The 144179-nt window shown below is 41.3% G+C and overlaps 3 protein-coding genes and 2 long non-coding RNA genes across 6 annotated transcripts; 1 reads left to right on the top strand and 4 right to left on the bottom strand.

Annotated features, from left to right (window-relative positions):
* Positions 1 to 4692: 4692 nt before the first annotated feature.
* Positions 4693 to 8596, bottom strand: LOC136991413 (uncharacterized). 2 transcript variants are annotated; one of them, XR_010883610.1, is made up of 3 exons: positions 8188 to 8594; positions 7218 to 7475; positions 4693 to 7118 (listed from the first exon to the last, which is right to left on the bottom strand). It is a non-coding gene; the product is annotated as an uncharacterized lncRNA (long non-coding RNA). The 2 variants fall into 2 exon arrangements; XR_010883609.1 differs by having other exon boundaries at positions 4693 to 7475; positions 8188 to 8596.
* A 25250-nt stretch (positions 8597 to 33846) lies between these two features.
* On the bottom strand, positions 33847 to 38221 carry BAMBI (BMP and activin membrane bound inhibitor). The gene is made up of 3 exons (XM_067291842.1): positions 38074 to 38221; positions 35092 to 35379; positions 33847 to 34646 (listed from the first exon to the last, which is right to left on the bottom strand). Exons 1-3 carry the CDS (start codon positions 38147 to 38149, stop codon positions 34228 to 34230), a joined length of 783 nt encoding a protein of 260 aa, XP_067147943.1. The 5' UTR covers positions 38150 to 38221; the 3' UTR covers positions 33847 to 34227.
* Positions 38222 to 67044: 28823 nt separating this feature from the next.
* LOC106489960 (uncharacterized) lies at positions 67045 to 68991 on the bottom strand. Its single transcript, XR_001293496.2, has 3 exons — positions 68470 to 68991; positions 67637 to 67921; positions 67045 to 67327 (listed from the first exon to the last, which is right to left on the bottom strand). It is a non-coding gene; the product is annotated as an uncharacterized lncRNA (long non-coding RNA).
* A 2815-nt stretch (positions 68992 to 71806) lies between these two features.
* On the bottom strand, positions 71807 to 140298 carry WAC (WW domain containing adaptor with coiled-coil). Its single transcript, XM_013949302.2, is given in 15 exon segments — positions 71807 to 73232; positions 73235 to 73280; positions 76095 to 76222; positions 79412 to 79598; positions 87472 to 87590; positions 92359 to 92507; positions 93538 to 93660; positions 95884 to 96129; positions 108579 to 108887; positions 110459 to 110571; positions 110982 to 111097; positions 111936 to 112042; positions 138393 to 138588; positions 140010 to 140046; positions 140180 to 140298. Coding segments are annotated over 15 exon segments (2115 nt in total). The 5' UTR covers positions 140221 to 140298; the 3' UTR covers positions 71807 to 73034.
* Positions 140299 to 142165: 1867 nt separating this feature from the next.
* LOC106489997 (microtubule nucleation factor SSNA1) lies at positions 142166 to 142510 on the top strand. Its single transcript, XM_013949307.2, has one exon. The coding sequence runs from the start codon at positions 142166 to 142168 to the stop codon at positions 142508 to 142510; it is 345 nt and encodes a 114-aa protein (XP_013804761.1).
* The last annotated feature ends 1669 nt before the right edge of the window (positions 142511 to 144179 follow it).

Here is a 144179-nt window from a genome sequence, read left to right as displayed (position 1 = left end):
CCAAAAAGGCTAATTGATTACCAGGAATCTCACAAAGAAATCTGTTCTTTCCCAGCCAGTTTCCAGATACACTTATCTAAATTTATTGCAAGCTATGCCTAAGTTTGCATCTCCTTTAAACAAAAGCATTTCCTTCCTTGGAGTAGCACTTGCTTTTACTCAGAATTAGGTAGGTATCAGTTTCAGCTGAGTTTTGGAATTAATTCAAAGCTAATGTGAAACACCCAAAACATAGACTAAAAGAATTAAAGAACTCATTCTCTGTGTAAGAAAGCATTTCCAATTTGATTCCAAGGACCCTGAGGTTCACCCATCACTACCGATTATGCAATCTGGTTTGAAAAAACAGCCACAGGCTTGGAGGGAAGTGGTTTAAATACAGCAGCTTTCCACTTGCAGGTGTTAGTTCTTCCAATTCATGTTTTGCCTACTCATTGCTCAAAGGAAAAGATGAATTTCCCTGCTGGATAAAATAATGGCCCAGCTATTCCCAAATCCCATCCAGTAGGATCTGGAGCAGATGCCCCACAGGCGAGGTCAAGAATCCTCAGCAAGAACAAGGGGGAAAGCAATGAGAAGCCTACTGCCAGGCAATTAGCAAGTCACTCACTTTACCTCTCATACATGGCTGTTCATTTTCCTTATACATATCCACCCTAACTGACTGGATTCAGCTATTTCCATCCTGGATAGTCTGAGTATCCACTGGAAAACCTAATTTTCCCAGGTACCCTGCTAACTCAGGGCCTCAGTATTTCCTTATGACAGTGAGTTCCAGGAGGCTGAGCGTAAATTCTCTACCAAAGCATTTCCCTTGCTCATTTCATATTTGTTGCCCTTTAGTTTCATTGAGTGCCCATTGGTTTGATGCAAAGAAGTAACCTGGGAGTGTCCCTGACAGTCTTCTCTACAAATCCAATCTGGTCACCCTTTTCTCTTGTCTCCTTTTTCTCTTTTCATTTAAAAATGGAAAAGGTGAAGACCTGCCTGTTCTTTCTTCCCCCACTCAGGCTTAGAAACTACAGTCATCATAATGCTTTTCAAAGTGGCTATTCCCATATTCCTTTTTTTTCACAATTGCTTTCTTTGAGATACATTATACATTCAGAGAATTCAATTACCTTTTTCCTGACTGCAAGTTACAGCGGTTGTAAACCTAAGTTGTAAACCAGCACTCTCCTGCCACTGAATTTCAGCCTACTTTGCGGGTGTCATGGATCAAGGAAATGACTCAAGGCAACTTGTGCACCTACATGCAGAAGCAGGCTGAAGTTAATGTGGGGTCACAGGGGAGAATGAGTCAGTCCTCGTGAACTTGTCAGCTTGAGAACTGGCTAGGATGAACAAGGACTGTACATTTGAAAAACACTGGAAAGGGAACATTTGGTCCAAGATCCCCATTTACTAGTGGCTTACTTCAATCTCTTGCTAGTATTACTTCTCTTTTACTTAGCAAATCAATTAATGAATAGATCCTTCCTGTTTATAGCCCCATCAGCTCATTTCACAGCGTAGACCTCAATTACGTTTAGCCAACTTTCCCTTCGGGTCCCATTTGTACAGACACTTTGCTTCTTGGAATAATAATTATTAAACCACTCGGCGCCTTTCATGGTTAATTATTTCCTTTCTTTAACATAGTCTGCCTTCAAACTGTAGGCCAGGTCTTAAACACACACCTCAGCAACCTCACTTTCATTTCCTATTACAAATAATGTTGGAAAGTCCTTATTCTCAAATAATGGAAATATGTCATTTACATTTCTTTTGCAAAGTTTGATCACCTACCAGTCTTTAATTAACTCTTTAATAACATCTTCTGTCTTTTTGAACTGCTTTTCATGTAGTTACTGGACTCATGTTCCTGTTATATGACTAAAGCAGGTAGGATAAACATATTAATGGAGTACTTACTATGAAATATGCAATAAATTTGAAAGTGTTCTTTGGCTAATATTTCATTATTTTTACATATCAGGTACAGTTGAAAACTAACTTATAAAGTATTTATTCCCCCCCAGAAAAAGATGATTCTTTCAAAAATTCTCCAGTATTCATTTTTTTCTATTTCAGCTTTAGCTTTTACAAAGAAAGCACTTGGTCCTGTCTTAAGTTACCTCCATATGATACAAGACAGCAGCATGCAATAATACTGATATGTATGAAGATGACATACCTATTTTGCATAATTATGCTTCAGACTTTGTCTACATGCAAAAGCTGTTCCATTTCAGCTTGATATAGTGTTTTACACTAACAAGCATAAATCAATAGAGCTTGTTTACATTTCCAAGGTGTGGAAATGTGGTCTAGTAGAGCAGAGAACTTTTATATAACTGCAGTTATGTTAGACCTGGAGTCATACCACCCAAACGAGCACACTTGAACTAATACAGAAACCTGTATAGATGTGACCCAAGTAATTACTACAGCACAAATTTTAATTCATATGTTGTTCTGTGTCATAGGAATGACAGGGCAGTCTTTAACCCATTGATCAACATAAGGTTCATAATGGAAGAAGAAGATACACTCTTCAACTTGTTATATTGTAAAAGCTACTCAGGAAAAGAAAAACTGGAAGGAGTTTTCCAGCATTCAGAAGTAACTCTAGATTCTGCTCTGAATCATCAAAGATGTTGTGAATATTTCCTCTCCTCTCTTCATTTGTCATCTCTTCCCCCATTGTGTGCTAATGTCAGGTTTTCTTCTGTAAGAATTTTACTTATCACGTAAGCCAAAAGGTAATAAGTGAGATAAAAGATGTCCATGTAGCCTATAGCTTCTTCAGCAAAACTTCAAGTGCCAATACTCTTCACTACCTTCATTAAGAGGAGTTTAATGGTATGCTATAGCCTTCCCACCAGGACAATCCCATGCCAAAGGCAAAAGTAAAGGCTGTAGAACATTATACCCACCTCTATTTTTCTGAACAGCAACCATGAGTATGGGCTCTTTTCAGAAGCAGTTTGCCTGACAAATGCATTTCTGGCCAATGCATTTCTTCAACATTTTCATAGCAGAATTTCCAGATACCAATTTTGGCCAAAGTCTCTCCCCATGTAGCTACTCCACATGGCTCCATACTTTCATTTAGAAGGTGCTTAGGTCACTTTTGGATCACAGAATCCTTTTGACAATGTCCCAGTAATTTTTTCACAGACTGCCTAATTAAAATCAGTGAAAAAAGGACCTGCACAATGGACAACAGGACAGTCAAGACAGAAGAAAACTGAGTCTTCTTTTCTGAGAACAGTCAGCTCAAAGAGGTGCAACATACTGCGAAGGTGACTGTGAAGGAAGCCACTGCTTGCAGTCATTCTCTACAGGCAAAAGGATGTCTGCCCTTCAAAGAATGGGAATTGCTTGTAAAGAATCCTGCTAATGACACCTAGTATAATCGAGGGATGCAAACAGATCTTTCTGCTTCTGGGCTCAATGCCATCCATTCATTCAGAGGTCTAAGAGCTAAAGACAGAGACATTCGAGGGTTTTGCTGCTTTAAGAGGTTCAGGTGGGAATATACCTTGTAGATGGGAATATTTATGTTTAGGAAGAGTGATGAGACTTCGCATTTGGAAAGTGTGAATTTAGCAAACCTGGACTTTCTGTGCTATAATAGGTTAATTGATGACTGGACCAAACTCTGAATTTCTTACAAAGTTTCTCCCCAGCCCTTTCAATGAGAGTTTGTCTGTGTGATAATGAGGTGAAAATTGACCGGTGTCACTTATATTTCTGCTGAATTTGTACAGACCCAGTATGGTGGGGTGCTGACCTGCTTAGTGGGCATTTCCACAATGTATGTGACTAAAAGTTGTCCATTGTCTATGTCCAGGGAGCCAGGCATCACACAGGTTAATCACCATGTTCTCAATAGTGCTGCATGCTTGTGTTTCTCCACACACAGTATTACATATTGATGTTCAGAGCCACAGGCTACTATCTCATATCACTTCATTGCCCCTTATCTGGCACTTTTTCCTGCTAAATGGTATATCTGTGCTGTAGGAATTGAGTGCAACTGGGCGCTTCACACTGAAAACTGTATTTGGGCACCTAAATAGTCAGAAGACTGACTGGGGACACTGCTTTTGAGTTTCAGACTCTTACAGCTGAGGAACTTTGTCTTCAGAGTCAGTAAAACATTTTGGAGCAAACTCTGCACAAAGCAAATTCACAGTAATGGAGTATAAAGCATCCAAGATGTAGTGGCATCAAGAAAGGCAAAATAGTATCTTTGTTAAGGTCTGATTTTCAGGACTGAATACTAAAATCCTTTGGAAAAAAAGCAATGTAGCTGTTCTTTGGAACTTCTGGAATTGTTTTACTAGTGAGAGTAATTCCAAACTTCAGGCTACATCGGAAAACCCTGGCCCTTTAACTATACTAATTGACTTAGTATTTTTGGCAATGTGTTTATTCCCCCCTTCTTTTACTACCTTTTCTATTTTAATGCTGTAAAACTCAACTAACTTCTGAAAAACAAATTCACTTTTTTTTCCAGTGTTTGTTAGACCTTCTCCACCGAGTTAATGACTGGCTGGAACAACAGCAAAGCCAGGAATTCTTCATGCTCTGGGCACTTGCTAATTGGGCTGTTAGCAGACCAGAGAGACAGAAAGAGATGGGAAAAAGCATTGCTATTAGGAGCCAAGGAGTGCAAAGAAAAAGACTGTTATGCTAGGGAAATTATGGTTCTTAACGCTTTATTCTTCTACAAAACAGCTCCCTCAGGACGGCTTGCAAACACTGAAAACAAAATAGCCAGAAATATAACTGGCTTTATTTTTTATAACAAACTCAGAAAAAAAGAGATATTTCCTTTTACAAAACACATTGTCGTCCTCAACCCTCTAGCCACTTCATGCTGGCAGAGGATGAGGCCTTGAAAAACTGCTTATAGGGTCCAGGCTCAGTTTGGGTTGAGCGGGAATGCTGATCAGCAGATCCCTGCACTTCACAGATGGTGCGTAGACTTTCGTTTTTCTAGTGTCGTCTCCGAGGATTCAGCAGCTTCGTGCAGGTGGGGCAGCCCTGCCTCTGCATCCCGGTCCTTGCTGCCCACAGAGCTATGGGGCCACGGCAGTGTTTGCTAATGCAGCAAATCGCAGGATGAGAAGTTTAGGCTCTTTGCGAAGGGACCGCCTGCTCATTCTACTAGAATCAGTGATTTGCACAAAAGAGCCGGCGCTCCTGCCCGGAGCCCGTAGGTGATAGCGCCGTAAAAACACTCCCGGGATTATTGCTGGGAGCAGGTGACGTGGGTGTAGATTTGCTGCATTAGCAAGCTCCCGGTGCAGGAGCTGTGAACACCCATTGGTCACAAACACCTGCCGCGGGCTCCCTGCTGTCACCGGGATGCTGGGGACACCCCACCCAGGACACGCACAAAACTGTAAGAATGTGACTGGCTAGTTTATGTCACAAGAAGTGCTCAGAAGTGGACGAATCCTCCTGTGCTCTCCTGAGTCTCAGCAGCTGCACGCATATCTCCAGGTGAGGAATCCTGATGGTCCCCAAAGACGAGGCAGAGCTGAACCCGGTCAGCACCTGGATGAATCCCCTCTAAATCTGTGCTGCCCCCAAATGCCAGCACAGTGCTCTGGACACGGTGCTGCTGGAGACACTGTCTTCTGACTGAGCTCTAAGGGCTGAGCTTCAACACCTGGCATGGCAGCAAACGGCCTTGGCTGAGCACAGCAAATGTCTGGGATCATCCACCTCTGCGCTGAGCCAGCTGAACCCTGGCACTTCAGGGCTGGAGGTCAGAGCTGCCAACACCCGCCGTGCCCACGGCCACACTGCCAGAGCCCGAGGCCTTGGGGTGTTTCAGCCCCAGAGCCGGGCCCAAGGCAAGTGACCGACACACGCAGACACTTCTCCCCCAGAGGGTGTCCCTTAGCAGGTGACAGATGCTGAGATCCTGGGGTGAGGGATGGCACTGCAATTCAAACTAAAATAGAATAGAATAGAACAGAACAAAAATAGAATAGAATAGAATAGAATAGAATAGAATAGAATAGAATAGGAGTAATAACCAAAGCACCAGCCTGCCACCCACTTACCCCAGGAGGGCACTTGTCCCGGGGCTGGGGGTGCTAGATCCCTGCGCTCCAAGACACTCCGGCAGGGTCGGTACCTCTGCAGCCCCCGGCCCCGTCTCCTTCTACCCGCCGGGCTGCCAGGAGCCCGGTTCCCTCGGGAGGCAGCGGCGATGGGGACCCCTTTGGGCCCATCCGCTTGCCCCCAGCCTTCCCAAAGTAGATACGTGATGGGTTTTGTGTGAGTGCATGCATGGGGGGGCAGGGAGGGGGGGTTATGTACGTTTATTGACAGCCCTCCGTTGCCCCTTCTACGAGGTGTGAATTTCACCTCAGGTGAATTATTTCTCCAGGGATTACATAACAAAGTGATTGTGAAAATACCATAGTCTGTGTTATAGAAACTTAACAGAGCCCCTGGAGTCTTTAAATTAAAACACTGCACTAAAATGCTTTTTGCCACATATCTCCTCCTACACACAGCTCATTCTAGTCTAAAAAATAAAAAGGCAGGACAGCTTCCTACAGGCTTTCAAAGAGAAGATCCTACCCTAATTAACTATAATCTTGTTCAGACGGCATTTTCCTTTAAGATTCAAAGACTAGCAGGGGGCTGGGGCTAGGCAGAAAAGGAGATTATTAAAACTTTAATAACATGAGCCTTTGAACCTTCCCAAATTCTTTACAATTTTCTCACATCTCTAACTCAGATGTCTGCATTTAAAAACTGTGCCAACAAACATGAACTTTTTGTTTACACATTTATATCTTTCAATGAACATTCTCTTTTAAAATGATAGGAAACATCATGCTTACAGCTTACAAAGCAGAATGACAAGGCTAAAGATTAAAAAAGGGAGGAAAAAAAGAAAAAAGAAAAAAAAAGGTTTCACAGGCACTCTTTATGCCTCCACAAGGTAAAGCCCTTCCAAGAGACACAGGCAATGCTTCCACAGAACTGGAGGCAGAGTTGGAAGCGGGTAAAAAATGGTTTTCCTGTTTGGTAAACATTTTTAAGAGTTCAGAAATGTTCTCATGCAGCATCAGAGCATAGCTGAGACCTTGGGAATTTTTCTGAAAAAAAAAACAAAAAAAACCCTTACACACGCATGTTAAAAAGTACTCCTAGAAGAGCACAGAGAAACAAGGGTTCTTGCGACAGAGACATTTCACCTGAGATGTGGCAAGCCCTGAGATGTGACATGGGCAAGTTTCTCTCTCTGTGAAATTTTTATTACTTATTGAAGGAGGAACAGCTTCAACAGGAGAACTGGAGAGATGCTCTTCCAAGTCACCAGCAGCCCAGGCACGCTCTGAGGGCACGAAGGACCAGGACTGCAGCCTGCATCCCACCAGGAAGCAAGGAAACCCGCCTGGTCGTCAGCATTTCTGCAGAATGACTTTTGTCCAGGCCAGATCTGAAACATTTTCCTGAGTAAAGTTTAGTTAAAATTGTCACATTGTTGCCAAAAAGCTTCAAATACAATAAATCAATATTTTTTCACAAAAAGCCCTTCTGTCAAAAACATCCCCACTAACTCCGATTGCAGTTCAGGGAAGGGAGCAGCCATAATCTCATCCCAGCTGCGAGTTCCTAAAACTGAAACCATGCTGCAAAATCTCTGCCAAGCTTTATTGCAGAAGAAGAATGGCAGCTATCCTGGCAGACACTGTACTCCCAAGATTTTACAGAAGCCCAGGAGGGGAAAAAAACCTTTTTTTCTACAAGGATTGCCCTGGGATCCACTAGCCAACAAGATTAGTTGAAGTAATCATAGTGGCTCTAGCTTTTGAAAGCATGTAGTTGTTCAAACTCACGTATTTGTTAAAACATGCTCTCCTATCCCACAGTAAGAGTAAGGGAATGAGCTTCTCGACAGCCAAAAATTCAAGGAAGTCTCCTAACATCATTAGAGCCGTGCTGTGTGTGCTACGTGAGGATCTGGCTCCCCAGGTCCAGTGCCTGCCAGGCTTAGGCAACAACATAGTCAACAGGGTTAAACATGGAAAACTCCTTTTCTTTGGCCCAGAGGTTAGTGGGAGAGAAGAGCCTGAAACAGTCCAGATAGTCTTTGCTCAAAAGCATCAAAATTACTTCCCTTCCATTTCCCCCCACTTTCCTTTTCCCCGCAAGCACGCTCACCAGCCCAGCATCGCTCCCCGCCCACGTCCAACGTCTTTGGGTTTTTATGAGGCTCTTTTGCGGATGGTGCCGCCGCTCCGAGACATCATTTTCTTCCCATGTAGCTGGTTGCATGCACAAAGGACGGCGGGGTCTCCCAGGCTGCGTGCAGGGCGAAGCTCACCTCCTCCCCGTTGCCCCTGCGAGGCAGCTGGGCGCGCAAGCCCGTCTCCCTCAGGCCCGTCCCAGCAGCGGGGGTCCCTGCTCCCGCGGAGCAGCCTGCAGCGTGCACGCAAGCGAGCGAGCGAGCGGTCCCGGCGGGCACGCAGTGCAGAGCCGGCCAGGCAGCAGGAGAGCCCCCGTCGCGGCCGGCCCGCCAAGGCTGAGCATAGGCAGCAGCGCTGCCCCCGGCCACGCCAGCGGGGCCCACGACCAAGCTTGACCCGGCCCCCAGGCACTGAGCCAGGCCAGCTGCTGTGCCATGCAACTATCCCAGCACGCAGAATAAACCCCAGCCTCTTGCTTAAACCACGAACGCAGCAGGCTATAAATCCTTCTTGCCTCCCCAGGCTCACCATGGGATGAGCAGAGATGGAGACACTCCAAACTCCCGACTGATTACTATGCTTCTTTCGTCAAAAATATGTATTGCTTCACCTTTTGCTCTTGTTTCTTTTTTTTTTTTCTTTGGAGGCAATATTTTTAAATGCTCAAAGGCCTCTAAAGAAGCGTTCCTTTGCAGAACACATAGCCTGCAATCACAATTTAATGCCATTTCGGGTAGTCTGATACATACACGTGGAGATCTGGAACTGCCAGAACTAACCAATACTCCTGAGAACAAAACTTAAAATGATTTTCTAAAGAACTGTGTCAAAAAGCAGACAAATTATACTAACTCTCCAGATAGATGGTATTTAATCTTTCCTCCTTAATGATCATTTCCCTTTTGTCTCTCTAATATTAAAAAAAGTAAAACTGATTCATTTAACTGTTTCCTCCAGAATATGATTGGTAAAATATATCCCCCAGTTACCCCTAAAAAGACCTTCTGTGGTTTGCAACTCTAGAAAAACCAAACATATTCAACCAATGGCTAATCAAGGCTAATCAATGCATGCATTTGGGCAAGGACAAAGTAGGGGAAGAAAGTCCACATGAGTTAAGTATGTCTTTTCTGATTTCTACAGGCATTTATTATTGAATTGGTCATGTAGCAGCTACAAGCACTGCAGCAGGGTTTGACAAAAAATGACATGACTCATAGCTTTTTTATGTTCATACCACTCTGATTTCAAATCCCAACAGGCAATTCAATTAGTTATGGGTGCGCTAGCTCTAATGGAAACTCATTTACTGAAATGGTCTGATTACCCTCACCCAGCTACACCCAGGATCCCCAAATCTTGCAGCTTAACTACATGTGACTTAGCTGACTTAGCTTTGCTCTGTCCCCAAATTCCCCTCCTCAAAGGAGGGATAATAGCACTTCTCTTCCTTACGACAGGTCCATGAGGATAAATAAGTTCAAGATCCTGCTGAAGTGTTATGTTGCCATGGTGATGGGGTTGTATATGTCCCAAAGAGATCATTCTTTCTTTGATGTGCAAGAAAAAATATGCTAAGGACCGTAGAACCACCCAGGAGGTCACTGCTAATGAAATGGTGCTTTATTTATCTACTTCCTTCACATGTCCCACAGCACAGTGCCAGGTCAATGTAGCAGACGGTGCATGCGAGACACGGGGTCCTCACTGCTTATGGCAACTGCCATTGAGGTAAGTGGCAGAGGCAGCAATAAGGTGCCACAAACCCTGTGGAAGTTGGAGCCCAGTCTCTGACACAGAGGCGCCAGCCTCCAGCGCAGCGGGGACATCGGCATGCCGCCCTGCCACAACATCTGCCCAAACTCCCTTTCCCGCTCACCCCCTCTAGCTCCCCTGCTATGCCAATGCAATGCCCAATAAGCATTGCTAGAAAGATGTCACTTGGCCCCTATGGCTCTGTAGATCTTATATCTACTTAAACAAAGTCGTGGCTGGTGGAGAACACTTTTTTTCTTTGCTTTTTTCATTGCTACCAGGGATTATGCAACCGGGTGCTGCATTCCTTACCTCTGGCTTTTACTTTAGGTGACTTTTCCAGGCAACCTCCCAGAAAAGGAAAGCTCGCTTTTCAGACAAAACGCATGATCCACTCATGCCAGCCTACCACATTTCATATCATATCCGCCATAATGGGAGATGTTAAGGCAGGGACAGACACTCCAGTTCAAGATTTATTTTGCTCTAATCAGTCCAGGCTTTGAGAACCTCCTTGTGGATTTGAGCCTGTGTTCAGTAGCTCACTGACTGCTGTTTTAATACTGAATCCTTTCCAACCAGCTGCAGTAATTACCCCCACAGAGCATGAGGAATCTCAGTTATAAACTAGCTGGCAATCTTGCAAGAATATGTCTCCTAGAGGACTTTAGAATATTTCTTTCTGAAGTTAACCCTGTTAAATCATTCCTAAGCTGTCTTCAAATAAAGAATGAACCTTTAGAGTTACCCTTGCTTTAGTTTTAAATGCTCTATTTTCCCTGTAAAAGTCTGCTGATCTTTGGAACCTTCAAATCTCTCAAAGCTGTTTCAGTTAAATAATCTCTAATGTTCTCCTGACATGATGCAAACATTCAACAGTAAAGCTTAGATACAGGAAAGCTATTCTGAGCCATGTTAGACTGTAAGTCAAAGCTTAACACAGATTTCTGAGAGAGTATCTCCCACTGTATTCAACTTTTAGTAAAAGTACACTTTTATTCTGTTTATTTCAGAAAGGCATTATTGCACAGTAAACATTACTGTAATCAAAACCTTGGCCAGTAGATCCAAATGCAGCTCTCTGCATTCATGTTAGGCCAAAATTGGTGCAGATCTACTCCTGGGTAGAAACAGTAACGAGTTGTGGAGACTCTCTGCCTTAGCTGCTTAGGTCCAGTCTAGTTCACAGGTGACTTTGATCTGTTTGATGACAACCTAGAAGTAGCTGTGGAAAGGTGTGACGCCTGAAGGGCAACTATCCAAGTGACAAAGCCACTATCATAACTGATGCCCTTGTTGTCACTCCAAGGGGACAAAGGTTTGGTGGGGAATGCAAATTGCCCACCCATCCTGGAGACAATTTCCTACAGCCGAGCCCTTGAAGCCCCACGGGCAAGCCAGAGAGATGTTGCTACCCAGGTCCATGTTGTTCTTTCTCTGTGGAAACTGAGAACTCTTGAAGGCAAATACTGTTCAGAAATGTGCACCAAGGGTCAGGCTTCTGGGAATATCCAGGATGCAAACAGGCAGCTGGTGTAGGACTCTATTCAGCAGCATTTCATATCCTACACACTTACCTACAGAGTCAACCCTTGCATTTCCCCTTCAGGGGGGAAAACCCTGGAGGTTTTCTCCACTATGGAGTAGTTTTAATAGGAGGGGAGAAATGTGCCACTTCCTCTAGATCAAACCCCTCTTTTCCCTGCCCTGCAGAAAGGCTCCAAAAATTAGGCCATTGCAGAGAAGTGGTACTAACAAGGGCTTTTTTAAAGCCCTTTTCACTTCCTTGAAGAAAAACTGTACCTACCACCACAGTGGAGTCAAGCCTGGGGATGGAGACCCTGGAAGGCAGGATTAAACACTTGCCCCTGTCCTCTGTTGATGTGCCCCATGTGACAGGCCAGGGAGACTCCTGATGGCCCCACACGTGCTAAGCTCAGCACTGGAAGCACAGGGAAGCAGCTCAGTGACACCAGGCTGACTGTCAGACCCAGGACCAAAAGCGACTTTCCTACACCAGCAAGGTGCTGAGCCCAAGCCAATTTTCCCATTTCTGTATCTCTGCAAGTGAAGAGTCTTCTGTATGTTTCAAAATATAGCAGTTATTCACCTTTGTAGCTAATTCACCATTTTCAAGGCCACTGTATTTATATGGAAAGGTAATATTGTCTTTCCTAGTACACCTTCTTAAGCTCAGTCCTCCATGTGCATAGCTGCCCTCCTTGATGGCAGGCAGACTCTATACAGGCCTGTGCATTTTTCCCATCAATAAACCAAAAAAATCACAAGTTCCTGTGCTTCTCCTAGGGTAAAATAAGACCTGTCCAGAACAATCTGCAGATTTTTCCAAAGCAACATCATCTATCAAACTGCAGATAACAAGGATGTAGCATTGCAGTCTGAGTACTTCCACATCAGCTTCTCTTTGTGAGATGATTATACTCCAGGCCAATACAGTTCAAATCCACTGGCTGTGGGTTAGCAGCACTCAAGGACTAAGAATAAAGTGTAAAACCTATCAAATACTGTTTTTTTTCTTACCATATTTAAAAACAAGCAGTAGATTACACATAAAACTGAATCAAAATCAGATAAAAACTTGTCCTGAACTCACAAAAGTTGGCAAGAGGGCTACAAAACTCCTATTCCATCCTAAGCTCAGTCTCCTGTGTTAAGCGAATATTCACATTGCATCTATAAGAGGCATTAAGCCTAATAACCCAAAACCTAGCAACAGTGTAAGTACATTTGTCCTACAGCACTTGGGCTAACCAAGTCTGTGTGTCCTGACAGCCCAGTGCCCAGTTACCACATCTCTCAGCGACTTCCCAAACACCCAGCCGGCAGCACCAACACCTCCCTTCGCTTGCTGAGTCCCTCCTCGGCTCTTTGCCGAGAGACGGGCTCCTTCACTGAGTGAAGAGCAGCTCATCGCCACCGCCAGAGACCTGGGGGCGAAACACGAGCTGTCACAGGACCGCTTCGCCCTTGCTGGAGCACTCTTCCAACTGGACTGGCAATCTTCCCTGCTGCATTTTAAAATTAATTGGGCTTTTCTGTTGTGTTGTGACGAGTCTGAGCCCACGTTGTTTAGCTGGGTGAGCTCTGGCCTAAGCCCCACATTCACACCCAGAAAAGGCAGTTACAGGCAAGCTGAACTGGCACAGCAGCAGAGCTCTGTTTAACCTTTTCTTAGTTCAGATACATACAAAAGCAGGGTATGATCCAACCCGTTCTCTCACACAGGCTGAACAAGAAGTAGGGACCCTTGCTGAGGACTGTGAATGAGAGATCAGCCATGCAGGGTTAGGCCAGAGGCCCAGCTAGCCCAGTACCTCTCCGATGGCCACCAGGAGTGGATCCAGGAGCAATATATGCATACAGAGCTCCTTCCCCAGGACACCCTCCCAGCCTCCAGCAAGCCACAGCTCACACACTCCATGTGCTAGAAGCAGTATCCTTCTACTCCAAGGGATTTCTCTTCCACCAGCTTGTCTAAGTGCCTCCTGAGCTCTTGTAAACATTACTATCCACAATACCCCATGGCAAGGAGCTCCACAGTTTACCTACCTACCATGTGGAGAAGGTCCTCCTCATGTCTGCACTGAACCCGCCTTGGGAGAGACAGGGAGCAGCTGATCCCTATTGCCGCTCCCATGTAAATAAAAGAGAAAGCTATGCAGAATGCCAAGAGGAATGGAAGCCAAAAAGCAGTATCTGGATTGATGTTCATGTTGAGCTTTTTAGACTATTTGTCCAGGTCCCAGTGCTGCTGATCTGTGTTTCTGAGGAAAAATACAAAGCCACCATTCATAAGCCTTTCGCTCACAAAGATCGGGCACAGGGAAAACAATGCACTGACCATGGGCCATCACCAAGAGACAGGAAAGCACTACAGTAGTCATCTGCAGGATCAGGACCACTGGCTGCTTTTTGCAGCAACATTTGAATGGCTGGGTGCTTCAGTTATGACCAAATTACGCCATTCTAGTAGAAAATGATCTAAAAGCTTGCCTCAGCTGGAATAGCACACTAGAACAAATGAAAAACAAATAATAATGTATGTTTGATAGAGAAAAGTCATGAAAGATGATTAAATCTCTCTTGTTCTGTGGGATATCCAGCAGCAGTTATCATACAAAGCTCTGCAACAGGCATTGCTGCTGTGAGTGAACTAGAGAGATAAGACACCAAGTCAGCCCAGTTAATTATCTTGGCCCTGCAGTCTGTTTTAGTTAAAGTCAGGAAGGTTTATTTCAACATGCCAAAAAAACTTTTTTATGTCAAAAAAAACGTATATCCTGACCTGGAGGGGCAGAAGGAAAAAGGAAGATATTTTTAAATTAAAAAAAAAAAAGCATATGCACAAAGAAAAATACCTTTATGACTTGAGCAGTTCCTAAGAGCCATCTTAGACCAGCAAGGGAGCAGGGTAATCTTTAATAAGGGAATTTTTCAGAGACCAGAGCTTTACTTTGGTTGCCTGCTGCCTCCTGGGGAGAGAAACACTAAGGAAATGAAATATGATCTTGCACCAGCTGTGGTTACCAGTTGAGTAATTCCAGTCCTCCTACCCTTGCCCATGTGAGTAACCCTTCCCAACGTAAGGAGCTCCATTTAAAGGCTACCAGTATGAGGCCTGCAGTGCACAGTCAGTTTTGTAGGTGATACTGCTGCATTCTTTTACCTGAGATACACAGATCTGGAAGCTCTAAAAAGAAAACTACTTTTTCTTTCCCAAGATTTAAAAGATGTGACCTATCTATGACATTTGCTTATTGCATCAGGAATCCTTGCAAGCAGAACATCTTACCCCATCTAGATCCCGTTTCATCTAGACTGAGCCTGGCCACTTTGTTGGTTATTGCTGGTGTAGCAGCTAACACTGTCCTGCCTTGACAGAGTGCATTAGGGGGAGCTGCTGTAAGGGCAAAATTGTGAACATGACAAAGGGGTTTCACTGGGCTGCTGGGAGGACAGGGGATTATTGTGAAGAAACTGTAGGGAAAGGAGCAAAGGGTGAGGACTGTGGTTCATGCCTTTGAAGAGGTATCAGCTTGAGCCAGTGCGACACTGCTATTTCTGGCCTGTCTCCTCATGGGCTGAGGTTGCCACATCAATGACAGCTCAAGAACATTTTCTAAAAAATACTCCTGCTTTAATAAAGACTAAAGTCTGAGTTTTGTGGGTAGTCTCCACTCTCTCTCCCCGCTTTCCCACACCCTTCCCAACCCTTTCCTGCAAGACTTGTCCTCCCAGAGCAAACACGTGCAAGGAGAAGGGTGTCGTGCAGGCCAGCCCATGCCCACCTTGCTGTAGGAGTTCACCCCAGACACCACTGCACACCACCGCCCGTACCCTGCAAGAGCACTGTGGGAACCTCCATCCCAGGCCCTGCGAAACAACTCTGCATAGACGGAAAAGCCCCCACCAACACAGCTCCACTTTCCCTTCAGATGCAGTCATTTCTAGTTATCTGTTTTCTTTTGTCTTAAATAATTAAAGGAGGAAAGCAGTCCCCAAATAAAAATATCGACAACAGCTGAGCTTTCCCACTCTAATCTGCACCCCTCCATCAGCTGAGACCTTCCTATTAGCATCATGCCAATGTGTGATTTCATTAAACGACTAGCTGATCGTACAGTAATTACAACCTTCCCTGGGCTGTTGCTTTTCTTCTGTTTGTTTTAATTTCAGTTTTCACAGATGGTGGGAAGCCCTTTTTTGTTCCTCTCCTGCTCAGCTGTGGTTTGTTCACTCCCAATCAGAGAATTTTCTCTGGTGGAGAAAAGGCTGGATAATACTTCAGTGTAATTCCTGCCCCAGTCACATGTAATTTGGTACAAAATGAGTAAATGTGCCTGCAATTTAGTCTTCATTGCCAGGCAGCTGTCTACTGTCTGGATGGAGGCACCGCGATACCGTTACCTGTTTATCTCCTGGAGGTACAAGTACTCCTGGCAAACCCCTGCTGATGGCTGTTTATGTGGAAGGAGTTAATATCATAGCATTACAGAGCCCCTTGGTGAAACCGTAATTAGGCAACGGTTTTATTTTACTGCTCGTGAGCACTCCCTGACAGCACAGGGACTGGGTGCTTTCCAGACTGCTTCAGTTTCAGGCCCCAACCTGAAATCTTCATTTAGAGGAGGACTTTTACAGCTGCAACCCTCTCGAGTGCCTTTTCCAGGGTGCAGGGCCACAGCACGGGGAGGGGATGCCAGGCTCGAGAGGGGCCAATGAGCGAGCTGCACTGCGCTCCGGCGCTCAGCCGCCCTCCCACGTGGCAGCGCAGGAGCTGGATCACCCAGAGCAATGCCAGGGCCAGCACCCCGCTCCATGCCAGGACAAGGCAATCCAGGCATTGAACAACGAGCATGGGCTGAAGGGACATGGCCCAGCTCAGCCCTTGCACCCAGCAGCTTGGGGCACATCCAGGCTCCCCCTGCAGCAGCTCTGGTCAAAACACTCTGCCCCATGCCTTGCCCAAAACCTGAATTTGCACCCCCAAAAACCAGCAAATCTGGGTTTCTGATGGAAATGAATCCCTGGGCACTGACCAAGGAAAGTCACGGCAGGAGCCGCTCCAGCCCTCCAATGTGCACCGCAGCGTCCCCAGCCAGAGCGGCACTGGGCGCTCACGGGAAGCAGAGGGCCAAGCTGCCAGAAGAGAGGAGTGACGTGAGCTGCTCTTGTTACGCCTGCAGTTAGTCCTTCATTTGAGTCCACTACACATGACTTCCACATCCAACAAAGAAAGATTTCATTCCCTCCTGCACTGCGCACATATATATAGCTTGAGTCCTGGGGCTGGGCGACCCGGGCAAAAATCCCAGCTGAACACAATGGCAGGATTCAGTCAAAAGCAGGCTTGGGCTGTTGCCTTCCCTGCAAATTGCTGGTGCTCAGCAGTTCTCAGGGGTGGGCCGCACTAATAGCAGCAGGCGCTTGCCAGGACATGGCCAGAAGTGCCCGCCACAAGAGGTGTCAACCCCTTCCCACAGGGAGGTTCTCGCTCCTAACCCATGCTGTCCCCCGGGGACCTGCGGGTGCGGAGGCTCGGCATCTGCCCGAGGCAGTGCCCACGCGTAAGGACTTCAGGAAATGAGGAGACTCTGAACAGTAATGCCTTTTTTTGTGAGGGGAAAAGCTTAGCGGAGTTATTTTAAACCATCTTCTTTGTGGTAGCCCTTTTGGCTCCCAGCTCTGTCTGAGGCAGAGGTGTAGAAAATATTCGAGGGCAGAACATCAGAGCTGCACTCAAGGAGGACAAAGACGGTCTGTCTCTGTCAGATCACAGCATGTTCAGAGGACTAAGAGCACACTCACATTTGATCAGCTGAGACAGTCTACAGGAACAAAAATATTTAAGACTTCTGTAGCTACCTCAGAGCTCCTGTTATGTCGGCATTTATTTGGGATTTTTCTTAGCTCTCCAACACCAAAGACTCCATCTTTTCACATAATCTCCACACAAGCCATGGAAAGCTGCCTAGCCCTGGAGGACCTCAGCTCATGAGACTCTAATACAATAGTGCCGATGACTCCAGATCACTGCTTCAAGGGTTATTCAGATGGCAGAGTGATGAGCAGGGTATAAGCATCTAGTGAGAAAAGTTATTGGCAAGAAGAGAGTCCCAAAATCTGTTGTCTTCCATGGCAGTGAGGAGGAGAGCCAAGAAGAAAGCACAGACAGGCTGCATCCTCTGCAGCCTCTCACAGCCTAGTAGTCATGGTGGTGGCTAGTCTTGGTTAAACAGGACATGGCAGAACAGAACCTCATGAAATTCAACAAAGGGAAGTGCAGGGTCCTGCACCTGGGGAGGAATAACCCCATGCAGCAGTACAGGTTGGGGGTTGACCTGCTGGAAAGCAGCTCTGCTGAGAAGGACCTGGGAGTGCTGGTGGACACCAAGTTAAGCATGAGGCAGCAATGTGCCCTTGTGGCCAAGAAGGCCAATGGTATCCTGGGCTGCATCAGAAAGAGTGTTGCCAGCAGGTCGAGGGAGGTGATTCTCCCCCTCTACTCAGCCCTGGTGAGGCCACATCTGGAGTACTGCGTCCAGTTCTGGGCTCCCCAGTACAAGAGGGATGTGGCACTACTGGAACAAGTCCAGCGAAGGGCCACAAAGATGATTAGGGGACTGGAGCATCTCTCTTATGAGGAAAGGCTGCGAGAGCTGGGCCTGTTTAGCTTGGAGAAGAGAAGGCTGAGAGGAGATCTTATCAATGTGTACAAGTATCTGAAGGGAGGGTGTCGAGAGGATGGGGCCAGACTCTTTTCAGTGGTGACGAGCGACAGGACGCGAGGCAATGGGCACAAACTGAAACACAGACACTTCCATCTTAACATGAGGAAAAACTTTTTCACTGTGAGGGTGACAGAGCACTGGAACAGGTTGCCCCGAGAGGTGGTGGAGTCTCCTTCTCTGGAGATATTCAAAATGCGCCTGGATGCAATCCTGTGCAATGTGCTCTAGGTGACCCTGCTTGAGCAGGGGGGTTGGACTAGATGATCTCCAGAGGTCCCTTCCAACCTCAGTGATTCTGTGATTCTGTGATTCTGTGAAACAGCTCTGCCTCCTCACCAACCCAGGGTACGTGTGGCACCACCTGGGCACCCATGGGCTCCCCAGCTGGGAGCAAGGAGGTTTCTCCTTGCCAGGAATGAGCGCTGGGGAAGTCAGAGAGAAAGTGCACACTTGAGGCAGAGCAGCAGGCCTCAGCTCAAGTTGGTGCCGCAGAGGTACTGCCTCGTCCGAACGGACTTGTACAGCCCCTGGAGACCCGCTCCCTTGCAGCCATGCCACTCGGGATACCAGCTGCGCTTATGCAGGCCATGGTGCATTCGCACATGTTGTCATCCAGCTACAGTCACAGCAGACCTCACGGCAAGCTAATTCCAAGCTTTCAAAAGTCTGTCAGACTGTATTTTATTTAAGTATGCACTCATAGTAGTGGCTTGTATTTCTGACATATGGGTGATGGGCACAGTGCCTGGATACCCTGATAAAATATGTCCATCCCTTCCCATCTTCAACAGAGACTAAAGGCATTTTCAGTGTAAGGCAGAGCTGCAGCAACTTCTGCCTAAACTAACATTTCATTTCCTTGCTACAGCTCACTTCTATTGTCATCACTTTCATGCCTCTAATTTACTTGCATCTGTTTTGTGTTTGAAGTTTATGACACTTGCCCACTTTGGCTACAGTAGTTTATAACCCAACACTAAACATATGTTTATGTTTACTGCACACTACTCTGAATCCTTTGACTTAGCGTTGTATCAGTTCATTATGTGATTAATGGGAAACCTCTGAGACCTCAGTCCTTTAATTGCAATAAATTGGGGAATCATTTGGAGATGGGTAAAGACAGGTTACCAGTAAGTGCACAACTGGCCTGACATTCAGAGCTGTTGAGCACTGGCCACCCACCCTGTTACCTCTGGGGTTTTTAGCGTCTCCAAACATCCAGCCACAAATGCTTTCAACAAAAGTCTAGTGTGGATGTCAAAGAAGAAACTGAAGTCTGGTGCCGTTTTGGCTCCAGAGGCCCTCTGCATGCCCTACCTACCTTTATACTAAGTGCCCATTGCCTTTGCATTAGAGCTAATGAGATCTTCAAAAAGGTTATGGATGGCTGGGGGAGGTGTATAACATATCATATTACATATGTAACATATAGCATATTGCTAAATAATATCTACAGCAGCTGTTAGGTAACACGCTAGTGTCCTGACACCAGCTGAAGTGAATATTAAAGGTCCAGTAGGCTTTTCAGACCAGTTTTACATTCATTAACTTCAATGGAGCTACTTCTGTTTTTCAGCAAACATGATAAATTATGCCAGCATCTTGGTGAAGTAAACACACTCCCTCCTCATAGCCAGAGCCATTAAGGTGATGCATAGATAAATGTTATTATTTTTCATACAGATAACAGGATGCTCCTTAGAGCTAATAAGTATTTACTTTCTCTTGCATTGCTATTATGTCCCTCATTGAGAACTGTAACTAGCATCACTGATTGTGTAGTTTGCCTTCTAATTTTTTGTGCTATGGTTGACTGAAACTGCAATGTGCATTAGGTCAATATAGGAAAAGTTGTGTTTGATCTCTGCCTTTACACTGTTTGCCCTGATCTACCTGGGAGCTGTGTTTAAGCTGTTGGGTGTGACACATCACAGCAGTTTATACTGTACATCATTTAAAAGGGACAATCATGTATTTTCCATCCATAAAGCCCCTACTAATATTATCCCCAAACACTTGAATCAGCCACTCCTACTTCTCTCATGATTTCTTGATGGGTGACAGACAGCCAAATCCTGAGGTTCCTTCTGGGGCAAATTTCCATCACATAACTAAAGGCTGGGTGCCATCCATCTCCTGCACGGGGACCCAAAGGCAGAAGGACCTTCCCTTCATTCTCCCTCTGCACAGGCACTGCTCTCAAGAAGTGGTTTTGCAAAGAATATTTGCTGCAAGCATGTGATCTCCTGCTGCCAGTTAAAAATCTCACAAGAGTTTACCTGTTACTCATTATGTACAGCAAGGACTAAATAAAACCATGGCCATGACGCATAAGGAAATGCCCCCTCTCGGTGCCTCAGAGATGCAGATCAGCGTTGTCTTGCTGAAGTCAATGCTGCAGAGCTAGTCTGCAGCAACAGATTATCTGATCAGTCATCTCCACGACTGCTGCTGTTCCTGTTCTGGAGAAAACAACATTTTACAACCACCTACAGTCATTTTTCAGATAGTAAGAGCTATGCAAACAATAAATTTGAAATAATAAAAGCTGCACAGCAAATTGACCTGGAAAGTAAAATACTAGTGCAAGTAGGTTTTTTCTGGCTTTAATTCACCCACAAAGGCATAAGCACACACGTACAGAGGCATGCTGTAAAGAGGCTCCGCTTTCCAAATGATCTGTGAGGGGAGGATTCAGCACGAGCCCCAGCGCTTCTGCAGAAGGATAATAGCACCAGAGAAATGTAAACTGGAAGGGACATCCGGAGGTTGGCTTGGTCAACGTCCTATTGCATAGGGGCTATGACTAGCACTAGGCCAGACCAGCCGCAGCCTTATCTTGCCATGTCTGGAGACCCTCCGAGGATGGAGATTCCACGACTGACCTGGGCAACCTTTTCCGGAGCAGTACGTCCCTCCTGACATCCAACCTGAATTGCAGGACAATCCAACCCAAAGTAAATACACTTCTTTTCCCTTCTGTAATGGGCTACATGTGCATTATTTCTGGGTAGCTTTTCAATAAGAAGCAACCTGGGAGAGAGTTACCCCAATTTTTGCCACTTTCACCTGAATTACTGCTTAACCTATTAGAAATCTGGAACAGATAAAGTCTCCTTATTTCTTTTGTTTCACTTTTCTCTCAGCTTGTTGGACAGGAAATGCCTGGACTCTTCCCTGGTTTGACAGAAATTCAATTCCACTAGTGTCAACTCTTTGGAGCAGAGAAGCATCCATTAAGCTTATTTCCATTTGTCTTTGTCCTAACAAAGGTTCAGTATATAGAGACACGAAGAAAATCATTTTGAATTGTTTTTTCCATTATCTCTTTCTCACTTTCTGCCATTTCCCATTTGCCTAGCCTCACTTCTTTACTCTCCTTGTGTTTGGCCCGTAGCAATTATCTAGATATCTAGGGAAAAGCATTAGGTTTTAAGATTTCAGGCTCCATTTTGACAAAGGCTTGGCAATCCAGAGACACTAAGGGTAGCGGATTAATCTTCCATCTGTTTGCCTTGAGGGGACAAAGCAGACAAATCAGAAAGAGGTTTCAAAAGATACTTGCATGATAATATTGCACACTCGTTAGGCAGGAAATGCTCAGATAAGCCATATCAGCTTGGGAGTCATTCCAGTCGCCAAGTTAAATAGGTTCTTAAAAGTTCACTTTATACACAGCAGGCTGGAAAGTTTCCTTCAGGTCCATTCCTCTAGACTGTGTGATTGCCAACTGCCTCTTTAGGCACATGCCACCTGTAGCTAAAATTTTATGGACACCAGTGAGGAAGCGGCCTGATCTTCCACGTGATCGAAACATGAGCTGAAATACCAGTGCAGCACAACTCAGGGAGAGCAGATAAACCCCACCTAGGACCAACCACTTCCCTTCCCATGGGCCGAATGCTGCCTTTGCTCCCACGAGTGCAGCAGTGCAAAGCCGGGACACTTTCTAAAGCCTGCCTAACCCCCCAGGGTGGCTCACAGCACCACCTCGCCCACAGCTGTTTGCCTGCACACCGGTGAGGTGAGCCAGGCAAGGGGGCACAGCTGGCAGCAAGGGGGGTCCGGAAGCTGCTTAAGCCAGTACCACCTCTGAACACATCACCATGGCCCTCGTCTTATACCGCCCTCCTGAAAATGGCCATCTGTCTTACAGAGAAGGAGAACTGCTACCCCGTGTCCCAAAAGCAGCTGCATTTCACGGGAAGCAGCTCTTCCAGTATACATACACACAGGGATGCCTTGCATTCACGCTGAGATATAGCAACACACACTGCATAGGAAGGCCACCAGATCTAAAAGTGCTGCTCATTACTCAGTGTAGCCATCAGCACTAACGAGGCCAGTGTCCTCAGGCCATTGCCTCTGATCTCCTTCTTTATGCAAGATGCATAAAATGCAGCCACGTGCTCTGTAACACACTCTGTCCTCGGCCGCTGGCGATGGCCATCTGCACAGCTGGGGGGGACCATCCGTGGGGTCTGCAAGCCCCCAGCACATGCTCCTGGAGAGAGCCCCATCCTTCCCCAGCGACCTGAGCACAGCCGGAGCGGGGATGAAGTGGAACCGTCCCATGGGCCCCACTGGAGCCGAGTCCTGGCGTCCCTGCCCTGTCCCCAAGGAGGGGAACGTGGCATGGGCACCGACTGTCCCAGGACAGAGCTGCGTGTGGCACTGACTCATCTGCCTCCAGGCCCTGCCGCTGGTCCCTGATGACTAATTGCATTTACTGCCAGGGTTTTTACAATCATCATATTTTGGGGAGAGCAAACATAAACAGGCTTAGCAATAATTGTTGATATGTCTCTACTGTTTCCTCCTTTGGCCAAATAGGTCCCCCCTGCCACCACACACACACACACACAGTTTCAGGTTTTTCCCTTATTTTTAAGAAATAATGTTACCTTTCCTTGTCTAAAGGGAAAAGAAGGAATGAAATTCCAAGGAGTTTCTGATGTGGTATAGACTGCGGAAAGTTTCTGTAACTTGTCTACAGAGAAATGCTGGTCTCTGGGCAAACGACATTGCCACAATACAAAACAAATTGCTACTGAGCCCCCTGGAGAAGTGCCTCTCAGCTATGGAAACAGCCATGTAAGGATGGTACCTTTGAGAGCATGGCCCAGAAACAAAGTGCCCTTAGAAAGAGGGCTCCAGACAAGAGCATCAAGTATCTTGAAGGCTCTTGTGGTGAATCAGCTGCTTTCACATGTCTTTCCATGGGAAGCGCATCCTCATTTGCTTATGTTTGTATGTAGATGCATATATATGGTCACATGCACACACTGAGATGGATTTCTTTACACTTTTATATATTTAGTGGGAATCTGTAGCTTATGTCCAGAATGAATCTGAAAAATCCTTGAGATGGGAAGTCTTCTCTTTACCTAGAGAACATGTAAGCAGGACCACAGCATTAATGGAAAATAGCAAAGGATAAGTGTGAAGTCCAGAGGGCAGGGCAATCAGATAATTTGGGTTCTACTTAATGTGTTATTAATTATATTTTAAAATTACACAATTATATAGTACAGTATATAATTTTGATAAATAAATTAATTACATAATTCCAACTTCAGCAACAAGATTAGAACTCAGGACTTTTATTTATATTGATATATTTTATAATTGTTTTATTTTTATATTTTTAAGAATATATATAATACAAAGCTCAGCAGGTAGACACCTTCCTGAGAGATGGGAGACCTTTGGTCAAGCTTTTACTTACCCCAAAACCACAGGATTGTTTAGTAACCCAGCAATGGCAATCTGATCTGGCCTAGTGGCTGCCCTACCCAGGAGCAGAGGCTGTGAACTTCCACAGCCTGGAGTTAGATGTTTAATTCCCTTGGAGGGCCCAGGTTGAAGGCTCACCTCTGCACGTGCTCTGCCAGCTAATTTCCCCCATGCATTGCTTATGGGACCTTTGCATCTATTAGTAAATGTTAAGTGGCACCATGAAGCGAAAAGATAGGCAGAATAACGTGGAGCCTCGCTCCACCCAGTGAATCTGGCCTTTAATTCCTTGTCAAGGTCAACTCCAAGCCTGTGCGTGTAGCGCAGTCGCCTGATAACCAGAGGAATGCATGTCATTCCTGCGCATGAGAAAGAGTGGTGCACTGGCTGCGAATCGGCTCCAGCCGCTGGAGCGGGGGCCCTGCGCAATAGGTGGCCCTGCTGGAGAGGAGTTTCCATGAAAGAAGGGGTGAGGGAGTCCCTGCAGCTGCATGTTTTTAGGACATATGAACACGGAGACCCTTGGACTCCCTTTTGCTGTTTGACAGGAAGGGGATTTACTGAGGAAAGGGAGCTGAAATCACTCCACCAGCCTGCGGTTCTGCTCCCCTTCCCAGGCTGTGCCCCTCTCCGGGAGCTGTGAACTCCAAGGAAGAAGCACCTGCTGCAGTGCCCACAACGCACACGGAGGCCCAGGCGCCGGCAGGGTCCTCGGACACTATATAGCTGCAACACATCAATCACCAAAGCGCTGCAATTGCATTGAACCAAGGCCGTTTCCTAACGCTAGCTGCAGGCTTCTCGCCCGCCTCTGACCCACTGCACCACAGCTCCTTTGTGTGGGTGCCGAAAGCTGGATATGGGCACTGAGTCGTCCCTGCAGTATTTCTGTTCTGATTTGTGCTCTTTTGTTGCTTTTTCTGTTTATTTTGCACAGCATCCTGATATTCCTGATATTGCTGTTTACCCTCTTTACATTTCTCAGCTTCTCTTGCTTACTCCTACAGCTACTGTTGTTATTACTTTGCGGAAGAAATTAGATTCCATATGCTCTGCTCTTCGTTTTGTGCCCAATCCTTCCACTTTTGCCCAGGCAAAAACTCCCAGCTTCTGTGCTAGGACTCCTCTGTCCTGCTCTGAAAGCTAGTGCTTTGTGGCAATTATTGTTCCGCTGCTGCTATTTGGTGTACCAGCGTTTTAGGAAACTGTTAAGAATAGAGAAAAAAAATGTGTCTAGTATCTGTAGGCCCAGCTGGGCAACTTTTACTCAAAGCAGAAAAATGGTTGGTTATAGAGGAAATCAGTAGGATAAAATACTTGAATAAAGACTGGGAACTATAGCTGTATATTACACTTCTGATTAATTTTCACTGAATCATATAGGTAGCAGGTTCCTGTATCCTTGCTTCTGCTCTTCATTTCTCTAGTGTGAGGGTGGAGGTTTCTCTCAAATGGTGCTGGGACAAAACCCACTAAAATCAATCCCAGATACGATTATGCAGACACCAGGTAGTCTGTCCTGCCCCGGTGTTTTCCTCGAGAGCAGATGACTCTGGAATCCCCATGCTGGCAACTATTTGCTTACAAATTTGTAATATGTAATGAAATACCCCGGAAACTATTTGCAAGCAAAGAGTTCCCAGGGTATTTCATTACTTATTACAAATTCTCAAATTGTTCACAAACTATCAAATATTAATATGTAGATGCAGGGCAGTATCAGAACAGATCCACTATTTTCAGAAGAGATTAGCCATGTTCAATGGACATTTGCTCAGGCCTGTATTCATTCCAGTTACGTCATGTTCATCGATTACCATTCAAAAAACAGGAAATACCACTGAATTTTTGTTCATGTATTGGAGACTACTGGGCCATTATAATCTTCTTGCTAAGGCACTGATAGGAGGAAGGGTAATGCCTCTCCCGTACGAGGAGGCTCTGTGAGTACAAAGAGCTACTGAAGTCCTTAGGAGGACGACGGTACCTTGGCTCCAGCAAGCAGGCAGCCTGAAGGTGGAGCACAGTGTTTTTCTGATACAGTGTACATAGCACTCCACCCAAGCCTCCCTGTGTAAATAGAAAATAAAGTCAAATTATGCCAGTAAAGAGTGGATTACGCTGGTCACTGGGAGTGCTTGTGTATGTTCAGTCATCATCTATGATAAGGCGCCAGCCATAAAATGCCTCCTGAACACAGCTCCTCTGGAAGCTGCAGGATGCCAGCAGAACCACGAGCGTGTCGCGTCGCTTCACCGAGGCAGCAAGGAAGAGACGGAGGGAAGGGCTGCCGAGCCGTCGGGGCCTGAGCCCTCCCAAGGGGCCGAGAGGAGTCCCTCGCTGCAGCAGGGGAAAGAAAAGCCGTGATTGCTGCAGCAGACCTAAGGGGACGAAGTTCAGTTCGAAGAGGTACAGGGCAGCAACCTTTCTACCGGCAAAGTTGTCCTGCAGTCAGTAAAACGTAGCAGTCATAAGGACTCAGATAACAACGTATATAATGAAGATAGAGATTACAGAGCCTCGCGATCAATCCGTCCTGCAACGAAAAGCCATTGTAGAACAGCGCTAGTGCTAGCCTCCAAGCCCAGTTAACTAGAAACTATAGCAATACTATAGGGCTCTGAAAACAAAAATCTTACAGGCAGTTTCACTGGCGCTGTGATAAGTTAAACCAGTGTGCAAGTCTGAGCAGGCCCCAGATTTGGTGCATTTCTTACAAGCAGAAAGAATATTTATTTCTGTCAGAAATAGAAAAAAAAACATTGTAATCTTCTGATATGAAGGCTACGTGAACGTGAAAACTTCCAAGAGAGCTGGAGTTAAAGGCTTTATTAGGCCGAGGACAAGTGCCCTTGCGGGTGGCCCTGGCGCCTCCCATGCCGCAGGCTGCTCAGTGGGGCGGCTGGCCAGCCGACCGGCTCCCTCTGCCCAGGGAGGTGGAATCTGATTTTAAGAAACCAAGTTGCATGTTGGTCAAACTTTAAGTTTCCCCAGAAAAAAATAAACAAGGGCAAGGTTATTATGGGCTGATAGCAGATAACGATCCGGGAGCACTGCCTGGCGCCAGGGCGATCCCGGCGGCACGCACCCCCGGCAAGGCAGCAGTCGCGGCGGCCGCGTGCAGACCGGCTGCAAGCCCCCCACCAGCCGAGCTCCAACCAGAGAGCCAGGTGCTCAGGGAAGAAGATCCGATGAGGGGATTTGTGGGAGAAAAGAAACCCTGCATGTGCGCATGTAATTAAAAGCTTTGTCACGGCGCACGTGCACGAAGGTTGTGGATTACAGCTGAAAACGCAGCTTTGACTTGGGCGTTTGCTAGCATTTGAGAGCTGCTCTTTTGCAGTCTTAGCAGCCATGTTGTGATTGCCTGTGTGTGAAATATGAAAAGACTCTAGGTGATGGAAGCTTTTTGCAGGGAGAAATAGAAACAAGAAATCCTGCCAGCAGAGCGATTGCCGGCAAGGCACCCGTCCCTTCACCGTTGCTGCTGCATGCTGCCAGCACTTGCTCCTTCAGCGCGCCCAGGAGAAGCCAACGGCTCCTGTCTGGAGCAGGGAAAGGGACAGCAACGTGGTATCGCCCCAGCTGAGAACCAGCCACGCGCAGCCGCTGCCCGGGCTGGGGCTCCACGGCAGCGAGTTTCGTTTGCGGTATAAATTAATGCATTTGCGGCATAAACGAATGCTAGCTTCACAGAATTGACACTCAAAAAGCCTGCCAACCGGCTGTGACAGAAGGAACCGCGGGGTGACGGAGCTGCCGGTGCCCGCGTCTCCCGGCCGAAGCCGTGGCCCCGGGCAGCCGCGTCCCCGCGTCCCGGTGGGTGCTCACGCAAAGCTCAGCAGCCCTCCACGAGCCTCGGCCGCAACGCGTCGCCCCTGGGACCGCGACTGAATTATGTTCATCCTTAAGTACTTGCAGGATAGAGGCCTCAGTTCATCGAGTTAAAATACCAAAACAAAGCAAAACACCTCTGTCTGCGTAACCCACTGCACTTAATAAAAATGCTAGGGACCCTGCTGGAGCTAAGCCATTGTTGATAGCCATAAAAAATTGGTTAATAAATCTTCTTCCCCTGATGAAATAGGCTACTTCACAGCCAGAACCAAACAAATTGAGCATTTCAAAGCAACCTGTTTGATACAAGCCCTGATTTGCACACAAATAGCAGCATCCCCAGCACCCAGCGGTAAGCAAGCCCGCGGAGCCGGCTGGCCTTTATTGCTTGTCCCTCACCGGTGTCACAGCCGAGCTCCAGGAGGAGATTTACTGCACAAATATTTTCCTTCCAAGTGACAGGAAGGGGATTTACCTCTGCAATCTGCAGGCCATTAGGTGAAACAATCCCAAAAAACTAACAGTGGAAACCAGCCTCACACACACTGCGAAGGCATTAGCTGTCCACACAGTTGCTGCCCTGCTAATGGTCCCCCAGGGGTACAGCGCCTCTGGCAGAGACAGAAGCTAAAAGTTCATAATAATGCAGCTTTTACCTTTTTTGGTTGCCTTCATTTTAAAAATGGAAACGTAACTAAAAGAAAAGCAGCTGCTCATCCCCCTGCTGCTCCATTGAAATGGTACTGAAAGACTGTTTAATCTAGTATGTGAAAGAGAAAATAGGCTTAAAGAACAGGCTCTGCTCTTAAAAGGATTTTTTGAGTCAGTATTTTTAAAATACAGCTGATAGGCAAGGTGGGGGAAATAATACATTTCACTAGCTTTTCTCAGCTGCTTGACTGTTGAGGTATTACAATAGAGTGCAATAATTGCAAAGAGAAAAAAAATTAACATTTTTAAAAAAGAAACTCTCACTCTAAATTCATGCCAAACTCTTTTCTTAACAAGTCAGTACTGACCTGTTCACTCCTTTCCTGCCTACAGGAAAGCAAGCAGGACCTGCGGGGCAGGACCTGCTTCTAGGCAGAAAAACTCAGTGAAAAGGTCCATCTAAACATTGCTGTTTCAACAGAATTCACTGTGTGTTTCTCTGGATGCTATACATAATTGTCTAGAGAATCACACTGCGGGGGGGGGGGGGAGGGAGCACATTTGTTTAGGCCCTTCTAGCAACAATGAAGGACTTGGAAACAGTGATGAGCAAAGTCTGAATTTTTCAAAACCATGTGGCTTGGGGCTCAGATCTCCTGATAACTCATTAGGATTTGGGTTTCCAAGACAGGTGTTTGGCATGTCTGATTCCCTGCTCCCTTTAGGAGACATCAAGCTGAGCATTAAACTCCTGCGGTCTTGAAAGTTCAAGTCAGGGTGGGTTTTGCTCTGTTTTTCCTGTTGAACATCGTTTCAGGATTGAAGCCGCTGGTCAGGGCTGACTGGACAGCACAACGCTTTGTTAATCTGCAGGCGCTGAGGCTCCCTCCTGGCTTTCTTCCCTTGCAGTTTGTTTTACTTCAGGATTCACCCACTGGGATTATAAAGGCCGCAGACAAAGGTTAGAGGTGAGACAAAGAAAACGGCACTGTTTGTTTGTTTAGAGGGAGCCAGGATTCATAACGCTGGAGACACTGCGCCCCTCCCAAGAGATAGCTGCAATTCTACAGCACCTCTCCTCAACTTTTTTGTATGGAAATATAATACAGTGACAGATCCAAAATACCATTTCCCTGAGTAACTCCTAGAACCAAAACAAGAAGGAGAGTTTATCCTGCAAAGTGGCCAGCCACTGGAACAAAACAAACACTGCTCCATTGATCTCAGTCCCCACGTGGGAAAACATCTATAAAAAGAAAGACAACTTTACTTACTTCAGAGACCTTCTTTTCTATTCACTCAACTTGTTCCTTAAGATATAGGTCTCTTTGACCACAGATCTTTTTTTTCTCAGGAGATAATCATCTTATCCCTTCCTTCAATGAAAAGGCCAAATTTTACTTTCATTTAATTGCGGTAGAACCCCACTGATCAGCATCTGACATGATCCTGCACCCACAGCCTGGCAATACCTTTTCCCTGTTCACACCTTGTTTAACCATTACGACGGTAGCAAAGGCTGGTGAAGACACATCCATTTCATGTAAGGAAAATGTCGCTTTTTCCCCAGGCATTTTAGCGTGTCTGCCCTCCAGGGCAGCATCCACTTCTAATGGGATCACTCCAGATTTATAACGTAGCATGTGGTTATACAATAACAAAAAAATCCATTCCAAAGTCCTGGTTAGAAAAGGTAGGCTTTCCTGGGACCAGCATCTGACATCAGCCACACAGGCACTAATCTGGGGTGAATCTGCTGGCGTCAGTGGCTTTACTCTAAACACACTCTGGGGTAAAAATGAGAATCACAGCCCGGCTCAGGCAGCCCAGCTCCAGCACTCTGCTACCAGAAGTGGCTGCTTACTTTCAAGCTCTCTGCACAGCCTGTAATCACCCAACATTGAAACCAGATTTACAGGCTCTTTAGAGGAGGAGAAGTTTGTGATTTCCAAAGCAGACACACTTGGTATTTCAGAAAAAGGTCAAACCCCCTATGGAGTAAGGAAGTTTTAATAGAATCAGTTCAGCAGGAGTTAAGAGGAGACATACCAACCCAACGGCCCTCCAGACTGGGACAAGCAGAGACATAGGGAAAGCCACAAGCACTGTTGTTTTGAGAAAAGAATCAGGGAAAGAGAGAGGCACAGGGGAAGCTAAATTACATCTTGGACATTTGATTTCATTTATTCCAATTGGACAGACTTTTCAGTTAGAAATAGAGAGGGTTGTCCCTCTTGCACTCCAGGGCTTGCAGCAGTTTCAAAGAAAGGAGTGCTTGTTATTGTCTGCAGTGGAAATCTGAGAGTGCGTAGCACAATGACAAATCCAGGCTCCTAAGTCAAATACATTTTAAAAGGATAGTCATCAGTTACTGTCTCACCTCTCTGGACTCCAGCCTCTGGCCAGGCTCTGCAGCTGTAAATGTTGTTTGTTCCCTGCCTTGTAAGGCTGTTTGTTATCCGTGCCTGATAGGGCACCAGCACTAGGGAAGCCCATGGACCATCACTAAGGTCCCTCCTTATTACAGGAATATAGATTAAAACCAGAGAGTAATGGAAAACTTGTATCGGTGAGATCTGCAGATATAATAAGCAGCCTCTACCAAAATACTTACTAGCAATAAATATTCTATTCTCCAAAGAATGGTCTGCAGAATTGCCAAGTGATTTTGGTGAACAGTTCATTTTTTCTCAGCCTGTTTGAAGTCAAAAACTCTCTGCAGAAGTGATTTTTTTCTGAAATATTTCCTTCTGTTGGACTGAGGAAGCAAAAGCGGAATCAAAAGCGCAGACCAACCAAGCTGTGCATAAACCGTGGCTTGGGCAGAATGCTGACCATTAACCTCCCCCACTGTTGTACTGCTTTCATGGTTAAAGGCTATCAGCTTGCATCAGCAAAGGTGACTGCTAGTTTCAAATGTGCACTTAACACTGGGAACACTAGAAAATCTGATTCAACAAGTCCTATCCTGGCACAGTCATGCACCTGTGTACTCCAGAAGAGTCACTGATGAAGAAACATGGGAGGACGCTGTCTCTGCCCCACACTGTCTAGCCTACACAGATAGCCACTGCTTGCTTCTCCCCCCCATGGGATCCTAAAGTCTGGTAAAGCTTCAGTAAGAAAACATGGAGCTAATTCCATAACTCACATAGCTGAGACCAGAAAGCAGGGCTTGTAACGTAGTTTCCTGAATACATAGGCTCAAAAATAAATTGGAAGTCCACATGCCAGCTTTAAAAGACTCAGTGCCTAGACACTTGCAGGCCATATCAGCTACCGCACCTAAGCTGCACATACCGGACCTGGTAATAGGACAGCATCAGGAGAAGGCAGCTGCAAACCTGCGTGCTTTGCCTAGAGGTTCAGTGGCCCTGCTCTGAAGACTGCAGAGGAAGGCAAACATCTCTTTTCTTCTTTAAAATATCTCCACAGCAAGGGGCCAATTAAGAGTAGCCTGGTCTTATTAGCCTTTCAATGGCAAGTATAAATAGGCCCTTATGTATTCAAATCAGCAGCAAATGAGTAGTGAAGGTCACAGGATGTTTTGATGACTATATAACATGCTCCTTCCGAGCTCTGGAGAGAGCACTGCAAAGTTCAGCTATCGCTTCTTCCCATTTGTCTAATCATAACTACTCCTGCAGCTCCTTTTGTGACAGACGCTATTTCAGATTTGTCTCTTTCAACACCAAGTTCCCAGCCAGTCCTCCCTAAAAAGAATATATTTGGTAGAGCAGGCAACTGCCCCAGACTTTAGTTGATATCAACGCAAAAAAGGGCAGAGCACTTACAGAAAAGCAGCATTTTGAAAGGTCAGGCAGAAGACCATGGGCCAGGTTCCTACCACAGTTACATCCGCATTATCTCTTAAACATTAGCAGCAGAAAAAGGTAAATATCAGAGAACATAACTTATGGCATTGAAAGCAACTCTTCAGGCATATAGAGGAAATAAGAAGAGTCAGCAGCTTGAGGTAGAGATGAAACTAATTCTCCTAAACTATACTTTAATGCTGCAGACACAGGCATGGTGGAACCTTGGCTCTCATTGCACTCTGCCTCCACGAGTGTTTAACTGTATGGATACGTTTGCAATACCAGTACCTCTGTTTGCACAGCCAAGTGACCAACTTATCTTCAACAAGCCTATCGCATAGTTTAAGTGTACTTTCAGGAACATAAACTTGTGACCTATAGGGGCAGCTTTCCCTTGCTTACATCCCTTTTATTTCAGACTGTGTATCCCAAAGCAATACACCACAGTGCTCCAAGTGCCCCGAGACTTGCAGATCAATTCATATAACTGGAGCATTGCTCCAAAGTTTTTGTATCTCTAATTACGCCATCCCCTTCCTCACTAATGGCAAGAATGGGGGCTCACTTTTCTACTAGAGCAGAAGGAGTTGGAAGCATTTCTGAAGTGATTTAAACTCAGATTAATATTAGACTCTTGCCTATTTTTCAACTCCAGCAGCAGCATTTTGAATCTTTTTAACCATGATGTTGGTCTGCCTTTTAAGCAAGTCTGCTTTAATTACTACAAGAAAGTCTAACAGAGCAAGAAAAATAAATACTATAAACCTTTTGGATGCTTCAGGGGTTTTGTTTGTTTTTAGCAGCGAGGCATCGAACAAATGAAGTGATCAAGTGAAGCCAAATAGCTGAAGGAGGATAAAGAACAACGAAATGCACAGATGGAGGCTGGGAAGAAAAGCCACCTATGCAAGAATAGCACAAAGGAGGAGCCAGAGATTAAAGCGAGAACGTTGTTGACTCTTCAGTCTAACAGTCCCACACAAAAGTAGCAGCATGTAATACCGAGTTATGCTATAAAAGAGCAAGGCAGTTGTTTTCCATTTTGCCCAGAGGGGTTATGAGCAAAAGTAATATACACAGCAGAGTTGCCTTCAGGTTTTTTTGGATTCCTCCCATCCCCCAAATAAAGCTGAGAGTAAAAGGTTCAGAAGAAAAAAAAAAAAAAAATTACAGAAAATAAGAATTGTGACAAAAGTGAGGAAAACCAGCTATGAAGAATTGGGAGACATTTTCTGACATGTTGGTTTGCACAGAGAGAAGAAGCACTTCTTCATAAACAGAGACAGGAAGAAACAGGTATCAGGCATAACCTGAATTAATTCTTAGGCAGCTAAGAGGAAAATGGCACAAACAAGAATTAAGGACATAGCTTCACTGCTACTTCAAATATTAAACAATAAAGCTGCCACCCTCCTTCAGGAATAACCACATAGCTTCCCGCATTGAGTAGGAAAATAGGCTGTGTTTTCAGAATTTAAACACTATGCATTGGCTTTAATAACAGTACTGCCTTGATCTGTCCCCCATGCCTCCACCCCCCAAAAGAACAATTACTTTCTAAAACAAAAAGCCACAAACAAGTTTCAGACAAAATATATATATTTAAAAAAATCTTTACAATAAGTCAGGAAACATAGGAGCTTGCATACAGTTTATTATAATAACTCAATTCTCAGCTCCCTACAGTTCAGATAACCCTGGTGACAGTGTTTACAACTTCTAATTTTTGCTTTCATAACTTTAAAGCAAACAATACATTTGAGTGTATTTTACTCTGTGCAAATAAGACAACTTTTGGAATCCTTCAGAAGAAATATCCAAGATTCTGTTTGCCGAGGTCCTTTGTTTCTCAAAGATGATTTATGAGAGTTTGTTTTTCAGATAAAGTGCTCCTGTCCAGCAGAACTCAAAGGCCTTCAAGAGTTCAGAGAGTATGTTTAGCCCAGATTAAAAAATAATTGGTCATACAAATTCCAGCTTCCCATGTCCACTGTACATTCCCCAGTGGACTAACGAAAGAATTTTATCATTGCTGAGGTCCGAATGTCTCATTTTGTCACAGGTCATGCAGCAGTTCTCGTGACCAGTTACAGGCACCATGCATTCCAAGTCTAATTTTGCCACCTGCCCTTTTCTCGAATGATGTCCATGAAAACTGTAGTGCAAACGGGAGAGCATTTGCTGTCGTTGATCTTGCAGCCTCTTATTTTCACTCCTGAGCATCCGCAAGGCCAGCATGATAAGGAGCACCAAGATTAGCCCACCAGCTATAGGAACAGCAATTACAGCTGCCCTGAACCACAGTTCTTTTGAAGAGGTCAATTCCTGCACCTTGGTGATGAGATTCCTGCTGTTGTCATGTTGATATCTGCTCCCTTGTCCTGCAAAGGGAGAAAAGATGCGAAGCTTATTTCAGTTTCAACAACTGGCTTATATTTAAACAACCTCTTAAACCCCACACTGACAAGTTTAAGGAGCCACAGCTACATGCTCTGTAATTTATACAGAAATTTCTCCTATAAATGGAAAAACAAGATTCTAAGGGTGTTTATGATATGGAATTTATTACCCCACTAGCTGATCTGACTGGGAATGCCACTGCCACTGTTTCTTAAAAGCAATGTCAAGCAGGCAAGACAGACCTCTCTTACTAATGCAGACATAAAAGCTACTCAACTGAGATGCTTCCCTCCATCCAGCCACACGCTCCTCCTGCTAGTGTCTCTAGTTACATTAACAACAAAATCAATAGCAGACATACAAGGTCTTGATTATCACAAGCCTATAGCCTAGAACAGAGATTTCACTGCAGCTGCCTGGCCCTACCTGAAGTCTCGCCCTTGGGAGGGGACAGAACATCATGCAGTCCCCTGTAATTGCACATGTCTTCATGGCAGCACTCCAACGTGGACATGGTGGTGCCCGAGTGGTTTCGTGCCTGCTTCACTTGGCAGATATCAGCTGTGCTTGCAATAGAGTCCAAGCAGCCGTGCGTAAGTGGGGAATGCGTATTCTGGGGATTGAGCAGTCTGGAGAAGCAGGCGCTGAGCTCGGATTTACACATATAGCCAGTTGCAACACAGTGTGCAGCATCACAGTAGCATCTGATTTCACCTAAAAAAACAAAATTGTGCAAGAAAGGTAAGAATTTGGTCCTTTAAAGTCACCTCACTAGCTACTCCTCTCATTAGCTGCAAGCATTACAAAAGTAATCAAATTTAACAGCACCAATTTTTGGGTACTCCTCTAGACTGTAAATCCATGAGGGCAGGGACTGTTTCCTTTCCATCACTGTACAGTGCCTACCTCGTTGTAACCTTAATCCCAGCAAATGCCTTGGGGCACTTGTTATAATTACTAGTACTATGGTCCTTTCAATTAAAACAAGAACATTTCACTAAGCCAGGGATGGGGGGGACGCAGGAAGGTCACCGTGGCATTTTTTTCCAGTCTAAAGAACTAACAAGACTGTTTTATAGCTACTTCCACTCACTGTCAGCAGTTAAACCACATTTAAAATGAAATCTCACTTTTTTTTTTTTTTTTTTTTTTTAAGAAATACATACCTTCAATCCTATAGGAAGGTCACATCTATGTTTTAAATTATTACTATAGGAATAGCATTCTATTTTTATAAAGATAACCTTGCACACTTTTTCTTTTTAAACTGGGCAGAAACACACAACAAAAATTCTAGTTTTTTTTTTTTTAATTTCACACAAATATTTAATCGAAACTGCTGAATTGTTTATTACCTCTCACTACTGTGCCAAGATTTAAGAGGTTTAACTAACACCTTATAAAGTTATTACCTAGAACCATTACCATCTAAAATCTCCCTGTCAGGAAGGTTTTTACTGTGTGAAACTAGGCAACTATTTGTAATTTCTCCAGAAAGAGAAAAATTTTTAAGCAGCCCTTCACGCAAAAAGGCTTTTTAGAGAGTATCGTAAAACAAACTGTGCAGTTTATAATTAATTTGTTTGCCAAAGCTAATGTCTTCTGACCCAAATGTAAAGTCACTAAATGGGGTGAAATTGTGAGTATAAAAGTTGTTCTCCCCTCCGCCACCAATTCTGCATGCAATCCAACATGCGGTCAAAAGGGGAAACACTTAGACTGAAAATCCTCTACCGGCTGTATGAAAAATCTCTCAGGAAACCTCAAAAATTTCTGAAGGAAGCGATAAAAAAGTTTCCTTCATAAAACTCTTCATTTTGTGCTCTCCAAACTGCTCTGGTATGAATTATACACGTCCTGCGCTGTAGGGGAAGCTTACTCTTTCTAGGCAAGTTGAAACTCAAACATACATCAGTTCGAGGATTAAGAGGAAGTCAGATTTTGGAGCCATCATTAGAAGAGTGGACTTAAACTACTTTAATGTACTCGGTGTACTCGACATCACAGTAGCACCGAGGCTTTAAAAGTCGATTGAATTGTCAGATCTCTTCCTTTTTTACAGCTTGCACTCCAAAATGAATCCATCAGATTCCCTGTAGCCACCCCATTTTATGGCGCTCCCCCCCCCACGCACACACATGCCTAAAAGGTATTCTGAAAGATGTGAAAAACCACCTCAATCAAGTCCGCTCGCACTCTTCAGCCTGCTTTCCCCAAAACGCTGCTGCAGGCTCCGGGCCTTGAAGTTCCCGCTGCTCTTTAATAACTGCTTAATAGAAGCCAAATGATGGAGTGTCTCACTGTCTCCTGTCTGCACTAATTCCCTTGGGCTTTTAGACCAAGGAACCTAATTTTGCTGGGATTCACACACGTTCCCATCCAGCATGCTATGAAAAAGCCTCTTCCTATTGGGGTTATGCTCAATCATTTTCTGAGCATTCTGCTTTAGGTCTCCCCCCTGCACCCTCTAAAAAAGCATACAGTGTGACAACAACAACAATTGCAAGTAGGAAATAAGATGCAGAGGAGGAACACCATCACAGTTGACAGTTTCTTCATGAACCAAAGCAGAGCACAGGAGAGAAGTGAAGCGCTATGCATGCTTCTTTTTTAACTGGTTATACAAGCCTGCTTAAAATTCTACATTTTATTAACCTAAGACAATCTTATAAACAAAAGCTGACAGGCCAGTCATCGGGTTATTGCAACTGATTTTTAATTAAAACCACATTTTTGGTGGAACAGAGTGGACTTTGTATTACTGTATTAAAACTGTATTTCTGTCAATTCATAAAGTTTCTTCCTGTGCTATGCAAAAGGCCAGAAAGGGTATTTAGTATTTTGAAACAGTGAACAATGCCCTTCTGTTCCCTCCTCTTTCTTGTTACTGTACGTAGCTATTAAAGAAAAATGTCTGCTTTTAGTCAAGATGGCTACAGGAGAGACTGCAGGCTTCTCTTAAAGCTTTTGAAGTCAACAGCAGCCAGAAGTCTGTGATCCCCTAATTATATCATTATCAGCACATAGTTTCAGTATCTGCGACTTCACATCACTCAGTCGCTCCCCGCTCACCCGCTTTGATGGGGCCAGAAGGCTCCTCTCCGCACGCTGCGAGGGCTCTTACTGAGGGCTAATTACACCCTGCCTTCCAAAACAAATAAATACCGCAGCACATCGCCGCCGCGGTGCCTCTTCCTTCAGCCCCCTCCGCGGAGCTCGGCGGTCGGGGGAGCCGCGGCCGCCCCGAGGCGCTGCGCGCCCGCGGCCGGAGCCGACGGCAGCGCCGACGGCAGCGCCGCCCGCGAACAAAGGGCCGCGCGAGGGCTCCAAGGCGGCGCGCGCGCGCCCGCCCGCCCGCCCGGCCCCGCCGCCCGCAGCGCCCGCCCGGCGCCGGCCCGCGGCCCTCACCTCGGGTCAGCAGCACGGCCATGGCGCACAGCTCCAGTTGCAGCCAGACGAAGATGTAGCTGGAGTGGCGATCCATTTACCCGCCCGCCGCAGCCCAGCCCCGCCGCAGCCCCCAGCGGCCGCTCGCCCGCGGGCAGCGCCGTCCCGCGGCCACCGCCGCGCGGGCCGGTGGCGGCTCCCCGCGCCGCGCCGCGGCAGCCCCAGCAGCCCCGGCAGGCGCGCGGCGGCGGCGGGACGGTGCGGCCCGGCGGGCGCTGCCTCACTGGCCGGCGGCGGCGCCGCCCGCCCTGTAAATACGGCGGGCGCCGGGCGCGGGCCGGGCCGCCCCGCGCCGCCCCATTGGCTGCGCCGCGGCGCCGCTCGGGGGCGGGCGGGGCCCGGCGGGGCGGCGCGGCGCGGAGCGGAGCGGGCTGCCCCCAGCCCCGGCCGCTGCCCGGGGCTTGTCAGCGCTGCCCCCCCGCGGCGGCGGCGGCGGCGGCGGCGCGCCCGGACCCCGCGCTGCCGCCGGAGCCCCGCGCTGCCGCCGGCCGGCCGCGGCCCTGCGGGGCCAGGGCTCGCCCCCTGCGCTGAAAGCTCCCGCCTGGTAAATTAACTTCAGGGCTCTCCGGAGACGGGAGGGTGAAGCCCCTGGCGCTTGCTCAGAATGATCCCATTACGGAGGCAGCGACGCTCTCTGAGTTTCATAAGCAAATATAATGGCTCTGACTGAAAGTTTGGGGGTGACGTCTTTAATGAATAAACAACAGGCTAAAACCCTTTCTTCATGATGAAAGGCAAAGTGAAACTAGGCTAAACCCTGCATTTCCATGCTCACTACCCTGTGCTCATCGCCCTGGGCACGTAATTACAGCTAGCCCTTTCCCTTTCCCTTCTTTTCTACCGTGACACTCACGGCTATACGAGGATGCAGAGGTGTTGCAACATGACAGATGCCAGAAGTTTCATTAGAGCAGCTTCTTACAAGGTTATGAAAAAAACGCGTTTGTGCTGGATGCTCCCAGGAGCTAAAAGCCATGCTGCAACTCCGCTGAATGGCAGGTGCTGCGGGGGTCCCTGCCACAGCAGCAGCGGGTCCCTGCGCCGGCCTGGGGCCTCCTGTGCTGCCCCCCAAAAATCGGAGAGGCCGCGGGGGCTGCACGGTCTGGGACAGCTTGGGTCCTGCTCCTGCCCATCTGTTGCGGGACTGCTACGCTTACCCCACGTGCACAGAGCAACAGCAGGCCTGCGGGTCGGAGCACTTAGCAAGCATACCCTACAGTGACGCTGCTTTCCTTTTAACCTTTCCTTTCAAAAACAGCTGTTGGAAATGGAAGTAAGAGGTGATATTCCATCATCAGACTGACACAGCCAGAAAAAGCTCCTATAGGTCATATTTAGCTTGGACAGTTTTCCTTCGTATATTGCTCCTGAAAACAATATGCCCCATAGTTAAAATTTCTTTGCTAACTTAGTTTTCTACTTTCTGCTCTCATTACACATTGTAAGACTTGATTTCTACAGTATTTGCACACCAACTGTTTCCATTTATGGGCAAAATACTTTAAATATTTGGGTCTGCCACTAGTATTAAATCTGCTGGACAATGTGTAGATAATAAGTTAATAGCAAGAATTATTTTAGAATTTTAATTTGGAATGTTTTGTCAGTCTTTAAAGATGTTTTCAGTTCAGGATATAATACCTTGTGGCAGAGACATTCCTCCCCTGAAAGGGAAAGAAGGAAATATGAAATCTGAGATTGAGATAACTCCAGTTTACTTTGGCAGAGGGGAACAGGCTGGATCGAGAGCTAATTAGTGCTGATGCCATCACACAGTCTAATGGTTTTACTGCAAGTCTTGCAATTTACATATGTATAAAGATAGATACACATGTACTGCACCGCAGTCTTTACACTTACGCTATACATATTTGCGCTCTACTACAAAGTAATTTTCTAATTCTTGTTTCTGTTTAGAAATTACAAAAACCCTGAAGTCAGCCAAGCCATATCACCCACTCTGGCACTGGCTATCAGACATTCATTTGCAAACATAAGAAAATATGATTCCTTATAATTTATAATCATTATAAGAACACGTGTAATTCTGCAGGTACCTTTTCTTCTGTTCTTACCACTAGTGACAAGTGCATTTAGCAGGTCTCATTTGTTACATGTGATGCCAACAGACTGGAAATGGATTTATTCGTGGAGCCACATTATTGCACTAAGTAATATGAGAGACTCCCTGAATGTTATAAACATCCTGTCCAAGGGAACGTGTACAGACTAACTAGAAGGCAATGTGCTTGAAATCAGTTTTGAGCAGCCAATTCCATTGACAGCTGTCATGTTTGAATTGTGATCTAGTATTTACCGTAAAAATTTGCTAAAATCTTGGTGCTCCAGACATGCCTGAAATGCCACAACTGGAAAAGGGATGGTAGGGATTATTCCCCAACTTTAGCTTCTGTCAGAGCAATTAACTTAAACTCGCTTTTGGGAATCTGAGGGGCAAGCCAGGATGCCAGGAGGGTTCAACTGCTTTACCATGTATCCTCACTCACTTCAACTCACTGGTTTTCCACATAGGGAGCTGCGCAAGGATTGTGTGGGGTCCTCTGACAGACCATAACATAAACAAAATAATTCAGCTTTTGCAGCACTAATTTGCTTTTGTTTTAGAAGCAAGAACAAATAGGGCCAGATCAGCCTGTAAAAAAGGGAACAGGAGACAGACGCAGCACAAAGCAGTAACAACATGTTCTGCAACCGGCAGGAATGTGGGATAATAGCTACAAGGAACCTACGAGGGAAGCGTCAGAAGCCCGAGGCTGCGTGACACATCTCCAGCAGCCATGAGAGAGCAGCCTGGAGCCTTCACTTGTGATGGCTGCACCATCCCGCAGAGCACAGGGCTGCTCTCCCCACCAGCACGCTCAGACAGCAAAGGCATCCAGAAGAAGTACGGGTAGAGGACCTGGACGGTTACAAAATCAGTCCCAGCACACCCCAGAGAAGGGGGCTGCCTTGGGAGGCGTCTCGCAGGAGGACGTTGCCTTCTGCATCAGCGCAACACTGTGTCACACACACAAAGCAGTTGAAAAGACAAAATTCCCAATGAAAAGAAGAGGTCCGTTCAAGAGGCACTGCAGGCCACCCAAATACCTTTTTGGTTCTTTCAATATTTCTTTTCAATATTTGCAGGGCCAAGTTTCTGCCAGGGACATGAGCACTTCTTAAAGACCAGTTTAGATAAGCATCCAAGGTCCTAAGTTATTCCAAATCTGGACTTCTCCTATCAGGCAAGCACCTGCTCAGCACAGAGCCAGCTTTGCCCCCCACTTTTGCAATCACATTGCAGAAGAGGCCCACTCCCACAACAGGAGTATACAAGCAGTCCAGCACTGGAAGAGTCTCCCTCCCATCTTCAGCTGGTGAAATCCCTCCCATGAAATACCAGCCCACATCCATCATCTTCTCTGGAAGCTCCATTTGTTGCAAGACCCAACACCAGCATGAGAGAGTGACTGGCATGAGGGGTTTAGGTTTTTCCTAGCTCTAGGAGAAAAATAAAACAAGCCAAGACAGAGGTGGAGCCAGCAGTGCTTTCACAGTACATTTTTTTGAACAAGAAAAAGGTTCCCAAGACTTCCATAAAAATCAGCCTCCCTTCTTTGTATTGCTTCTTGCATATATTCCCTTTCTCCTTTTAACATGAATCAGCATCAGCACCTCTGCCTGCTGCTGCTCCCTACCATGTATTTGCCACCAGAATCAATGTGCCTGCAAAACAGACTAAATTAAGCTGAAACCTCAGCCTGCAGGTGCCCCCAGTTTAAGGAACTACCCCTAGAAAAGTGCTTTGCAGTAAAGAATAATTCTTTATCTGGCAGCTTTGAACATTATTATGAATTCTTTATCCTTCTTTAAACTTGCCTGGCATGCTGGCAACTCGCCACCACTTCCCCCAAATGTTTGGATGTAACCCTTCAGCCTACCTCTATCAAAACCCAATTGTGTTAACACAATATTCTCCACCTATTTGAACCCTTCCACCACGACCACCCTGAAAAAAAAAAAAAAAAAAAAAAAAAGAAATAGATAACATTTGCAGTTCAAAAACCCATTCTGCATTCCTGTCCAGTCCCTGCATCACAGCAGCTCTGTCCTGGGGAAACCTGCATTCCTGAGGGAGCACGGGATTTGTAAATTTACGCATTTGCATGTGCACTCTAACATTTGCCAGTATTGCCACATAACACGCTGATTTCACCAGCAAAGAAGGATTACTACTACATTTAAGTCATTAAAATTGGTGTCAAAAGCACTGTTAACACACCATATCCATTCTTTTTTTGTACCTTGCAACTGTGATTTGGCTGGATTTGTCATTTGGAAAGGATAGGAAGTAAAAAGCATAGAGACTGCTTAAAGCTTCATTGGAACAACCTTAATCAGAGTAGTATTTTTTAACTGTTCGACACTAACAGATAAACATATTCTTTTCCCAGTTATTTTCCCACCATTTTAGATATGATACACACAGACTAATTCCACCAAATTGCTTTTATCTATGATAATTGTTGCCTTTAAAGGAAAAAATATATACAAGGTTAAAGTTAACATAGCTATGCTCAGCATAAACTCTAGGGGACAAGGAACATAATGCGTCTCCATGAAATTTCTTTATAATCCTATTTCTGGGGCTGGCCAGGGATTTTCTGAATCAAGTAGCCATTTCGGGAGCGAAGACTGGGCAGAGCCCAAAGCCTGGCTCCTCCACCAACCGCTCCCCCGGCGACAGACAGGCTGCCAAGCAGGTTCCCACAGGTTAATAACTCCCAGGTAGTTTTATCCCCTGCATAACTCGGGCAGTTCAAAGGGACGGATGGAGGCCTGCTCACTACGTGCCTGCTCACTCTCAGCAGCAATTAGCATGTCCCAAGTGAAACTCAGCTACCTGCAAACTGGGGGGGCTGATTTCCAGAGATGCTCAGTGTTACCTGCTCATATAAAATAAATAGGAAACAAGGCTAGTGCATGCTTCATAAGAACCAGCTCTCCGTGCCCAGGGGATGTATCTTCCAAGTGGCACCAATCTGCTTCCCCCCCATATACAGGACACAAAAAAGAGACACTCTTTAAGGTGCCCAGAAAGTGAAGCATTTGCTGACGTATCGTCAGTATACCTTTTTCATTTAAAACTAATCCTTCTCTCCCCCCCAAATGAGCTGCACTCCTACTCCTCCAAATCAATAGGACGATTTGCATTTATCCTCCTGGAGGCATCGCTGCTAGGACCGGGGCCAGAGCGATCCAATCGATAGAGAGAAGCTGGAGAAGAAGCAGCAGAGAGATTCCCCCAGGGAGAAATGCAAAACACTGGAGAAAGGCAACAATTATTGTAATTGAAGGTAATGAGGCCGAGGCGCCAGCTCCAGATCTGCTTAACATCACTCAATGCAAACTGAGATACACATGAAGGAGACAGCCGGAGCCCAGCTCGCCCTGCCACAGCCCAGCCCTGCCGTAGCCCCAGCTGAGCCTAATCTCCTGATTACAGCCCCTTCTGTTACAACCCCCAGCCAGCTGTAGTGTAGCTGCTTGTGGGACAGGTCTCTGATAACTCAGCAGCACTGGAGCGGGCAGATTCAGGACACTCACTCTAGATCTAACTTGTCTTGGGGTTGTGGAGTCCTTATTTTCCTTTCTGTAACAAACTCCTGTGTTTGTAGTGTCTTCAGTGATTTATCCTTGCTGTGCACTGGAAGGTCGCATACTGAGCACAAGTCACTTGGCCAAGGACTGCAGCAGGGCAACAAATTCAGCCCCAACTTCTTAACCCTCACAGTCCTCAGAAACTGCCTCTGCTTTCCTTCATGTATCCCCCTTTCTGCCATCTCCAGCCCTTCTCCTCTTCAGCTTCCTTGGCATGCAAGGAAAGGTAGGAGCAGGCTACATTTACAGGGGAGATAGTGATCCACGAGAAATCTGCTGCTGCTCTGTGGGTTTCTTTTGTGACACTGCCTAGGCACAGTATTAGTGTGTCTATGCCTCTAACACAGTACTGGCCTGCACATTTGCTGGTCTTAGTGCAGAGATCAGACCAGCTTTTGGTAGGGTCTTTAAAGGCATTTGCATTTTTACCTTTGATTCCTTATGCACAGAGATTCCATCACAAGTTTAATAAAGGGAGAAGGGGGGAGGGTTTAATAAACCACTGGGCTAGCAAGATGTCACTTTAGAGCTTCTTTTCATATTGCCCCTGCCCAGAAGTACAGCCTTGCAGTCCTGGTGAGACCACGATGGCAGCAGGATTTCTACCAGGCCACAACCACTCTGGTTACTGTCTCCTCGACCAAGGACTGTAGGTGTCAGTTTTGCCTGAAGCAGGCTGTCCTCTCCAGCCAGCCCGAGGAGACTGCTCCAAGGTCCCACAGAGCTTCTGATGCCCAGGAGCATCCTGGCAGCAGCGCTGCCCCGGAGAGCCCTGCGAGCACCTTACTGCACTGTCCTCAGCACAGCCAGCTCCTTTCAGGAAGGGTTTCTAGCCTGTTTGCATCTGACGTTTTCCAGAAGTCGCTCCCTTAGATTAATGCTGCCGCGGCTGAAATAGAGGCACCGGAGCCAGAGACAAGGTACCGCAGCAGCCCCGGCGGGGCAGGCGGCGCCCGGCGGCTCCGGCTCCGGCTCCGGCCGGCGCCTCTTGCCCTCTGCCGGCAAAGCCCCCCCCAGCAGCGCTGCCGCCCGGCTGCCAGCCCTGCCCCACACCCGCGCAGCCCCACGGCCACCGGAGGCACCCGGCAGCACTGCAGCAGGCACCGAAGCCCTCTCTTACAGCTAAGCTAATAGGGGAAGATCAGTACAATTTGCCCGGTGCAAATAAAGGTCTGAAAGATGCTAGATAGCACGATAGCTACTTTTGTCGGGGGATCAGCCTGATACTGATACAACTGCATGTAGGCGCAGCAATAACTAATCACAACTGCCAAAAGAGCTAGAGCACTACACGACCCTGTGGTATAGCAGGACTCGGATAAACTCCTACCCCAGCCTGAGTGCTGTGCTCAGGAGCTAGCGTCCAGGATTCAGCCATCGCCTTCTGAAATATCCACATAAAGGTGTTATATGTCAGAATTCATAAACTGTACCTAAAAAGTCAAGCACCACCTATCAGATCTGAGTTATCAGGTGTCTGGAGATAAGACATGGCAAATATTAGGAATTCACTTTAGATCACAAGCATAAGAAGTCATTAATCATGTCCTGACACTGCATAGCAGGCAATCGGGAGAGATGGAGTTAGCTCTGAAATCATGACACAGCCAAAAAAAACCCTCTGAAATTTGAACTTCGTTGTAACAGAACAGAATATACAGTTCAAGAAACATTAATTACAAGCAGCTGTAGTTTGGACATAGGACATCTACTGAAACAGTCAAACCGCAGTCTCTTTTGAAAAAAGAGCCCATTGCCTTTATAGAGAAGCTAGCATCTCAGGCTCACATTTACACACGGAAGAGACATGATCCATGACGCATGATCACACATGTCAGTTCCTTTGAGTGCTTATACCTAGCAGCAAACACCTGGGATGATCTGCAGAGGCCAGGCAAAGGTTTTCTCTGCTCTTGCAAATAAATACTGTCAGCAGCTCCCCTCCCTCCCCCCGCCAGCAAAACTGCAGCTCTAAAAGCTTTTGATGCAGATAAAGAAACTCTCCAGTGATATGTTACTCAATATTAGCCAATATTTTTTGCTTGACCTCTATCTTCTGAGCTGCATATTTCAGAGACAAATGTCAGAGACAATGCAATCTACAGAAATCAGGAAAGCCTATACACATTATAATAGACCAGTCTCAGCTACTTAAGTAGGCAGTGTTCTGTTTACACCAAACTCAGGTTCTGATGGGCATTTGCAAATACGGTAGAAAAAGCCAAAGGGAATGTAGAGCTAGATCTCAGAGCTAAGAAGAGCAGCTTCAAGAAGTACATTTATTCTGTTAATGCCCTAATAATTCTGCTCCAGAAAGTTGCTGCTTGAAAGAGAGGTCAGCCTGACATCTGAGCAGAGACATGATAAAAGAGTAAGACCTTACTTCTCACTTTAGCATGACAAGAAGAAGGGACAAAAGTATTTGTGAGTTATGGGACCTGAGGAGCTGTGAGTCAGTAAAGGCTTTGGACTTGTCTGAATCGTAGCGGTGTTTGTTGGTGTGCTCTAAGCCAGCAAGAGAGGCAGCAAAGGGATAGAGCGGAGGCGCCTCTCCTTTGACGCTAGGAGAGGATCAGTAATTACAGCAGGGACAACCTGTAATTCTGATAACTGGAATTTAGAAAATTGTAAAGAGGGGGATTAACAGGGTAAATGAAGCTCCAACAAGCTGTGGCAGATGCACAACAGGCTGGAGGCACAGAAGGCCTCAGCTGCCAGGTAGGACAGTATCTGATGACCCAAACTCACAGTCTCGGGTGGGTCTAACCAGGGAGGGTCAAGGTGGTCATATCCTCTGCTGTCTGCCAACTCTCTGTGAGAAACTCCCATCCTTAGCAGGGACTGCAGAAGGGATCATCCATCCCTGCAAATCACAGCCCGGCGCTGAAGCACCTGCGGGGCAGGCATAGGCACAGTCCTGCCACCCTCCAAAGGAGGGGATGATCTCAGGTGAAGGGGAAGGACACCCAGTTCTTGCCAGTAACATCTCAAGATGCCACAGGGCTTCATCTGTAGAAATACAGACAGATTAGACAGAGGAAAGCAGGGGTGGAGGCAAGCACAGTGTTGGCAGAAAGTGATACCACATGGAACAGAAACTCAAACTCCTCACAGTCCAGGGCTGGCAGGCAGTGAGGGGCCAGGAGTGATGAGTGTAGAGAGCTGATATTCCTGACGGGGGAAGAAGTTTTCCTCCTATGTTTTCATAACCACTAAAGGAAAGAGTAAAAGAGACATTAGAGTTTCACAGGACACAGGTCTAAAAATTAAAAAAGTTACAGAGGAAAAGGTAGTCCTGATTATTCTCAGAGCATAATGCTCATATAGCAGGCAGGACGCTAAACTGAGGCCCTCTCCACATATAAAAGCTTGTGGGGCAGTTGTAAAACATGGAATTTAAATGCCCTTGAGGTGGAGAGTGGGACTGGGCTGCCCAGTGCCCCATACCAAGTGCAACGCGGCCACTGCTGATGAGCCTTTCCCACAACCGCAGCCTCCAATGGTGACTTCGCACCTCCGCGCTGCAAAACATGGCCAGTGCTCGCCTCTGCCAGAGAGCACAGGGGAAGACACCTGTGAATCACGGCATGAGTAGAGATGACAGCAGTATGAAGACCCCCAGCAGTAAGCTGCTCTGTGTCGGCACTGCTGAGCTGAGCTGCCACAGCCCTGTCCCCAGGAGGCTAACCCCTGCCTTCCCTACCCTCTGCCACTTCCACGGGACTCCCAGGACGCTGCTCTTCCACTTTTTGTGTTCACTACTGCCACACATTTAGGGAGTGGCTAGCTTTCCTTCACTCCTTTTTGTCTGTAGATACAGTGAAGTTACAACCCTGAGGTAGCGAGAGGGGCTTGGTTGCAGGCTGCAAGCCAAAGTGAGCTGAGCTGTGAGGATGGAGCTCCTACCTACCAAGAGCAATGACGAAGCTGAAGTATGGACTTCAGCAAAGCTATATAAATCACTTTCACCATATAATCAATCTGTGTGTGATATTAAGTCCGTACTGCTTTAGCTCTGCTTGGCAGACCCTGGCAGGAAGACTGATACAATACAGAAGAAGGTCCTTTCCCCTCTCAAGCACAGATTTTAAACTCAACCTGTTCTAACAACGAAAGTAACAGAAGGGCTGATATTAGAAGCCCAATTAAGCGAAACACTGCTGCTGAACACTTAGAGGCTAGCTATTAGTGTGGCAAAAATCAGGCACAACAATCTGCATTAATTAGCATCCCTGTTGTTAGCCGTGGATACTTGCATTTCTAAATAAATGTAAAATATATTTATCTGAACTGCATTCCCATAAATAAAACTGGGCTCAAGCTACAAGCCAAAGGAAGGAGGATGCTGGCGTTGGAGCCCTCTCGTGCCCTGTGGCTGGGCTGTGAGCTGCCCCTTTAGGAGCACAGGAGTCGTAAGGGAAACACAGGCATCAGCTCTGCCTCCTGTGTCACAACCAGCCAGAACTGTTTCATTTGACCAAATCCATTTGCCCTTCCTGAAACCCTCAGGTTAAAACAACATCAGCTGATTCATGATGCAAATGCCAATTGAAACATTTCCATTTCCAGTAGCATGAGGCACCACTTGATTCGGCCTGAAGGGGCCTCACACAGGATTAGTCAGCATCTCCAGCCTGCAGCTCTCTGTGCGCCCCTTTCCACAGCAGAGAATGGCAGGGAGACACCCCAAGTCGTCTTGCTTGAGCTAGATTACTTTTTTGTACCATGAGAGGGGTATTAAAGGAAAAGGAGAGCGCCACCAGACAGTGAAGGAGTCACTGAAATAGGATAGAAGGAGAGGAGAAGGTCAGTCATGAAGATATCAGAGCTTGCTGGAAGATGTATCCACTGTGGATGTACGACTGTGCTTTCTGCTGGGTGAGCCTTCCTCTGGGGCACCACGCTGTTGATTCACTTTTCTCCACTCCCTAGGAGTTAGCATAGTGCTCTATACTTGATCATTTACATTAAGTAATTTACTATCAAACAATTGCTTCTCACCTGGCCTTCTAGTGGACAAATGTTCTATGTTGCTACCCTCAGGCCTTTTTCTTTTTTTCCCCCCCTTCATTTTCTGCCACCAGAGAAATATATGGAAAAGATACGTATGATAAAATTTCAGGGGGCTTCCTGTAGCTAACTGGTGTGACACAGATGGCTGGCAGACTCTCCATTCAGCATGGACATGCTTGGCCACAGCAGGGCTCTAGGACTGCCCACAGCTTTTGGACTCCTTTTCTTTCAGCACCAGCTTTCTCTTTAGGGTAAGGTCAGGGTTATTCCCCCCTGCCCTCAGGAGAGGGATTGGGGAACGCGGTTAAAGGGTTGCTGTGGTGACAAATGGCAAGGAGCTGAGAATACAAGTAGATCTTTGCACTGTGAACATCACTCCTGGTAGGAAAGCTTTCCTCAAGGATGAAAGAGCGCAGCGTTCCCTAGAAGCAGTCACACTGAACTCGCCTCATCTCATCTGGTCATTTTTGTTGCAAATCAACATTGCCTTTTTCCTCTCTCCTGAGCTCAACATGGACGTTGTGAAGACATTGCTCAGTGCTTACTACCAAGCAGCTACCGAGGAAAGAAGACAGTTCTGACTAAAAATTTGCCTTGGATGTTATTAGGGCTCCCCCTTTTTGCTGAGTTTAAAGCCCACGCAGCCAACCCTGGCTGCTCTGAATCCCAGACGCTATATAATGCCGTCTGTCTTCCTGGCCTTGCTCTGAACTGTTTTCCATCACAGGACGCATTGCAGCGACTGAACTATCCAAACCCCTTCCCTGAGCTGGTTGGTTCCCCATGTAAATCTCTACTCTTCACATATGTTCAGCACCAAAGGATCTCAAGTTTACCTCTACTGACCTACTTTTCAGGCCTCTCCTCAAAACCCTGAACTCACCTTCGCTTATCCTCTTGCTCACACTGTTTTTCCTTGTATTTACGTCTGCAGCTAGGAAGTAGCAAAGGGGAGATGTACCAAGTCATTGAACAAGGAGGAGCGGAGTGAAAACAGGCCAAAATGGAGAGAAGCCCTACCTGCTTACAGGGAGGAAGCATAAGAAATGAGCCATAAGAATGAAAAGCAGTGAGCAGATCTGAATGCAAACCCCACAGTGAGAAAAGCTGGCCCCAGCACCATGCTAAAGGAACAAGATGTGACTTGCCAGGAAAAAAAGGATGCAGTAATGAAGGCTAAGGATATGCTGACTGACAGACACTGGCATCGCCCATATCCACATCTGAGAAATTCTGTCCTCACTATCCAGCTTTGCAATTTGACAAGCTGGCGAGCACAACTGGGTCTGCAGAGGCACTAGGAGGAACCAGAAATGAGGAGCAGTGGCAGGGAGAAGTGCAAGGAGGCCAAGATGCATCTGAAGTCTGAGGAGCAGATTGTCAGCTGGCACAAAAAGGGCATAAGCTTTGCTGTGTAGCACCCTCAGCATGTCACACTTCACAGGGACAATGCTGTTGGTGTCCCTCTGTCTGTGGAAAAGGACCTTCTCCATCATTCTTGGCAATTTTATAATAACACTTGTACTTTCATTCTGAAAATCTGATACCTTGCTCCAGAAATGGGTCGTTATTTCCATCATGCCAAGCTCAGGATTTTTCCCTGTGCACAGAAAACAAGTTGTCTACTCCATTCCTTACCATTCTGTAGGAACACTTAGACGAGGAATATTTTACCACGGCTGATTGAATTTTTTCCTTTCTGATTTCAGTGACTTAATTAAGAAAGCACAAATAATGTGGCTTTTTCAGAAAGTATGCTCCTTCCCTATTTGCTGGCACATCTGGAACAGTCCTCCACACTGCACTTGTGTCAGAGATTTACTTCATTTGCGTTGAAAGAAGGGGTTGTCAGAAATCTGGAAATGGAAACTGTGCCAGGGTCCTACCTTAATCCTTAAAACTACACAGCTGCTTCAGACTCCCTCAGCACAGATTGCTTAAAAATGCCATGGTATGTAATGACTTGCCATCAACAACCAGCAGGGACTGGTAGATGGTATGTCAGGAGATATCCTTCCTTTATAGAGAATGTTTCTTCCAGAAGCACAGTACAGGAACCAGCCAAAGTGATTAATTCTCATGATCTTTGATTAGAAAACCTACGCCTTCTCAGCTGTGGTGTGGGTAACAATCCTGAATAGAAACACACATACCAACTTCGAAGCAAGTGAAATACATGGCAATTGATTCTCTATAAATTGTGAAACACAATTCTGTCACCAGCCCTCATGGCTCTTATCACAATATTAAACTTCATTGGACCATTACCAAGAACAATCCTACAGCTGATTCAGAAAGCACAATAACTGGTTCACAAGCTTCTCATTTCTTCCACACTTAACAATTAAGACTGGGATTCTTCAAAGGAAATTAATGGTGCTAAGCTCTCATTTGCCACAGAAACACCCCTATGTATTACCAAAGAGTGACAGTTACACCGGGCCTGAACATGGCAGATGTGGGAAACAGGATAAATAGACGGTACAAGCCATGTAGCACCTACAACCAGAGCCGCTCAGTGAATTTGCACACCCAGCAGTAACAGTCATAAAAGTATCCGCATTAGAAAAATCACACTTACTTCAACAGACTGTTTTGTCTCAGCAGAAAACAGTATACTGTGGATAGTGTGTTATACTATAGAAACTGTAGAAGTCCGATATACCTCAACACACAAGAACTTCTTCTCCTGGCTTTCTCTTGAACAACGTCTTCATGAGAGAAGTGTTAGGAAATACTAGGCTTAACCCTATGGAAGTCATCTGATAACATCTTGTTTGACCCCTTCAGTATAAGGGGAAGGGAACAGGAATGAACCATATTTCACAAGCAAGCTTCAGAAAGCATTCAACTATATGAAGTGCTGTCCCCATACTGGATTCCAGCTCCAGTACATAAAATAATGTGTGAGACTTGTTCGGCATCCAAAATTGAAGCCATCAAGTTCTACAGATGTTGTAAGTTCATTTTTAATCATTTGGAAATGACGAGGAAAGAGCTGCAGGCAGCAATAAAGTATCCCTACATCCATTATCACTTCAGAACCAGGAAAAAACAAAAGTAATGGGTTGATGCCATAAAAATATCATAGAGGAATAGGGTTAGGAAGGGCCTTAAAAGATGATCAGGTCTATTCACCTTGCCCAGGGCAGGATTAGCTCTCCCTACAGCAGATGCTTGTCCCACATGTTCTTTGCAGACACCCAGTCACTGGGACTGCACAGTTTTCCAGGGCAGCTCTTTCCACTTCTTTACTTACTTACTTATTATTAACTACAACCCAAGTCTTTCTTGATGTGGCCTAAGCCTCTTACTCCTTGTACTACCTGCCATGGTCACAGAACATATTTTTCCTTTCTTCTTGCAACAGCTTTTTATACATGTGAAGATTTGTGCTTGTATGTTCCCTTCTTTCCTCCTAGGCTTTCTTAGGCCAAGCTACCCCTGTTCTTTCAGTCCTCCATGGTAGGTCATGTTTGTAGATCATTGTCACTGTTCTCCTCCAGACTCTTTGCAAACTGAAGTCTACAACCATGGACATCATGTGATACCTCAGGCCTTCTAGCACTAAGTGGAGCAAGGAAATCTCCTTGCTTGATTCTGTGTATCTTTCAAACTAGAACTTGGTTTATACGTCTGAGCTTGCTGCTTTTTTGCAACAGCAACACCCTGGGAGACACCCTGAAAGGTTCTTATCATAGAAGCTAATCTCCCTTTTGCAAAGGTAGAGGCTTCTCTAGAGGCTGCTTCAGAATAGTTGTCTAGCTAAGGCAGTCCATATTGCTTTTTAGGAGGATGCTCCAATAGCTAGAGGGGGTGTTTAAGACTAGTATTACTAAGCAACATCTGTGTTTGATGAATACCCCACCAGTGATCGCATTCAGCTTGTGATCCACAAGCTAAACTCACAGACAACCTGCAATGACCTTTCTGCACAGTTGTTCCCCCAGCAGTCACTCCCCAGCTGTGTTTCTAGAGTGGGCTATCCTTACTAAGTGTGCAAAGTTGCACTTTTCACCAATGAGCTTCATCCCATGTTTTTTCAGAAAACTTCTTCTCATTTTGTGTATGCTTCTTTCTTGTCAAGGAAGAGATCACAGCTTAGCCAGCATCTCCTTTTACTGCTTTTCCTGTTGTTCGTCCATACTGGAACCACTTGCACTGGTGCTCTTAGCACTCTTTTTTTTTTTTTTTAAGGATTGCTAGTTCTGCTTCTCTCCTTTTTCTTTTAAGTATCCTCTCTAAAATTACCTACCAATTCTGAGCTTACTGAAGTCTTTCAAGTTTAGTTTGCTCTTCTCTCACTTTGTATGCTTGAGCAGTACAAACATTATCTTTTATCTTCGCATTCTCAACTTGTTTTGCTCTATTAGTTAGAATCAAATCTAGAATTTTTTCTTTAACTACTTTTCCCACCTTCTTTATATATATAAAAAAAGTCATTTTCCAACTCATTCATATATGTATGAATATACACATATATATGTATAAAACTAATTATGGCAACAAGCTCTGGAATTTCTTGCCATTCTGCATCCCACCCTTCCTTTCCTAGTAGATGCACAGATTATTGCAGCCCTCCATGAGCACCATGCTCTATGCACTGGAAGACGTTGCTAGTTGCTGGAAGGCAACCTGGTCCACCTGATTTTCCTGGTATGGCAGTCTGCAGTAGCACATACTGTCACAGCACTCCTTCTTCCTACTTTTGTCATTACCGACAGAGCTAGCAAACCTTTGTGAAGGCAGTGGAGGGGTTCCTAACCCACTCTTTGTTTCTTCTTTGGTGTAATAACTGGGAATCACACAGAACTTTGGACGCATGGCTTTTCCTTCTGCGCCAGTGATGTTGGGTCCTCACTTCATGCTCCGGCAATGATCAAATCATTCTTCCCTACTACAGAATAGGTAACACCACCAAACCCGTGATTGCTTTCTCTTTGCAGAGCAGCCATTTCCTCCTTCTTTAGTGGTGCTGCTGCAAGCCTCTAGCTTTCTAGCTTCAGTGCTTGGAGGCCCCAAAATTCATCCTGTCATCCATCCCTGTGACGATGAACCTGTCTCCAGCTGACCCTTCCTCACATGGCTCTTGCAGCCCACTTCTAAAGAATTTCCCCTCCGCACCAGATGATGCTGTTTTCCTTACCCTCACTGGCAGCAAAATGTAGAGTTCAGTGCCTGGAAATCCTGCTGCGGATCCAGGCTGAAGCATGCATGTTTGTGGTGACCACGCAGGCCTGTCCCTTTTTTTTGGAACATACCACTGAAAATACTCTCTAATCAGGATCTGCATTTCTCCCTGGTCCCAACATGCTGTTCAGGAACCTCTTCTGCAGGACCTGGGACCTCAGAAGCACTGAGCTCTCATCTCTGTGCTGTGGTAGAGATGGATTGCTGGGGAAAAAAATAGCGGGACGGGAAAGCAAAGGGAATCTGCAGAGATGTCACTGATGGATAACTTAGATAAAGCTAAGTGGAGATGTGAGGTCCAGCATGCTTAGAAATAAGGAAATATTAGGAAATAAGCAAAAAAAGGAAATCTACTTCAAAATTCATGACTCAGACACATGCTTCTGCTGTTTCCTTGGAGGAGTGAATGAGAGAAAGACTTTAGAAAAGCTCGTGTACCTAATATCCTAAGTAGCCATGCAGGCTCAGGCTCAAACTGAATAATCAAGCTAAGATAGCTGCATATCACAACAGCTTCCTCCTCCTTTTCACAGCACTTTTAATTGCTTTCAGTGTATCTTGCTTCATAACAGAATAAGGCTTTGCAGAGCAAGGGCCATTTCTCAGTTTGTAAAATGCCCAAAATTCCTTTGGGAGCTCAGAAGTAATTCTTTTCAATTCTCAGCTAAAATTATGAGGATCATTTCCATAATTCTTCCCAAATCTAGACGAGTTTTTACTCAGCCTGAGCAGTTATCAACTGTCTGTGCAACCCAAAGCCACAAAAGACTCCTGAGATCCTTTCAGCTGCTATTGCATGACAACTTTTGAACCAAGAGCAAACAGGCGACGAACTGGATCCCACCGAGGTCACTCACAGGAAAAGGCTTTCTAAACACTAAACATGAGTGTGTTGTACAGCTGAGGTTTTTTGGTGGAAAGACCAGCTTGTGTGAGAATCCAAGAAGATTTGGGAAGGCAAACATATAGGAGCCAAGCCTCAGTTTTCACATTAAAATCAATCAGTCAGACTACTTAATCATCTCATTGGAACACTCTGGTTGCGCTGCCAAGCTGGGCTGGTCAACAGATTTCTCTTTCCCTCCAGTATACATTTGGACTAGCAAAATAGGCTACAACATCCCACCTCTTGCGGGAGCTGCCGGGGCCCCTTCCTTTGTGAAGATAGGTAGACACAAAATCAGTCAGTGAACAGCGCAAAGAGAGCAGGCAATTATAGCACAGCACTCCCATCCTCTCATGTGAATTTTGCGCCTCCCAGATTGCTAAGGCCTGAAAGAAAACAAATTTATGCAGGCCTGTAAGAAACAAGGGACTTTAAGACATTTAGGTGGAAATACAGAGGAGAGTTGATGTCAGAAAACAATGAGCAGCACTGAACATGAAGAACAATGTCCAAGAGAACAGAGCTGCCTTGGCAAGGTCCAAAGGGACGATCCCATGTTCTACTTAGTGTTGATATTAACCAAAAACACTTTCAAAAGCACAAATTAGCCTTTCTTCAAAAAATAAGGAGTCCTCCCATAACTGCTCTCCTCCATGAATCGAAGCATTTCATGAAAATAATTTTACTGCAGTTCTGCAGAAACTGCAGTTTCCATTTCTCACTAACATTGCACTTAAAAATCATCTTCAGCAAGTATGAGCAGGACCCATGGCCTCACCCTTGCAAAGGCTGAGCACTTCCACATTCTGCCACTAAGAATTCAAATGTTACTCCATTGAATGCCTTTGGCAAGGGCGTTTTACCACTATTTAAGGCATTATTGTGTATGTTATCAGTGCAGCATCAATTAAAGAAAAATGAAATAAATCAGGCTGATTGCAAAATGAAGCCTACAGAAGAAAAGGGAAGGAGAAGTTTTCTCTCTAAGGTGGTGTAACTCTAAGTAGACCTTTCATTCAAACAATGTTTGGAAGAAATTAGCTTTGGTGCCTGATCCTTCAAGGTCCTGAACAGCATCACCTCGCCTTGAAGCTAAGCAATAAGCTATAGCACTAATATATAGCACTTTTTGATCAAAGCATATTCCTCTGTGCCTAGATTCTCTCAACATCATGGTATTTTTTCTCTTGGTCAGAAACTACCAGCTTCACATCACAATTTTTCAGCATGGCGCCTCTCTCATGAAACAGGTTGCAGCTGTGCCCAGACATTTGCATTAGTTTAACACAGCGGGAAATCCTGGAACCAGGGGGTTAACATGTCAGAATAACCACAGCCCTTAAACTTCACGTTACAGCCAAATGCAAAAACTGCCAAGTGCTGCGTTCCAATAAAACGCAACTCTCACAATCTGTAAGTGTAATAAAATAGCTGTTAACAATTCTGTAACTCTCTCTCTTTGAGCTTGTAAAAGCTTGAAGGTCAGCTAGATGTCAAGCTGCATTTCTTTGAAAGGAGGGCAGGCCAGTCCCAGGTTGACCATTTTCTGTCCTTTTACCTGATCCTCTTGGGTTTTCGAAGGGAAAGCACTACACCTTGTGGGTTTTTTCTGCCTTACTCCCACCATAAGAGCAAACAGAAAAGAAGGGTGTGTTACTGGAGGGTGCCTAAAGGGAGTGGCACTAAACGATCTAGCGATTTCTAAATTGCTCAGATTTGGTTTCCACCAGCAGAAAAATATTGGGCGAATGCCGTCTTTATTCGGTGGTTTGTAAGAAATAAGCTGATGGTTTCCTTTCTTCAGGATTGATGCTGGAGACATTCGAGACCCTGCAGTGAAGAGAGAGCTTTGTAAGTTCCAACAACACCTCAAGGTATAAGGAAAAATTAAAATTGCATAGTAACCAAGGAGTCCTCACTGGAGTATAGAGGCTGGGTAGGCAAACCCAGGCACAGTGAAACGTGCACAACTGAAATGTAAGACCACAGATCAAGGGAATAAACCCACTCTGCCATGCAAGAAAGTAAGGAAGCAGGACAGACACAGAGAAAGTGAGCAAGAGTGGAGGAAGCAGAGAAAGTTCATCACCATTCTCTCATCACCAGGCACTCCATTTCTAGTTTGGCAAACCAAGTATATTTATTTGTCATCTCCAGGGTCAAAAGCCTCCTCATTTAATCAGAGATTTGGAGGGACAGAATGTGTCAACGCTTAGAATAAAAACAACCAAAATGAAAACAATGTTTTCCCCAGGAATTTCCCATTTGTGCCCCCAAACATATCAAGTTCTTGAAAGAAAAAGCATCCAGACAGATCAGACGGAGGGCCAAGCAACCACTGCCAGAGCAACCCTGAAGTCAACAGTCATTGCAAAAATGGTATAATCAACTCCTGTCAATTAACAGTAGCAAGAAAAAAAGATCCAGCTATATAGTTTTTAATTGTTTTATCAAATAGTACATAATTATGTTTTTATTATATTTCACAATACAACTCTTTCTTTCAGCTACAAAAAGAGGGAATCAATGAAAAAAAGAAGAGCACAAACCTGCAAAAACAATTCAAGCACAGGCTTCAAGATCAGGCATCTGTTCCAGCATAATTCAGGAGTATCCAAAGTCCTGCTCCTTCCTAACAGGCTTTTGCTTGCCATTATTTTACGGTAGCTGAGGCCAGAGTCTCCAGAGGGCAGATTTGGAGAAGTACGGTGAGTAGGAAATGTGAGGCCGGATTTGCAGAACACCAGTGGCAGGCAGAAGTCTCTGCTGCAAACCCATTTACAAAGAGAAAATTCTAAAATAATAGATACACCTGCAACAGTCAAACAAAGTACTAACTAACTATATATATATATATATATATACACACACTTTTTTTTTTTTTTTTAAAGAAGCCCCCTTTAGAAATCCACATTACCCAAAAGATTTTTTTTTGCAGAAAGAGTACTGTGGCAGCTCAGATAGCAACAGTAAGAAGCACAAAATTCATGAAATGTGTTCAGTCTTTTATCTTTCCTTAGGATCCAGACTTAAGTCTTAAAGTTTAGTTGGGAAACGGGCTAGGTTCCCTGGGATTTTGGTTATGGGAGACCTTCTGTAGCACTGAAGAAACTATGGAGCTTTTCCGAAGGGAGCTGGTAGCATTCGCATCTGGCTCAAGCAATTGGCCACAAAATGGTCCTCTGCATGATCTCTTCTGAGAAATGCCAGGGAAATGTGACTTAGGGTTGGGTGGTGAAGAAAATGGGAAACAGCACAGTCACCCGGAAGACAAGCCCCTATGATGTCTAACAGCAGAGCACGGGCGCTGTTTACCTTAACTGTGTGAGAATACCCACTGCAGAGAGAACGATGTTGTTAGAGCCAGCACAGCTCCTTCTTCTGCCCCTTTGGAGAACAAGCACCAGAAGGGATAAAACCTGGCCCTGACTAGACCCCATCCACCCGCAAGCCCGCAGGAGCCCAGTGTGCCAGCCCCGTGCACGCTCTATCGGCCACAGCTGCACCCCTCCGCACAGCATCCTGCTTGGATGGCATGGCAGGAGCAGCTCCCGGTCATGCACATGGGTTCGTGGAGCCTCATCCGTCTCCCAGCTCCAGAGGAAGGCTGTCGAAGCCTGTCTGCTGCTGGAGCGGCAGGACCTCCTCAGCCTCTGCGTGGTGCGAGCCTGCGCAGCTGCTAAAGCAGCAGGGCCTCGCCAGACGGTCTCACTGCAATGGGAGCGCTGGAGAGCGGACACCTCAGGAGATGCCTCAGACACACACCAGAAACACACAGGTATATACACTTATACTGCCAAAATAACCTGAGCTATTTCTCCAGCCTGGGTCAAGCAGCTGCCGCCCCAAAAGAGCAGCGGTATTTCTCTTCAAAGGCTCTGATACTTTTCTTCAGCAAGGCTTTTTTCTGCATCTGCAGCACTGTGCTTCTGGGTCTTGGGGGAAGAGAAGGGAGGATGAAGAATGCAGCAAGGCAGGGAGGGACCCATGGCTCAAGAAATTAGCCATGGCATAGGGGAGTCCAGCCACTGCACATCAGCCGACACCATGGCTGGGGGCCATCACAGGTGCTGCAAGCCTTAGGAGAGCAAAGGGAGGAAGGAAAAAGGGAGGGGAAAGGAGAGAGGGCACTGCTCTTGAACCCAGGTCTCCACCTGGGCCTGTTTACTGCCCCCCCCAAGCTCCTGCACAGAGCAGAGCCGGCAGCAGGGAGGGGATGCGCTTGCAACCAAGGACCCAGCTGGCAGCCGAACACCCCAAGGAAGTGCCGCCGCTGCCTGGAGAGCACGGCTTCCTCACCCAAAATCATCAGCGGTGCCTGGCATCGCTCTAGCCGTTCAGGCTGCCGCGGAAAAAAATAGAGCAACGCTTCGAACAACACATGGGAGAGGTGAACAAGAAGACTGCTGCTGCTGCTGGGCGGAGAAGAGGGCCAGGGAAGAGGAGAGGAAGAGCGGGGCACGGGCAGCCACCTGCCCTTCGCAGCGGAGCTCGCCCGGGCCGGCTGCAGGAAGCTTCACCAAATCCCTAACAAACCACTGACATCTAGCGGCCCTCGCCGTCGCTCTCGCGCAGGCCTGGGAGGAGCGGCATGGGATGCTTTCCAAATACAGGTGCTATTACAAAAGACTGCTACACAGAACAGGAGACTCTTAAAGAGCCACAGTGTGTTTTATTTCCCATGTCCCGGCACAGGTTAGCAAGGGCCAAGAGCTGGTGGATGTTCACCTTGTTTCACACTGACCAACAGTGACATCAGTTTAGCTTGGCTTCTGTGTCCCTCACAGAAATGTCACCAGGCTTGAATCTCCCATCATTATAACCATGAGAAAAGCAAGCTTTAGATAGCTAGAGAAGAGGAAAGTTACTGATATAAAAAAACAAATGCTTCTGCAAGAACATTCATTTCTCTATTAAAAACAAATGGATGCAGTGGTAGCAAGGTCCTCTCCTGATCTGAGAGCATGACAGCAACAACCCTTTGAAGAAAAACAGCATGAGCAGCACGACACATCTAAAACTCTACATGTTGTTAACAGTTCACAAATGAGTGATAGGATAACAGAGGACAGGCCAAGCCTCTGCTGATCACAGCAGGATAGCTGTGATTTGGTACCACCTGGAAGGCACTGTGCGGTGAGGATAGGAATATTCAGAAATATCTAATGCTAAGTGACAAATGCACAAACTAGGCACATGAGGTTGGCAACTAGAGCTCCAGGGGTTACTTAGCATGAAGACAGAGTACCATGCACTTCTTGATTGATAAAAGACAGTAGAAGTAATAAGAGGAAAAAGAAATGACACTACCAGGAATTAAAAGGGGAAGCCCGGAGACTGTATAACCCCCACACTTTGAAGCAGGTAATGAAGCCAAACTGGAGTCCAAAGATCACCAGCTGTGATATTGCCTGCCCACTAAGTCTGCATGATGGACACAAACAGGTCTGGACCCTGGAGGAGATAGAAACAGCTACTACCAGTTAACTGGGGCCACCAAGTGAGCAGCTGTCCCTTAGCATGGCAGAGGTGGACTGAGGTCTGCAGAGTAGCAAGGGGAAAACTTCAGAAGGACTCATCTTCCTTCTCAACTGAGGGCATGTGTATACCACATATTGCTGGCAGATGCAATCTTTCTCTGCTCATACCCCAAGCTGAGGAACGCCACATGTGTACACCAGCGTGGAGCCAAGAAAATAAGCCCTGCTGAAAAGCTTCAACCGCTTTGGCTCGGAGCAGAGACAGGGCAAACGCACACTGTCTGCAAAACACAGCATAAAGCTTACCTGCGTGCAAGGCACGAGTGAGATACTAGTGTTTGTGACACAAATGCTTCATCAATAAGCCCAAGAGAACTATTCTTTTTCCTTATGCATGTGTCCAGCAGCAAACCAGCAGAGGTGACGGGTGAGGGAAGTTTGATGGTATTTCCTAATGCATGCAAAACCAGAAATTAGGCCTAGTTTCTAACAAGGAATATTTCTAGGGCTTCCCAAAATGTTTCAGATGCAGAATACCAAAGAATGGTTTTTGACTCTAAGAACTCACAATTTAAATGCTATCAGTCACTAAGGAACTATTCTTAAAGCCTAATATACATACTGCTCACCAAATGCTCAAGAAGAGGTTTAACCATAGGGTAGAACAAAGTTCTCACACACAGAATTGCACTGTAGGTGGCAGAAGGACCTTGGTTTCTGTGAGACACTGACCAAAGGAGGTGGCAGGGAAGCAAAATAGGCAAAGGAGGATGAGGCCACCACAGTCAAAACCCAGGCAAGAAGATTGTCACATGGCAGTCAGATAAAATCCTACCTGGAAGGAGAGAAATCGCATGGCTGAATTATCATAGCAAGACACTTTTGGTACAGGCTTCTGCATGATCTAAAAACAGCACACACGCCATAAAAAAAGATGAAGATTCACTATGGTAGGGGATAGTAAGGATCCAGAGAGACTCATAAGTGGGAGTGGAAAGAAAAGCAAACCTCAGGTACTAAAAAGGAAGAAAAAACATTTCAAATAAAAGAGCCTGGATGGTTCAAAATGGATGAAATTAGCAGATTTGTTTCTCAGTTGGTTCAAAGAGGTATTTTTAAAGCTGTTGTGACCTACTTCTGCATATATTAAAATGCACTAATTACCTCTGAGTTTTAGATTAATATCGAAAGGTAGATTCAGTTAAAATTATTTTCCACAATCCCTAAGTCATGTCACTCATCCCAGGCAAGTCTACAAAATGGAAAGGCACATGGAAAAGATGGTATTATCTTGAAATTCAATCCAATTTCTCTGAAAACTTCCAGTCTGTACAGAATTTAAATATTTAACAAAATGAATAGGCAAATCTGATTTCTTTTTTTTTTTTCTCCTCAAGAAAGTGATAGATTCACATGGCTTTTTCTGAATGAAACTGCAAAAGCACATGGCAAAATTCTATGAACCAGCTATCAAAATGTTGTCTTCTGTTCAACAAACCATTAGGAACTGCGCTTATAATCCTAAGTAGCTTGGAACAATTGTTGCCATTTCAGGTAAAAATCAGTCAGAAATCTACACTTAACATATAAACAGCATTTAATCTTGTATCGGTCAAGGACGATCAATATTGAAACTAGGCACTAGAGAATTAAACAAATTCAACTGTGTTTACAATGAAGAGAGAAGGGCATGTGTGTTAGCCAGGAGGAAAATACAGAGGGACTGATACCAAAGATTATTCTAAGCTGGATATCAGAGCCCAAAATATGGGAATGTTGATTATGTTGAAAGCAACTCAAGTTTCAATGGACCAGGAGTGTCACCTGGCATCACCAAAATTAGGTCTAGGAGCCGGCTGTAAAAGCAGTGTTCAATACAGTTCAGATGAATACTGAAATCCTACTTTCTCTTTTAAAACCTCATTTCAGTAGCTCTCTTGTACCAATTCTTTAGTGGAATAACACTGGCTGGAGCCCTTGTGGATGTCAGAGAGATTCCTGCATCTTGAGCTTCCTAAGGTACTAAAGAACCAAAAAACTCCAGTTCAGTAAATGAAGTTCCAGCTGGAGAAAAACAGAGGCTTTTTACCAAGTCTCACATGAGTCTGCCTCAGCTGAGATGGGAGCACCACAGACCCAGCTCCGATACCATGTTCTCCCCTAAGCAGGCATCAAACAGAGCTTCAGCTGGAACAGAAATGAGGCAGATTGACTAACGGGAGAGAGAAAGCTCATGCAGAGACAGAGTCTGTGTCTCAGCACAGCCACACAAAGCAGAGTTTGCCAAACTACCTGAGCTGGCTTGAAAATTGTTGGAGACATCCAATCTGGCAGGCTGATCACAGATCACCAGCGAGGACACGTGCTTGTTCACAAGTTTCCCTGGGGGGAATCTGCAAAATTTCACAGAACTACTAAGGATTTCAGGAAATGCTCCAACTGCTCAGATGGCAGATGAGGATAGCTGAGTCAATTCTTCTTCTTAAGAGAGGTTCGGTATCTAAAGAAATCATCAGGGTGAGAATAGTGGTTCAGCAATAGTTTAACAGGAGAAGTCAATGGAACAGGAGGGCAACTGCAAGATCTCTTCTCCCTCAGATCATCTTTTGGTGACGCTCAACAACCACCCCAGCACCCAGGGCAGGGGAGAAAGTCTCCAGCTGCTGCTGAGGAAATGAAGCCTTTTTGTGACACTGCACCCTAAAGCGGGGGTTTCTGAGAGAGGAGCAGGTAAATCTTTCCAAAACACCAAGCAAATGAGTGTGTAAAAAGGCCCTTAGCCTTCTTATTCAGCAGACTGAATTGCTTTTGGGGCTTGTGTTTGTGAGCAGAGAAGGGAAGGATGAAAGTGTGACCATAGAGGTAATGGTAAAGGCTAAAAAAAGTATGGAGCTTGAGCTTCAATGAAAAAGATCTACTGAACTTTCAAAGTTCATCCTTCCTCAGACAAAAAGCTGGGGCCTGCAATGAAAAACAAGCATTTTGTCTAGACTCTCTCAAAAACCACAGGAGCTACTGCTTTCAGCACCCTCCTTGTAAGGCAAATCTATAGCTTATGCACTCACAAGGAAGCATCTCTTAATTGTTCTGTATGTAAAGATATATATCTATATCAAGGATAAACTTACCATAGTAACATGAAACAACAGCAGCAATATTAAACTAGCACAACACAGCCTATGCAAAAGGCTCTCAGGGTTTGAGATGTGCATCATCAGAAACAAAAAACAAAAAAACCCACTAGACTAAGCTTCAAACTTGGTCGCTCTTTTGAGCTGCACTGAAGGAACTTCCCCCACCCACCCCATGTTCTTTAAGGGGGCAAGACTATGTGGTGCAGGTACAGAAGTTTTATACCTAGAAGACAGCAGTTGTGGTGAGGTCTAGCATGGCAAGGGACACCTAAGCTTCTGGAGCACACATATAGCACAAGAACAGTTCTCACAAAACTGTGAATTAATGGAAGAGGAAACAGATTTTTAACCAACATTTTGCATCAAGTAGTAAATTATGAAGAAGCAAGTATGTTTTTAATCAGTGAGGGAGAACTAGCACCCAAAGTTTGGGGACAGGATTAAACATATGAGGAGAGTGTTATTTCAAAATCTGCCAAAGCATTTCATCCAGTGAAGAAAGCAAAACACCTCCACCAGGGTGCACAGCACGCATCAGGCATGAAGAGACCCACTGAAGTTTCCTTGCATGATTGCAAGTGAAATATTTTACATCTTAAACTTGCCGAGTATTAGAAAAGTCTTACCAGTCAGTACTTTCCTTTGGGATTTTTTCTCCTTGCTAATGACTTTTAAAAGCTACATGAGGCAAATCCATCCAAACAACCTTAGAAAAGCATAGACTTCAAGCAAAGATCATTGAGCCAGTGGCTTCCAAAAATAAATAAATAAATAAAATAAAATCGACGTGGGTTCAATGCTGGAGACAGTGTTTCTTGGTACCCTCCCTGCAAGCATTAATGTAATCTCCTTTAAGGCACTCCTCCATTCATATCCTAAATGTATTAAAATGCACCATTTGCTTTGGGATGGGTGCTTTGTTTTCAATCTATTACTGACAGCATTGTAAGTAATTCCACCTTTACTCATGCATAGCTGAAAATTCATAAAACAGTTAATACAGCAATAGGGTTAGATGAGGATTTTGTTCATTTACACAATAAACATTGATATACACAAAAGTGAAATTTTCATCTACCCCAAAAAGAGGAAACAATTACATTAAAATAAGTCACAACCAAAGAGTCTTTCAAACATCTTTATTAATTGTATATTGATTTATTCATCAATTATTCTTGGGGTTTTTTATTATGATAAAATTGCCCTACCTATCTGTTAAACATTTACCTAAAAGTAATAAATATGAGTAACAGATTAGGCTCTCAACTAACTACCCAATACAGCTAAATATTTAATGTAATTTTTATACTTTCTTCAGATGAGAGCATACCTGCTTTCAAGCTTCAGAAAACCACGTCCATATTACACCTACTGCAGCTTTAAGCCAATCCCATCTATGGTGCATGGCATATAACGAACTTTCAACAGTACAGAGATTTACTTACTGCAGCTGGTCAGAATACACTGTCTGTGCATGCTTTCACACCACTGATTCACAGGCACAACTGGCCAGTTGTTATTTTTCATCTCCCATGCCCTGAGCCCTCCTCCCTGCACATGCATCTGTGAGTTTTAAGAGAAACTCGTCTTTATCATTTGAGTGCCTGCCTGTACATACTTTCACTCTGCAGCTATTACAAGCTGTACCTAATTAAAAGAGGGCTTTGGAGCTCCCAGAGAAACAAAGGCTGAAGGACTGCAATCCCGGGTGCAGCAGCATCCCATGCAATCACAGCAGGAGCACATTCAGGGGGCACCCTGATCACACGCATGAAGCAGAAGTCCTACCTCAACTAAAGGAGCACTTCACAAAGCACAAGGTTGCACGATGAATAATTTGACAAAACAGATTACCGCTGCTAAAAGTTACTGTGAGCTCCCCTTTACACCCTGCCCTTGCCTGGCACCTTGGTGAGGCCTCTCAGCTTGTGAGCTCAACACACACATTTACCAGAGTGTTTTCTGCTGGAGCTTTGCTCCCTGAACCGCTTCAGGGCTGGCAAAAGGCTATCGGCAGGAACACAGAACCCGGAGTAAGGGAGGGATAAGCATGGGTCTGCCCCTATGTTGCAGGGAACCAGATGTGTTAGATAAGCTCTCCCATACTGAGAAACCTCACCCTCAGCAAACAATTCCTGTGATGAAACAGTCTATGCAGCAAACAAGAGCAGTCCTTCTTAAGGACCTTTTCCTGCCAGTATATGCATGATATATATACAGACTCCACAAACACACACACATACGTACACACACATACACAGTCTAATTCTTCAGGTGGACACACATCAGCAGAAGACAGAACAAAATATGCAGCAAATTAATTTTTTGAATTAACTGAAATTCTGATATCACCCTAAGTAAGAAATGAGCTCTGAGAATTTTTAACCTAAAAAGAGAACAGTATCAAGAGGATCAGTTATCCAGGCTTCCCCTGGCAAATGTTACTGCGAGCAGAAAGGCTGTTTTATTTAGCAAGGAAAGAAAGGAACATGTTTTAAGTCGTTTAATAGCTTTCCCATTAAAAAAAGAATGAAGTCTTATTGTGGAACTGAATCCCGTACAGGAAGAAAAAGTTCAATTAAAGCTTACAAAATGGGGAAAAAAGAAAAAGCCTTTACTCTGAGGATGCAGAGCAGCAGCTAAATAAACCTGGACAGATGAGCAGACACCAGAGCCCCTGGTTCCACCGAGCAGCCCAGGCAGGCACATTCTGGAGCACCATCTGCCACACACTTCCCTCACTTTGCCAAATAACTCTTTCCAGTACACAAGCTTTCTGCTGCTAACAAAGATGCATCTAGCAGAAGAACAGGAATTCCAGTCGAACTCCGGCAGCATCCCAACTATGCTGACAAAAGATCCAGCCACAGGTTTTTGGACAAAGCAGCACATAAGATCTTGAGAGCAAATCCACCTGGTCAGACAAGAGAGTAAGTTGTTCAGGCTATTCAGAGCTCTGAAAGGTGATATATTAATAGTGCCAGCTTTAGGAACTTGGGGGGAAGAGAGAGAAATAAAATCAATATAAGGGACTTTGCACCATTCTGGTTATTGGCATAAATGATAGAGTTTTAGTCATAATTAATTGGATGAACTGTCTTGTAACATACAGTAAAAAGGGAAGACAAGAATAACAAACCAGTCTGAGCTTCAGTAATTTAACATGCAAATTTTGTTCACTGAGCCCAAATCCCCTGAACTTCCAAACCAGTGCAGTGGGGTCCAAAGTCAATTTATGAGCCCTGTGCTGGACATGAATGCGAAGAGCATCCCTTCGCAAATGTTCCATGGCATCTGTGACTAATAGAAGGTGGCCAAAAGGTGATACAGGACAAATACTGTCACATGCACCAAATAAGTGCTGGAAAGACAAGGCTGTTCAAGTCGTATCTATAAACCTGGTCCACGAAGCCTGGTATATGGAGCCATGCAGTACCAACAGCCATATGGACCAGAAAAACCCAGACAGGGCTTTACTGGGATACTCTGACAAGACCTGCCAGAATGCTACTAGTTCCACTTGGAGACAAAACTTGACATTTTATCCCTTAGAGAGTGTTAGAACAGATAGGTTAGAGACTTTATTAGGGAGGACAAAGTTCTTCATAACTTTCAGGTCCTTAGCCAGCTAGAGCTCTAATTGGCACAAAATCTAAGTCAGTCCTTTCCTTCAGATGGGATCTTCGGTCAAAATCCTTGGTTGGGAAACCCAGAAATTTGTAGTGTCTTCCAGGAACAATTTCTGCTGAATTAACATAGTAGCAGCATCAGTGGCATCGAAGGGGGTTTGGAGAACAGAGCTGGTGCCTACAGTCAAAAAGGCTCAATCTTTCAACATCTGTTGTACGAGGCTGAAAAGATAAAAGGATAAAGGAACTTACAGATCTGTGTGACAAGAGTGCCATGTAACTGGTACTCAAAACTGCATCACAACTGAAAAGTTTTCTTTACAAAGAAGTCAATATATATGTGGATCTTAGCTGCAAATGAAAGCTTTTGGTTGACTGCTGTAACTTCAAAAGATAACTACCAAAAAAGAAAGGTTAGGCTGAGCATAGAAAAATTCCTCCTACATTAAAAGTTCTGATTCTAAAAAACACATTATTTATCAGTAGACAAGTTACTAGCTAAGAACAGTGTTAATACCAGTGAGATGGTACCTTGGCTGAAAATATTCCTCTGCAGGAAACATTCAACAGTGAAGCCAGTATTCTTAAAACATCTGGAATTGCCTCATAATCATCTTACGTCTGTATATGAGCTAGCATGGTTCTTTTTGGCACCCAAGGCAAGTTTTCCCAGAAAGGAGAAACTGAGATGTCCAAGGAAGTGAATTCCGGTAAGGATTCACTGTTCCATCTGATCATGGAAGGAGACAGAATAGCATTTGGCAAGTAGTAATTCCCTCTCCAATACAAGGAAGAGCCCTTCTTGGAAACAGCAACCTGTAAGATGAATTGATGAAAAAAATAATAACAGTAAATAAAACAGGTACTGTATATGAGCACCCTGCTGTTGATAAAAGGAGAGCGAGTGAGCATGTGCAAACTTAGTTCTCTCTCATGAATTTTCATAACTAGTATCCTGAAAATTCTGGTATTGACTCACTCTAAAGCAACCAAATTAGAATTACAGAAGAGTTCCCAGCACAAAGGGTGTTTTACTTTCTTTTGCTGAAAACAATCAAGCTATCTTTTAAAGTGTCTGATGGGCTGTAGGACTGAAGCTGTATCAAGAGCAGAGTGAAAACCTCCTGCCCAAATCTGCCAGTGTTTTTGTGAGGACAAATAACTATTCTAGAGACAGCTATAGGAATGAAGTATCCAAAAAAACCTTCTAGCTCCTACCTCCAAGGTAGGACTGGACTTGAGATTTAACTATAAATATACAACAATCAAATATTAATTTAGGGTTAAAGTAAGCAAGTGTCCCATATGTGCAGCTGACTCATGAGTAACCTCAAAACACAGTGACAAGAGTTAGGGTACATCACCCCTTTCATTCAGTCGAATGCATGATACTGGCCACTGCGGCCAAACTCCCAGCAACGAAGAACTCTGCTCCGACAAGCCCCTGCAAGTATCATCACAGGCGAGGTGTCACTGGAATGAAACAGAGGAGACAGTGAGATATGGTCTCCTTTGACCCACAGACTTACCTAGCTGGCACACATTCCCAGTATTTTCTTAAGTATCTTTGGGGAAACTTCTGCAATGAGACTCCAGGCATACCCCAGATTCCTTCTTAAAAATGAATGGGAATGCTTTTAACTCTCTTTGCTCTCAATTTGAAGGTCAGGCAAATGAACAGTACCCACTTTGAATGTGTTTTAACTGCAACAGTGAAGACAACACCAGTGCCCACCAAAATAGAAGACCCTCCTACCAAAAGACATACAATTCATAAATCACGTCTGAAAAGCAGAAGACACTACATTGCTGTAGAAGAATATTGTCTAAGCAGGGAAAGGCACAGTCAACTTTGGCATCTGAAAGTCAAGGCCATTGAGAAAAATATACAGATCTTCAAAGATACCAGCCTGAACAGTAATGAAAAATATATGGCGCAGCTGTAAAAGCATCTACCATAGGAGCCCCCTGGCTCAGTCATGTGGTTTTATTATTACATTAAGTCCCTCTTCTACTGGAGTTTGTGTATGCCACTACAGGTGATAAAACACTATCCTGATAGCATTACCTGCAATGTGACTGAGCCTGTCCCTTGAAGTAATTCTTAAGAGTCTTTGTTATAATAAATAGTAGCTTAACAATTGCATAAGACAAAAACCAAGAGCAACATATTACATATTTAATGATTCTTTCATCAGTTTCACAACGGTCTTCTTTGACCAACCATATTAAAGGAATTAATATAGAAAACATCCCACAACTCCAATAAACACTTTCCGAACACCTGCCTAGGAAGAAAACAAATTTTGCCCCAGAAGAAATTCATTTGATTTGACTTGCAGGCTTAGAATGATCAAGAAAAGCTCCCTTCACTAAAAAATGTGAACTATATTTGAAAGGAGAGCATCAGTTTCAGGACGGATAACAAATGATGATTTGGAAATCTAGTAATGGGTCTTAGCGAATCCACTCATTTCTTTGTTCTCCAGCTTCAGACAGAGATTCGGTAGGAAGCAGTAAAGGCTTGCTTTTTCCCCTCAAGTAATATATAGAGGGTCAGTTCCTGCCTGTCACTCAAGAGAGCCTCCAGATCACACAGTAAGGCCAAAATTGCACTGTACATTAGTGAACTTGTTTTGGAGGCCATTAACCTAGTCATTGCCATTTAGTGGCCATGCACTTTAAAGCAGTGTCTGCAGTCCTTTTCCCCAACTTGTCTGATGCTAGTGAAAGTTTCAGTTTGGCAAGTTAGCATCCCTGAACTGACAACTGCTGTAGGCATTTGAAGGGTGTGAAGGGGGGGAAAAGAAAGCTGTTGCGCGATAATCAAATACAGAAGCCAACAAGCTTTGCATATGCCATTTAATGCTGACAAAGAAGTACTCTTTATTGTATCAGTTCAGGAAGAACATAACCAAAGAGTGTGAGTGTATATATAAAAATATATATATATTACATATAATGTATAATATATACTATTATATACATGCATATATGCCTACGTATATATTTTTAACGGGTTAAAGTAGCAAGTTAATCCTTGTTACTCCCTGTAACTCCCAAGTTACCTGCACCTATTCACATACTATGAAATCCTGTAATGTGAACTGTGTCAAAAATACACAGCGCATCGACTAAACTACAGATGGGGTGAGAAGAATGAGCAGAGAAGTTTTCACATGATGATCAATAAAACAGGCTGGAAAAGAGACTGTTCTGTAAAACTATGAATGGTATGCTCAACAGGCAGCAACTAAGCATACATGAACCTTCATTCAAGCCGGAAGTTTAAAAAATAATCCAGAATAATTTTCAAGCAATACAAAATTAACACGTGAAGCTCACTGATACAGGATGTTATAGAGCCTGATATTTGAATCAAAAAGGAACAAAGTAAGGTCATGGAGAATAGGCCCAGCATATTAAGAGAGAAGCAACCTCTGTCTCAGCAGGTAACTAAACTGCAAAACGCCAGAACTACAGACAACCGCAGATCACCTCAATCTGTTTCACATACTCTTTCCCTATGCTTGGGCAACCCCAAGAAAATGAACATTACTAGAAATACAATGTTAGGTTCTGTTTCTCAGAAAGTCTTATGTCACTTTGCCTTGGCTGTCTAAAGAGGCAGAAACAATGTATGTTAGAATTCATTCAAAGTTATTCTATTCCTGGCTTCTGAGCAAAACCAAACATTTGCATGGTATGAAACACCACGCACATACAAGAGATTAAAAAGTGAGCAACAATTACAAATTCATCTGTCCTGATTTATAGTCACAGTTAAAACACCATGAAGTCAGAAGCAATACAGCCATGATCTCAAACAGCACTTCAAACATGAACGATGGCACTATTTGTAATCAAAATCATTTGGGTGTGCATTTTAGAGAGATTTACAAGATTCAAGAGCAAGCTGACACTACGATTTTACTTTCTATACTTCAGTCCACTGGTGAAGACTGTGATTCATTAACACACAGAACATATTTACACTGCTATAGCGGAAAGGTAAAAGCCTGGATCAACTTCTCCCAACATAAAACACCGAGCTTCAGTCAGGGATGGGCCAAAAGAAAAAATTTTGTCAGAAAACCTTGTCTCTATTCTACAACCATCATTATGGCTGAGACAAAACTATGGGAAGAATTGCAAAGTCAGTCAAAGATGAAAGAGGCCGAACTTTAAGCATAAACAGAAATGCCTGCTCTTACAGTTAAGGCTTGCTAACTGTTCTACTGTACTTTAAAGCATTTCAGAAAAGTCAGGATTTTTTTCCATTCTCCTCTAGCTAAAAACACATATTTCCATTTTCTACCTGCCTCTCTTTCTCTCCACCTCTTCAGTTAAGGTGTTTCAACTCAGTCCATCTGCTATGTCTTGTTAGGAAACAATATTCAACTTCCACTGATTAAAAAGTGGTTTTAAAAATCAGTCTGAGCCCACTCAACATAAGGCAAAAAAGGCAAAACAAAACAAAAAAAAACAAACCAAGTAGTATTTCTGGTGCTGAAAGACAGTACTTTGTAGGAATAAAACATGCAGCATCACATGTCAATACCTTTAACATTTAGTTCATTTTTTAATCCATCACCTATAAAATAATTTTACTTAATCAAACTATTGTAATGTATACATCTCTGCAAATACTGATCTAGCAGTGCCATCACTTTTTTGTTTTTAAGCAAAGAAAAAGCCAAGTTTATTTTGTAGTAGCAATAGTTTCTTTTTTATTTTTAATATACTTTAGGAAACAATATACAAAGCTGAGCTTTTCCACCATTTTCAAACGGTGGGTTGCTCCAATTACACAAATTCAGCGTTTTGTGATGGTTAAGAACAGCAGTCAGCACCAGACTTAAACAGTTAGCTACAACACAAACATCCTTCGAAATGAAATGTCATAATAGCAAGACAGGTAAACCAGGAGTTAACATATGACAACTGTTGGGGAGGTGTCTTAAGTCATTCTTGTTGAATTTTATATTTCATTAAATATTTTATACACAATTTCCTGTTTACAAGTTTTAAACAAAACCTCCCTTGAGGAATTATTTAAGTACAAAAATGTTCAACAAGAACAGTTCTAATAAAGAGTCCCCAAACAGACCAAATATTAATGTTTTGACCAAAGGAAATGAAAACCAGTGTTTCTTTGTTTTAACATGTTTATTACAACAGATACAATTCACATCTGACTAGCTTTTTTTTTTTTTCCTCTTTCCCCTCCCACAACCATGTTAACATGTTCATTGGGCTATTTCCTTATATTTGAGCAAGTAATGTACTTTTAGCACACATGCCCAGCAGTACTATAAGTCCATTCTTACAGGGTGCAAATGGAAATACGTTTCAATAATTTATACAAACAAGTGGGTTATGCTCAATCACTGCAATTTTAAGCTACTGTACACAGGAATGAAAAGATTATAGAAAAAGTGCCATAGCAACAGTGCCTTAAGAAAAGAGAAAATTAGAAGCATTAAAAAACTGATAAAATCAGATTTCGGATTTCACGGGGAAATGGAACACAGAAAATGAAAAACATTTCTCTGTAAAACAGAAATGGAGAAGCACTGCTCTTGATTCGGTGCAAGTGTGGAAACAGTTGTTTCATGATATTTTGTACATTACCCAAATTGTTGCAGCCTTAGACACAGATTGCCTGGCGCTTGCATTGAATTTTAGGAAATGCAAGATTTCTGAATGATAAATTAACTAAAACAAAACCAAAAAAAAAAAAAAAAGAAAGCTAATTTTGCAGACAGGTTTACATGTAAAAGGCTAGGTATTTAGCCACCTCAGCATTGATTAGTTTTGGATGTCTAAGCTCTGATACACATGGCTTCCCATGGCTTCACTCTACAAAACATATTTACAACGTGAAGAATACATCTACAAGAAATCTACATTTCAAGGGTTTTACAAATCATTCTTGTATCTTTCCCCTGAATTTGACTCCCTCCTGTCCCCTTCCCATGTCATCTTTTTTTCCGCCCAGCTCAACGGTCCAAAGTCTACTCAAATGCAGCTCAAAAGTGTTAAGACCGGGCATCAGTTTAACAGTTCCTGTACTCAAAACCATGTGCAATTGTTCACAACTTTTCACACCATGAAGGAATTCTGATTCTTTAGCTTTTCAAGTTCTTTAATTTGTTGTCTCAAAAATAGTATCCTGCAAGAAAAAATAATTAAATTAGTATAAACATTTCCATTACATACAGATACTAAATTAAGTATCTATGCAAGTATCTCTACAATTTCAGTGAAAGATGCCAAGCTCCTTAGTTCCATTAATAAACTTCAAATACTTTAAATGAACTCCTAATCTGTTAAATCACCTACGTACAACATATGCAGGGGCACAGACCTGTGTATGTGAATTTCTGGTTTAGAAAATCAAGTTGCTGTATTTCATTATGACCAATGCACAATGATATTTAAGCCTACTTGAATTTAGAGTCAAGCAAAAGTGGGACACATTGGAAGAATACATTCAGAAACTGAGCATTCTAAAAAAAAGGTATTATGCCTGTGTCACACAGTCTTCCCCAGCAAAGTGTGCAATAACCCAAAGCACTCAAGTTTTTACCAAACATACTTCTCCTCTGTGTCCAATCCCAACATCCTCAGCAGTTCGGCAAATTTACAGAGGACAAGACCATGAAAACAAACCTATCTTAATGTGCCTATTCTTGGAGATAGAGTACCACCAGAAGCACAAGCAATCGTCTTCCCATCCTTCTATTTATTTCCTCCCCATGTTCTGGAGGATTTTATACTCCAGTAGATCTGGAGAACTGGGCAGGCAGAAGAGCTACACATGCTCCTGCTTCCCTAGAACAATGATCAAGACACACCAGAACCTGTCCCAACCTATATTAGTTTAGTTCAGTAATACACAGAGTCATAAATACATTCAATATGTAATTTATTCAAGAACTTCTACAACTGAGCTTTCTTGTAGGCCTAACACCTCTTTCTAGTATTTGGTTCTGTGGTTGGTGCAATAAAAACTTATTTTATATCTAGTCTCTAGTTACAGTAAACCCCAATCTTAAAATGTTTGAATAAAAGATGAAAAGACATCTAAGGAAAAAAGTTGTCACTTACAGTTTACTTGGAAACAAACTGTGCTGCTAGCTTTCCCTCATAGATTTTTCTTTATTCTACTGATCTGACATAAACAACTATTGCAATCAATGAACATTTGGTTTAGTTACTGTTTCCAAAATTTTTTAATGATAATTTTGCAGCAACTTTTCATTATGCTGAAGTGTAATGCAAGCATGTGAATGAATTAAGGAAATGCTAAGGAAAAGCTAAAACACTACACAAATATTCTGCAAGTCAAAAGTAATTTTAATAGATTCAGAGAAAGCATGCATGTCAGCAGATTTTTGTAAAATGTTTTTCAAATATGTGACCAGTTCAGTAAAAAAAATTAATATTCTATTGAAAGTAGGTGAAAATGCTCTGAACAGACACACTGAAAAACATAATAAAATCAAAACATATGAGTGTATGAAACATATCAGTGAATGAAGAGTGCCATTTCACATATTGTCAGGAAAGGTTAAAGTAGTACACTTGCTTTGCCCAGATACAATGTTCCTTCTTAGAACAAATTTAAATAGTTTTCTTTCCTGAAGAGTATAGAGATTATAACATCATTTAAATTTACTGGTTTTGATAATCTCACTATTTGCAAAAGTTCCTTTCCCCCTCCCATTCCAGCTTGCTGCCTATACCATATATTCCATGTCTTTGGGATGGCAGCAAAAATATATGATGTATGTTATCACAGATTCAAAGTCATAACAAACCTTACCCATCAATGGCTTAAAGACACACAATGTACAAGAAGAAGTGCTATTTAGCTAGCTGAACAATGACATTAGACATGTTATTGCAGATCAAATATGCCTTCAGAGACTGAAATTAAACCTTAGTAGGTTTTATTTCATATGTAGGAAACTAAGCAGTACATTAAATCCTGTAATTTATGTAATTATGTTATGGAACAAAATTTTGGAGAGAGCTGACACTTTAGATCCCTTATCACAAAACATTTGCAAGTATTTTACAGCCTGCTTCTCCTACAAGGATTGTTCTGCCAACCGCCAAAAAGCAACAGCTTCTAAGATACAATTAGCAGCTGTTTAAATAGCGTACAGCTCTATTTAAACAGCTTAAGATAGTAAATGGGAATCACTGTATTCAACAAACCATAGCATGACTTAATAGGCAAGATGAAATCATTCAAAAATGAAAGAAGACTCAGCATCAAAGTACTGGTGAAAATTTTCATCATGTATTGTAAGGTTTAAGCTTTTCAATCTTATTACAGTAGTCTTTAACAATGTGGTTGTGTACTGCTGAAGCAATACACAAGATACCCTCTATTAACTGATTTAAAAAGCAGAAGTGTACTTTGCCATAATCATCGTCTCACTGAAGAACCCCAAGATCTTCTCAGATGCCTTCTACCTAAATAACAAACATGAATTTTTTCTTAGCTTGTGATATCAACAAGAACTCTTCAAACTTGTTCTGGTTTCTATGCAATAAATGGTTGTCATAAAAACCATAGCATTTAAGACCAGCATGAACTGTGTAGATGTGTACCTGTGTGATCTATGTATCATGTATGGACATATGTTTTAGATATTCTAAACTACTGTGAGTTGATCAATTTTTCCTAACATGCTAATGTATCTGGAAGGATACTTCCTTTCTATCCATGTAAGTGAAAATACATACGCACATTGCATACCTGGTTCTATTCACTGGAGACTGTCAAGAAGTATCTGTGTGGGAAACAGGTAAAATGTACACAGGGAAGGTAGCTTTCACACCTGGTAAGCATTAGCATACTTGCATTTAAGTCATCAGTAAATAAACCTCGTGCAGAACAATACCAGAATGGGAAGTGTAATACCACCTTGAGAACTACCATTTTGAAAATAAACACAAAGCACACACTTACCTTTGCTCACGCAAAGTTGCTTGAATTTCACATACTCGAACTAAAGATCTTAAATTCTTTAATTCAGTACAAATTTCTGACATATGAACACTTCCCATGTTATGGGCTTCCTCACGTAATCTTGATGCCTGCAATAGTTAAATTTAAAAGGTAGAATTTTGAATCATGCATTAGAAACGGCTGGCTACAGCTAGTGGATTGTTGGATGAAGACATCTTGAAAGAGCAAAGCACTCTAAAAAGGAATATTAAATCACAAATGCATTAAATTCTCTAAAAAAGCTCATTTAGAATCACAGAAACAGACAGCAATGGATGCCAGAAAATCATCTAGTCCAGGCCCATGCTGAGGGAGGGATGGTTTAGATTTCCTTGATCCTAACAGATGTCTACCCAGCCATCTTGAAGATAGGAAACTTGCTGCCCTGTCGCATGGTAAGAAATTTGCTCAAGTACTTAACAGTCTCCACCCATGTTTTCCAACGATTAATTTAAATTTCTCTTGTAAATTAAGACATGAATAATCGAATGACATCTTCTTTCCAACTAATTTATACAGAAAATGTTCATAACCCTCTTCAGCTGTTCTCTCTTCTAAACAAACTCCATTATTTCAATATTCCCACTTAGTCAAGTGGGGATTAGCAGAAGTATGAACTTAGAAGGCATGACCTATCCCCAATTTGTGTATTTCTTTAAGGCTGGTCACCAAATTGGATACAAGACTCCAGCTAACTCCTCAACAGCACAAAGGAGAGTATAATTACTCTGTGGTCCTATGTATCATGCTCCAATATAGAAAGAAGCCTTTTGCAAGCAGCACATTGAAAAAACAGTTTAAGATTCAAAGCATTCCTTCCCTGCAGTATTACTGTTTAGCAATGTTACTCTCCGCTATAGTTCTCAGACACTTGATTTTTCCTTCCCAAGAGTAACGGTCTTTAGCACAAGTCTTCATCTACCTCTGGCATTTCTCCAGCATTTTGCATTCTAGTTTCTTCCATTAGATCTTCTTTTCTAGAGACTGTTGACATTCACAAATAATCAATGCAACAAACCAGATAAATAATTAAAAAAGATTTAAGAGAAGCCTGGTCACCAGTAGGACATCATTTCACATGTCTTCTCCACACAACTCCAAAGCCTCGACACTAACAACAAACTACTTTTTAAGTACTTTGTTAAAAGTAACCAGTCGCACACATTAATGTAATTTCACTTAAAAGGCCTTAAAATCCTTTTTGCATAAAAGAACCTTGTTAAAAGGTGCTAATAGCCTTGCTATAAATCGCAATATAGCATGTATCACCTTCCCGTACAACTGATGCCTGCTACTTTATCAGAAAAAAAAAAAGTCCATTTCTTAATGGTCTGTACTGACTGTTCACTACGAGGGTTTTCAAGTTTTTGTAAATAGGTAATTTCATCATTTTCTTCTACTGAGATATTGTTCAATATTTGTAGTACTCTATAGTTACTGAGTTTAGACCATCTACAATACCCTTTCTCATATTTCTTAAAGATAGATATTTTTGATTATTTTCCAGTCAGCCACATAACTGGATTATTTTCCAGGTTTCCACATCAACTATTTTCCATGAGTTCTCTGAGATAATTGCTAGTGGTTCAAGAATTGTTTTAACTACTAATTACTGCACAGTACATTTTGTGAAGTCTGACTGTTTTAATACATACCTGCTCTGGCTCACGTAATATATATATATATATATTTTTTTTTAAGTTTACTCTGGCATGTGTTTCTATGCTTCAATTTCAATTTAAGCTAAGCATCTGGTTAGAAAGCTAAAGCAACAAAGGTATCACATATTTCAGCCTCTCTGCTTCAACCTAACTTACCTTCTTCACTATGTATTGGACCTATACTTTCCTTCATTTTTCTTTTACATCAATTATCTCTGACTTAAGTCCCTTAGGTGCGACTATTCAAAACTGGCCTGTAAACATTATCATCTGAAGTGAAATCATCCAAAATGGCAACAGGACAATAAAGCATATGAAAGTTGGCACAAAGGTAGAAGTATCCAACTGAGTACACAACAGTCTAGTATTAGCTGCTTTTCTTTGATCTACTACTGATACCAGAGAAATTTCATAACTCATATCTAATACAGAAAATATAGATTTATATAGTTTATATCTCAATTCAGTACACAGTGAAAATAATGCTATCAGTTAGAAGTCTCCAGGCAGTGGGCCAAGGCCATAGAGAGAAGTGGATATGCTGCATCATTTCCTTATGTTTGCAGACATTTCACAGTAATAGCTTTCTGTGGTTTGGCTCAGTGCAGATCGGTATGCCTTAAAATTGAATAAAAAATTAAATCAAGAAAACAAAACCAAAAAAAACAGAACAGAGTCCACAAAGATAATTAGTCTAGATTGCACTTTTAAGAGTCACCCTACAAGCTACTTGCCAAAAGCCACCAATGTAGGCTTCAGCCAGTACACCACCACTCTTCAAAAGAACAAAGTGAGCTGGGCTAAGTAAGATTACTATCTAACACAGACTGACTGTATGACAAGGTTGCCTGTGACAGAAAGGATGCAGACAGGATTTAGTGACCCAAATAGCTCCTTTGAGTAGTATGTTCCAAGCAGCTGACATGCATCCAATTTCTCTATATTATCACAACACAGCATGTTTCACATAGTTAGCTATAAAATAAGGATGGCATTTGTACTGGATTTCCATCTATGAATTTGGGCCATTTTTACAGCCAGAGCCCTCAGTCTGACCCAGCCCGTAACCTACATCATCTTAACAACTGCGTACAACAAAAAGGCAGAGTTCCTTTTTCACTGCAGAGCTGAGCTAACAATCCAGGGATTCAGACTGAGGAGTGGTCTCAAGTAGTTTAATTCAGCCAGCCAATTCATTACATTTGCCAGATTAAAAAAAAAATATATATATATATATATGTGTTAAAAAAAAAAAAAAAGTCTGCCAAAATTTATGTTCTTTGTAAATTTCAACAGAACACAGGCAGTAAGAGAAAGTAATTATGATAATAACTGTTCTTCCATCAGAGAATTTCAAAAGCACTGGTATGTTAAATGAGACTGAAAATACTCAATTGCTAAATGATAATCTCATGTAAAACCTGTAGGCCTGGCTTAAACCCCCATCCCTGATGTTTTCTAACACTATTTAATTCTCACCCTTTCAGGTTAAGGGCAAGCAAAGGTTGTTTTTTTAAGATATTTTTATTTTCCAGAAAAAGCAACCCATGTAACAAAAACAGACTTTAAGCTACACATTTAACACACTCACCGGGAACAATGCACAAGCGTACTCACTTGTTTTTCCGCATGATCTGCAGGCCAGCCTTGAACATGCTTTATAAGATTTTCATTGAAGTGTGCTGCTAGTGTAGGCGTTAATGAACAAGTAGGTCGTACAGATGTATTCTGCGGTGCAGATGTTGAATTTGATGCACTAGTGCTGGAGGTATGATTTGGACCTGGTGATGGGCTTCTTTGACTACTGGAAGAAAGTTTTTAAAAAAAGTGAGGATCTAAAAACATACAGAAACCTGCAGAGAGACACTCAGAATTCACTGCTTCCAGCCACAAACTACATAAACATTTAAATGACAAGTGGATATTTCTGGTCAATTAACCCTAAGCCACCTTTCAGCAAACCTCCTAGTCATACTGGAACTGTTCGAGTGCTACAGCATGACAGTGTTTTAATTCTAATAGCTGTGTAAGAGATGTGAGCTGTGGCTACATTTTAATGTTGGATAGAGAATATATACATGCATATTCTCCCTCAATATATGTTTGCAAATAGCTGCAAATTGTCTCAGATTTTCAATGCTCATGTGTCCAATGGAGTCAAATAGGTTTATTTGACAAAATAATTGGAAGTGTCACAACAATCATTAAGGAAAAAAGTCATCTCTCTCTCTTTAGATGAGCTTTGAAAAGTTTACCAGTGTCAAAACAAATTCCTAGGTGACTCTGTTGATACTGTACATCCTCACTTTCAGGACAAAAGAAGCATTAAAAGAAGCAGTACAACATCTGTAGTTACCAACCTGACTGGTTTACTGGAACATACTCATGCTGCCATTTTTCTGGTTGTAAATCAATCTGTTGCTGGAGAGTTTGTTCACAGAGGCACAAAAGTTTGTGGCAACAGAAGACATGTTAAGTTGATCACTCTGTATTTTAAACCAAACCAGAAACTCTGTACCCTGGACAAAGCCTTTGACTGTCCTCTTTCAGGCCTCCCTATCTAAGCAAAGCCAACATTTATATTTTCTGAACAATACTCGTATACACAGCTTTTCCAATTTTACTATGCAACTACAATTCCCGGTAAAAATTCTTCTTCTTGTTACTAAAAAACTCTCATACTGATTTTGGCAAAACAATCTTTTGACATCCACAGAACACAAGATTATGTTATCTACAAAAGTATTCTGGCAATTGCTTTGACAACATTAGTTCTCTCACTGCATACCTCTAATAATAACCCTCTCACTCCACTCGCTCCAAAATAAATGTCTTTGCAAGACATTTTTCCTCTCTATCTCCTGATGCTTCTGATGCGTGGGAGTGGCATACAAAGTTCCTTAAGAACCTTGTCTCTTTATAAAAGCCTATTCCTGCTACAGTGACTAAAAAAGTAGATACTGGTTAGCTAAATCTTTGTTAGGCTGATAAGACTGACTAATCTAACAAGGATTCTTGTACCCCAAATTTGCAAGTCCTCATCCTTCACCTTATACTTGGACTGTAAGTTCTCTGGAGAAAGAAGTCATCTCTTTCATTTGTATCACCTCACTTAACAGAGCAGTGGCACACAACTTGAACACCTAACATTATGCCCAACAAAGCTGCAAAAATTTTCCAAAAATAGATTAAAATCACTGATACCTAAATTTACTCTCTGTGTGTCCTGAAGCCCAGGTATCAGGGCCAAGATGAACACCACATTTTCATACCAACCACACCCCATACAACTGCCAGAACTGCAGCTACATAGTTCTGCCCTACTGTTACTCTTCCACTTAACATCATCCCTTGCAAAAACAAGGCTTCTCCTACTTCCCTTTCCAATATTCTTTCAATCACTCCCATCCCCTCCACTCACACATAGGGCAGCTCTGTTCCTGTGTTTTGCCAAGAAAAGGCAGGAACAACGCTGGTTACAACTTGTGGACATGGACAAGGACAGGTCAGGAAGAGAACAGCCTGCCTCTGGCCTCTCCACCCTTGTGAGGGAAGACAAAGAAAGCAGCAATCCTCAGCAGAACAAGAGAACAGCATCACTAGTACAATAAAGTACCTCACAATCATGATTTTTTTTAGGCACTACATATACTGAGAAATAGTGGTACTAATTATTAAGTACAGAGCCATACTAATAAGATGCATATGTTCACAATCATTCTCCCACCTATGCTGACAGCAGCTTTCAACATAGGCCATAATTTCAGTCTAATTCTTAAATCTTACTTACTACTTGCCTGCCACTAATATAATAATAATAAAAAAAAAAAAAAAGAGAGAGAAACTACCTCAATTCTTCACCTAATCTACTCCCTTACAGGCAAACACAACATCTCTGCACAATCTTTACAGTCCAGTACCCAGCCATTTATCCTGATCACAGATGCAGAGAAGCATAGCAGTTTTCCAAACAAACAGCCAACAAATTAGGTACAGCACATTGCTCCATAGCATCAAAATATTCTGCTCCACTACACAACTTACTTCATTTAACCTCTTTCCTTTCACTACCCCCAAATTGGTTTAAAAGCTTAGGATATTAAAAAAAACTTACAAAAGAAGATTTTGGTGGGCAGCTTTCTTAAAATTTTATGCATAAAATTTTCCCTTGATTTTGGGCAACAGAAGTTGCACAAGGGAATAAACAACATAACTGAAAAATAAGAAAGCATTGTTTTTCTCTACTTAATGTCTCCTTTATTAATCGGCTTAGCCACTTAATGACACTTAGAAGTTCAAACACTTAACTGTAGAAATGTTGAGCTGATTAGGTAAAAAAAATGGCATTTACGTTTTGAAATTGGAGTTGAAAGTAGAGAAGAATGTGACAGGTAACAAGTGCTGTATATCAGATACAAAAGAAAGGTTAAGGAACATGTGGGCCAACCCCTCTATAAGGCAGAGGATCCTAGTGACAAAGGACATGAAAAAGGCCAAGATGCTCAGCAGCCTTTTTTTGCCTTTGTTTTTATGGGTATGGTCTGCCCTCAGACCTCCCACATCCTGGAGCATGTTAGCAGAGGCAATGCGAGTAAAGCATTACCTACAGCAGAGGAAGAAAGAGGGAGCACTCAAGCCAACTGGATATAAACAAGTCCATGCAACCAGATGGTATGCACCCAAGGGTAATGAGGGACCTGGCCAATGTCATTTTGAGCGACTGTCTAGCGCCTTTAAAAGATCACGGTGACTGAGGAAGACTCCTTATGATGGGAAAAAGGCAAATGTTACACCCATCTTCAGGAAGGGCAATAAAGACGATCTGGGAACTACAGCCCAGATGACCTAACCTCAGTCCCTGGGGAAATTACAGAGCAAATCATCCTGGAAGCTCTTTCCAGGCACATGAAACACAAAAAGGCAATTTAAAAAAAACAGCACAGACTTACCAAGGACAAGTTATGCCTGGCCAACCTAACTGTCTTCTATGATGAGATGGCCAGCTCAGTGGACACGGGAAAAGTAGCGATGTTCTTTACCTTGACTTCAGCAAGACTTTTGACATGGTGTCCCATTGTATTGGGGTTTTTTGTTTGTTTGTTTTTAACTCGACAGTCTGCTCATCCTGTCCATATTTCACCATTATGGTGGATGGAAAACCGGCTGGACTGACAAGCTCAAAGAGTTGCAGTCAGCAGTACAAAGTCCAACCAACAGCCAGCAACTAGTGGCATCCTACACTGATCAATACTCAGGCCGATACTATTTAAAGTCTGTCTAATGATCAAGATGGCACAGAGTATGCTTTCAGCAAGTTTGCAGATAACAACTAATTAGGGAAAACAGTCAGTACGATGTAGGGTAAGTTGTTATTCAGAGAGACCTCAACAAGCTGAAGGAATGGGCTAATAGGAGCCAAGTTCAACAAGGGCAAATTTGAAGTCCTGCCGCTGCGATGGAATAACCCCCTGAAATGATCCTGGAATAATCCCATGAAACAGTACAGGCTGGGTGCTGGATATAAATGCAGATAAAAAGCAGCTTTGCAGAAAAGGATCCAAGGATCTTGGTGGACAAGTTAAATGCAAGTCAGCAGTATATCCATCCCTATGGCAAAGGCCACATACTGAGCTATATTAACAAGAGTGAGGCCAGCAGGCTGAGGAAAGCAATTCTCCCCTTCTTTTCAGCACTTGCAAGATTGCATCTGGAGCACTGTGTACTTGGGAGCCCAAAATTGGACAAGAAAGACACTGCCATACTGGGGGAGTCCAGTAGAGGACCACAAAGATGATTAGGGGGCTGAAATATATGGCATATTGGGAGAAGCTGAAAGAACCAAGTTTGTTCAGTCTGGAAAAGAACAGCCTGGAGGAGGGGGGCTGGAGGATTTTCTTGCCTTCTTCAACTACCTAACAGGAGACTGTAGAGAAGATGTAGCCAGATTCTTCTCAGATGTGCACAGTGATAGGACAAGAGGCAGGGACACAAGTTGCAACAAGGGAAATTCTAATTAGACATAAGGAAAATTTTTTTCACCATAAGGGTAGTTGGACATTGAAAGAAGATGCCCAGGGAGGCTATGAAAACCCTTTCCTTAAAGCTATTCAAAAATCAACTGGGCAATGACATCAGCAACCTGATCTTGCTGGTTCTACTTTGAATCGGGGCTTGGACCGGATGCCATCTGGACATCCCTTCCAATCTAAATTATTCTGTTTACTCATACAGCATCATCACACTGACGATATAGAGAAAGGATACATTTATTAACTAGGTAGGATTGAGACATTATCTTCAGTGCTTATGCCTTTGCTGGAAGGGGACCAAAGATTGCCTATTACTTCCCTCCCCTCATTTATCAATCTGACTTCTCTGACTCCAACTTAATCGGTAGAAATCTCTTCAACACATCACAAAGGTTGCAGGGAAATAACTAAAATCTGTGGGTTTTTCAAAAATAAAGTTGTACCTTAATTATGAATAGAACATACTGTCAAAAAATTCCCTAGCACTACTATTTAGCAGCAGGGGGAGCTGCTAATACAGCAATGACAGAGGAAGTTCCAAATTGCTGTTATATTTTTAAATGCTTTAATAAAGCCAAATGCCTTTCTTAACTGCTAAATAAGTTAAAGATAGTCTACACCACAGGTAACAAAATGGTTTTACAAAGGCAAAAATGTCTACACAAGAACATGAAAAAAAGGATGGTTCTGAAACACACTACTACAAACTACAAAATCATACATTCCACCCCACAAAAGGGCCAACTCTCTTCCCCCTAGCAGGTCTGCATTTTCTAGATAAAGGAAAAATATTCCTCATTCTTTAAGGAAATAAAAAGAAACTTAGTTCCATTATTAAAGTATCCGTAATTCAGGGCACATCTTACAGAAAGCTCATTACACCACAGAGATGTTCAAAACTTTTAAAGTTATCAGTAGTTATTCACACATTGCTTGGAGTTAAAATTATTTTTATCTGGTCTGGGAGCACTGTCTATTTGCTTAAAACCTTTGATAATAAGAGAAGCAAAGCAAATGCAATTGTGACCAACTTCTGCACAATTAATCCATATCCAAACTGGCACCACATAGAAGAAAAAAAGAAACCTTAATTCATAGAACTTCTTTTTGGACTACCTGTCCACAATTCATGTTGTTGTTCATTCCTATATAAAGTTAAAGGTAGCTAGTCCCAGGAGCAGTCCCCAGTCCCATTTATTTCTTTGTAGAAGGAAGTAGTAAATCTGGTCTGTATTAATTCAAAAATACTGCCTGGACATAGCAAGTCTTTTGAGGATGAGTAAATCTAAGTCTGAACTGGTCCATTTTTTTCCAACTCCCCTTCACTGAAGGGAAGAAAATATCAGACCTTCGTGTTTTCCAAAATCACCTGTTCCTTAATCTTGTATTTTTGCAAATGAGATGCTTCCTAAAGAACTAGAAACTAGCGATGCATGATACATCACTCTCACAAACACATAACAATTTGAGAGATACATAATACCAAACACCACCAAATCTTTTAGGTAAGGATACTGTCACAATATCTGACACCAGGATTCACAATCTCCTCTACTTGCATACTGTCTCACCTGCCTCCTCCTCAAATATGAGAGAGTGCTACCTGCACAGCCCCTCTGCTTCACCTGTGCAGTTGCTAGGACAAACTGAGCTTACCTCTCCAGCAAAATGCTGACACCAAGTGGAGCAATGGTTTGTAGAGGGCTAGTAGAGCCCTGAAGAGAACTGGGTGCGGGTAAGGGTTATGCCAGGGTAGCAGATCCTATAACCCAAAAAGGTGAGGGTATGCAAAAGCAGGTGAAATGCCCACCAGTATCACTTCAAACAGACTCCAAGCCACAGTGAATGGTCCCAAGGATATGTCACTATCTTCCTTAACAAGATTTCCTAAGGGAGGGTGTCAAGAGGATGGGACCAGACTCTTTTCAGTGGTGCCGAGCGACAGGACGCGAGGCAACAGGCACAAACTGAAACACAGACACTTCCATCTGAACATGAGGAAAAACTTTTTCACTGTGAGGGTGACAGAGCACTGGAACAGGTTGCCCAGAGAGGTTGTGCAGTCTCCACCCTTGGAGATATTCAAAACCCACCTGGATGCAATCCTGTGCAACATGCTCTAGGTGACCCTGCTTGAGCAGGGGGGTTGGACTAGATGATCTCCAGAGGTCCCTTCCAACCTCAACCATTCTGTGATTCTGTGAAAGGTGGACCAGCAAAGGACAAAAGGGAACATTTCTCATTCACAGGCCCCACAACCTTACTGCTCCTTATTAAAAAGGTTTAGCTGGTTGCTAAGAATCAACTTTTGATACTACTATTCAGAAAGATTTAAACACCACCATCCATAATTACTAGAGACTAAAGCTGACCGACTAACAATATAGAGGGGACCCTAAGCATAAAGTAGACTGAACTCTAGGTTAGACATCTGGCAAAGATCAGTACCAAGCATAAGACAGCCAATACTAAACACTCAAAAACTTCTCGCTTGCTTCTGTTTGCACCCTCACAAACTGACCAATATCAAAGTTTTGAGTCTCCAATGAGGCCATTCACTGGGATTGGGCTGCCAATTAAAAATGAAATAAAATTTTAATTTAAATTTTTAATTAAAAAAATGCTACAATAAGCTAGTACATCAATGAGACAGAAATTAAAGAGGTCCCCTTTATTAGTCCCAAAAGGGCAGATAAATGACATGGCTATTTTATGATCTGGAAAGCTCCACCATTAAGCTCTAGGATGCTGACAAGGAAAGGGATTTTTCTTTTTTATATCATATCCCATGATATAAAACCATTGTAAAACCATTGTAAAAAGTAGCTATTAGAAAGCACAACTCCTTGCAGACTTTTGGGAACCCATAGTGACAGTGCACTTTTTCAAGAAAATCTACAAGTAAGGGCACCTTCTCCTGACAAGAACACACCATGACTCCACCACAGAAGGACCATAAGACATATCTAAGATGATACTGTCCACCACACCCTACACAAGGAAAAGCCCGTTTCCCCAAAAGAAATGTCAGACAAGATACAGATTCTAAACACGCCTTGTAAATCAAAGACTACATGTTCACATCATGCCACACCTGAACAGGCTGTAATGTGGACAAAAACATCTGGCCAAGAAAAAGCATTTGTGAAGCTTAATTAATTTTTTAATATTTTCCATTAATGCAGCAAAATTACATGACAGACAGAAGCTCTTACTTACTAGTTTAAAAATCAAATCTACACTACAGCAAGAAACCACAAATATCTAACTCTAAGCCAGTCACATACAGTTAAAGCATTTAATCCTATAACCACACAGAAACAAACAAAAACTCCAAACTCAGAAATCAGCTTTTTCAGAAGAATGAGAATCACTTCTTTCATCAACGCCAGAATGACAGGGCAGAAATATGAATTCTATTTTGCTTCTGTGAATAGACCACTAGTAGTGCATACAAATCCTAAAATGGAGAATCTACCATATTAGCTCTGTACTAAAGTTATTTAGCTGCATCCTTTCAGAAGCAGCAGAGCTAAATCATAGCTTTGATAAATATGCCACAGAAAACTTCACAAATTGCAACATATACAATATATGGTGGATCCGGAGTGAAAACAGAAGACAGTACAGACAAGTATTTCAATATACCTTGAGCGCTGAAGACTTCGAGGAGAGGCAGGTTCATGACCCGCCTGCTTGTCAGCTATTACTGGCTGCTGAGGTGCTGACTGTAAAGCTGGTCCTTGTTTAACACCTGGAGTAGTAACCTGAAAAGTTCAAAACTTCATTAGATTTCCTCCACAGGAATACCAAGTACAAGAACCACAGGAAAATATGGAAATTACAAAGCAAAAAAAACACTGAGTTTTTTGGTCCAAAGTCTTATTTAAATCAAAAAGAATTTTAATAGTCTTCACATGAGAAGCAGGATTAATTTGTTTTATCTCTAGCTCCACAGTTATAACAACTTTATATTAGGGTTTTTTTTTTTAATTTAGATCCATCCAATATTTCAAAATTTTGCAAGTTTATCAGGTAAAATAGTCCAATCCAATTTCAATTTTGCCCATTTCCTCCATCTCAGCATCAAATCCATTTTCAACTTCAGAAGAGTTGTTCATTATCTAGGACAAATTTTTCACTGACATTTTCTACTTGAAAATACATCATTACAGTGTCAAGAGTAGAGCTGCAAATCTTATGTCATCTTTGTTTTTAAGAACAAAATTAATTAGGTCATAATTATAACATCTCTATCAGAAACAAAAAAAGAAAATTTGAAAACATATTTACCAGTCTGCTAACCCCCCTTTAAATTGTTGTCCATTTAAAACTAAGGAATATTAAAAAAAATAATAATAATAATTACCAATAGCTCAAGTTGTTTCACATACCTGCACGCTCGCGCTGAAGAAATCAAAACACGAGCACCAAGCTACTGTTTTGCCCCCCACCTCCCCTCTTTTTTTAAAACCCTGTGAATTCCTGAACTACAACAGGATGGAAAAACAACTACAACAGGATGGAAATATCCTAACATTTGCTGAAATTACTTAAGTTACACTACCTAGAGTTCAAATTTTTTTTCCATACTTTGTATACCCCTGTCCCTTTTAAAGAAAGGGCAAAAGAGGAAACAGCTCTAAATGTTATTTCCCACAGAAAAAAAAAAACCCGCTAAGCTAAAAATGTTAAGGAAGAGGGAAGAAAAGCAGGTTCTAGGGATCCAATCAGACAAAAGTCAGTGAGGCAGGCTGTCTGGCATTTGCTCACATCATGCTGGTGTAGATTACTAACTAGCAGTTATCAGAACTTCCAGAAATTACTGTTTCAGGAACAGACTCCTGTGAAACAAGCCACAGGTACCAAATCAGTCTCTGCTAAAGCAAACTCAAGATACATGAGTTACTTTATTTAAATATATAGGAAATCTTAATGTAATCTCAAACACACTTACTGTGTTTAAAAGGAAAATAGCCCACCTTTTAAAACTATATCCAAAAGCAAAAAAAAAAAAAAATCTGAATAGCACATGAAAAGGTCTTGCTTCTGGAAAGATGAAACAGTATCACTATAAAAGACATTCAATGTGTTGGATTCAGCAGAATTACACTGTTCAGGGAGACAAAATACTAGCAATCTATAAATCTGTTTATGTTAAAAAACAAACAAAAAAAGCTCTAAGTATCTAAGTATCTATGCAAGACGAAGACCTTTGGTGTCAATGTCTGGACTTCACTCACTCTATGAGTGGAGGTAACAACTATTCAGTTTGTTCTAATAGAAGCAACAATTTCAAAAGGAAGGACCATCAGAAATAACACCATCACCTCACAGGTCTAAACTGGAAAACTAATAGCTCCTTGTTTGGTTTAAAGAGCTGTGATTTGAGAGTTCAAATAAGCACTATTACAGGAGCTACACAACTCTTAACTATTCCATATTTCCCAAGTGTTTCAAAGACAGCAAGTAATCAAAGGTAACTGGAATACAAGAGAACAAAGGCTATGTCGAAACATTCCCAGTAAGAGACATTCTCACAGAGCTTGACAGGTCTTTGCGACATATGCTACATCGCTCTTTAAAAAAACAAACAAACAAAAAAAAAACAAAACAAAAAAAACAACACCTCAGAACAGTTTCTGTCCGTACAACACAGGCACAGATAAACAGCAAAACATGGTGCATAGGATCCTTGAGTCTGTGACAACCTTAGCTGCCTTGCGCGTGTAGTATACCTCCAGACAGACAGACCAGCTTGATTTTAAAAGCAATACAGGCATGTTCATGCAGACCCAAGCAACAAGCCCTTCTGTGAAATGCCACTGCACGGTTTCTGGAGCCAGCCTGTGTACATGTGCATCAGGTCCTGGGCTCTGCTTGCACGGTGCCAGCTCAGCTTTGTCTGCACCTGTACAGAAGCACCCCAGCCAACTAGCCTGTGTTCTAAAATGAACTGTGTCCTGGCCCAGCACTGCTTCATTATGCATAATTTACCCCAAACTGGCAAAAGTAGATAAAGTAACCTGAGTGACAGGCATATCTAAACGAGTACTAAAACAGACATGCTCATGCTGGAGCTATAACCACTTAAGAAGATGATATCAAGACGAAAACTTAAGAACTGAATTATATCAAAAAAGTTCTTTCTTCACTGAATTGAAAAAGTATCTGTTATTGAACCTTTGTTACTCCTGGAACTAAAAGACAAACAATCGATGTTAAAAAAATAAAAATTAAAAAATTAACAGCTCTGTTGTTAGCACCAGATTTGAGGAACACAAACTAAAAAAGCTCCCGCTGGCAAGTGTTGCTACTATTTCTGTTTAGCTGATCTGAGAAGCTGATCAAAGTCAGCTAGAAAACAGAAAGCTACTCTTACAGTGGGACATCATAACCATAAGAGCTATGATGTCCCACAAAGGGAGGAGGGGTAAAAACTTGCCAATGTATTTAACGCAAGACAGTCCCCCAAGATTAAATGATGGCGTTCTGAAGTAGAGACCTTATAGCTTATAACGAGTATCTCAAATTTATTACATTTAACACTTTGATTGCAACCACAGCACATGTGCTTCAAAAATAAATCAGGCACGCAATCTCACCTCATTAAGATGCTGTCTTTTAAGGAAAGGTGGATTAAAATACAGTAATTTCAAAATGTGTGTCACAGTATGCCCACAAAAACAGAAATATCATCAGTTTTAAAAGAACTATTAAAAACAGGCAAATAAATGCACAATACCCTACTCTGAAAATACCAGATGAGAAATTCTGCATACCAAGTCACTAAGTACAGGCAATCACAGCCATGTACATAAATGTTCTGTTCTCACCCCAAAGTCTACAGTAACACTTCTTACACTAAAGAAGCGACTGCCCAACTGCGGAGAAGCTATTTCTCCCTTGCAAAGGAAGAATATTTTTCATTTCTTTGCCAAGAAGCTGGCAAAAAAACACAAATACTGAGCAAAATATTGATAGACTGGGTTAAAACTCTTAAAACTCTCACTCTTAAAAGAAAGATCTGTACAATGAAAAGGACAACTCCCCATTTCATGAAATCAGCAAACCTCTAGGAAGGCTCCAACTCCTTCTTAACTTCCTTCCATTATTCACAGCCAAAACAATCCTGTATAAACTGCTGGATTTTTGGTTTTGTTTTTTTAAATCTTTCTTAAAAGAAACGTAAGTCTTATGCCCTGGAGCGCTACCTTTCATTACAAAACTATCTCGAACATAAAAGGTTACTTGGCAGAGGGCAGAAATAGCCCTAGCTTCAGTTTCCTTTAGTAACAAATTCCTCTTTCATAATAGGTCCTTTAACTCAGTATCTCTCCTCATCCTTGGTCTATAACATGAATTACAAGGAAAAAAACAGAAACAAAAAAAGCTTAGGAAAAGGGAGAGGAGTCCATCTTGAGTGCCTCTGACTGTATCTACTTTCCCAACCATGCACAGCAAAACAGAGGCTCTGATCTGCTAAACTGAGAAACAGCACAGGAAGAAATTCTACCCCCCCCCCCAAAAAAAAAGTATTTATTCATCAATATAGCCTCCTGTAGGATATGGGAATCTGAGCTCAGATTGTGCAAAAGACATTTTTTCCCTCTGAACAGTAATGCACTAGAAGGGTCATAAAAATCAGGACGACAAGAGGCAGCTTTGTGTTTTCTTCAGCAGGTCCACCCACTCCTAGAAAGGCCCTTAACAGCTTACTAATTAGCTTCAATTAATGTTTCTTCGTCACTGATCCAATTAAGAAACTCTAATGAAGGGAGGGAGAGGGGGAGATCATGACATTATTGACCTTGTAAACACCACGAGCACTTCCAAACCAATTCCAAAACTGAGGAAAAGCATGCTTCCCCATGAATCTCTCTCCCATTCTAATAATCTTTTATTGGCTAAAGCCCAGAAAACTACATCAGCCATTGCCCTTCAAGCAACTTTTTGTTACCATTTAAATATGCTAAAATATTGATCTCTCAGTAATGTCTCCAGGCATTACCGTGGCACGAGGTACCTTCTGAAGCAAGCACAAGCTTTTCTTTTCCTCAAGGAAAGAAAAGTAAGGGTACTTGAATTCCATGCCTGAGTTCTACTGCAAAAATTTGCAGTTGCTTCTGGTTGTTTTCTTTATTTCAACCTTCTCCAACAAACCCATACAAAGTTGCAAAAATCACCTTTTCAAAACTTGTGCTCTAAAACCAGCATCAAGGTGAAAGAAGACTGGTAGGAACAACAGAAGCGAGAAAAATTCTGAATGGTTTTTGAAGTAGTACTATATTTTAATAAGCAAAAATAAAAATACAAGAACATATTTTCATTTTTAAAATGAATTAACTTACTATTCAACCTACAAAGAATACAGAACATCAGTTATATCATGACAAGCATCAAAGATCCTAAGAAAGATGATGTGCATTTCATCATCATATATGTAAATGCTAGTAAAAGGATATGTAGCAGTAATAGTTAATATTATCATAATGGTTTATGACTACAATATGCCATAAACCAAAAGCAGCTTACCTTCTGCTGGGATGATACCGGTGGTGTAGTCATCAAAGGTTTAAGAGGAACGGTGTTAGTCTGAGGCGTGCTTATTCTTGGAGATACATATGATCTTGGCGATGAGGCATCAGATGTTAAAGACATTGGAGACTGATTAGATGGCTGAGCTGTAAAGACAGAAAGATATTGCTTTTATAAAACCATCTGATGTGAATTAGATTTTCTTTCTGGTATCTGTAGTATGCTGTATTAAATAATATACGAACAGATTCAATTTGAATAGGGGAAAAAAGCAACTGGCATGATCAAATGCTCAACAACAATCCTAACTAAAGAGTTGTACTTTCCCCAAACATCCAAATTTCTAAAACTTTGGAAGTGTTCCAAAGTATGGGTGAGGAGGAAAACTTCTGGTGTCTGTGTGTGGGGAGGAGTGGGGTGCGAGGATTTTGTGCGATGCTTTTTTTTTTTTTTTTTTTTTTTTAACAAATGAAGAGGTTAACTATCCTCATTTGTGATTCCTATTTTAGAGTGCTTGATTCAATTTAACTGACAGAATGTATGAAAAATTGCATCTAGAAACCCGTTCATTCCATTTTGGTCATCTGACTTCCAAAAACAAAGACACACACACACACCCCTCCAGTGATTTAATTACCAGTTAAAAATTAGTATTAGCAAAATACTCTTCATCTACACAACAATATGACTGCATTTATGTTTTTGATTCCAGTTACTCGATTTATTAAGTTACAAACCAGAATATACCAAAGATACCTGAAGAAATACCATGCCTGGAAAGTGAAAAAGCTTGTACTATCAAGGAAGTAATGTGTATTATATTAAACATTAGATAAGTTTAATTAAAGGTTCAGAATAAATTTAGGGTCTTGTACACAATTGACATTACTCATGTAGCATTAGTTACCATGCAAAGAAAATCTCCCAAAAGCAAAAGAGCAGAGAATCACGTCTATTTAGTTACTTATCAGTTTCCTGCTCCCCAAATAAAGAATTTTTATCCTACCTTTGGAGGGGGGAAAAAAAAAAAAAAAAGTTCAACATCCTCTACACTACATAAGGAATTCTACACTGAAAACAGGACAGTAGGAGACAGCTTCTGTAAGTTTCAATTGTATCAGCCTTTATAAAATACAACCTAACAACTTTATGTAAGCGAGAGATGACTTTGAATACCTTGCGTAGACAGTTGTGCAGCTTGAGAAATTAGGGAAGTAATATTGAAAGCAGATGGTCCAGCAGTGAGAATTTTATGGAGTATAGACTGCAGAGAGGCTTGCGTCACAGCTGCTGTAAGAACTAAAAAAAAACACCAAGTTTTAGTGGCAATTCCAGAACGTCAGTTTAAACTATTCAAACTGGCTAAGCAAAACACGTTTAAGTTGCCTTTTCTTTTTGATTTTTCATATCTACAATTGACCAAAGGGCTGACAACTATTTTTCAGTGACAGAAATTCAACTCATGAATGCTTGGCACTTCAACCCAAGTAATTTATTCAGCAGTTTATCTTCTAGGGATACATTAAAAAAATCCTCTCATAAAATAACTTTAGCTCTTCAGCTTATTCTTATGAATCAATAATGATTGATCAATAATAACTGAATGCAAAGAGAGCATTTGTTCAATTTGTTACTGTAATAAGCAGAATAAGTTGTGTGTGTTGTTGTTTTGTTTGTTTTTTAAACTACCAGTACATTTCAAGAAAACAGTATTATCACTTCAACTACTGGAAAAAAAAATTGGGGAGGAAACAAAGGTTCCCAGTTGAGAAAATGGTAACACACTGAAATATTTATCATGGGGGAAAAAAAATGTTCCTGTTCAAGGAAAAAGAAAAGATCTTTGAGGTTAAAATCAAGATGCTCTGATTTGGGGCGGGGGGGTGGAAGGCCACCTACACAAAAACCTCCACTTTTTATAACAGAAAGAAGAAAAGGATCATTTTCAACCAGGTGTTTTTAAACTGCACTACAAAAGAGGAGCATTTTATGGTATGAGTTGATGGAACCCAGAATCTGAACACCCTTGCTGAAAAGGTCTACAGACTTTGTGGAATACTTACTGAACATACCCAAGTCTGGAGAAAAACCTGAGCTGCTAGCACAAACACAGCCTAACTCTACCTCATGCGCAAAGTGAGGGCGGTCTTGCTGTGCAAGGTAAAGTCACTGTGCCCTTGTGCACCTGTTGCCCAAGTCCTCATGCTATCAAGCAATACTAAATAATTTTGCTTCAACACAGAGACACAGCTGCTGCTGGGTTATGGCCAAAGGAGGACACTGGGAGCCTAAGCCTTGCAACTGTCTAATGAAACACGACTGGAGTCTTTTGACTGGACATGTCATTTTCCATCACAAACCACCACAACACTCCTACTTTTTAGTCCAACCTGGTACAATACAGTTTTCAGAGCTTCTCCTAGCACAAGAAAAAGAATATCCTATTTACCTACCAGTACTGAATGAAGTCACAGTATTTGTTGATTAAACAGAAATTCAACTGACAGCTTTTCCTTATAAATAATCCTAATGTAGGATTAGTCCTAAATTTTAACTAATATTTTCAGTATTTTGACTTTCATGGTTTGCACCTTTCTTAAAGTCCATTAAAAAGTCATTTTAAAAGTCATTTAAATTGATGATCAGTGCATAACAAGTTCAAAAAATTTTCACAATGCAGACATCATCTTAAATAAAATGTTCAAAATGCATCGATTCCACCTGTTCTTGAAGAGAAAGGCGCCATAGCTAGTTCTAAATTTTCATCCAATAAACTAGGCCTACATGATAAAATAGCTGAGGGATACACAAACAGACCGCATACACAGAAAAGTTAACTTGCTGGCACAATTACTGATATACTATTTTTAAGTTAAGCTTAAATTCTCCAAGAATGACTATTTTTGCCTTGGAGTACTGAACTCAAACCTTCCTGGAGACCAAAAGTTTTCCTCCATGTTCCCCAGCCTGATCTTTAATAATAGCATATAAGATTATTTTAAAGTTTTAAGGTACTCTCTGTACATCTCCACTATCAAAAACTCTCAGAAAGTAACAGGTACTGCTAATGATTTCCCAACTTTATTCAGAGATGCCAATATATGTTCTATTAAAGAGAAGAGCTGACAGGCAGCAAGATTTAAGAATCACTAAAAGTTTCAGTATTTGGAAACACAGAAAGTAACACAAACCTCAGAAGACAAACAACATCCCATGAAACAAAAGAGCAAAAAGCTCTAAATTTTGTACAACAGACTAATACCGACATGGTAATTCAGTCCCCAATCTCACTGCAATCAGTACTGCTCATGTACATCAGTATTTACTACCTTAATAACCTTAAATGTTATTTGGCTAATTTAAACAATAAATTAAAAAAAAAAAATTCTCCCTTACTTTACCTATGTATTCATTTATTTACTCTTTATTTAAAGTAAGGCTTGCATTAACTACAGCTTGATATCTTGTAATACATTGATCTGCATAAATAAAAGGTTACATGAACTTTAAAAGTATCCTTACCTTCATTGATTTTGGATATATCTACGCTAGAATTATTAAGCTGCAATGTGGCTTGCAGAGCAGGCAGCAGCTGCCGAAGGAGATTTGGGTCCTGAAGTAATGGAGGAATTGGTGATTGTGGGACAGGTGAGACAGGGACTGTGGGAGCAGATGAAGCAGGTGCAGAAGTTGGATTCAGTCCAGAAGCAGAAGATGTGGAAGGAGTTGTGCAAGAATGGGATACAGACTTGTCCAGAGATGCAGACTCTAAACAGAAGACATAATAATTTACATTTTTCCCCCAATACAGCCTCACAACTCTCCTCACCAGTAAAATATCCATATTAAATCCAGATGATCAACTTTTTAACCATTGTTACAAAAAAGTTACATATAAACACAAACATAACAAAAACTGAAGGCATTTGATAGCTGGTGCAACTAAGGCTACCAGAGTCTAATGTTTACTAGGAGGGGGGAAAAAAAAAAAATTTACTTCAAAGAAAAAGACTGAAAGCTGACAGTGTTACAAATAGGATTTTTTTTCTGATGTACTGCTAACTTTTAGAACAAAAATGAGCCAAAACTTTCTCATTTTTTCATCTACTGTGCACATATTCATATTCTATTTTTTTTTTTTACCCATAATTCCAATCCTCCTTTGGAAAACATATGATGTACAAAAAACTTGTAAAGTCCACGGGCTTCACCAACAGATAGGATAGTACGTCAAATTTGAGGGTAGGGTATAAGCCATACTTCATTTATTCAGAGACGAGACTACAAGAAACTACAATCTAGCAACACTGCTCAGTATTAAGAGATAGGATAATGAGCTGTACTAAATATGTAAAAAAGAGCTGTTAATATCCCCACAGCAGAGGGGAAAAACATCCAAAATTATATCTGCCCATAATTAATTTCAAACTTGTCAGTTTTTCACGAAGCATCAAAACCTGTATCTTCTACTTTATTAATCTCATTTTAGCAAATAACAATGGTTATTATTCACGTAAGTGTTTAGTAATTAAATTCAGTCACACTGTAGGGCAATTTGTTCCAATTAATGTGCATTCTTTAATTAACTTTAAATTTGACTTTCAGTTAATATGAATGTTTCTCCTTCGTTCCAGTACTGTGAGATATTCCTGCACTGAAAGGATTTCCAATTACTATTTTTATACCATCAGTCATTTCAAACATCTTCCACACCCCTGTTTAAAAAGCCTGGGCCGCTATATTTCAATTTTAGCTTCCTTTTCCCCTACATCCATTAAATCCCATCAGGAGAAAAAGAAAAAAAAAAAACAAAAAATGAGGTCAAAATTAATGCCTCTATCATGCCAAACAGGTTGGATGAAGAGTGAAGAGATGTACAGGGATCCAAAATTTCACCCAAATGCTTGTCCGGAATATTGAAGATGTAGATTTTTATCCCCACCACAACTTGGGCACATAATATTAACCTGGATCTTCGCCATCTCACGTAAGAATCCAAATGAAAGCTAAATAATTGGCTATGAATGTCTTTCATGCTAAAGTTTTTTTTTTCCCCTTGGGCAAGATCATGAAGGCAAGAAGAGGTTGACTGTTTTAATAAAGAAGAAAAATGAAAATGTCTTGGTTTTACTAGATAAGAATAAAGTGTCACAAAGACTTTCCAAATGCTGTTTTCTGACAGCCTTAACTGCAACTCTTAAGCTCGATGCTGATTTGGAGGACAACACTGAAAAAAGATTTAAATGAATATCAATATGTAAATCAAACAAAGTTCTAGATTAGAAATCTCAGAGCTAAAAAAAACAACATGTAATTATTACCATGTAATTACCCTCCTCTTAATTACTGGATAGGTTTTTCATTTTTTGGAGAGGGGCACGGGGGGGGGGGGTGTAATTTTTTTTTTTTGCCAAACTACACATTTAGAAAATTGCATGAAGTGGAAAGGATTCTGTTTTCCTTCCAGTTAGAGTAGAAATAGTTCATGACAGATCACAAATACTCCAAAAAACCTTTTCAGTCAAGCAGCTGAAAAGTCTAAAACAGAAAAAAAAGGGGGGGGGAAAAAAGCAGGAAAAAAAAAAAGTAGAACCATCCATATTTGACTTCTTGTGAGGATGCAACAGGCAAGGTACATAGACTTCTAAAAAAGGGGGAGCCTTATCTAGCTATAAGCTCCTCAAGATGTATTTGAGCAGGAACTCATCATTTGGCCACAAGCTTTCACAAGAAAACTTCAAATAACACAAAGGGACAAGAAGTGTTACAAAGATGGAAGAGGAAAAAAAAGCAGATACAGAATTCTTGCATCATTTTCAATGACATACAAATAGCACAGCCGATGAGGTATTAGCTCCCCCTTAAAACAGTAAAGTCATCAGTACAAGTCTTTGTCAAAAGGGATTATGTACAAAATATTATGATGTTATAGTACTCAAAGTAGACTTACTAGAACAACTGCAAGTCAAGACACATCAAGTAAACAAGAATCTTATCATACTAAACAAAAACAGGCAAACTAAACTGAAACTGGATCTGTCAAAGTCTAAATAAGGACGAGAAGATACATTTGCAGACAGAAGCAAGGCAATTAAGCACAACGGGGCATGTTAGTACTTATTAACATAACTCTCCTACCCTACAGTTTTGAGAACCTTTAAAAAAAGATGTCTGAATTAACAGACAGATAGAAACTAGGACTAATTTCAAAAAATATTTAACGTAGTTAGACTTGTCTTCACAGTTAGGATGAGTTATTTTATTGGAGTTAGCTCAGCCCAAATGAGACCACGTTCCTATGACCAATGGTACAAAGAAGGAATTAATTGCTCTAATAAAGAAGCTACTCACCACTATAATATTAATTCTCATAAGCAATACCTGAGCTTTTCAAACCATACCAGCATACCAAACAGCTCACATAATTTCTGACCCATGCTGCAGCCTTGTATGAATAAGAAACTGAATCAAAGGCAAACTCAAGCTAACAAGTTTTAGGTATTGGTTCATTTCTCAAAAAAAAAACCAAAACACTCAAAATCTGTCATGCCAAAAGAATCTGAATTCCAGCAGCCCTGTAAAAGTACTTTGGTTTGGCTGAACTTTCCCACTATAAAGATGCAAACTGAATTATACCAATACAATACAATACAATTAATTCTTTTAGACACAACGGAAAATGCTATCATGTGACTGTGTTATTGTAGACATTTTAAGTATGTGTTAAAATATACCTGTGAAATATGTATTTTAGATATAATCACTAATTAAATATCTAGGGAAAATGTGGGGAAAAAATGGTATCTAACTCTAACATTTCCATCTTTTGAGATGATTAATATTATAAGACCAACAGTCTAAATTCAGTGAAAGAGTACATCACTATGATCATGACTGTTTACACATGCATAGTATATTAAAAATTCTATGTTATTTAACATCATATAGGATGCAGAGTACAATTCTTAGAGCACCACTGTAGTTCACAAATTAGGTTATTCATAGTGAAATAAAAAGTGTTCTTGACAAATCAAAATTTTGAAAAATATTTCTATGGAAGTGCAAATATTTCTGGTTTGTATTAAGCAGTCTGAATGGATATTTTCTTTTCTACGAAGGGAAATACCTTTGTGATGAAATCTGAAACATGCTAACAAAATATGGAAGGAATTCAGATTAGTTCCATACAATCTTAGCACAATTAAAATCACATTTTTAATAACCTTAATTTAAACTGACCTATCTTATTCCATGGCTTCCAGACACAGAAATAAGTCCAAGAAATACTCCCAATAAAAAAAGCCTCTAAATACTTACACATCCATTGGGGGTAATATGCACTACAATAGGTTTAAAAGGTTTAAAACTGATTGCATTTGTGATGCCATACAAAACTTGCAAGCTTCACCACTGAAGTTAACACACGCACTCAAAACTCCTCATGAAGAGGTATCTGTTCCACATTAATTCCCAGCTATCACTGCTGTGTGCGTTTCCCCTGAAATTCCTACAGACAGAAGCAGAAAACTACTCACTCTCTCCTTTTCTTCCCCAATTCCCTTTTTTCTGATCTGCGTGAAGTTGCAGGACTGTTTCATTGCATGTTTTGTCACAGTTAAGTTTGCTTTTCAATATTTAAACACTATCTGCGAGTTCCTAAAACACTTTCTAGGGCTAAAAAAAGCAATGTTTAGAATTATACACAATCACATCATTCTTAAAGGCATTTGAACCCTCAACCAATATGAAGCTTCTGAAATCACAGAATCACAGAATCGCTGAGGTTGGAAGGGACCTCTGGAGATCATCTAGTCCAACACCCCTGCTCAAGCAGGGTCACCTAGAGCACGTTGCACAGGATTGCATCCAGGTGGGTTTTGAATATCTCCAGAGAAGGAGACTCCACAACCTCTCTGGGCAACCTGTTCCAGTGCTCTGTCACCCTCACAGTGAAAAAGTATTTCCTCATGTTCAGATGGAAGTGTCTGTGTTTCAGTTTGTGCCCGTTGCCTCGCGTCCTGTCGCTCGGCACCACTGAAAAGAGTCTGGTCCCATCCTCTCGACACCCTCCCTTCAGATACTTGTACACGTGGATAAGATCTCCTCTCAGCCTTCTCTTCTCCAAGCTAAACAGGCCAAGTTCTCTCAGCCTTTCCTCATAAGAGAGATGCTCCAGGCCCCTAATCATCTTTGTAGCCCTTCGCTGGACTTGCTCCAGTAGCTCCATGTCTCTCTTGTACTGGGGAGCCCAGAACTGGACGCAGTACTCCAGATGTGGCCTCACCAGGGCTGAGTAGAGGGGGAGAATCACCTCCCTCGACCTGCTGGCAACACTCTTCCTGATGCACCCCAGGATACCATTGGCCTTCTTGGCCACAAGGACACATTGCTGCCTCATGCTTAACTTGGTGTCCACCAGCACTCCCAGGTCCTTCTCCGCAGAGCTGCTTTCCAGCAGGTCAACCCCCAACCTGTACTGGTGCATGGGGTTATTCCTCCCCAGGTGCAGGACCCTGCACTTGCCTTTGTTGAACTTCATGAGGTTCCTCTCTGCCCACCTCTCCAGCCTGTCCAAGTCTCTTGAATGGCAGCACAGCCCTCTGGTGTATCAGCCACTCCTCCCAGTTTTGTATCATCAGCAAACTTGCTGAGGGTGCACTCTGTCCCTTCATCCAGGTCATTGATGAAGAAGTTGAACAAGACTGGACCCAGTACTGACCCCCGAGGGACACCGCTAGCTACAGGCCTCCAACTAGACTCTGTGCCACTGATCACAACTCTCTGAGCTCTGCCATTCAGCCAGTTCTCAATCCACCTCACTGTCCACTCATCTAACCCACACTTCCTGAGCTTCCCTATGAGGATGCTATGGGAGACAGTGTCGAAAGCCTTGCTGAAGTCAAGGTAGACAACATCCACTGCTCTCCCCTCATCTACCCAGACAGTCATTCCATCATAGAAGGCTATCAGATTGGTTAAGCATGATTTCCCCTTGGTGAAGCCATGCTGACTACTCCTGATCACCTTCTTGTCCTCCACATGCTTGGAGATGGCCTCCAGGATGAGCTGCTCCATCACCTTCCCAGGGATGCAGGTGAGGCTGACTGGCCTGTAGTTCCCTGGGTCCTCCTTCTTGCCCTTTTTGAAGACTGGGGTGACATTGGCTTTCTTCCAGTCCTCAGGCACCTCTCCTGTCCTCCATGACCTTTCAAAGATGATGGAGAGTGGCTTAGCAATAATGTCCGCCAGCTCCCTCAGCACTCGTGGGTGCATCCCATCGGGGCCCATGGATTTGTGGGTGTCAAGTTTGCTTAAATGATCTCTAACCCACTCCTCCTCCACCAAGGGAAAGTCTTCCTTCCTCCAGACTTTCTCTCTTGTCTCCAGCGTCTGGGGTTCCTGAGGGCTGGCCTGAGCAGTAAAGACTGAAGCAAAGGCGGCATTCAGTAACTCTGCCTTCTCTGTATCCTTCGTCACCAGGGCACCCACCCCATTCAGCAAAGGGCCCACATTTTCCCTAGTCTTCCTCTTGCTGCTGATGTATTTGAAGAAGCCCTTCTTGCTGTCCTTGACATCTCTCGCCAGATTTAATTCCAAACAGGCCTTAGCCTTCCTCGTCGCATCCCTGCATACTCTGACAACGTTCCTATATTCCTCCCAAGTGGCCTGTCCCCCTTTCCACTTTCTGTATACTTCCTGAATGAACATACAATAATCAGAAAAGTTAAGTTTCTTTACAAATTTAAATCTTTCAGTTTGTCAGGTCTGGTCCACTGATGTCTATCCTTGTGCCAACATAATTTCATGTTCATAAACAAGCAATCTGCAGTATTATTGCAAAATAAGTTTTTTTACTAAATGTCAGCTATGCATAAACTTAATTTTAACCATTAACACATCAACCATTAATTAATTCTGAACCTATAACTAAAATTTTACAAACAGAAAAATGCAAATTTGATCTATGTGTAATACAAAAGGTATTCTAAAACAAACAAAGAAAAAAACGGTGTTGCAAGGCCTGATAAACTCTCAGACAAAAATTAAATTGCCTGCTATTGGACAGGGCAATTCTTCAGCCTCTTCACTGTCAGTACCAATTTCTACACAACTACAGTCAAAATACTTTTTGACCTCGCATAATTTCAACTATTAGCATGAAAGTCCCAAGGAAAACACTTATTAATAAAAATAAGAATCAAAACCAAGAGCAGATGCAGTCCTTTGTGATCCTTTGAATTGCTGAGAATTTCATTAATTAAAATTTATGTTTTAGCTTTTCCTCTCAGATCATTGTTCCAAAAAATGCCTTTGCACCAATTATTTCCTGATAAACTAAGCATGTTAAAGTTTCAGTTTCTGGAACTTTCAAGAAAACTTCTTAAAAAAATCCATTCTCTTTTGTTGTAACAATACGAAATAAAGAGTATGCTTCCTGACAATCACAGAGCAAGCTTATTAGAAGCAGTCTATATGTATTTTAATGGCAAAACAGAAAAACAAATTTCTGGCCCATCACATTTGTCTGGATGAAAAAACAAGCAAGAACTAAAGCCATCTGGAAATGAGAAGGAAAACAAAGCAATCAGATGCCAAACAACAAAATTAAATGCGGAGGTTAACTTGAAGTAATGTGAAGAGCTATTCATTTTTTTTACATTAAAACTGAGTAGAAAAAAAATAATTTTTTATAACAAAAATCATTTTTGAAGATGATCAGGAAAAAGCTTTCCATTTCTAATATATTCTGCTAGAGCGTGACCTGCAATCGCTTTTTTTTTGGGGGGGGGGGGGCAAAAAGGTGAGTGTTTCATAAGTGGATATCTGAACTGAAGTAAACTGGAGGCTACTTCATGCTCCTGAAACATCATTTCAGGTCAGAGTTGAAACATTACTTTGGACATTCCCAATCAGTGTGATTTATTTAAATAAAAGGACCAAGTAATTCTTTCAGAAAAAAATATCACAGATCATTTTGAGCAATGGTGCCACAATGTCCTTGAATCACAATCCAGATAAGAGAAGGCTAAAGCTTAGGTTCTCAAAGTTTGAGGCAGTATATCAAAATTAAAGGGCTGAATCTTGCTGTCACCAACTCTGCCCCTCATAACAAGATACCCTGGCTCCTAACCGAACATCCAATCCAACAGTAAATCTCATTCTGAAATGCAGTTCTCAGCCTAGTATGTTAAAGCTAAGATAAAGTTATTCAGATTAGACTTAGCACACCGGTCTGAAAAAGAAAGTTTTCTGAACTCTGAGCTACTCTGTCTCAGTAGATGGCTCCTAACAAGAACACCTGTGCGCTTCTGTCAATCCAGGCTATCTAGCACCACAAGTCAGCTGGAGCCCTTTCAGTATCTGTTCTAGTACCTGCTCATTCCCTTCCCTTCCCTCCTGCCGTGTTGATTTATTCAGGTGTGAGAGAGAGAAATAAGGGGGGGGGAGGTGAATTTTTTGTTCAGTTATTTCCTTTACAGGCTTCCTTTTGACAACTTACTTACTAGTACTCTCTATACAAATGCCTTTGTAAAACAGCTGTAGATAGTCTACTCTTATCCAGTTATGTATACGAACAGAGGACTTGTTTTAACAGTTTTTTTTAATGACATGGAAACTGCCCACTTGCTGTTGACTGGGTAAATCCCAAGTTACCAGTGTGATCCCTCAAGTATTTCAACAGCTTCTACTACTGAGGTAATTTTTTATGCCATTAAAAACAAAAACAATATGGGCATACCTCGTTTTATTGTGCTTCGCAGATACGGCAGTTTTTACAAATTGAGGGTTTGTGGCAACCCCACGTCAAGCAAGTCTATCAGCGCCATTTTTCCAACAGCATGTGCTCACTTCGTGTCTCCGTGTCACGTTTTGTACATTGGTTTTTTAGACATAATGCTATTGCAAACATAATAGACTACAGCATAGTGTAAACATAACTTTTATATGCACTGGGAAACCAAAAAATTTGTCTGACTTGCTTTATTGCAATACTCCCTTTATGGCAGCAGTCTAGAACCAAACCCGCAATATCCCCGAGGTATGCCTGTACATTCAAAGCCCTCTAAATTCAACACTACATTATTACCCACTCAATTTATTGCGAACTTGAGTTGTACATTGCTCTGCTACAGCAGCCATGCACATGTGCTCCCATACTGTGCTCTCAGTGGGGAAAAGAACTGCATTACAGAGTTTCCAGAAAGCCAATGCCTCATCTCCTCACAATCCTTGCCCTCTGCTATAATGATTAAACAACTATCACCTAAAACAGCTAATTACTGCTAATGATTAAGAATCATAACATTCACCTGTGCTAAAGTATCTTGTAGGTGTATACCCCACTGCACATTTGCCACTCTAAGCTCTTCGAGCAGTGACAGCCACATTTAGCTATTTATGCAGTTCAGTTCTATGAAGGTCCTTAAGTCATACCTAACTAAGTAAATAAATACATTTAAAAGCAATGAATTTATAAATGCATTTGGCCAAATGTGACTATAGCAACAATGACAATTGAGTTCTCAAATGTGCTCCAATTCTCTAAAACACAAAAAGTCTGTATTTTTCTCATGCTGGAGCAAGTCACTGAACTACTGCAATCTCAGAATTGAAAGTTTGTATTTTATCTCTGTACAGTTGCTAAAACAAACACAACAGTAATGCTCAGCAAGCATGTCTGAAATACCAGAAGTAACCTCTAACAGTCTCTCTAGCGTAATTTTTTCTAACCACCACATGAATTGAGTAATATATTTGAAACTGTAAAACTCGGCCAACAAAGAAGATGCAATGATACCAAGAACAATGTTAATAACTGACTGCTAAAGAGTAGAACGTATTAAAAGTAAGAAAACTATAGGGGTGAAAAGGATGAGGAAGAAGCTCAGCTGCCACTGACCAACCTCTTTGCTCTGTCAGCATCAATGTTACAACCTAGACAAAATTGCATCAGCCAGCTTGCTAAGTTTTGACAGAAAAATTTCAGAACACATTGCTGCAACTAGAAAGAGGAGTGCTGCCTGATGGTACTGGGAGGAAGGCTGGGAGAAGCAGCATCCTACAGACGGAGACACTGTTAAGATACGGACAGTATGATAACATTTCATTCAATAACTGAATTAGAAATAGGAAAATATGTGACGTGCCCTAGAGATAAAGCAGCCAAAAAGTAGGAAAAGCAACCCCACACTTTACCTGCATAAAGCACTCACAGTGAGCACACACAGAAGCAGCAGATTCTGACTGGAACATTCAAACCAAAGGGTAGAGGTCAAATAGCCCCAGGAACTCTCCACTACTGCCAGCCATTGAGAGGGCAGAGGACTACCGCTAACAGCTGAGCTATAGTTCAGCCAGGGATTTTATTCAATCTCCTTGTGGGACTACAACATATCCCTGCAGCAAAAGAGACTGAGCTGAAAAAAAGCGTTTTTTTTTTTTAATCTTTTTTTTTTTGCTTTTCACAGCTATTATTGCATTAAAAATACACACTATGAACACTATTGGAACAGTAGTACATATATGCTGCCATAAACCCACCAGCCACACACTGACAAGAAGCAAAAATTTGTTTAAGCAAGAACTACTGTACATATTATTCAGTCATTTGGACCAAGCTACTTTTATAAGCAACGCTAGAAGACAGCTTTACGGGGGGGGGGGGGGTTTAAGGAAAAAAAAAAAGCGAGAGGGATGGCATGGCAAGCGAACTGTAAAAGATCAAACACTGTTTGCTTTACTAGCATAAAAATAAAGCTCTCAAACTATTTGCTGACTCTACAGAGATTTTTTAAAAGACTGTTTGAATTGAATGTCTCAATTTTTTTGCATTTTGTATAACTAAGAACGAACACTTTAAAAACTGCATACCTATAGTACTACAGGTTCACAGTCACCTCTGGAAGAATAAGTACCAGAAGAAATTCATCCAAAAACCTCCCAATGTACAGCACAGCTGGAAGAATATTATCCCTTCCCCCCTTCTATTAAATACACGTTGCAACAAAAATTATTCTGGCCAAACCTCTCATCAAATGGAAGTCTAACATTCACAAAAAAAAGAAAAAGGCAAGACTACTGCACATATCTTTTGAATGATCTTTCATCATTATAAAAGCTGCACTGAATTTTTCTGTTACTGTTAGAGGTAATTAAAGCGACACTTCAAAACTTGTGGTTTCCGCAACTGTAAGCATTCCAAGCCTAACATTCATCTATTTAAATCTTCTATTTTTCTTCAATTACACATATTAACTTTAAAACTCTGATCCACCCTGTCTGAAGCTCAGGAAGTGTTACATTTGCTCACAATGAAGTGTCATGAAACGCTGAATTACAACAACAAGACATCAGTATTACAAAATCTATCCATTTCACCCGTATAAACTTAAAAAAAAACCAACTACACAGGAATACAGAAATTAAGTGATTATTAGCATGGAAGCATCCAAGGTAATACAGACTCTAACGGAAGATCTGTGGTGTCAAGACTGCCGTACACGATACTCTTCATTACTCATATCCATGTTCAGTTCTCAAAGGAATATCACATATGTAAAAAATACTAGAATTCTCTGCAAACATCTGTAGCAGTTGTCGTGAGGGCAAATTCCCTTGACTGCAGCAAAATTCAGTTACTCAGTTTTACTGGAAACAACTCAGAAAAAGGTGTGCAGTAAAGCAGGGAAGAATATCGAGTTTGAAGTCCAGTCACAAACCAAATACGTGCCAGAATTGAGTAACAAGGGTTTTAAATGCATTTTGAAGATTGTTATGAAAATACAGAAAATAGGCTAAAGGAGAGAACATTTGACATGAATGTTTTGCATAGTCACCTTTAAAACTGTATCAACTGCACTCAAAGCACAGAGGCTAAAAACAGAAGCAGGTAACTTTACAGCGTTCTGTACAAGAGTCACGCTTAAACTAGTACATCTTTTTTTTTTGTTTTGCTTTGCTAAACAGAAAAGGGCTTTCCAAAAATTTTCCGATCCTTTGTAGTTTATAGTCAACATTTATATATTATTTTATATGAAAACTGCATAAAGTGTCAAGAAAAAACATACAAAAATTCTTTACACATAGTTTTCTTATACTGTAGTATTTGCCAAAGTATGGCATTGTTTGGGGGGTTTTTTGGATGGTCAGGTGCACTTATCTTGGCAATAAAAGCTGGAATTCTTTAATTAAAAAAACCACTCCCCAAAAAAACTGGAAGGCACAAGAATACACGCAGAGTAAAAGACCAATGTCAGACCTGAGTCCTTTTCACATTCCTTTTAGGACTGTTATTCTTCCTTAACTAGAAAGATTTTTCAACATCAACAGAGCAACACACCATCTTTCAAAAAAGAATTCAATGTCCTATTAGTTATGCAATATTCTAAATTGACAACAGAAAAATTTATCAAAAGTTATTTTTTTCTTCCCAAAACTCCCCAAATATTTTCTTACACAATGTTACTCTCTATGAACCATGACAATATCAACGTATCTCACTATCACTAATAACACATCTCCATTCTCACATTCTTCTTCAGCTCTTCTTCCCTAATAATAAAGTAAATCCAATTAAATATGTAGACTTTTGAAGGGTCACAAACAGTGCCTAGCACAATAAGGTTCTGATCTTTGCTTGGTGTCTCTAAATGCTTCCAAGAAGTATTATAAAGAAATACAAACTTTCAGCAACTTTAGAACTGAAGGTCCAGTGTATCACAGGACATAGATCAAAACAGAAGATTAGCTATTACAGACATGTAAAAAAACTTTGTTCCTTTCTACAAGAATGGCAGTTGTACTTATTGACTACTTTGACACTGGCATTCCAAATAGTAACAGCAATTGATAAGACATATTGGTCCAAAACGACTTTCAAACAGTGTAACAACAGCTATGTTAAGAACTCAAATAATAGCAAAGATCAAAAAAAACATGAAGGGAAAACAAATTAAGATACTTTTTGCTAAAAGAGCATTTGAAATGACAATCTGCAGAATAAGCCAGTAAACAGTACATACTGTAGTGGCAATCTGAAGTTGTGTAAAATACAGTAAACGCGGTTTAAGGGAACTAACAATACATCAAAACAAAAGGAGGTTCTAAGCACAATCAACACAAGAAACACATTTAAATTCTAGAAATAACATATTTGAATCAGCAACTCAAACGCAATCCATCATCTTAAATACCATAAGAAGTTTCATCAGACATACCTTTTCTCTCTGTTTTCTGTGAAGGGATGGAAGATGTGGATGTAGGCAGTTTTGATAAAGTAGATGCTCCATTAGCATCAAAGGATTTCTTTGGCTGGTGATCAGATTGTAGAGAAAATGGACTAGGAGGAACAGTGCTTGGGGTAGCAGTTGGATGAACCACTGGTTTGATGGGATGCTGTACTGGAGTAGAACTACTGTGAGTCTCTGCTCTTGGCAGTCTGTAGTCTCTGTCATTGTGCCTGCTTGTTTGAGATAAAATATTCTGTGGGAGCATACTACTGGCATCACTGGAATGCTTGTCTTCCACTTTTTTCAGGATTCCCCAAGTAATGTTGCAACGAGGAAAAAAAAGATTTAATTAGAAGCTTGTTTTAAGATTACAGTGACTGTGATTAATTCAGTAGCACATCAATAACAAGAGCGGACTGAGTTTAAGATTAAAAAAAGGAAAAAAAATCCTCAAGCAGATCAGCAATAAAAAAGGCAAAATTCAATTTTACTCACTGACAAAATGCACTTTTTCTGACTTTTGCTTGATTTAGAGTTCCAGTTAAGCACTGTGCTTTGATGAAAGGCTGCTTTATAATGCGTGTTACAGTCAAAGTTAAGTTTTGAAGTCTCCTAAAAAAATCTAAATCAGAATCTATTATTTCCATCTTGTATTTAGTGTGATTAGACAATTCATGTAATTTTCCTTTTGTGCATTAAAAATCCCAAACAGGTAGAATTTAATAATTTCAAATTCTTGCCTTCAAAGAATTCCACTTCAAGTCACTTGAGTACTAGTGCAAAGAATTTACTTTCAGTTGAATTAATTCAAGAAGATCATATATGAATGAGTGCCTAATCTGTGTTTGTCCCATGCTAACAGACTTTAAAATATGCTACCCTGGGAACATATCAAACATATACTCCTCTTCTTGGTTCCTAGATTTTCACCTGTCACGAAACAAACAGTTACTGCAATATGCAATTTTTGTATATTTTGTGGCATACACATCTTTAAGAAAACACAGTTTTTGTCCTCCATATACTGAAATGTTGCTCATCCTTTTTTTTTTTGGGGGGGGGGGGAGGGTTGGTGATGAAAGTAAGTCTTTTTTAAGTTTCAGCCTTGTTAAGACCACAGAGAGGAGGGGAAAAGAAGGGAAGGGGGGAGCAAGGGTTAGAAGCAGACACCTTTGCTTCAACTTTTAAATCATCCTGAGGACTACACTACAAAGTTTCACAAACTACATCAGCATACAGAAGGAAACTTTCAGTACAACTGTTTCCTAGAACTATTTGACAAAGATTAAAGCTAGGAATCAGGAAAAAAAATACAGTAAAATAAAATTTCAAGCAACAAAAATTCATAGTCTGGAAAAGGCCTTGCTCAACAGTGTTGGCATGGTAAAAATATCGTTTAAATAACATATGCAAGACTCTGAAAACACTGATGACAAAACCCATTAAGTTAGCTGATTATTATTTCCAGATGTGAAATCAAGGTTTTAGAAGAGACTTTTGCATCTCTATTTTCATGCTCAGAATATTACATAGATAGGTCTCATAAGGATCAAGACATTCCAAATATACGAAAAACTGCAAGTTTTTTTTCAATAACTACCAAAACGATCACTAAATTAGCCAATAAAAGCTGGAAAAAAAGAAGCAGTACCATGAAAAGCTTTAAGCAAATGTAATACTAGTAACTGCTCAATGTTATTTTAAGGATCAACATTTGGGGGAGCTGTCTGTGCTACTAGCTTTGGCCTTTTTATATTAAAAAAAGGGGGAGAAAGACAGCTAGGAAAAAGGAATATTTTTTAGTTTAGAAAAGAAAACAGAGTAATACAAACAAAGCAAGAATTTATTACTGTAAAAAAAACACATACTTCCACTGGCAAACCCACTGGCAGCTGTCGCCTGCATCACCTCTCTTCTGTAATCCCTATCTTTTGGGAAACTGTTAACTGACATTTTGCTTGCTTCTTTTTGTCTCTGCTCTCTGAAGAAAAGAAAACACAAGTTAAGTAAGACCTTAAGTCATCCAGTAATACTGTCTAGGGGTTAAGTTACACGAGATGAATTAAGCCATTCTAGTAGCTTGCTACTACAGATTGGGGAGGTAAACTACCCATGATATTTCCCTTACTCCAGTGCCTGTGCTTGGCGAGCTCCTCAATAAACCAGTTCAGCTCACTAACCTAGCAGCAAACCACTTTTTTTTTTTTCCCTTCTGGATTAGCAGATCAAATTGAATATGGAATAAAACAGGTGCAGAGGTCATGTAAGGGTGGGGACACAGTAGACTTGGACCATGCAGTAATCTATTAGATTGGCTCAGCTGCTCTTTGAATTATCTATTGTAAACATTCTCCTTATACATTGAAAACATGCACATACACACGCATATACCTTTCCAGCCACTCTTTTGGTTTTTCCCATTGTGAGACTTCTGTTCGGCAGTTGTAGTAGTACTTTTTGCCTGAAGAGCTGATGTGTTCAGACCAGTCATCCGCAGAATCATAAGCCTTTAAAATAGGAACAGCATTGGATTAAAGACTACTCGGGAGTTTTAATATACAAATTTAAAAGCTTCCATCATTTTTAAAGTTGCATGGTGTCCTCATATGCACCCTAAACACTTCTAAATGTCTATTCCATCTTTCATAGTTTAAAGATGTGGACCATTACATTTCCACTGCATTCTACAAGACAGTTTCTTCTATTTTATTCCTACCAACTCTGAAAAAAGATATATCTAACAGGTTTAGTAGGATGCAATAATATCAGTATTGCTAAACTTTAGATTTCTGCACCTTAAACTTCCTCGAAATTAAATACCTAAATACCCAATCTATGGCTTCTGTCACATCATGATTACATATTAAAAAACAAACAAACAAAAAAAACCACCCTATATTACAAACTTTTCTATACTTAGGGAATTTATCTTTTCTGTTTCCCATGCGATCATTAACAAACACCACCCTAACTACTAAAATTTAGGTAATAAAGTGACCAAAACTCATGATGTATAGTACATCTTAAATAAGTAAATCTAGACAAGACAGTATGATTTTACCAATGTTTGTGGAAAATACTTCTCTCCATACCTTTTATTTAAATAATCTAGTATCTTAAATTCAAAAACAAGTACCTGAAACCTCTAAAAATAACCATATATAATAGCTTCACAAGATGTAACAACTGCAGTTTGGGCAAACAGGGTGCTTATACAATAAAAACTTATGTTGGAGAATTCAATAAAGCAGGAAATTTACATCCCCCGTTTTTGACAAAAATCATGAAAATACAGCGTGTATGAATGGGGTGAGGTAGGGACAAATACTAATCACAAATACTCACTGCATCAGAAGTCTTGCTTGGATTATTGCTGGGATTAGAAGAATGTGAATTTGAACTATGAAGAGCACTGTGGTTATGTGAATTTTCTTGTGGAGAGTAACTGGTCCCTAAAGGAAAAAGGAAACATGGTTCACCATATCTGTTTTCATACAAATAAAAGTATCTGCATTGTAAGGATGTAGGGGCACAGCATCTTATTTCCTAAGCAACTTACGTATTCAGACACCTTAAACTAGATTTCTGCATCAGTGACTTAGCAACTTAGTAACAACAGTCATTTACCTAAATGTAGATAGTTTACAGCCTGGATACAACATAGTTCAGAAGTAGAAGAATTTTAGGAGTCCCACGTGTATATTTACATTGCATGCAGGGTAAAGCCTACTTTGCCTTTCTAGTTTTAATAATGCAATATGTCCTTTCATTATCCTCACTCATGGAAGGGCTTACTCTCAAATATCATTTAACTACAAACAAAATACGCACCCTTTCTTTTTTTGAGGGTTGGAGGAGTCCTAATACGTCAATTTAGAAATTAAGAGACATTTTCTCCTCAGCACTAAGTCAGAAAGTTCAAATGGGTTTATCACCAGCACATGCAGTTTGATGCACAGGGTTAGGTGTCAAGTTCACCACAGCAATGTATTTTTTTATTAACCCTTTTGACAATATTTGTAACTGGTAAACTAATTCTGTTTATGCATGCAGATCAAACTCATTTTCCCACAGCTCAGGCTCTGCAACACAGGTACCTACATTCAGAACACTGAAAACAGCATTTCCCAAACTGTCACATGCTTCTGGCTTCCCTAAACACTGCTTCTTGAGGAAACCTGTTTTTCTTCCCCACCACAAAACCACTTAAACAGAAAAGAACAGCCGGGAAAAGAGAAGAGAGGTAATTCCCAACACTTCTTAAATTTACATTTCTGCCTAAGCTCGTCATGAATTACACCTGAACAGCACTAATTTCTACTTAAACAAGCCCACCAAAAAATTAAACAACAAAACAAAAAACCCTCCTACAAAGCCACGCAGAAACTAGCTCCTGACCCAAGGTTACAACTCAAGTTAGACAATAGCAATAGGTGAACACAGAAAGAAGTACAGAAACAAGAGGTTATACTGACCAATGTATTTAGCATTCAGGAAAGCAGCTGCTGTTAAGTTTTTCATAGGTAAAATAGCAAAGTTATCTTCCATAAATAAAGGAATTCTCATAACTTTAAGTTCATCTCCTCCCTGTGCTTCCTATCATTCATAAAAAAGGGGTTCAAAGTCACCAGCACAAGTGAGCAACTCGTAGAGCAATGGTGGAAGTCATTCTCAACAATACACAGGAAGCAGGTAGCAAGGGATATATTTACAGGATGTTTAAAAGTAAACCTGAATAGCTTGTGTTTGACCATATCATCCTCCTCATGCCAAAGTAACAGAAGAGCCTGTTTTCCACAGGTATAGTTTATGGGACTGACTCACTGCAGAATCTGACACACACAGCAGGCACAGAGATACCAGCTAGATTATAGCAACACTAACTTAGGTCAGTTAAAAAACATCATGGAACGTAGTCTAGTAATCTCCTAAGAATTATTTTATAATAATAGTGTTTACTATCACCTATTAAGCAACATTCTCAATGAAGTGAACACTACCATCAGAACCTAACTAGTAGCATTATCAGCCAGCAGAAAAGCAGACTGCTTTTTTTTTTGGAAGAAGCATCTAAGCAAGCAGAAAAAGAAGTAACAGCAAAACACATAGAAAAGCAGAGGGAAAGAGATCAGCTCAGCCACATCACAAAGATAAAAATGCCAAGAGTTTAAGCAGCAGGTTCAAAGGAGAACACAAAAATAAAACGAGAAGAACTGCAGGAGATGAAAACAGACTGATCACCAGATTAGGTGAACAAAGACAAGGCTTTCAATTTTTAAACGGAAAACACTGTTTAAAATAGAACGGCAGGGAAATACTTTATCATCGCTACTTTAAGTAGAGAGGCGATTACCTGAGAGATAATACACTACTTGAACAGCTGAATTTAAGACAGTTTTGCTCCAACATGAACTTTTAGAGGTTGTATGTTAAGCAAAACAAAGCATCACATAAAGGTCCATCTCTTTTCAAATTAAAACTTTCCTTACAATCAATTATAAGAGACTACCGAAAGAGATGGGAGTTAATTTCTGAATAGGACAATGCTCCCCATTTCCTTTTGTAAACGGAAGTTAGAGCTCTGGGAAAAAAGCAAAGGTGTTAACCACCTTGATTTGAAGTTTAAAATCTCTGGCAAATTCAGGTCTTTCTTTGAAGTTTTGCCGCCTTTTCTGACTTTTTATATTTGACCCAAAATTAAATGTGATGCCTAAAGGTTCTCCTGAAGGCTAAATCTACTGAAGAGTCAGGAGAAAATTGCAGCTTCCCACATTCTCACTGAGATATATCATTTCATCTGTATTCTCTAAGAACCGCAGCCCAGGATACCTAACCTGCTCTTTTAACACCCCACATCCTAGTTTGATTACTGTCCAGAAGTTCTGTAAAGCAAAACAAAAAGTGTTGAATTTAAAGCTTGCTCATGCACCAACACTGTTATGAAATACAAACACATTGAAGTACGTTTCAGGAAACAGAAAGACCAAATTCTCAGCTTCACTTGAACATGCAGCATTATCATAACGATAAGCTTTTTGAAACCACTAAGAGACCAACAAAACAACATATGCTTATTACTGCATGAAACATCCAGAGCTGGCCAATGTTATCCAGTAATGTTTGTCCCTGTAATTCAAAAACGAAAGAAAAAGGTTTGCTTCTGAATATTCAATATTAGTCTACGAAATGCCCATCCTACACATGTGTAAAGGGGAGATGGATGGATGACAGAGATGCAATATTATTTTAAAATGTCCCGCTCTTAAGGCCTCCCATTCCTTGAGAAATTATAAGCAAATAAGGAAGAAGAAAAAAAAAAAATTTTTTCCCCCCTTATTCTTCTTTATCTGATTTCCTCTTCCCCAGTTTTAAATGTTCATATAAATCATGTCAAACTAAGAAAAATAGTTTCGTAGGCTATATTCCAAGGAAACAGAAAATACTCCAAACATGCCAACACTGACCCTGTCTTTATTTTTCCTCTACTGAGGACAGTTTTTAAATACCCATGGGCACTACCTTATGAACTACTAGCTTCACATACTATGTAGCAGTCTAAATACAAAGCCACAAAGACCTTTGCAAGTGGCAATGACTGAATCTTACGAGCATCTATAATAAGGTACGGCAGTCCACTGTTATAGGTAGGGAATGAATCGAGCCACTAAAACAATTTTTTACAAGTTTTCTGAAAGCCACACATATAGAAGATGACTAAATGAGAATCATGTCATGGTGCAAAATGGGAGAGGTTATAATGCAATTTTTATCTTTGGAGCCTTGTGACTAAGCAAGTGTTGACAAAACTACTGTTTCAAATTTTGTTTTTCCCCACTTGCGTACAGCTTAGAAAAAACAGTCAATTACATAAACAAAGATGTATACTAATATGTGTAGTACGTTACGGGATAAAAGCTGATTTGCACATGCATAAGTTATTGACAACCTGACCTGGCAGTAGCTCTGAAACTTTTCCAATATGATTTTGGCTAACATCCGTATGTCACTCACCTTAAAAATTTGGGAGTAAAGAAAAGGAGAAAGGAAAACGCAGAAGTCTTGACCACAAATACAGCCTTTCAAAAGCAAGACAATTAGGCCTACACTAATATTATCTTCTGTGCTCAGAGCCAGGGGGACTCAAAGTTATTACTTAAGTTATCACTTAAGCTTGTCAAAGAAACACTCAAAACATATATGCTTAGTATACACATGAAAAACAACTCATAATTAAGCTTATAGTGAATGATGTGGCCTTACATGTTACACAGTTAGAAAACTCCAGAATTTATACTTACAATTTTTTTAAATATATTTTACACACACACACATATTCAAATATCCTGACATGTATGCATGAATTATATTATAATTACAACACTTGTATTCCTCAACAGCCACACCAATTGAGTCTTGATTTTTTCAGATACCGATTATGGAATGAGGTATTTGTATTAATCATTCTGCTAACAGTCTATTTACTAGACCCTTCCCAAATCCTGCAAGAACAACATAATTATTACATTTCTTCATATGTTTGTGTATTGCTTATGACTATAATGCAACTCTTCCACAGACATATTTGTTCATTTTTACTGTGAGGTAGTATTATCTGCCTTTTTAAGGGGAAAAAGGAGACGAAAATTTATCAGATGGCTTTTTTAAAAGGTTCTATATTAGTCACTTTAACACGTAAGAAAACACCAACATAGTTAACTCACTGCAATCCCCAAATACGGTTGCAGTTATTTGTGGTTATACTACACTTTTTGTTCAGCATAATGAAGATATGGTTGGTGATTGTAAATGTAAAAGTGGTCTAAATATACAGCCAAACCAAATCTAGTCTAATACACATTTTCCAAATATGAATAGGAGCCAACAACCTATTCTTTAAAATAATAAAATCCTTCAGTGCCAATTCTATCTAACCCTTACATACATCCCTCAAACACACTGACCAGACTTTCAGCCTCCAAGTGGTCTGACAGCTCAGTATCCCCCCACCATTTCACACCGTTTCCTCACAGTCTGGTTTGCAGCCACAGTACTGAGTCACAGTGCACCTCTAAGCACATATCTGAGTGACTGCAGCAGTCACACCCACCTACAGCTGGCCCTGATAGCAGAAACGCCTATTGCACAGCAGTTTCCCCACCTGGAGCCACTGGGCCTTCCCTGTGCTGAGCTGCAGTCCCTTTAGCAGAACTCCTAGGCTGCCCCCCCTTGGGCTTGTCCCGAATCAGTGCTCCTGCTCTACCTCTGCTGGCCTCAGCTACATAAACAATGACCACGGCCACTCAGCAGTACTGACCGGCCCGGGTTGCCACAACTTTTAAGCCTTTCATTTCAGGCTTTTAGAAGGGCGACCCATAAATACTTATCTCGATGGTGTGTAGGTCAATTACAGGCACAGATTTCCTCTCCCTACCCCCCCCCCCATAACTCCATTTTATTTTATGGATAATACTCCTTTACATTTGGATAAGTACCAAAACTTCACGAGAATGAGCAAGAAGAGGCTGCCAAAATGATGTTTGCTGTGGGAAGCTTCCAAGACTGAAGCAGATGATAGCTTGGAAAACAATAGTTTTAGGCACTTCCTACAAAACAATTAATAGTTTAGAGATCATGTGTAAACAATAAAACCAGTATTATCAAATTTCCCACATATTGAAACCTTAAAGGTTCCCACATACTAAAGTCTCAAGGGGGGAGGGGGGAAATACACACCTATATAAAAGTCACCTAGAATTCCAACAGCCCAGCCCAGCAAAACTTAAGAGCTCAGATTGCCAGGGAAAGCTGTTCGGGATCTTCAAAAAGCCACCATGTTAAAAGGACATGTGGAGAGCAGTCCACAAGTGGAGGTAAACCTCTACAAAGGAGAGTCTTTTCCCCTTAATTGCATGCTAGCTTTCAAAATGAGCAGTGCCTAACCCAGAGCCACTTTCAGGTGGTTGTGACTGCTGCAATCAGCTCCATCTCTCTCAGCTGCAGGCCTGAGAAGTAGATTGTAAAAACAGTCACAAAGATAGTATCACTGAGATTACTTCATATCCCAGAAACAAGCCTGATAAAAGGTAGACAGCACTCTACTACCCCTAGAGATGTTCCCTTAATAACAGCACTTCCCACCCATTTCTCTTGCAGTCACTCTCCTTGCTAGTCCGACTGCCTTCGACAAAGCGGGATAAAAAGACTTCTGTTATTTAAAATGATTATTAGCATAGCTTACATTTTAACAATTTTAAATAAACATCTTTGATGCACCACAGAGCAATTTATATTGTTTTAATTCTCCCAGTTGAGTTAGAACTCCTCATAGACATGACTTTTCTCAGCTTAGACATTATTTTGAAAGCAGTTAAATTTGGAAAGAGCTATTCCTAACTGAAAGTGGCCAATAATGGCATCGGTACTTTAGTTTTACCACATAAAACTAGTGGTGCAACTGTGTCAGCAAACCCTCACTATGTCTAGTTATGAACAATATGTCTTTTAGTACAGATCACAGTTAATGTTAAGTCATTATAACTATCTTCAAGTAACTTTCAAAAGGAAAAATCACATCATCTTCACTAATGCATGACAATCAGCAGGAAGTGAAAAAGCACCGTTCCAGAAACCAGTTCCGGACAAACTGTAACTTAATGCCTACTACTGATCTGAGCTTCTGCCATACCAAGATTCACTTCAACAAGGTATTTACAAGTACTCTCCAGATCTAAACTGCTCAATCCAAGACAGCCTGAACAGCAATGAAGCTTCAACACTACTCTGAACTTGGAAAACAGACATCACAGAAGGTGAAGTAAGAATATTACATTCAAAAAGTCTTTCTCAGTACTTTCCACATTTAACTGAGGTTTCCACCACCAGTGGAAACACCAATTCAACTCCATGAAATTAAGAAAAGCTGAGATTCCTGGTTGGTTAAAGAGCAGACTTCTGTAATACAAGCAACTATTTTCTTTCCCTTCCTCCCTCCCACCTTTCAAGTGAAAGCTGAACATCTCTCCTTTCCGAATGCTATACACCTATACTAGCAAGTACAGCAACCATTTGTGTTCAGCTACACCAAGCCCTATGACTGCTTAAAAGAAGAGCCAAATATACTACCATCCATTCAACACCTTCCTCTGGCATCCAGGTATCTTAGCTTAATTAAAACTCATTTTAGCTCATAACGTTATGCAGTATCATAAAACATAATATACAACTGATATGCACAAATAGGAACACAAAGACACACTGAAGTTATCTTTCAAAGATAATCTATAATCCAGTTCAGCAAACAGCAGGAAAATCTTATTTTTCTCCCTTTCGAACACATCTTCATTGAGAAATTAGACAGTAAAACAAGATATATGCCTCCACTCACATCCAAGATTTTAGCCAGAAACAAAGAGTAATATTACAATAGTTGCAATAACTACTTCAGCTATTTAATTTTCAATAGCTACACATTAGAGCTATCTTTATACAGTCCAATAACATATGCAGTGCATGTTACAGTTCCTTTTTGGTCAGACAAATAACTAGCTAATATTTTAATTTTTATTCTGTCCTTAATAAAAAGTATCAATGCAGATTATACAAAGGGAAGTTTACAAAATGCTCACCAGCTGGCCAGGAAGCACAAAAAATGCTCCTTAGCAATAATCAGTGCTGTAAATGGAACTGGAAGCAAGTCCTTCCCTTAAATCCCTCCAGAGGTAACAGAGACTCAGAAGAGGCTCTGGGATAAACTTCTATTCTCTCCAGCAGCATAGGAAAAGAAAAACCGGGCAGTAAAAAAGCAAGGAAGTCAATTCTGCTAACTTATCCTCCATAGGTAGTATTCTATGACTTCCCTTTCTCTTAGCTAACATGCAATCAAGTTCATTAAACTCAAGACAGTAACAGAACTTGAATTTCCTCAACAGAACAAATACTACCAAACCCAGAGACACTAATTATCTGTTAACAGAGAAAATTTTTCAGCAAATAGTTTATAGTAGTAACATTTTATGGGGATAACTAATTAAGACTTCTTTAAACAGTGAAAATGATGGAGCCTTATCCAGGTAAGCATTAAAATGTCTAAAATGTATTTCAGCTGACATCTTTTTATTTAACACAAATCTTTGTGCAGAACACTTTCTAAATTTCTGCACACAGGAAGAAAAGTAGCAGCACAATGAGAACACAATACCCAAAGTCTCAGCAGTAACTGAACAGCCTATCATGGCCATTTTTATTTGCCACATGCAAAAGTAATATGACAAAAACCAGTTTTACTTCAGTGTAATTGTATGTGGCCTGCTTTATTGAAATAAAACATGGCTGCCTTCCACAGGCAACCAGAATCATAAAAACTTGTCATTTTTCTAGCAGATCAATGGCCTCAGAGAATATACCAACCGTGCAGTAACATCTTCCAGAAATTCATAATTACTAGAGTTGAATGCACAGTGCTCTGCCAAAGGAAAGAGAAAAAAGCTAGCCTGATCACTGTACTGCCCAACCTCATACTCATTATGCCCCCCCCAATCTGTTTTACACTAGTCAACAAGTAATTCTGTGAGCAAAAGAACTTACAAAGCCTCATTTTCTTTCCTACCACCTCTCCTACCCAGGAGAGCAGACGCTGTGCTGTTCTGTAATGTTTGGCTCACAGGATAATCTTCACAGCAGTGAAAGTACTAGATCTCATCTTTTTCACCAGCTATCTTTTGCACAAAATTTCAGAGAAATTAGTCCCACACCTTAGTATAAATGGACCAAGAGTTGTATATAAATGGAATGGGACAATGGACTGACAAAGGATGCAGAGGATACTAAAAGAATGTGGTTTTCTTCATTAAACAAGATTAAAAATAGTACTGACTTTCTAAAATGGTAGTATGAAACTGACACCTCAAGAAGGGCAGGGCAGAAGCAGCAAACCAATTAAAGCCCAAGGCTTGCATCGTTTTACTAACAAAACACTCCAAGAACTCCCATGTATTACTGATTATTAAAATGAAAAAGATTAGCCTAAGTTTTTACCTGACATATTGCATAATTTAACACCAGTTTGCTATCCTCTGCTTACATTTTTATTTCAAAGGAGATCGGTCCAATTTTACTTCATAAACTGAAGTTTAATTTTGGGGCAAACAGTACAAACTGTTCCAGGAAGAGGACCAGTTACCTACCCATCAAAAAGAAAACAAAAGGCAATAACTAAAAGGCTCAACTTATATTTAAACCTCCATTCTGAGTTCTCATATAACAGTTCAGTGATTTTCTACTCCAGCAGTTACAAGTGGACTTTATTTTCCTAAGATTGTACTTTGGTCTGTATGGACACAACAGCTTGGGTTGTCACCACTGGCCAAACAGATATAAATATCACAATGATAAGCCTATCTCTGTCCAACCATCTCCTCCTACTCTGCTCCTTTCCTTGTTTTAGCTACAGTAAAATGGTTAGGTAAATCTTTCTTTGGCTTTTATTCCTCCTTCCTCCCCCACCCACCCCCAGATAACTAAGAGAAGTCACTTTCCAACTCACACACAACTTAGAAAATGATCATGTTCACTGAACAAAGTCTGCTGAATCCAGTGAGCTCCAGAAAGATCCATTCCTCAATTCCCCAAGTCATATTCTTGGAGAAAGACCAAGGGAAGAAATATGCATTTCTGCTGCACTCCAGAAAAATATAAATAGGTATCAAAAAAGGGGGAAAGTCATAGCACTACTACAGTTAAAAACAAGCCAGCAGACAAATGTCTCACTGTACAGTATTTTTGCTACTTTTTTTCCTCTTGTACTACATGTTAGTTTACAAGTAGAATGGGATTTCATTAAGATGCTTCACAAAAACATAGGGAGTCCCTCTCCACCTCAGGGTAGAGAAAAAGAAAATAAACAACTGCAAGTAGATTTCTACATGCCATTTTGCAATAATTAAGAGGCTATCCATAAACAGACAGAGTTCAGAGCAAGGGAACAGAAATAAAGAGCAAGAATACGCAAAGAAAAGAGCAATTTCTGGAAAATGCAGATGTCTCAAATTCCCATTTTCCAAAGATGACAGTATTTTTTCTGGTTTTAAATTAGGCTCATTCATGCTGCTAAATTCAGAGTACAGCAGATAACAGATGACCAAGTCTCCACACAACCAGGTTATACCCATTTCAAAGATCTTTCTCTTGCACCAACTCAGAGTTAATAGATTTAAGATGGCTATCTACCAACTCAGAATTCAATCTGCATTGCATAAAGGTTCAACTTTTTTTTTTTTTTTAAGAAGTGAGAAATCTAATTATACAGGTGTCACCTGGGTGAAGACTGTGATCACAACTGAATGGAACGCCGAAATGTAGGTGTGTAAATCCACATAAAGAAAGACACATATATGTATACACATATAAAAATGTAATCATTTGGTTTATTTGTAGAGATCTTTCGCACCAAACTGTAAGAAGATGCCTTTACAAGAAAAAGATGAGAAACTTCTGGCCCACCAGAAGTGTTCAGTTAGCATATAACATGCTTTCCAGTATCCTGAGGAACCCCCTAAACATGGAGGAAAGGCAAGGGTCAAGCTGGATGAATTTCTATAAAACCTTCTAGTCTCTCTTTACAACCTCTTTCCACACTTATTGTTACGTGGCATTGTCGCCATGCAATAGATACTCTATTAGTCATATGACAGCAGTTACAGATATGACATACTTCTGTCATAAAATAGAAGTATCTATGTGATCTATCCAGTCAAGGACACCCCTTCTCTCTGCCCACTTTAAAGGAAACTTAACTACAGCCCAGCATGCTAACAAATGCCTTGGCATACAGTTCATATTGAAGTGGGACTCCCCCCCCCCCCAAAAAAAAAAAAAGAAAAGAAGAAGTTACTGTTGGTAACTACTACAAATTTTATTTGGAAAAATCAATCTCCCAGCCAGGAAGTTTTAGATTCCAGCAGAACTGAAATGTTTGTTTTAAAATTACTAAGGGTTTTTTCTTCCTAAATGAAATCTATCAGGAGATTCTCTGTAACATGAATTTCAAACAATAATTATAGAGAAGGAATAAACAGTTTTAGCCAGTGTGACTCCAGAAAAACCAACAGCCAACTAATGTCTAGTAAAAAAACAGATAGCTTTGTAGCAGAAATGGGAGTACTCTACTTATGCAAAGTTGGATCGATTATAAAAGTTTATCAGCTTTACATAACAGGGTAAATTAAAATCTCTACCCAGCTGTACACAAAACTAAAAAGCCTATACTAAACATTGAAGACGCTAAATCGTATTTATGAAGATTCTTTTAGGTGTTAATGCAAACCACTATGGATCACTTACAATTCAAAATATACTGTAGCAAAGTTACCACACTTGGGTCTTCTGTCATTGGCTTATCATCTGGACTACCAGGCAAGTGGAAAGTATAACATATGTAATATTAACCAACAACACTAAAATTTAGGAGTTGCACAAATGTTTTCTGGAAGCCACATCAGATCAGTATTTTTTTTTTTTTTTAAATAAACCACAGTATTTGGTTTTGAAAGTACTAATTACACTTCTATTTTAATATGTGAAGCAGCCACAGAAGTCTCTCTCTCCCTTCACAAACCTCTGCTGGCTTTCTTCTTTACAGAAAACCACTATATTGGCAGGTTTTTTGATATATTTCAACCATCAGAACAAAAACAGGCAACAGAATGGACAAATAATTTTATCACTACCTATAAAAATGCTTACATTTGAAACTGTTTACTTCTGAGCAGATGTAATTAATATTATTTGAGACAATTTTCTTCTCCTGAAGAAAGACCATCTCCAATTGGCTTCTAAACTTTTCTGGTAAGAACCTTTACAAAACTCAAAAAGCTTTCTAAAGTAGATGCTTTTAAATAAACTGAAATATTCTCACAATCTACAGGTTGAATTTAAAGACACTTAAGAATTACAGGTGGGCACCAAACTCCTCAGATCTACAGGTCTGCTATTCCTCCCCTTAGATTCTGAACAGCAGATGGAGAAAGTGCTAGCAACCTCCTCAACACCACTTAACATGTTCAAGGCACCTTACTTAAGAACAATCAACTTATAATCAGCATAAGCAATTTTACCCACAGAAAGTATGAAAAGGTACCATGAACTTCAGCAATGCAAAGTCATATTCCTAACTCTCTAGCTCATGACCCCAGATCTCAATGTGTTAAATAAAAAATAATCCTCCCATTACAGCATCACTGACGGCAGTAAATTCAGGAATCTGTTTAATTTTGTGTCACTTATTAATATTAGCACATTTTTATTCAGAGGAACATCCCTCTAAAAAAGAAATTAGAGTTACTTGAGAATAAAGCAAAGCCGTGCTTTCCCTCCTGACTGTAGTCCAGAAAATATTTACGTCTCTGATACAGTGTGAGAGAGAGCACAAGAGAGGCTCTTCTGTCCTCAAGTAAGTAGTTTATAGAGAAAAGGCTTTTAATTATTATGACATGCAAAATAAGAGAACTGTTAAGCTGACAGCCAGAATTCTTACCAAGAACTAAAAACGGTATTATCTTAACTCCAGTGCAGACACAGAATAAGGGCAATAGACCAAGTTTCCCCCTTCCCAGCAACGAACCATGAAACACAAGTCAACAGCCCTCCCTTGAACAACATACTGTAATCTAGTACTAAGAGATTCAAGTTCTCTAATGGAAGTCTTACAGCACTAGAAGCTGGTACCATCCTATCTCAGACACCACCACCACCATAACCCTGGTAACTCAGAGTAAGTAAAAAATACTCTGTCACTGGTTCATGCCTTTACTCATGGGTTGGGGGGTCACGGATGGGGCTGATGGAAGATTCAGGTTCCATGTCAACTGGGATATTCCAATTAAAAGCATTCTTCCTTTTGAGGTTTTAAGGGTGGGGGGACATGACCAACAAATACCAACAAGACTGGGCAGAAAACAAATACAACACACTTTTCAAACCAGTGAGAGATCAAAACAATAAAGAGAAAAAACATTCAAAAAAAGTTGGTACTTAAATGCTGAGGGAAAAAAATATAAAAACTTATCACATCCAAAAAGCACTTGCCGGTTATCACAACCGGCAGTTTCATGTCCTTTCAAGCCTTTTAACTAAAAACAGAGAGTCTTGCTTTTCCAGGAACAAGAAATGCCAGCTTAGAAATCATCCATCTAAAAATTAATATAAATAGTGTTAGGATTTTAATGCTATGGATTTACAACCTTAGTGTTAAGCTGAATGTTTAGTATGGCTTAACAAAGGTATCGTGCAATTGTGTTCCAAATATCTAAGGCACACTAAATGATAACTGTCCTCTCTTCACATTAAATAATTCTTAAATATTTACTTAAAATTCAATCAGTTGTTCCTGGATTTTTCTTAATAGAGGAAAATTTTCTTAATTTTACTTTCTTAATAGAGGAAAATACATTTACATTAACATTTACAAATTGAAAATATATTTTAAAATTTGCTGATTGCCATTCTAGGTATCTCATTTTATTTCTTCAGTTAAGTAAACACTTCTACAAGGCTTACGCAGAAGAGGCTGCAATCATCAGAATGCAGTGTTTTACTAGTAAAAAATGTGAATTTTACACCACTTGAATTTGAACAGGACAGTATTATTTTTCATATTAAACAAAGTATAAACAGCATTCTTTCAAAAGAAGTGAGAGGATGTGAAAATGAGGTCTGTGTTAACCTGTCAGCTCTAGGTGCTTGAATGAGCAACAAACTACTTAACTAAAAGATAACTAAACTCCTGCTGATGTTATTCAAGGGTGACACTTGACATGTGAAAACACACCATAATTCAGAATATAACTATATGAAAAAAAAACACAATAGGAAAAAAATATATTTAAAGTGCATTACCTAATTTGTACAGAAGAGTTTATGTACAGACATGCATTAGTTATAATTATTTTCCTTAATAAAAGAGCATTCTTTGTTTCTTCACATCTGTGAGTGAATAGGTATTTTTGCAACACAACAGTAAAAGAGATGAGCAGGACAGATTACAGATTTCCTTTTTCTGTTTTCACTATGGTTAGATATAAATATTTTATAATTCTGTTACTCTGACAAACTCAGTAACAAATCTACCTTCCCATGGAGAGAAAAATGTTGCAAAAGACTGATGCTTTGGAGGACATAAAACCACACAGTATTTAAGAAATTTAGGAAACCATAGGAGACTCCACAACTAATCTGTATAACGGGGACTGAGCTGTAAACATTGCTTCTTGAAATATTTTCAGAAAGCTTAACGTGCCTTGTATTTTCCTAAATATATCATAGAAATATAAAATGTTTCTCCCTCAAAAACAAAACAAAACAAAACAGAAACTTTGTTTTAATCTTACTAGTGATACTGAAATTCCTATAGTAAAAGACATAACAGGCTTGAAGGCGGGAATGAGGAATTTTTTTGAAAAGTTTAACTATGCTGAAATCTTTTCTGTAAAAAAACTCCAACACTGGCAATTCATCACAACAACTTAGTTTGAATCCAGTATAGTCTAATATTCACATGACTATTATTATGGATTTTATGTTTTCCTCTAAAAAAAAAAGACATCCTCAGGATTCCTTGAATAAGCAGATTTAAGAGCACTACTCTCAAAAGCAAAATCATTTAAATCTTCACAAATCTTTAAGTACAATTACAGAATATATGTAAAGCTCTCATCTCACTAAGAGTTGGTCAGAATATGGTTTGAATTTTTACTAAATAGCATTCTTTTAAACAAACGCTTTTACATACTGGCTCTTTGTGCTCTGTTTCTGCCAAAAATCAGCCTGGTCACAGTTTTCCTTTTCACGACCTCTCCTCTGGCTGGCTGCTTCGCAGATAGAAGACCTATATGGCATAATGACAATGCCAGTTTTGAAGTACACTCCTCTTTGGAGAATAGTAAGTAGATAATATAGTAAACTCAGGGTGCTACTGTATTCCAATAACAGCCAAACTTTTTTCTTTTTAAAACAATGAAGAGTGATTTGCCAGTATTTGGGATTAAAACACATACAAAGATTAGACAGGAGATGCGCCTTCAAGCTCTACTCTTTCCACATAACTTTGACAACATACGAGGCTTTAAGCACCTGCCCAGGAGGAAACAGAGGAGTCACGTTCTGTTTACACCTCAGGTAGCTATCTCTACTCTCTGATGACAAAAATATTAAGAAGGAATTTCAGGTTATCATATGAATCAGACTCACAACAAAAATACACTGATTTTATAGTAGGAAGTTTCTAACTCACAAAATCATATGCCTTCAACCAGTCTCCTAAAACCATAGAAGGTATGAACTGATCAAAAACAGATAAAGTTTTCTAACCAAAATTCAAAACATTGTATCATTCTGTATATTTATAAAATATCCAGCTTTTTCTTTTTTTAAACAAATATCACAAATATTCCAAAAATAAGAAAATGCAACCTCACTACACATTTCTTTAAAAAGCCTTTATATTTTCTTCCACAATAAGAAGCTGTACTAGTTCAATTGTGAACAATTTTTCTATTAATATTGTATAAAATGTTAGAAAAATTATTGCAAAGAAGATATGTGAGCTATTTCAGTTCAATATTGGCTTATTTAAATCAGTTTTATTTAAATCTTAAAATAAACAGAAGTAACCTAGCTTATCCTGCTTCTCATCTCATCTTGTATCCATCTTAGTCTCTAAGCCCAGATCTGTTTCTCAGACTCACAGCCAAAGAAAGCTAGAGCTAAGGACAGGAATCAGAGAAAAATGGACAGCAAGGAACCAGCTGTCACTATCAAGCCCTCTTCCTACATCCAATTAGTTTGTTTCCTTTATGGTCACAATATATAACAGGAAAAATATCCAGGTAGGTAATTCAGCAGAAATCATCTAGAGACAAGGTGGGGGAGACAGCATACATGACTGCATATTTTGACTCTGTCATCTTACACATTTTGAAAGCTGTCCTGGCAAAGAGAGCACACCGCTTAAAGGAAAGTTTTATTTAATGAATGTTACAAGTTCTTTTCAGCTTAAACCAAACCTCTCCAAGAAGTTCTGCAAGACATAGTAAAGTAATCATTTCTAGTGACTGAAAAGTTTTGTATTGTAATGCAGTAAAAATTATGTTCTGTTTTAATTCTCAGTACACTTAAACTTGACAAAGTAAAAACCTAACTGTACTTCAGACATGGTAACTGGAAATGGAAACACCAGAATTCGATAAATCTAAAATGGGCTTGTAATTATAACCTCATACTTTTGAGAGAAAGAATTTTTAACTCCAATTATTCACTAAATTCACTTCCGATAATCCTGCAAAAATATAATCCAGTTTAAGGAGCAGCACACTTCTCTATTCCAAACAGAAAGTGTTTATCTACAGAACCTATCAATTACTCTCCAAATTAAATATTATCAACACTAACTTTGAAATCAAATGTATGTTGGGAGGATGCATATTGGGGGGTAGGAGAGAATGAAAAGGGGAAGGACATTATAAATCTTTCTTTAAAAAGGATGTCAACCTTTCTGTAACAAGTTCTTCTGGAACAAAAAACAAGTAATTTAAGAAGAATGTTACATTTGTTGTCATATGCAACTAGGGGAAGCTGTGTGGTTATGCCCAACTCAAACTAAAACCGAATCTGGTAAACATACCCATGCATGAAACAAACTAAAACCGTACATTCATTGAAGTGTGCAACTGTCTTTGAAGAAATAACATTTTACACACTAAGTCTTGTATAAATTGCACTGAAGCACAGATAAATTCTAACCAATTTAGCTAGCAAGATCTTATTAGAAATCAGGTATCTAGATTATCACCAATGCTAAGGAGAGTTTTTAGGACAGCTGCTCCTAAAAAGCAAGTATGCACTGATAAAGGGCACAAAACAAACCGTACCAATGCAAAAGGCAGCTGTAAATACTTAATTCTGCTGATGATAAATCTGTCAAACTTTCACCTGACCCCAAAACAGCACTCAAAAGAACATATTCTCAGAGACCAAAAATTCCACAATGCATTACCAAACACATTTACAGGATCACAATCCTTCATATATATGAGTCAAGATTAACCAATTTAAAAAAAATACATAAAGAAAATTATGTATTTATACCCCATTTCCCACATTCATGCACCAAAAAAGTATCAAAGGAGTGCTGCTTAAAGGTAATTAACAATTCTTAATCCCTTACAATTTGAATAGACCACTGATCTAAAACATCTAAATTAGAAATATTCACTGTATTATCAATGGATGTTTTATAAACTAGTTCAACTTTCTGCATAAAGCAACAAAAAACAGCTGTCTAAAGTGAAACCATCCAGTTTCAAAATTTCCAGTTCTGGAAAAATAATAAGTTACTCCAGTTGTGACTAACAACATTAAAAATTGTGCCAAATTCCTATTTCCTGAATGTTTATGTTTAGCTTCCAGCCACTGGATGTTGCTGTACCTTTATTTGATATATTCAAGAACTCTTAACTATGCAATTTCTTTTCCCTGTTACTATTAATCAAATAAACCCCTAATGTTTTCTTTGCAACTATAGCGAGTGTTCTTCAAGTCTCTCTTCCTAAGGCACAAGTTTAAACTACAGTCATTTTTTTTGCCTCATCTCTGAAAATCTCCAGTTTTGCATCCTTTATGAATGGTGAGAATCAAACCAGAGACTTTATTCCAGCAGCTGTCATACTCACCCTAAGAGGCAATCTCTATCTAGTTGTACTTGATATTCCTCTGCTTATATATTCTTTCTGGCTAACATTACACTCAAATTTTATGCTCCGAATAGTGCATCAGGAATTTCATGTCTGTTTTAGAGTCACTGCTGTGCATATATCTCCTTCCTGTAAAGTCTTATACTCCTTCCTGTAATTTCCTTCCTGTACAATCGTACACAGTGGACCACTCCTACATGTACCTGTACAGAAATTAGTATTTTTGCTTTTGCATAACTTAACTAACCCTGTAATAGTGAACAGTTTTTTATTTACCACAGTCTTAAATTAATGATAATTTATGAATGAGCCTAAGATTTCTTCCTCATAGAAGAATGTTACTATTTCATTCCAAGAACAAATCTATTCACACTAAAAAATATATTCACCTGATAGTGACAAATTTTATAATTTCAAAATCTATCAGTTACCAGTGTTTGATCCATAAAACATACAGTGTAAATAATGTTTTATATTTAAAGATCTCAAAATATTTTATTCAGTGGATAAGAATAACTGATTTCATATATACTTGAGACAGCAGGTCACAGAAGTTGGTTGATATGCAACAGAAAATTTATGTCAAAAGCTGAGACAGAAAAAAAGACCTCCTGAAGACTTCTGTTGCACCTCAGACACTGGAAATTTAGCTCTGGAAACTAACTGTTCATATGCCAGAGTGCCTTGCCCTTGTTATAAAGTAATTTTTCAGTGATACTGCAAAATGAGACAAAACCAGGAAATTAATGTTTTATCATATTGTTGTTGTAGAAGCAAGATTAGGTATGTTTTAAAAGTGGGGCTGAAAAACTACAACATTTCACCATTATGTATTTTTCCTTTGCAACTCTTCTCATTACAATAGTCACAGTAAGGAAGACAGACTATCACAAACTGAGAGTGGGCCTAAGGAACAAAGGTGTTTAGGTATCTCGTTTCCCATTCATTTCAAATACAATATAACACTCCTGCATGCATGGAATCACAAATCAAGGCCTCAAAGGCTTACCAGACATCTCTTAATCCATCTGATAAAAAGAAAGAATGAATAGTGAGGTCTGCTGTCAGTCATCTGCTCAAAAATCTAGGTCCCCTTTGAGTAATTTGGAAGACAGGCTTTCCAACTGGACATTAGCTTCTTGGAGCAGAATTCAAGGATACTTTTTTACTAGCCTCCAGTCAGTAGGCAACTGTAATTTATGCCTTAAAACATGCACCTCAACCTCACCAGCTTGTAAGTAGGAAGAAAAATTAACTGCTTTCCAAGAGAAAAAGGAAGGATGCAAAAGTGTATCTTACTTTCCTCTTTCAGAGCTGCTAGCCTGTTGCAAGGTGGTGGTGGGGGGGTGCCAGTATCTATCCACCAAGCTCTCATTTGCAGGTGATCTTCCCTCAACAGCATTTCTCATGAGACACTCATCTTTCTCCTAGATGCGAAGAAATTCTGTACTTTTTCACTAACGAGCAAATTTTGATGAATTTCAGTTCTGCTCTTCAGAATTTTTTCCCCCCTGTTGAAGATCTGAAAAAAACTTTCTGCTGCAGCAGCAGAGTTTAAATGGATTCAAGATTCAATGGATTCAAGAGATGCCTATGAATAATTTCAGAAGTTTATAAAATTTACAGGATTAGCAGGATATTTTAGAAGCCTGCACTTTGCAGAAATTGATGCAGTTTTACTTATGTATTCATTAACATAGATCTTTCCACTTACTACAGATGGATGAATTTCAAAATAATCTTCTCTGAAGCAACACTTTAAACAAAAAAAAATTCAATGAAGTATAGCATATAGTGTAATTCTAATATTATTACCTGTGCAGACAACTTTAGATAGAAAGCTTGGATTTCAAAAAAGAGATAAAATACTTAGCAAAAATCTGGCAAGCCACAACTGTTCTGTTTAGTAATTTTTCCACAAGGAAAAATACCGAAGAAACACAGGTTCATGCCAAAACATAGGCAAGAATTCCCTGTATCATTAGGCTAGTGTTTTCAAAAGGAAAACATTAAGGAACAGCTAGTGAACCTATATGCTTTTTCTAAGGTAGTTCTACTGTAAAAAGCTAGCGAGTCTACTAAAGGTCTTCCAGTATTACAAGATTCTCTTTCCTCTCTGAAGTCACACCAGAGAACACTTTATGCAGTCAAGTACAACCAAGTTTTGTGACTCTTCACAATTCAAGAGAAAGCACCAAGAGGGTATTCATCTTGCTCAACATACAAACAAAACAAAACAAAAAACAAAAACATAAAACCCCCACTCTTCTCTATTTTCAAATGCTACATTTAAGTCCAGAAAGTATTTATTTTTACATTACAACCAATAGCTGGTAGAGCAATTTTTTAGAAGTATCAGTGCTGAGAACTGTCATTCAACATCAGTACACTTTTGTCCTTACTAAAGGACTATGTAAGAAACAATTTCTCTCTACTTTAAAAGTGAAGATTTCCTCTGAAAGGGCCTAAAGAACTTAATAAACGTAGTTAACGCTAGAAGTTGAGTATTCTTAAAATACTGTTTTTCATAGCAAAGCTATTACAGCATCTTGAACTAGAAGATGCCTTGTAGAGTGCAAAATGCACTTAAATAAATCAGCTTCTCTTAGCCCAAATACCTGTTAAAAGCAAAGAGACAGCTTTCTCCCACAGGTCTGCATAATTTTAATGATAACTGACTTATTCAGTACTTCATATAGAGTGGAAAGAAACAGCAGGGAAAACAAATGTAAACTGGCAATAAACAACATGTCTCTTCATAGAAAACAGCCAGCTCCTAAACAGCAGTTAAGGAACTAACTTTAATCAGGGCCCCTTAGACAGCACACAGTAATTCCAGTGTGGGAAAAAAAAAACTATATAACTTACAAATTGCTATCTTAGCTATTGTATAGTATCAGGCAGCTCTTCAGAAACTACCAGTTTTCATTGCTTCTTTTAACTTTCAGAAAAGTAACACAAAAATATCTGTTTAAAAGCCCAAGTAATAGCCTGTATAACGCATTTCTGCAAACTCAAAGACTGGAAGTATATTTTAAGAAAGCATGATGATAAGTAAACTGATCACAAGGAAATGCTTTTTATGTACTAAAGGAAAGCAAATTTGACAAAACTTGTTTATAGCCAATAATTCTCCATTTTCCAAAATGTAAGCTAAGCGTACACAGAAAAGCTTACCAGATCTAGCTATTGAAATTATCTAAACATATTACATTTACAATCCAAGAACCAAGTTTATGTATTTTTAAAAACATTTAAAGATACACATTCCTTTAAAGAGAACAACAACAAAAGGAAACCTTAAAACATAGATCTGTAAATAGATCAGCTCATATACTAGCAATGAGCAATAAAGCAGAACAGCACTGGAATTCTAGAAGTCCCCAACATCAAAATCCTAATGTCAATGGATTTTAGAAATCGCCTACAGCAGTAGGCTAAGAAAGAACAGCCTAACTTGTTGCCAGGCACTGCAGCTTTCACTGTGGATAGTCTCTCATTCATAGATTTTCTCTGCTCTCCTCACTTACATCAGATACCAGGGTTTAATGAAAGAAAAAGGAGAGAATCCCCCCCTCCCCCCCACACACACACACCCTCCAAAACCCCTAAATGCATTTCTTAAAGACTTAGCATTTAATACTGTCATATTACTATCACAATTCTTTCCTAATATAAATAACAAAAAAACTAAAAGTAACTTCCATCCTGCACTTTTTAAAAGCACAGCTTTGCAACTGCATTTCAAAAGCAAATCTGAACATTAACATTCTGAATATTAAATTCAAAACTAAAAAAAAAAGTATTTATACAACTTACATTCTTTACTGTGATTTTATGATTACAAACATTCCAATTTTTTTCTATTAGAGAAGTTCACAACAGAGTAAAAAAGTGAATGGCAATACAACTGATCCACCAAAAACTAACTTCAGAAGCATTGCCAAAGGTACAGAACAAATTTTAAGTTATTTTCTATCTAAAACTCCCAAACATTTAACACAAACTCTTGTTAAAATTAACCTCTCCCCCAAAACTGAATGTAGTAGTACAAGTAATGACCTCAAAGAAAGCTTTTATTCAAACTTAGATATCCACAGAAATCCCCTTTTTCCTATTTTTTTTTTGTTTTGTTTTAATCCACAGAAAAGCTTTTCAGAGTTGACTGATCCTGGAAGCAACTTCATTTTTTTTACCAAAAAAAAAGAAAAAAAAATCTCCTTCAGAGTCATCCACCATAGCCAGTTTTCAAAGAACTAGGAGAGGGTTTTTTTCAAATATTTGGATGTTGAGAAAAAAAATTTCTTTCAAAGCATATTTCATGGACAATCTACTCTCTCATTTGCGATCGCAGATGTGTCTCTTCTCAGCTTTGACAATACAATTAAGGTGAAGAAACTGTTTTCATAGTAACAAATAACTACCTTAATAATAACAGCACATAATGCTGATCAAATGGTTGGCAACCTCAACCCTTCGCTGTGCTTTAACTATTCAGATTTCCTTTTTTCTGCGTGCCGTGTAATTTCCTCTTTCCCATGCATACTGCCCAGCCAGCTTCCATTCTCTTGTACCTGTCCTAATGCCCTGTTCATTTCTGACTGCTGGTCAACGATCACACACATTTAACCGGAAGTTAGCTTCTTGTCCTCTACTATAAGGGTCACTAGGATAGGAAAGAAAGCTGGCCCCTTGTTTCCAGCTGTTCAGCACGCCTTTTACAATGCAGATTCTGAACTCTTCCAGGAACCACTGGAAACAAAGCAAGCCAACGCTCCATGACAGAAGCAGCTCCGTAAGACTGGAAATTCATGATGTAAAATAAAATACTCCATTCGGGCTCTGATGGAACAGTAGGATTTTGAATCTTAGAACTGTATCAGGAATGGCAGAGTGGTTACTGACAGCATTCTTAATTGCCAATTAAAAAAAAAATCCATGAAAAAGAAACTTAAATTCATTGAAGTTTGGTTACATTTTGGAATCTAAATATCATGAGTTATAACCAAATTTCCAGAAAACAGCATGCATAGCATACAATCCAGCTAAAAATTTCATGCTGTGTATACTAATGCTTCCCCTTTGTTATTTTAAACAATTGAGATCATGACAGGAAGCAAACATTTTCAGTCTCTTAAGCATAAATGTAGCAAAATACTCAGCATCATCTTCACAACAACAAATAACTGAACTCCACACTCTTTTCACTGAACTCTTAACTTTTTTTCCTCTTTTCTATTATTGGCTGGTCATTCTGCCCCATACACATAGGCAGCAAGAGACAACCTTACCGTCCCTGCCCCATACACCCCTTTCTTTAAGCAACAGGCTGTACCTTGCAAATTTAATTCCCAAATAGCATTAATACCTCCCTCACAACATTCCCAAAGCTACCCTATTTGACTTCCTTGCCTCCTCTTTCTTGTCTATAATTCTTTTACACCAATATCATCTCACTCATTCCTTTGAAAAGAGCTACTAGGATCATGTACCCCCTCAGTCCGTTCAGCCTCAGGCACAATAACGCTAAATCTTTGTACTTTCCCATTTTCTTTAATGGAAACACTCCTTCACATCTACAAGACCCTTCAAAGTTCTCTTCCCTGTAAACAATGGTAGGTTTAAGTCCCTATTTGTTACTGTTATGGAACTTCACACTTCAGCTGGTCTCATAAGACTGCTAATCTCTTCAAACTCCACATTTGCCTATAGGAACTGACCTACAAATAACAGATACATTAAAGGGGGTAGCTATTCATTACATTTTAAACTCTTGCAGACAACAGACACAGCACACAGGGACCTGAATACAAGTACAAAGTTATTTCAGCACTTTGATACGTTAGATGTACAGTACTCTTCGGAAACCAGGAATGTGATGAAAACTTATAAGTATTCTACTATGTTTAGCCCAACATAAATTTGGAAGTCTCCTCAGAGAAACTATCTTCTTTGCATGTAGCCTTTTTCCAGAGAAACCATGCAGTAAGCAACTTTGAAAAATGCTCTGTTTGCACTGTATCACACACACTTTAAAAACTTAATTGAAAGCAGTAAAACTTCTTACCATAGATGCAGTTCTACAAGCACAAAAGATTCTGACATGAGTATTCCAAGAATAAGCTATAATGACAAATACCTTTACACAGGTAGTAAAAGTATCCACAGTAGGAGGTTCTATCACTTCTGAGTTACTCATTTTAAAATCAATATAATTACAGGTGTTACATTTTATACACATATACATAAACCTTCAAACGACATTTGGCCTATTTTGTCTTTACCGCAAAAAACTGGACCAGTCATGACTAGACGAATCCCAAGCACCAGCATGCTACACCAGTGGAGCTTTCCATTTCAATTAAGAGCAAAAATCAGAAAGATAAAAATGGAAGTGACTTTTTAAACACTAACTTGAAAGGGAAAGGATCAGGTTAATTTAGCTTCACATTCAGCAGTAAGACTCCAGATTTTGGGTTTTTTTGTTTTCTGAGGGATGAGAGAAATCAAGGTTGTTTGTTTGGGGCTTTAAGGGAGTTGGGGGGGTGGGGAGGGAAATAACACTGGAGATTTTTCAATAGCATTTGTTTTGTTAAGTTCAACTAGATCATAGGAAGGCAATAGTTCCTTTGTAGTAGTTCCAAATCAAGCACCACTAACTTTAGAATAGTGAAATGTACAGCAATTACAAAAAAAAAAATCCAGAACTAAGACAATGCAGAACAGATCGCTCAAGCAGTAAAAAAAGTGGAAAACTACAGTAGCATCAAAGCCAATTAATATTAGGACTTCAATAAAGACTTTTCACAATGATTTGTGGTATGAATCCATTCATTTAAACAAAATTAGCTTTTTTGGGGAGCCAGGAAATGAAAAATGTGAAATTACCTCTATTCCCTGCATGTCCATATTTGCAAAACTATGGAAATTCTATAACAATAAATAGTACTTCAGTGTAATTCAAGTAAACAGAGGACATGGTAAAATCATGTTCTTTAGATATTACCAATATACAAGTGTCCATAATACCCACCGCATTTCAACTACATTCTAACACCTACCTTCAATTCATACTGACCGAAAGATTCAGTAAATCTTGACAGGACATAGAAAATAAGATGCGATGAGCTGAAACTCGCACATAACTACTTTGAAAGACAAAGTTGACATGCTCCTGGCTCCAGTCAGCTCAGTTTGGGTTTACTGTATACAATATACAGGATTTAACACAACTTTGGTTATTCTGAGCAAATTGGGGCCAAACCTATTTTATTAAGAATACAAAAAAAAGGTACTTCTTCATTCCATTACATAGTACAGATGTTCATTTATTTAAATTAGTAGTTTCCCCTCAAACTAACTGTGTAGGACTACTTTCTTCTCCCACTGTACTAAAATAAAATGTGCATACAAACACTTTCAGATCAGAATAAAGTAAATTCTCCACTGTGCTGAAAGCCTGGGAAAGTAGAAGTAACAGTGGAATAGTGTTCCTTCTACTTAAAAAACTATGAATTATTCACTCATTTACTTCCATCACTATTGTACACATCCATATGTCAGGACATTCACGAGTTATTAAATACAGCTGGACTCAGTGAGAACTTCAGAACAGCTTTCTTATCTTAAAAAGAATTTCAATACTCAAAAACATAAATATTCTCCTTATCCTCCAGAAGTTTTTATATATGCATAGCTCCACTAAGTGCATGCTCCACTGAAATCAGAAGAATTACTAACTGTAGCAAAACTAAGCACAATTTCAAGAGTATGCAGGATTAGTATCTTTGGACAGGTAAGCAGGAAAGAATAGAGAGCACAAAAATATGAAATTATGATACCTTGAAGTGTAGCACAGAATAGCAGCCTACTGGCTTTGCACGTGTGTTTAAATCTGAGATTACTACACTTCCAAGGATGATCAAATATACAAAAAACAGTGTATTAACATAAAGTGCATGCTTTCAGCATCCTTTTACACAACAGCATCACGTTATTAGTGATCTACAGATATTTCTGCATCAACCCAAAGAAGGAAAAACAAATAGGAACTATAAATACACTCGGATGCCATAAATATATTTGTGGTGTGCAGCCTTTCCTAAAAGGTACTTAAAATGTTTTCTGTATTTTACTTTAGCATTAACTATCTATTATAACAAATAACGATAATGCAGTAATAAATGTATCTTTACATCACAAGTTGTTAACTTTACACAGAACATCAAGAAGCTCTAATTTACAGCTCTATCTTTAAATTCTCTTTTTGAATACTTTGTTTTATAACTCCATAAAAAGACAAAATATAGTACTTACAAAATACAAAACAGGCTTCAAAATTCAGTCAGTATTTGGGAATTTTTAAACTGTAACCATTACCATTTTTAATTAAAAGGAAAACCCTACCCCTTCCTGTTTCTAACATCAGTTAAGAAATCATTGAGCATATTATTACGGTCTACAATATCCTATAAAAACACAAGCTAGCTGACTTAACTGTGAATATTTCCCCTCTATGTTCCTGCCAAGAAAGACTCCAGTAAAGTGCTAACTTGGATTGTTATTTTCTGATTGTTAAGTTCTACACAGCAGCTAAAAATGAAGAAGCTTGTTTCCATTTTTATGGGGTTTAGTCTATAAAGTGCTCAACTACATAGTATATCATCACAATACACAGAATTATTAAAAATAATAGCACTATAATATAGTTCTTAAAATAGCAAACATTTGTCAGTGGTAAATCTAGAATACCATTTTATATTACTGAATATTGCAGTATATCTAAATTATAACTAACACAGACATATCAGTTAAAAAAAAAAAAAAAAAGACAAGTTTATTTAATCTTTGCAGCTTTAACAAAAACTACCACACCTGTAAAAATAGAAACCTAAATGATTACTTCCAAAGAAACTGCCATTTTGGTTTCAGTGTAGTCTTCCAAGCATGGTATCTGGCACATCATTTAGAATACAGCTCTCCTCATGTCAGTGATAACTGCTAATTTATAATATTTCTAAAAAATTAGCAATTGCTTAAATAAAGGTTAAAGATAACTCACCACCATCCCTCTCTCTAACTCTGTGAGTATGCACACTTTTTGCTTTAGCGTGCCCTGTGTTGTCACCATATTTGTTTTCAGGGCTATCAGATCGCCGCAACATTTTATTTGGTGGTGAAGGATCTGTGGTGTCTCGCATCTTGTCATGACGGTGATCACCACCACTGGGGTGACCCTTGGATGAGTATTTAAGAGTCTGCAATACACAACAAGAGAATAGGCATTTACATTAAAGTTACAGAACAGATCTTAAAGTGTTATTTCTAAATTTTAGATCTCTTTCCAGAATACATTTTGAAGTTAATTAATTTCCCTTTTCAATAATCAGCATTAGCCTTTCTGGTTTTAATTACCTACATTAAAGCAACAAGTTCTGTAATTAGAACTCAAACCATTTTCTCCCACTATGACATCCAATGTAACATTTGCTGTTAAGATAAATCTAATTTCTTTATCTTTTCACTGGTGGACTGCATACATTCAGCAGTAAGTGGGCCACAGTACTTCTGTCACTTTTGAAAGAAGCAGAAGTCCCTAGTTAGTATTAAAATGATGAACAAAAAGTTGTACTGAATCAGTGTAAACTTTGAATATGTCCTCCATCTTGCAACTGAAGCCACTTAATTTCACCTCTACCTGGAACTTCTGCAAGCTTTTTTTCAGTACTAGCATCTCTGTAACAGAAGCAATAAAAAAACTAGAATTCTGGGGACTCACAACATGGAATATGACAGTTAATTTGGAAATATTTACCAAAAATGACACATTCTGCATCTCTTTGACTTGCTTGATTTTGCAGTGTGAACTTCTGAGTGGCAACTGTTTACATTTACATGAACTGTCACTAACAGCTGCCTTTGACTGTCAGGTTACATTTCACAGCGATACAAATACACAAAAATGTAATAAAACAACAGCTCAATTATGTGCCCTAAGGAGAGCAATACTACAATATGCAAGCATTCCCCAGATTCACACCCTCAGAACTAAATTTCTCAGTAGGCAAGGCAGACGAATGTAGTATTCCTTACAGAAATTAAGGTTCATCTCAGCAGTTCAAGGATTTGATAGTGGTTTCTGACCATAGCTAAGCAGCTGGCAACTGCAGAAATTAAGCCTGACTGGCAACCCCAGTTATTCAGTGTCTAAAATCATGCCCTGCTCAGGTTACAGCCCACAGCAGCAGTTTTGGGGAGAAGAAAGGACTTGGGGAGGGGGGCGGGGGAAGAACAAAATGCCTTTTGTTTTTAAAAAGAAAACACTCACCTCCCCCTGGATCTGCACTTACTGCAAGTGACCCCGACTCGCTCCTAGGCTCCCTCCCCGGCTCCTAGGCCCAAGCCGTAGACGGGCTGTACTAGGCCTCTCCTCCTCGCCCAGGCCCCACAGGCCCCAGACAGGAGCGGCAGCCCCATGCTCTCCGCATGCAGCCGCAGCCGCAGCCGCCGCCGCCTCCCCCGGCTCCCCCCGGGCCCGAAGAGGCACTGAGCGACGGGGCCGAGGAGGCTGTTGCACCGCGGCCTGCGGCGGCGGCCGAAGCCTACGCTGGAGTAGCTGCCCCCCCCCTTCTCCTCCCCTGCTCCTCCTCCTGGGCCTAGCGGCCGGCGCTTTAGGTACCTGGTAGGGCTGCGAGTCCCCCCTGCGGTCGTGACAGCTAAAGAGAAAGCGAGAGAGAGAGACGTTAGCGAACAACCGTTACCGGCCGCCAGGGAAGGGGGCCCAAACATGGCGGAGGGGAGGGGGAGACCCCGCGGGGCAAGGGGCCAGAGGAGGAGGAAAGGATTTACCCATCACTGAGTCTCTGCTGTTTCCTCGCATACATTACCATCAATGCCCGGCCTGTGTGTGTGAGTGTGAGGGGACCAGGAGGGGACGGCCGCGGCCGGGCCACAGGCGCCGAGGGGGGAGGAGGGGGAGGCAGCGCTCCGCCTCGCCGCCGACCGGGGGCAGGGAGGGGGGAAGGGAGGGAGGGGGCGGCTCAGGCAGTTCGGCTGGGAGCAGCGCTCACGGGCCCATCTCCTCCGCACACAGCGAAAGGGGGAGACGCCAGCAACTCGGCCCCGCGCGCGCTGAGACCCTCCGGGAGCACGGACTCCGCCGCCGTCGCCACCGCTGCCGTTGCTGCCGCCGCTGCCGCCTCCTCCCCCCGCTGCGCCCGCCACCACCGCCGCCGCCGCTCCTCCAACTACATCCGGGAAACTCGGGCGACGCCGCGCTCGGTTAACGTCGGCTCTTTTCGGCTCTTTCCGACACGCTCCGTCCCCTCTGTCCCCTTTGCTCTCGGGCGACTCTGCCTTCGGGAAACATCGGCTGCCTTCGCCAAGCCCAACGCCCTTCAGTCTCTCCCTTCGGCAAACATCGGCTCCTTCCGTAACTCTTTCCCCTCCCCCTTCCCCGCGGCCGGCCCGCCTCGTCCTTCTCTCGGGAACGCTACCTGTCTTCGGAAAACATCGGTTATTTCCGTAGAGAGGTTTTCACGCTCTCGTCAGGGTGACGCCGCTTTCGGAAATGCTCGGGTATTTTCGTGACCCCTCACCCCGCGCCTCCGCGGTGCTCCCGGCTGGAGCGCCCGGCGGAGCAGCCGTTGGCGGGGCGCGGCCGGCTGATTGGCCGCGGGGAGCCCGCGCCGTCCGGAGGCCGTGCCCCTGGGAGAGGCGGGCAGGCCGGGCCGAGAGGGAGCCGGGCCCCGCAGGGCAGCAGCGCTCTCGGTGGGAACCGGCAGGGCGGGCGCGCCAGGCAGGTGGGGGCAATAGGGGGAACTGCGAGAGGACCGGCGGGGGGAGGGGGCAACGCCCGGCTGCGAGATAGGAAAGGGAAGGCCTCCTCTCACCTCTCCCCTCCTCCCCTTCCGCCCGGGGATTTGATGTATAGTCAGGAGCCATTTTGTGTACGTTTCGCCTTCTGCGAGGAAGCGCTCGGCGGTAAAGAGGATGTTAAAATGTCCCTGGGGAGGCGATGGCGGCGCGGGTCGGGGCGCCTCCCGCTCGGCGCCGCTCGCTGTGGCGGAGCCGGTTTCGTGCGGCTCGCGGGGGACGGGGCCTCGCTGCCGGCCCTGGGGCAGCGCTGCGCGGCTGCCGCGGCCCCAGTCGCCGCCGGGGGTGTTGGAGCGAGGGGCGCCTGGCGGCACCGGGGCGCCAACGGCCGCCTCGCGGGAGCGAGCAGCTCCTCTGCGTTTCGGCAGAGGTGTAAAATTACCGCAGAGGGCCCAGCGGCGCCAGGTTGGTTTGCTCCAGGTGGCCCCTAGGTAGGTCGAGCGAAGTGGCTGCCTAGTGCTCGGCGTGAGGAGACGGTACCCCCTACCTGAGGCTGCCGAAAGGGGCCGGTGGCGACTGCCTAGCCCTCCCTCCCGGGACAGGGTCACTCGGCTGTTTCTGACCAGACACCCAACGTTTGAGGTACAAAGCATCATATATTCAGGATGGTATTAAGATCTTATTTAAATACGGTAAATGTAGTTTGTTACCCGAAGTAGAGCATTGCCATGTTCTACTCTGCAACACAGAATGAAGGATCAATTTTCAGTGAAGGTAAACTTACAGAGCCTCAATTTTGCCCTGCTCCCCTTCCTGGAAAGGGAAGAAACATGGCAAACCTCAGAACTGGCATGTTAACCTTATACATCATCTTTCCCTTTGGCTTTGGTTATGCTAGTGTAGGATTATTCATGACAGCTCTGCTACACAATTTTTTTTATTTTTAATTAGAGTGCAGAAGGCTGTTGCTGAGAGGGGACTTCGGGGAGCGGCGGTAGAGCTGAGGGAGAACTGTGGAGGATGACTCAGCAGGGAGCTGCTCTTCAGGGTTACAATAATGAGCTAGTGAAATGCATTGAAGACTTATGTATGCAAAAAGAAGAGCTGAACAAACAGATCCAGCAAGCGGAAGAGGAAAAAAATAAACTCCAGCATCAAATCCAAGTCCTGAGTGAGAAACTGGAGTGTGTATGTGAAAACCTGGCCCAAAAGGTAGCTTCACGGAACGAACTTGACAAAATTCTTGCTGAAACTGAAGCTGCTTACATGAAGATTTTGGATAGTTCTAGAACTTTGCTTAATGTCCTGAAGAAGGAAGTGGGAAGCTTAAAAAGTACGCCAGAACTGAAAAGCCGTGTCACCTGAAACTGTCAAATGTTTGGACTCCATAGTTCTGAAATTCCACTAGGTGAGAAATGTGGTTAGCCACAGAAGCCTCTAACAACAGTATATGCAGAAAGGGGCTCTCTTCCAATTTTTCTGTATGTTTTTCCTGATTTTTTTTTTAATCATTAGAAATCCTGTAGAGCATATATGAAATAAAGTTGTTGTTTTACTTTAAAAAAATTATATAGTTACTTAAATCGCCACAAAACTATACTGCAAATATATATGTAGCTGAGGCAGATTTGAGGCTGTCGGTTTTGATGTGGTGATGCTTCACAGCTGTTCTGAAGATGGAGGGGAAACACTTTTGTTTTACTAATCAGACTTTGAATGGTTACCATTGAATTCCTGTTTGATTGAATAATACTTTAAACCTGGAGAGAATGCTTGCATTTTTCTCAGTTGCTCTTTTACCCAAAGCCATGTTTATTGCTTCTCTGTGAAATCTTACCTCCTCTTATTTTTCTTTTCCCTACTTACCTGTTTAGAAAGAAACCCACTGTAAAACTAGTTGATCTGCGTAGATCAGATACTACTTGTTTTCACTGTACAAATACTGTTATTTATTTTAACTGTTAGGAGCTGTATAGAAATGAACTATTTACCTCCTTCCTTTAAGACTGTGCTCTCCATTTGATACATGCACAGAGACAATCCCCTGTTTACAATCAACTCTTAAATTGCTGGAATAATGGAGTGATAAGGTGAGCAAGTAACACAGGACATGGTATCTTAAGATATAAGACTATATACAATTCATTCATCTTCTGAAAGTATATTCAGAAGCCTTCTTTAGAATGGAATCATGCTATGGTGAAAACAGGTTTTGGCACAAGTGCATGCTTTCCATTTCCAGGGTACAATGCTGCAGGCATCTATACTGGGATAGATCTAAGCTGGGACCAATTAACTCACTTATAGGTGATCAAAAGATGACTATGAATATTACAATAGCTGTAGAAATCCTGAAAAAATATTAGGGTTTAATCAAAATATTAAGTGTTAAATATAAAGGCAAAGAAGATAACTTTAGATAAAAGCCAATAATAGAACTGCTAGAAACCTTATTTCTAGTGCACTTCTTTATCACTGATCTACTAATTATTTGTAATAAGACTGTAAAGAATAGGAAAGAACCTGAAATGGAGAGAAATAAATACAAACTAAAGTAGAAAATGAGATTAGAAGTGGTTCTGCAGCTGTCAGGTATTCTCATAGGTGTGGTTAAATTAGAATCTAGTTTAGAGATTGGGGAGGAGGTAATAGCATGGCAGAAATCTCAATCTTGTTTTCAATTTCTAGTACTTAATCTCTCTGTGTATTTGTGTGTGTGTGTGTATATGCATACATTTTGCCCTATTCATTCAGGTACTATAGCAGTAACTTTGTTTTTAAGGAAAATTAATGTAACGATTTGACTACTAGTCCTAAATCTTTATTCTATACCTATTCACTAAATTTAAAGAAGGGCAATTCCGATAATCTTAAATGTGTGTGTCTCAAGTGCAAGTGTAAAGGGTATATGTATATGAATAGTTTCTGGCAGTAATAGCTGTTCACCAATTATGTGAAGCAAATTTTATATTCTTCTGATTGCCATGCTACATCTTTTGAATAAACTTCCATAAAGGATGACCGTGACCGGGCT

The sequence above is a fragment of the Apteryx mantelli genome, chromosome 2, assembly GCF_036417845.1.
Source record: "Apteryx mantelli isolate bAptMan1 chromosome 2, bAptMan1.hap1, whole genome shotgun sequence".
NCBI lineage: Eukaryota > Metazoa > Chordata > Aves > Apterygiformes > Apterygidae > Apteryx > Apteryx mantelli.
Note: the sequence above shows the minus strand (reverse complement) of the source record. Positions and strands in the feature narration are given on the sequence as shown.

Coding starts and splice junctions, on each gene's coding strand:
- BAMBI (XM_067291842.1), bottom strand. CDS start 38,149: ATGGATCGCCACTCCAGCTACATCTTCGTCTGGCTGCAACTGGAGCTG. Junction 35,380..38,073: donor GGCCGTGCTGCTGACCCGAG/GTGAGGGCCGCG, acceptor TTGTTTTTTTAG/GTGAAATCAGATGCTACTGT. Junction 34,647..35,091: donor TCCCAAGGGCGAGACTTCAG/GTAGGGCCAGGC, acceptor CTCCCTTTGCAG/GACAAGGGAGCAGATATCAA.
- LOC106489997 (XM_013949307.2), top strand. CDS start 142,166: ATGACTCAGCAGGGAGCTGCTCTTCAGGGTTACAATAATGAGCTAGTG.